At 42.5% G+C, this 144,179-nt stretch overlaps 1 pseudogene; it reads right to left on the bottom strand.

Moving 5' to 3' along the window:
* Nucleotides 1–34,737: 34,737 nt before the first annotated feature.
* On the bottom strand, nucleotides 34,738–34,855 carry LOC126475936 (5S ribosomal RNA; annotated as a pseudogene).
* Between the last annotated feature and the right edge of the window lie 109,324 nt (nucleotides 34,856–144,179).

Here is a 144,179-nt window from a genome sequence, read left to right as displayed (position 1 = left end):
TTTTCTGTAACGTATGGCTTGTTATAACTATGTCTCCGATTTGTTGATGCAAAAAGTGGTCAGTTCTGAAACTGCAAGAGGACATAGGACCACATCTAGTAAAGCAGCGTAGTTTTTAATCCAGCCTCCAGGATGTGGACAGCTTTACATTTCACATCAAAACGAAGACCAGATTGAGGCAGAAATACCTTTTTTCCTGCGTAGGAATTATTATGAGTTACTGCAAGTTATAAGTGGCAGCATTCCTATTAAATTCTAGTGCTATTTTCAAAACAGATGACGCTATTATGTTGTGAAATTTCTATTGCGTTTAAAGAAATAGTGATAGGAGACTGTAGTATTCGTCTTTAATACACTATCTGACAAAAAGATTCCACACACTCATATGTAAAGTGGAACTGACCACAAGATGTCACGAGAGGCAGACCGCCAGTGCAAAAGGTGGCAGTACAGAAGCAGCAACAGCAGAATGGATAGCTCTGAAGAGATCAGCGAATGTAGACTAGTCGTTAGGTGTCACCTGAGTAACAGATCAAAAAAATGGTTCAAATGGCTCTGAGCACTATGGGACTTAACTTCTGAGGTCATAGTGCTCCCCTAGAACTTAGAACTACTTAAAACTAACTAACTGAAGGACGTCACACACATCCATGCCCGAGGCAGGATTCGAACCTGCGACCGTAGCAGTCACTCAGTTCCAGACTGAAGCGCCTAGAACCGCTCGGCCACTGCGGCCGGCGCAATGCCCAGTACTCAAACAGTTCGTACAGCCATAAACATTCTATCCCAGCAACAGTCTTGGATATCATAAAACCTATTTACAGAGACCCGGAAAATCCTGAATTACTGAAGAACTGTCTGCATGGTCAGACTCAAAATTCCCAATGAATCGTTCAATAATCTTATATGGGCTCGCTTGCCAAAAAATCTATTTGTTGGAATGAAGACACTAAAGTGGGGGGGGGGGGGTCAGTGATGCTGTTATTGCTTTTAATGATGGCAACACTGGTTGGGTGAAAGTGCTACAGCATATGGCAATTAATCCTTGAGCAAACTGCATCAGAGAACTTGAACGGATGGACAAGGTTGACATTGATAAAACAGAGTACGCAGCACAGTTGGCCACTATGGAGTCCAAAAAGAAGAAAAGAAGAAAAGAATTTGGACAGAGATCAAGAGAACGATATACAGTATGGTGCAGGGTGCTTCTGAGTGGCTAAAAATAAAAAATTCAGCATATATTAAATGAGTTAATGTCTTTTGAAACCTTAGAAGCAGTTCCTGAAATTTTTCATTTTCTGTTGCATTTTCCCTAAATCTCTGAAACAGCTTCGAGTAGAGTATTCAGATTTTCAGGGAGTAATAAGATACATATCCTGAGTCTACAGAACTATAAGAAGAACATTATGTTTTGCGTAATTAAAATTATATAGGACAACGTAAAAAAAGTGCACAAAATTTTAACCGTGTAATTAAAAACTTGTATTTCCGAAAGCAGTGGCTGAAATGCAATTATTGTATTTCAGTTAGTTCTTTCTGTAAATTTGTGCGGTTGCTGTAAGTATGTGAATATATCTCTATTTCCTCAACGATGTTCATGAATGCTCCATTTCCGAAACATGGAGGATTTCTAGGGCTTCGTTTATGGGTTTTACACAGTGTTTTTCTGTTTGTAGGTGTTGAAAAATTGTTGATGGTTTGTTTGCACTTCCACTGGTGTGATCTTGCAAGCTTCAAACTTTCAATTGTAATCAAGTGTTTAATAAAGTGGAAAAGGTAATGTTAATCAGAACACTGCGTGGAGTTGTGGTCTAAATAACAATAGATTTAAACATTCTTAACATCACAAGACAAAACAACAAAAAATAGCTATAGAAATGACACACAAATATTTCTTTATTGGGCATATAATTTTAATGGTATGCGGTGTATCGTGAACAAAGTGATCAGCTGGGGATCAACACACAACACTAACCAGAACTAATCGATTTACCTGACTTCATACATAGGAATCAGTGGTATGGCCCAATAACTATGCTACTATCAACGATCTATACTCTACTATTCCATAAAGAAAAATATGGTTCCAACGAACAGGGTGCTGAGAAGCATAAATTGGAGCCAAACGCCGTAGCAGTGCATACTAACCACCCTGCTGGTCAGGGTGGCACACCGCAGGGCGTTCGGCGACTGGAGTCATGGGTGGCAGCAGTCACTATTTAACGGTGCGCGTCCGAAAAAATGCAAGTACGCAGTCTCGCGTTCAGCTAATTCGCAATGCAGCCTCTGAAACCCTAGTGGATTACAGTGTCCAAGTGTACCCATTTGCTGGTCTGCCCACCCAATCTGACTCCGTGCCACGACTATGCGTGACACAGTATGTCAAATGTTTAGACGGCCGACTCAAAACAAATAAGTACACCCACACATCACCCGTTGTGTGTGTGATGCAAGAAGCAGTACCTCTGACAGTTTAGATGGTGACTGTCACAGGCTCTAGCAAGGCACACAAGTCTCACCTTTAGGTAAAGACCTACAGTTCTTTACTAGCGAAGCGCCAGTAAAAGAGTGACCTCTTCCTCCCAGCTTTCCTCGTCCGCTTGGTAGCCTAGCACATTTACATCTTAGACCACTCCCACTTTAGCCCAAGCCAATCACGAGCTGGAGCGCGGCACTCGAAGATGGGAGACTGCCCCTTGCTCTGCATACACAGATTTGACCAGTCAGCGACTTTAATAATTAATTGGGAAAAAAGGAAAAATATTCCGCTTCACGGCCTCTTTCCCATGCGTTTACGCTATGTCGTTTGCTAATAGCATTACCTGGACGGAACCACAACCCCCCATGTTTTAATATCTAGGTAGCAGAATTCCTTAACTTCATGTACTTCGTGACCATGACTCCTAATTTTTAGTTTCTCACTGTTCTCATTACTTTTGTCTGTCTTTGATTTACTCTCAACCCATAATCATTAGGCTGCGCATTCCATTCAGCAGATCATGTAATTCTTCTTGACTTTCACTCAGAATAGCAATGTCGTCAGTGAATCTTATCATTGATATCCTTTAAACTTAAAATTCAATCTACTCTTCTACCTTCCATTTATTTCCATCATTGCTTCTTCGATGTACAGATTGTGCCCATTTCGAACATTCCAAAGAACAGCCAAAACTCCCTAAAAGCCTCGTGCCTTCACAAATTTGTTTTGTAGCAGAGTCTGGGCGTCTGGGGCCACTGACCAGTCCCACGGAAATTCGCAGAAACACACAGTCGTCTCATCGGCTTCCTGCCTAACAAGGGCCCATCCTCTGCTTTACTGCCGGTCATCAATGCTCTGCCCATAGCAGTGGCGACTCCTTGGCGCCAGTTAGCCTATCTGGACGCGGCCGCCGACCGACCGGCGCCATCCAACGTGTCCGCACAATGAGACCGACGGACTGGACAGTCTGCAAATGTTTTGACCCAGGTTCCACCGAAAATCCGCTCCCCTTGGCCCTCAGCTGCCCTATGCTTTTGCTGCAGTCGTTTAAATTGGCACCCTCTACCTTTGAACGCAGGGAAAGCTTGCTGCTATTCCTTCACTAGAGCAGACAAGCAAGTGAATTAACTACTTCAACCATTTCATCACATGAATTAAGTCAGATCATATCCAGGTATAGCAACCAAGTAATAAAGGTCAACTTCCCTAAGAACATTACGTAGCATAACACCATATCAGACTTGACAGTGCCCTGCAATCTCTCGTTCTTCACATCGAATATTGAAGCTTCTACCGGTTTGCATTTGTGGCATGTGTTACATGAAATTTTGTAAACGTCGGTGATGGGAATTTTGGAGCTGCCTTTGTGGATTTTGTTATTGAGAGTGTGTGTGTTTTGATATGCTAAGGCGATGTGGGTTTTGTTGAATAATTTGTTAATTTTGTTTGACACTTTTCCTAGACAAGTTGTGGTTATGTACGTTGTTTTTTTCCTTTCTTTTGTGTGTATTTTTAGTGTTATTTTTATGTATATTGGGCCCTTCTGGTTGTGTTTTACTGTGGTGTAATTGTGATACAATATTGGGGTCATAATCGTTTTGCTGGGCCTTGTATTCCAAGATTTCTATTTCAATTTGAATTGGTTCGTCGTCTGGTGGCAAGCATTGGGTGGAAGAATTCGAGTTTGTGTTCTTTGAATTGATACGAGTGTGCATTGATAATACAGACTGTTGTGGTAGGCTTCCTGTAAATTTCGAAGCAATGTTCTTAATAGGTAAGTCAAGAGAGTTAACTGTTTTCACCCTTTCGTGTTCTAAGGTAAATTTCATTTTGGATGTAACTGATTCAGTGCTTGATATATTTCGTCTATGTCAGTAAGACTGCCTTCTATAAACATTAAAGTGTTGTCTACGAATCTGTAGTAGCATATGATTTTTTATTAGTTGTGTTCTTTGTTGCAAAGAATTTTTCTTCTAAGCCATTAGGAAATATGCCAGCTCTGATTACAGGAATGCTACTTCCCATCGTGACTCCAATTTGTGTTCAGCATCCAGATCAGATGTACACACAAAAATAAAATCAAACACCTCATGGAGAAGCAACAGCCCCTGCCAAAACTAACAACATAATATCCCTTTTCAGTTTTCATAAAAGAACAGAACATGGCAGCAAAGATATTACGTGTAAGGTAAAAACACCACACGAACACACTATAACTTTTCTCATCATAGTTACAGAATATTATATTAAGACCATACCTACTTATGTATGCACCTGATGATGGATATACGCCGAAATGGGATCATCGTGGGTGATTTATAAAATAAAAACCATTTAAAGAGGAGTGTAGCTGGTTGACATTCATAATAATCAAGTCATTGGAAAATATATGTTGCACTGCTGTCCCAATGAACAAAAGCAGAAGTCGATAAATGATTCGCTACAGAAACTCACGTTTCATTTAAATTCAAATATGATCTTTTAAACTTTAAAGGTTATCCTGATATACGGAAAGCGTAAAGACATGAATCGTGATTTTTATTTCAATGCACTATGTATTTCAATTCCTGGAGGCTCATCCCCAGGTGCTTGATCAGTCTGCATCATTTTCCAATTTTAGGTTACTGCTGCACGTGTTACGACTACATTGGCATATCGAGATTACAATTTTTACAAAACTATATCTAAGTACTCTTAACGGAACCAGTAGTAACCTAAATTCAAGAAATGACGTAGACTGATCAAGCACTTGAAGATGAGACCCTAGGGCTCTAAATGCATCGTGCATTGAAATAAGAATCACAATTTGCGCCTGAAATCGGTGTATTTTTTATTCCTCGTCAGTATAACAGTCAGCGAAGCAGCACTGTCAGCAATGAATAAAATTACGACAGCTATTGTGTCCTTGTTATTCGGGAGGCTTGGGACCTTCTAGCGGTGGACACTTATCGAAAAGTACCGCGGGGTTTCCCTATCTCCGCGGAGGAGATGCTGAAACGCAAACGCGCCGCAGGGACAGTGAGGACTACAAATATTGACGGCTCGGCCGGAGACGCCTGCGGCTATCGCCGGCTGTTGTCTGACCGCGGTTTGCTTACGTCGACTCGACTCGCCACAGGAAAACAGGCGGCCCTCCATGGCACGCTGTACGTGGCGTTCCGCCGCGCTGTTGAATCAGGTGCGGCCTGCGCGCCCGGAGATAAGGCCGCTGCCCGCCGCCGCTTATTTACCCGACGGCAAGCGTGTTTCCTTTCCGTGCTCCGGGCGCCTCCAGACCCACTCGAGGAAACTTTCCTGTCAGAGGGCAGAGTCTGATCTTGGCGCAGCAAGGTGCTGTCACCGCGCCGGCCAGCGTGGCCGAGCGGTTCTTGGCGCTACAGTCTGGAACCGCGCGACCGCTACGGTCTCAGGTTCGAATCCTGCCTCGGGCATGGATGTGTGTGATGTCCTTAGGTTAGGTTTAAGCAGTTCTAAGTTCTAGGGGCAGCAGCCTTTTCAGTAGTTGCAAGGGCAACAGTCTGCATGATTGACTGATCTGGCCTTGTAACAATAACCAAAATGGCCTTGCTGTGCTGGTACTGCGAACGGCTGAAAGCAAGGGGAAACTACAGCCGTAATTTTTCCCGAGGGCATGCAGCTTTACTGTATGATTAAATGATGATGGCGTCCTCTTGGGTAAAATATTCCGGAGGTTAAATGTTCCCCCGTTCGGATCTCCGGGCGGGGACTACTCAAGAGGATGTCGTTATCAGGAGAAAGAAAACTGGCGTTCTACGGATCGGAGCGTGGAATGTCAGATCACTTAATCGGGCAGGTAGGTTAGAAAATTTAAAAAGGGAAATGGATAGGTTGAAGTTAGATATAGTGGGAATTAGTGAAGTTCGGTGGCAGGAGGAACGAGACTTCTGGTCAGGTGACTACAGGGTTATAAATACAAAATCAAATAGGGGTAATGCAGGAGTAGGTTTAATAATGAATAGGAAAATAGGAATGCGGGTAAGCTACTACAAACAGCATAGTGAACGCATTATTGTTGCCAAGATAGATACAAAGCCCACACCTACTACAGTAGTACATGTTTATATGCCAACTAGCTCTGCAGATGATGAAGAAATTGAAGAAATGTATGATGAAATAAAAGAAATTATTCAGATTGTGAAGGGAGACGAAAATTTAATAGTCATGGGTGACTGGAATTCGAGTGTAGGAAAAGGGAGAGAAGGAAACATAGTAGGTGAATATGGATTGGGGCTAAGAAATGAAAGAGGAAGCCGCCTGGTAGAATTTTGCACAGAGCACAACATAATCATAACTAACACTTGGTTTAAGAATCATGAAAGAAGGCTGTATACATGGAAGAACAATGGAGATACTAAAAGTAATCAGATAGATTATATAATGGTAAGACAGAGATTTAGGAACCAGGTTTTAAATTGTAAGACATTTCCAGGGGCAGATGTGGACTCTGACCACAATCTATTGGTTATGAACTGTAGATTAAAACTGAAGAAACTGCAAAAAGGTGGGAATTTAAGGAGATGGGACCTGGATAAATTGAAAGAACCAGAGGTTGTACAGAGTTTCAGGGAGAGCATAAGGGAACAATTGACAGGAATGGGGGAAAGAAGTACAGTAGAAGAAGAATGGGTAGCTTTGAGGGACGAAGTAGCGAAGGCAGCAGAGGATCAAGTAGGTAAAAAGACGAGGGCTAGTAGAAATCCTTGGGTAACAGAAGAAATATTGAATTTTATTGATGAAAGGAGAAAATAAAAAAACGCAGTAAATGAAGCAGGCAAAAAGGAATACAAACATCTCAAAAATGAGATCGACAGGAAGTGCAAAATGGCTAAGCAGGGATGGCTAGAGGACAAATGTAAGGATGTAGAGGCCTATCTCACTAGGGGTAAGATAGATACTGCCTACAGGAAAATTAAAGAGATCTTTGGAGATAAGAGAACGACTTGTATGAATATCAAGAGCTCAGATGGAAACCCAGTTCTAAGCAAAGAAGGGAAAGCAGAAAGGTGGAAGGAGTATATAGAGGGTCTATACAAGAGCGATGTGCTTGAGGACAATATTATGGAAATGGAAGAGGATGTAGATGAAGATGAAATGGGAGATATGATACTGCGTGAAGAGTTTGACAGAGCACTGAAAGACCTGAGTCGAAACAAGGCCCCCGGAGTAGACAACATTCCATTGGAACTACTGACGGCCTTGGGAGAGCCAGTCCTACAAAACTCTACCATCTGGTGAGCAAGATGTATGAAACAGGCGAAATACCCACAGACTTCAAGAAGAATATAATAATTCCAATCCCAAAGGAAGCAGGTGTTGACAGATGTGAAAATTACCGAACTATCAGTTTAATAAGTCACAGCTGCAAAATACTAACACGAATTCTTTACAGACGAATGGAAAAACTAGTAGAAGCCAACCTCGGGGAAGATCAGTTTGGATTCCGTAGAAACACTGGAACACGTGAGGCAATACTGACCTTACGACTTATCTTAGAAGAAAGATTAAGGAAAGGCAACCCTACGTTTCTAGCATTTGTAGACTTAGAGAAAGCTTTTGACAATGTTGACTGGAAAACTCTCTTTCAAATTCTAAAGGTGGCAGGGGTAAAATACAGGGAGCGAAAGGCTATTTACAATTTGTACAGAAACCAGATGGCAGTTATAAGAGTCGAGGGACATGAAAGGGAAGCAGTGGTTGGGAAGGGAGTAAGACAGGGTTGTAGCCTCTCCCCGATGTTGTTCAATCTGTATATTGAGCAAGCAGTAAAGGAAACAAAAGAAAAATTCGGAGTAGGTATTAAAATTCATGGAGAAGAAGTAAAAACTTTGAGGTTCGCCGATGACATTGTAATTCTGTCAGAGACAGCAAAGGACTTGGAAGAGCAGTTGAATGGAATGGACAGTGTCTTGAAAGGAGGATATAAGATGAACATCAACAAAAGCAAAACAAGGATAATGGAATGTAATCTAATTATGTCGGGAGATGCTGAGGGAATTAGATTAGGAAATGAGGCACTTAAAGTAGTAAAGGTGTTTTGCTATTTGGGGAGCAAATTAACTGATGGTGGTCGAAGTAGAGAGGATATAAAATGTAGGCTGGCAATGGCAAGGAAATCGTTTCTGAAGAAGAGAAATTTGTTAACATCCAGTATTGATTTACGTGTCAGGAAGTCATTTCTGAAAGTATTCGTATGGAGTGTAGCCATGTATGGAAGTGAAACATGGACGATAAATAGTTTGGACAAGAAGAGAATAGAGGCTTTCGAAATGTGGTGCTACAGAAGAATGCTGAAGATTAGATGGGTAGATCGCATAACTAATGAGGAAGTATTGAATAGGATTGGGGAGAAGAGAAGTTTGTGGCACAACTTGACCATAAGAAGGGATCGGTTGGTAGGACATGTTCTGAGGCATCAAGGGATAACCAATTTAGTATTGGAGTGCAGCGTGGAGGGTAAAAATCGTAGAGGGAGACCAAGAGATGAATACACTAAGCAGATTCAGAAGGATGTAGGTTGCAGTAGGTACTGGGAGATGAAGCAGCTTGCACAGAATAGAGTAGCATGGAGAGCTGCATCAAACCAGTCTGAGGACTGAAGACCACAACAACAACAACAAGTTCTAGGGGACTAATCACTTCACAAGTTAAGTCCCATAGTGCTCAGAGCCATTTGACCCTTTTTTCTCTGTCGTCGCCGTAGTTCTCCCCGACTCCGCACCCTATTTCCCTCCTCTCTTATAATTTATTTACACTGAGGCGACAAAAGTTGTGGGATGTTTCCTATTATCGTGTCGGAAATTCTTTTTGCCCTGCGCTTTGCAGAGGAGAGAGTGGATAGGTGGAAAGTGTACATCTAAGGCCTCTATGAGCGGGAAGACATGCCTAATGTGATAGCTGGCGAAACAGCAGTCAATTTAGAGAAGATAGGACCACAATTTAAAACAGCTATGGAGGATTCAATCAGAATATCTAAAATCATTGGAGGAATTAGCAACAAAATTACTATTCACAATGGTGTGTAGAATGTATGAGTCTGGTGACATTCCGTCTGACTGTCAAAAAAATATCCACAGAATTCCGAAGACTGCCAGTGCTGTCAAGTCCGAGAATTATCATGTAATCAGTGAGTTGTGGTAAAAATTGCTGTTTTGAAGAGCGCGCCGCAGCGCGTAGTGTGAAGCAGTCCCGTCCGCTTCTGGCGGTGGCGCCGCTGTGGCAAACTCAGCTTTGGTGTCTGCCTCTGGTGGGAAAGGGGAAAGGTTGCCTGGTCACGTACATTTAAAGGGCGCTATGAGGTCGCCAGGGGGTCAGTCTGGGTCACACTCTTGTCCCCAGCTCGCTAATCTGTCTCTCGTCCGCATTTGTTAGGCAGTTAGTGTCTGTCTGTCGTTCGGAGTGCTGGTATGTCGTTCGGATCAACCTTTAAAGCCGCCAAAATGACTTTCCACCCCGCCAGTAAGAGAACTCAGCGAGGGGTCGCCCAGTCGGGGCTTAGTTCCTGCATCTGAGTCTGCGCATTAGGCCACCAGTCTGCTCGAGTTTGCTCAGGCAATGGTTATTGGCGGTTGGATCGATCGGTTGGTCGGTCGCGCACTGAGACACAAGATGAGTTGTCCGTCTTGAGCGTCGGCGCATGTGAGGTCGCCACGTGAGTCCAACGAACCGCGGCTTATAGCGAGGGGTAGTGGCTTCCCGGTCGACGCGAGAGCAATAGGAGTCAACCCACGACATCAATCTGGGTGGTGCGAGCTGCGACGCCGTGAGACGGGAGCGCCTTCCTGTGTCCGTTGAAGCGGCTGGCAGCGGACGGTTCGGGAGAGCGATTTGGGGATGCTGCGCCAGGTCTTCTCGAGAAATCGCAGTTTATTAGAAGTGATTGGTGATATGTTGTTTTATTTACTCTTGTTAAATTCTAATTGTTTTCTTGGTGAGGTCACCAGCCGTTATGCTTTGGGGTCGTCCCACATTTCTTCACCGTTTGCCCACCTGCGGTAAGGTGGTTGTTTATAAATTGGTCGGTCCGTTTTTCCCTTGTGGAGAAGGGCCAGGTTAGAGCAACCTGCGGTTCGGGTTGTTCGGTAATCTCCCTATCAATCTACCGTACGTTAGTAGCTGCCTCTGTCATGTTTGTCGGATTTGGTGTGTTAACGAATTTATTGCTTGGAGTATGACGGCCTAGTACCTGAAATATGTTTTGATCCTTGGAAACTTTGATATTATTGCCTATGATCTTGAGAGGCGGTATCTGTGCACTGTAGAGCATCTTAACTATTGTTTGGCCAACCTTGTAGAATTTTATATAAGATTGAATTTCATGGGCTTTTATTTAAATGACCATTTTAGTACATAAAGTTGCCACCCTTTAACCGTAAGACTTTTCTTAGAAGTTAAAATCTAGTTGCACCTTCGGTGGCAAGGTGAATATTTTAATTGTTAGTGTTTTGTATCATTTCTATCCCTCCTACGGGGAGTGCATAGTTTGGGTGCTTGTGTAAATTGTTAAAACTTTTAGTTTAAAGTAATCTGGTGTGTTGCAGATTTGCACCAGTGTAGTCGCTCAGAGGCTGTTGTGAGCGGTCGTAACTACGGCCGTGTCAAAAGGGAGTGGCAAGGTCCTCTGCCCGAAAGCTCATACAGTCAAAACTTCTTTCTTTCTGCCTCTGAATAAATTGTAACTTTGATATTTAGAGGGTGCTTCCTGATTATAATTTTAAATCTGTTTATTTTTAAAATGCTTTTAGGCACTATTAAAGTGAATAAAATTCCAATTTGTTAAAAGTAATTTGATTATGATTTCATCAGTTAGTCTCTGGCAACTACTTCCATGCTTACATAGTATGATTAAATGTGTTAATGTTCTTTACGAATCGCTAGTAAATAAAATAAATTCTTAAGAATATTCTTAGAAAATAAATCATAGCTTATACATCCAAGTTCCTGACAAGAATAATATGCATAACAACAGAAAAGAAAATTGAGGATGTGTTAAATGACGACCAGTTTGGCACTAGGGAAGTTAAAGACATCAAAAAGGCAATTCTGACTTTGCGGTTGATAACGGAAGCAAGACTGAAGAAAAATCAAGACACGTTTGTAGTATTTGTCGACGTGAAAAAAGCGTTCGACAATATAAAACGGTGCAAGGTATTCGAAATTCTGAAAAAATAGCGATATGCTATAGGGGGAGACAGAGAATATACAATATGTAGAAAAGAGGGAATAATATGTGTGGACGACCAAACATCAAGTGCTCGGATTAAAAAGGACATAAGACACGGATGTAGTCTTTCGCTCCTATTGTTCAATCTGTACATCGAAGAAGCAATGATATAAATAAAAGGAAAGTAAAAGAGTGGAATTAAAATTCATGTTGAAAGGATATCAATGATAAGATTCACTGATGACATTGCTATCCTGAGTGAAACTCAAGAAGAATTACATGACCTGCATAATGAGTACGGAGTAGACAGAAGAAAGTAAAGAGAAGTAACACAAATGAGAACAGTGAGAAACTTAGAATCAGGATTCATGATCACGAAGTACATGTAGTTAAGAAATTCTGCTACCTAGGCCGTCTGCTGTGGCCAAGCGGCTCTAAGCGCTTCAGTCCGGAACCGCGCTGCTGCAACGGTCTCAGGTTCGAATCCTGCCTCAGCATGGACGTGCGTGATTTTCTTTGGTTAGTTAGGTTTAAGTAATTCTAAATACAGGGGACTGATGACATCAGATGTTAAGTCCCATATTGCTTAGAGCCATTTGAACCATTTGATACCTAGGTATTAAAACAACTCATGACGGACGGCATTAGGAGGACATAAAAAACAGACTATCACTGGCAAAAACGACATTCCAGGCCAAGAGAAGTCTACAAGTATCGAACATAGGCCTTATTTTGAGAAAGAAATTTCTGAGAATGTACGTTTGGAGTATAGCATTACATAGTAGTGAAACATGGACTGTGTCAATATCGGAACAGAAGAGCAACAAAGTATTTGAGATCTGATGCTACAGAAGAATATCGAAAATTAATTGGACTAATAAGGTGAGGAATGGGGTAGTTCTCTGCGGAATGGGAGCGGAAAGGAATATATGGAACACACAGCCATGGAGAAGAGACAAAATGATAGGACATCTGTTAAGACATCAGGGAATGCCTTCCGTGGATCTAGAGGGTGCTGTAGAGGGCAAAAACTGTAGAGGAAGACAGAGATTGGAAAACATCGAGCAAATAATTTAGGACGTAGGTAGCAAGTCCTGCTCTGAGATGAAGAGGTTGGCAGAGGGGAGGAACCCGTGACGGCCCGCATCAAACCAGGCTGGCTGGTTTGGCTGATGACTCAACAAAAAAAAAGTGCAGCAGCTCAACGTGGCCTGGACTCAACAGGATTTTGGAAGTCCGCTGCAGGAATATTGAGCCTTTCTGCCTCTAGTGCCGTCTATAATTCCTAGAGTGCTACCGGTGCATGATTTTTGAACGACTGACCTCTCAACTATGTCCCATAAATGTTCGATGAGATTCAAGTCGAGCGATCAGGTTGGCCAAATCATCACTCGAATTGTGAGACCTTAACTTTTCCCTGCGAATCGAATGTTCAAATAACTTACGGGTTTGCTGCCGGGTGACATCGTAGAACGCCGCGGTGTTCGACGACGTCACCCGGCAGCAAACCCGTAAGTTATTTGAACATCACTCGAATTGTCTAGAACGCTCTTGAAACCAATCGTGAACAACTGTTGCTCAGTGGCATGATTGGGAAGATGAAGGACTAGAATGGCTGCTGTCTCCAATTAGCCGAACATAACCATTCCAGTCACTGCCGGTTCACTTCAACCAAAGGACCCAGTCCATTCCATGCACACACAGCCCACACCACTGTGTAGCACCACCAGCTTGGAGAGTGACTTGTTGATAACCTGGGTCAATAGCTTCGTGATGTCTACGTCACACTCTAACTCTTCCATCAGCTCTTGCCAAATGAAATCGCGACTTATCTTACCAGGCCATGGTTTTCCAGTCGTCTAAGGTCCAAACGGTACGGCCCAGGAGAGGCGCTGCTGGCGATGTCACGATACTTGCAAAGGCACTCGCGTAGCTTGTCTGCTGCCGTAGCCCATTAACGACATATCGCCGCACTGGCCTAACGGATGCTTTCGTCGTACGTCCTTCGTTGACTTCTGCAGCTATTTCGCACATTTTGCTTTTCTGCGTTCTCCGTGGTGAGAGGCAGTTCCTGAAAAATGGTGTACTCGGCACACTCTTGACACTGTGGACCTCGGGATATTGAATTCCCTAAAGGTTTCCAAAAAGAAGTGTCCTATGGCTCAAAAAGTGGTTCAAATGGCTCTGAGCACTATGGGAGTTAACTTCTGAGGTCACCAGTCCCCTTGATCTTAGAACTACTTAAACCTAACTAACCTAAGGACATCACACACATCCAGGCCCGAGACAGGATTCGAAACTGCGACCTTAGCGGTCACGCGGTTCCAGACTGCAGCGCGTAGAACCGCTCGGCCACTCCAGCCGGCGAAGTGTCCTATGGGTCTTGTTCCAACTGCTATTCCTCCTTAAAGTTTGTTAATTCCCGTGGTACGGACAAAACCACGTCGGAAACCTTTTCACATGAATCACGTAAGCACAAATTACAGCTCCGCCAGTATGCTGTCCTATTGTCCTACGCCATACTACTGTCACCTGTGTGTTACCATATCGCTATCCCAGGACTTTTGTCACCTCAGTGTGTTTGATTTTATGTAGTATGCACCAGTGCGCCAAAACATATGCACCTTTTCAGTTTACGAACTACGCAGAAACATTCAGGGTTATTCCACTGTCGTTTCATGCAACCCTCAACGTTATATCTAGCCTACATAAACCACGCACGAGATTTTCGTATTCTCTTGCATACTATGCACAATTTTTTAGTCCTACAGAAAAAATGAGCTGGACAATTTTGTAAGAAATTTAATGTAGTTAAATTTTGTACTGAGATACGTTTTCGCGGGAGGCCATGGTTTTCAAGTGGTTCAAGAAAAACGTACAAAAGCGACCTTCACCCCCACACTCATCCACATCAGTCAGGATTTCTAGTATGTTCTTCGTGGCACTCCCTCATACCACTGTAGAAAATTACCGACTACGGAATCATCACTGACGGATGGCAGTTCATTGTGGTCTTAACACAGACTGGTCATTCATCACTGATGATGATTCTAAAAAATTGAAGAAGGCTGAGAGCTTTGCGCAATCGCAACAACTGTTCCTCTGCAGCATTCTGTAGTAGCTCCCATACCTGGTGCATTATTTACACCAGAAAATGCAACTTAAAGTCGCAAAACCGGCTGTGTTAGTCTCTTATCGTCTTCAATAAAGACACTTATTGCGGACAGTTGGACTTTTCATTCAATTTTATATTTTAATTGTTTCAATATCTGTGTGTAAACATCTGTTATACTGTATGAAAAGTCAACCAGATATGTATAATTATTACAGACTTGTCTTCGGTTCGGTGAAACGAGGGCACCAAACAGCGAAGTCATCGGGCCCATCGGGTTAGGGAAGGATGGGGAAGAAAGTCGGCTGTGCCCTTTCAAAGGAACCATCCCGGCATTTGCCTGAAGCGATTTAGGGAAATCACGGAGAACCTAAATCAGGACGGACGGTCGCGGGTATGACCGTAGTCCTACCGACTGCGAGTCCAGTGTGCTAACCAATGCACCACCCCGACCCGGTGGTAAAGGAAGGCAAGTCTACATATGCCTCCAAACGGCGAAGGGCAAGCAGATGTGCACTTCACAGCATCCGCGGCACGCTGGCAAAGTCGTTTAGATGAGACTTGATATAACACGTGAGTAAATGGCAATATGAACAGAAGCCGTAACTTTTTGATATGAAGTAGTGATTATGAAGTAAGAAGAACAAACATGATATTAAATGAAAGATATATACTCTACCTTGAAAAATGGACAGACAACGCCGGATAAGGCTAAAAAGAAGATAAAAACTACGTTCACAGTACTGTCGAGGAAGATACGTCATTGAGAAGTGGTGTTGGCAGAGAGGGTATTTACGTATCTGAAAGCAGGATTCAATCATTTGTTATTCCTATTTTCAAAAGAGGGGACCAGAAAAAAATGCGACAAATACCGAGGAACAACAGTAATGAACCGGGCTTACAAAAATTTTTGAAAATATCATCAAATAAATTTTATAGACACTATGAACCCATCATGAGTGAGGAGCGAAAGGGATTTCTAAAAGGAATATAATCCTGTGATGGGTAGTTTTCATTGAAATTGCAAGTTGAAGATCAAAGAAAATCCAATCGTGTTACACATATTGTCTTCTTCGACATTAAGAGAGCCTTTAATAAAGTCAACAGAAATGAATTACTATGGATGCTGGCAGATTATCATGTACCCCTGCAACTTATTGATAATATTTACATAACAAATTCAATCTATGTGAAGAAAGAGGAAAAATTATCAGAGTGAGGTAGAAGACATGCTGGATTACGAGAGTGATGCGAACTTTGACCACTCTTGTTTATTGTTTACATGAATAAAATCATCTATCCAAGAAATGCAGAATAGATATCAACACAGAAAAAAGCAAAAACTATGGCTTTCTGCGCAAATTTTCATTACAATGTAAGACACGCTCGGAAAATAAAATTCTATAACTAATTAACACATTCGTGTATTTAGACTACAGACTATCCTTTCTGGAAAAAACAGGTCTGGCTGAAAAAGCCACTACACGTACATAAACAATGGGGTCATTAACAACGTAATGGAACATTCCCTAGTCTAGAAGAACATCAGAATACGCTTTGATAAAACCTCAGATGTGTTGTGATAGGGATGCCTGACAATGAAGACAAAATATATGCAAAGACTAACAGTTAGTGAAATGAAATTCTTGAGACGAACGGCAGGTTACGCCAAATGAGATCACAAAAGGAATGAAGATGTGTTGAAGGAACATAAAATGAAACCCTCACACATTACAGGTTACTGAGAACTATTAACACAACTGGAGAAAACATCGACAGCTAATGATCTCAAGAGGATCCCAAAGTCCATGCTTCACTACCACCGGCCGGCCGGTGTGGCCGAGCAGTTCTAGGCGCTTCAGTCCGGAACCGCGCTGCTGCTACGGTCGCAGGTTCGAATCCTGCATCGGGCATGGATGTGTGTGATGTCCTTAGGTTAGTTAGGTTTAAGTAGTTCTAAGTCTAGGGGACTAATGACCTCAGGTGTCAAGTCTCATAGTGCTTAGAGCCATTTGAACCATTTTTCAGGGAACTTCTCGAAGAGACAGTAACGGGTCGAGAGGCCTAACGCTTGGAAGGAAGTGATGATGATGATGATAATGATGTATAGTTTTCTGACAGATATTTTAATTCACCAATGGCGTGGAAACTTATACCAGCCAATAATATCTCGGATAAAGTAATTGCTTTTCTCGTCATAGATTGTTAAACTTTGTGGCTTCTTATGCTGCTTACGCTGAGCGTTTCGTGAGTTCATGTTTTGCTTTATACAACTACTTGATGAAAAACTGCTAATACTTCGGATGATTACTGCAGAAATTACACATGTATTAAGAAGTGTTCCCCTCATCTTCTTGAGCCCCTTTCATCACGCCGTCCTTCATGAGTTTCTTGTACTAGACGACTTCCTATGTGCCCTAGGATTAATGTTAGAAGTCGGGATCATCACCACATGCGAACGCAGAAGTATTCATTATGACGAGCTATTAAGAAGCTGTAACTGTTTGCAAAGTAGCACAGTAACTGTTTTTACCAGAGTAATGCCGCTCATTAAATTAATTGCAAGGGGCTTGTTTCTTTCCAGACCCTTTCCATTTAGGTCATTATCGTACTCGCTAATTCGCTTTTGAAAATAAATTCACGACATGGAGAAGAAATTGATGTTGCAGGTAGACTGTGACGCATATATGAAGAAATAATGAGTCTGAATGTGCTTCTCAGAAGCCGGTGAAGGTGAAAAAAGTAACGGTGCTTTCTCATAGATTCGTTTTCAAAGTTTCAAATAGATATGAATGTACTCGGTTTTATACGGAATAGTGCAAAATTCATACTGACCCAAGATTACGTACAATTTTCTGCGTAAAAAAAAGTGTTTTAGCCAATTTGAAGAAACTTTGGGACACAATTCTCAATTTAATAATGAAAGAAAGGTATTCTAGCTTGCTGCGTAGATCGCGCTGCTAGATTACTAACAGAATGAAACTGTGTTCCTCCGTCGAATGTAGTTTTTGCTCTTTTGCGTCCTCAGCAGCCCATATCACACTGCCATAGATTAATTCTGGCCTAATGACTGTTTCTATACACTTTGTATTTGGCTCGAATAGAATTAAAAAAACAAAAAAAAAACATGCAAAACTGCTGCGAGCAATCGTCACTTCGTGCATACGGTAGCGGTTATCTGACTGGTAACATCTACAACTACAGTTCCTCATCTGATGTTATAGGTACTACATATCTGAATATGGTAAACCTCGGTAATTTGGTACCATCACGTCCGACTCCTCATCAGGTAGACTGGTTCTTGTGTCGTCGAAACTTAAGAGCATGAGTTCCGTTTTAGCTTAACTGATGTTTGCCCTGGCACTCTGTAACGCTTCTCTCCACTGTTTCAAGTTGCCTTGAACTTCTTGTCTGACTTCAACAACAACACCCCATCAGCTTATAAAAGATAGAAGATAATAACCTTTTGTATTCAAACAGTCACATAATACAGACCGGTGTTGAACGCATTTTCACCGAAACAGTCCAACAGATGCACTTGACTCGTAGACATATCTGCAGCTGTGTTTACATAATGGTCACGTACATTGGTGCCAGAGACAGCCATACTATTTATCAACGCATTCAACCGATTTAGTACTGCGAGTATTCTTCTGCTGGCTTCCTTAACCTTATTAATGTCTGATCCAGAGTGCGAGCAGGAAGGATGTATAATACGCAAACAAAAGAAAAAGTGTTCAAATGTGTGTGAATTCCTAAGAAAACAAACTGCTGAGGTCATCGGTCCCTAGACTTACACACTGCTTACACTAACTTATGCTAAGACCAACACACACACACACCCATGCCCGAGGGAGTATTAGAACCTTCGGCGGGAGTTTGAATATTAGAATGAGCCAAATAATTTTTGTTAGTTCTAAATACAAATAATACGCTTTTTCATTTAAAACATCTTTCTTAGCGTACAGGAACTTATTTTTTCAGACATAAGTCTCAGTATAACATTCAAACTGATGATTTTGGGTTTCACATTAACGAGCGATTAGAGAACTGTAGGCAGAACATTCTCATTTGGCATAAAAAGAAACTAAGAAACAGCAATGCCTTCTATCTGTAAAATCATGTAATCCACCTACTTTTGAAAAAGTGAGCATATATTCTATGACGGGGTTTTAAATAAGACTGACTTTATTTTTCAAAAGCTGAGATGTCGCTACTAGAGAAAGCCTTAAAGTATAATGTCATGAATCAGGTATCCAGTCAAAATGTAGTTAAAATTGTCTTGATTCAAAATCAGGCCTATACAGTGTAAAAAAGGACAGTTCGCGTCAGACTAGAGTAGCACCTGATGTTTGTAGTATTGTCAACGAAAACCTAACCAATTCTCGTAATATTGTTAATTCCGACAAAAAACTAATTAAAACCATAAATACCAAGCCTGTAGAAAAAGATGCTTTGGTAACGAAGACTGATTAGGTTAATTCCATTGTCATTGCTAGCAAACAAGAATATGTTGCAAAAACTCTACAGTTCTCTCAGGAAAACGATATTCCCGAGCTACATGAGGACCCCACGCCAACTTTGTAGAAACAAGTCAGAACCGCTATTACTGATGCCAAAGCTCTTCTTAAAGCTTTTCTAAATAAGCAGCTAAACTACATGAATCCGCAATCTCCTAAGCTTAGTTTAAAGTCCATAAAAAAACCATCTGATCAGCCGAATTCCCAACAGTATGAACAGAGCTTATCACGACTTAGCCAAATCCTTGCAATTTATTTTGAAAAAATCGTTTTCCATAGCAATTATTCTGTTTCCAATAGTCAAGATTTAGTTAATAAAGTTAAAGACGTTCATTGTGCTAGAGATACGAAATTAATTTCCTTTGACATTAAAATCATTACACAAATGTGCCGGTAATTGAAACCATAGACGTAGTAGAAAATAATTTACGTTATTTCAAAAAAAGATTTATCTGATGAGCAAATCTCCGACTTCATGAATTTACTTCGTATCGTAGTAAAATACAATTATTTTTAATTTAATGTGACAAATGAGTTCCGGCAAGTGAATTTTCTCCATCTCACTCTTACGATAGAAGATGAAAAAATTAGCTTTAATATCCTCCGTAAAGAAACCAGTTCTGATCAAATTATTCCATTCAACTCAGTACACTCGCATTCTCATAAGATGGCCTTTTTACATTCAGCTATTCATAGAGCCACCTCCACACCCCTTTCTTCTGGAAATCTGAGTTCTGAAATCAATGTGATTAAAACTATTGCTATCAATAATGGCTATGATCCTTCTATAGTAGATAGCATTTTTAGTAAGAAAACCAATAAGGGAGTCACCACCCTAGGCCTTGCTAATAACGAACCTACTGAAATGAAAAAAGTTTTCTGTTTACCATTTCTGGGTCCAATTTCTTACAGACTACAACGTTGACTTAACCTTCTAGACTAATAATTCTTTAAAAAGTAACATCAAAAATAACTTGAAACCTACGCTTTCCCGTCTCCAGAATTCTGGTGTTTATAAAATTATTTGCGGCAGTTGTCCTGCCTATCACATAGCCCAAGCAGGCCGAGCTATTTGGAGAAGATTCAAGGAACACCTTCTCGGCAAAAAAGGCACCAATGTTCACAATTCGACTTTCGCTAACCGTTTGATGATCAGAGGACTTAATCCTAAAGATGTAAAAGATGTCCAGATCTTGCACTCGGAGAAAAATACTTTAGGCTTAACATCTTAGAAGAGCTTTTTAAACGCCTGTTTCTGAAGGACTGTATCATTCTTAACGAACAGTTGCAATTACGCAACAAGAACTTTTTTCAAGGTATAGAGCCGCTAGTTAAAAATGGTCTGAATGGCTACACTCTGCTCAATGTAGACTGTTAAACATCGTTTTCCTTCCATTTTTGTATTTCCTATGTACATTTTTTGAACTGCATTTCTTCTGTAAAATAAGACAGTTACGGTATATTGTAACTTTCATGCACTGGTTCCTGTTGTTGCCTGTAGTGTTAAATTGTCTATGCGGTGACTCATTTGCTCTTGTCTGTAATTCGATCACTTCTTGCTGGATGGCGCGAATCTGTTTCCGTCTCCAACTCGCGGCTGTCTCGGCCTGTTAGCCGTCTAGTGGGACGGTAGCGGCGGTTTAATGCAGTTCTTTGCCCTAAGTGAACCGGCGACTGCCTTGTATTTCGATGGAACATTTTATTCCAAATGACAAATATGTTACATTTTTACACTTTGATATTCATTCCTGTGATAATTTCAATTTGGGACGAGCATTTTTGCTCAGTTCTTTTTCACCTGTGGTGTGATTACATGTAAGTACACTGTTTGTACGTTTTATGGTAGTAATCCTATTAAGTATATTGTATTGTTGAGCCTTGTCATTATATTTTATAGGTAATCCAATGTAATTTTTATTTTTATGAAGACCGCCTTGGTGCTGTCGAAACCATGATCAGTTTGACAATCATTTTATGCAGCCGAGGTGGCTATATGTACATTCTGTAATTAATTAGAACTTATGCATTCCACTCAGGGCGATGGAAGCATACAGGAACCTTGCGTGTACTGCAATCTTAGTACAGACGAGATCAGTGGCACGTCAACTGTGCTAACACGGAGGAGGTATGAAGAAGAGAAATTTTCGAGGGAAGAGGATTAACATACGCTCATATATATCTCACCCTCCTCTGTCCCTCTCTGTTCCAAGTTACCGTAGTATGCATGCAGTTATTCGGATTGTCGTCGACTGACACAGCTGCAGGATGTCAGGGAGTGTGTAAGGCGTCGTGGTCTCCTGACCTTCATTGCTTACATATTCCGCCCTCACAATCATATTCCGCACATCGAGACGCTTCATTCGAACCCAAAATCGATACGATAAAGTCAATGTTGTATGAATTCATGTAAACGATATGCAGGTAACTAATAAATTGCAAGTGCGCACCGTGGATGAAATGCTCGAGGCTGGCGTACACACATGCATTCCAGACACGGCGGTCACAGGAGCTTTTAGTTCGAGAGAGGCAACCGCACGCCAGGAGGCCAGTTCCAACCCATTTACGTAGGCCGGTGGACGCCCGTGGAGCAGAACGCCCGTGAAGCAGACAGCGTTCGCCGGAGGGAAGGGAGGAACGACCCTGTGTTCAGCTTAAAAGCAAATTCCGCTACATTGTGTGGGAGCGGCCAGCCTACGCATTCTTTATACATATCACGCAGTTTCAGAGATTTTCACAGGGAGAGCAAACGCCAAACGCCGATACTACAGATTTGCGGATTGGTCTCCTTAAGCGAAACGTCATTCTCCCGTTTTAGAAGAGCAATGTTGATTGGCAGAGGATATTTCTGACGCCTTGAGCTGAAGGAGTAATGGAAGAGACCGAAAGATATACCCCTTCACGTCTGGCGTGGAGAGGCGCCTTTCCGTTGTCGCTCTTGGAGTTAAGGCCGGTTCCCACTAGAGCGCGGCAGCGCGTCGTGCGGCAACGGCAGCGGCAAGCGTTTTCCGCTTTGACGCGGCGGCTCGCGGAATTGGCGTTCCCATTTGGAAGCGGCAGACGCTAGCGGTAGCCAATGACGGACAGCTACTGAGGTACGGGTCAGGACCCACTGAAACTCCCAGTGCGTTTGAAAAACTATATCTTACACCTACATGGAGGAAAGACGAAGTTGGGTGAAGACATACCAATTTTTCATTTTCTGTACAATGTACTCTTTCACATATTCCATTATGCATGTTTTCTCATTTCACCATAAACAGATTTCATGACTACCGTTCATCATTGTTCACTATCTAGCACATTGCTTAAGAATCATGAAAGAATAATACATATTTGGAACAAAGTTTTCGAAACCAGATTTTAAATTATAAGACATTTCCCGGTGCAGACGCAAACCTACAATACTTTATTAGTTACGAGCTGCAGTTTACAACTAAAGAGACAGTAAACGGTAGCAAATTAAGGAAATGGAACTTGAATAAGTCAAGATCCACAGTTTTTCGATAATCTAGAAGTTAGCGTAATGCAACGACTGACTGAAACAGAGGAAGGAATCCGCTAGAATACGAATGGATATCTTTGAGAGAAGAAGTGGTGAATGCAGCAGAGTATGAGCACGGGAAGTAGGTGCAGTAGAAATCGTTAGATAAAACGTGAAATATTAAATCTGACAAGAGGGAAAAATATAAAAATGCAGCAAATAAAGTAGGCCATTGGAAATAGAAATGTCTAAACATGACGTTGACAGAAAGTCCAAAATTGCATTGTGATTTTGCACTTGGAAAACATAAGGGAATGAAAATGAGAAAGAACAAAGAAAACTTTGCTCAAAGGAGAAGCAACTGTCAAGAACTCATTTGGCAAGCCAGAACTAAGCAAATAAGAGAAGGCTAGATAGTGGAAGGAATATGTAGACAGGAGAGGGGGAGGGGTTGAACAAACTAATATAAGTACAATGATAGATTCCTGTGAGATGTCTGAACACGCAAGGCAATACTGATCCTACCACTTAACTAAGTAGACACACTGAAGAACAGCGAAACTGTGTTTATAGCATTTGCATGTTTAGAGAAAGGTTTTGACAATCTTAATTAAAACATTCTTTGAAGCTCTGGAGATGTCATCGATAAAACACAGGGACCCAAGATTATCTACAACTTGTACAGAAACCAAACTGCATTTCTAAGACTTCAATGACTTCAAAGGGAAGCAGTAATTGAGAAGGCAGAAGTAGAGAGGATATAAAATGAAGACTGTGAATAGCAAGAAAAGCGTTCTGAAAAAGAAAATTTGTTCACATGGAATGTAAATTGTAATGATTGGGTACTATTTTATGAAGGTATTTGTGTGGAGTGCAGCCTTGTAAGTGAAACGTGGGCGATGAACAGTTCTGTCGAGAAGACAATGGACGCTTTCAAAACGTGGTGATCAATAAGAATGCTGAAGATTAGATATGAGGATCGTGTAACTAAAGAAGAGGTATGGAATTAAATAGAGTAGGAAGAGGAAATTACGGCACAACTTTGACTACAAGAGGGGTAAGTTGACAGGACATATTATGAGGCGTCAAAGAGTGAGGACAAAGGGGTTGGGTGATAGTATTCTGATAATAATCATTTGTTCAAATGCTATTCTACTATTTTAATCTGTTAATGTAAGCAGTGAATTTAGTCTTCCATGCACTCCTCCACAAAACATTTAAACCAAAACTGAAATCAGCTGAACACCAAACCTTTCAACCACTGTCTGACAACTACTGCATTCACTTTCAGCTTTCTATAACTATCACTGGCTAGCCCCACACATATACAGATATAAGGAGAACAGAAATAAACAAACAATTTCAGCATATAATTCTTTAGGTTGGCAACATGTACATAAACAAACCAAACAGGAAGGGGCATGAGGTGAACACACTGTAGTTACAACTTCAAATCAGTGTTTTCGGTAAAATGTCTACAGCTAGTGACAGAAGAAAAAACAGCGAACATGAAAATGTGCTTATGTTCCATAATCTAAGTTTTAGTTCAACCTCCAGCATGTGACCAGGTGAGGGGAAACGTATATGTCCGCCAAAAACTCGATTCACTGTAAGTAATCAGTTATGCATTTAAAACAAAACTGAATCATTCTAGATTCCACCGAAAATGCCTTAAAGTAAAAGGCAAAACGCGTCTTGAACCAATAAATTACACTCGATAAAGAAAAAAAAAAATGTTTGTTACTTACCAAAGGAAATAATCAATAACTGTAGATACTTAGCAAATTACATGTTATGACATACCAGCAAATTAGTTTCTGTTTAACTTCTCATTCCACACGCTATTAAATGCTTTTTTTAAAAAAAATCATCTATCCCTTCTGAAAAACTGTAGTTTCTTTCATATAAAATAAACAGATTTTGGATATTTATCACACGACGAAATACATGACTTTTTACAAGTTATCGTTTGCAAAAAAACGCTTTTAGATTTCTTGAACCGTTTACGAAATTTGCAGTTGATACAACCACATGGTTTACAACGAGCAGGACGAAGTATCGGTCGCGTCGCGAGCGACCCGCGCGCAGTCACCACACGGCCCGTCCGCCGACATATCATTCAATATCTCGAGAACGGTGATAGCTATCGTTCTGCTCTCAGCTTTAAAAGGAATTTCGATATGTTGACTAAATTTCATACGCAATAATGTATTACCTAAAATGAACTGGACGCAAAGTTCACGCAATGCGTTTTTACCTCTGCACACTCATTAAAATTTCGTCTAAAGGTTTACGTAAATGCGATACAGCAAGTAACCATGCCGAATATCGAAAAGAAATTCGGCCCTTTATCGAGAGAAGATATCAGGCTGTAACATGCCGAAGAATCAAATTTTTCTACCGAATAGTTTCCTTGGAATCGAATGATAAGTATTCCATAGCTGCCGCCGCGTCCGCGCCAGCGGTTCGGCGAAAGTTCTTGTGGCCCCGGGTTGCGTACCTGACGTCACGCTCAGCGCGTTCTGTGATTGGCGGCGCGCACCTGGGGCGCGTCACGCGGCAGAGGAAGCGGTTCGACATGGTCAAACCGCGATGCAGAGCCCGCCGCGCTGTGCTGCTGACGCCGTTTCCATGGCAACCACGCCGCTGACGCGCGGTTTTGACGCGCGGCAGCCCTAGTGGGAACCGGCCTTTAGGAACAAGTCTCTCCTCAGTACTTCACTGAGAGAGCACCTCTGTCGAGAGCGAATCGAAGTGCGACTCTCTGTATTGCGTTGTTCACTGTGTTGGCCGCTACAGTTATTGTGCGGTGTGAACGGACAGAGTTATAGTTAAACGCCTGCGAGCGAATTTTTTAGTGGCATCGCGCTAGGCTGGTTATCTGACCGGTGTACCATGCCAATAGTTAGACTAGGGGCGAATAGGAATCCTTGACTTCATCAAGGCGAAGGGAGAGTTTGACTGGCGAAGGTCAATCCAGATAGAACGAGAGTTATCTTATTTGTCAGCAGCGAGCGGCACAGACAGCAGTCATCGCAGCTTACGGTATTGTGCGCTACAGCTATTGCGAGCCCCATATTTCCTCCACAACAGTACCCTTCACTGCATTTCACTCGTGACAGCCTCGACCGTACCTAGCAACATTCTAAAGGATAATTATTCAAGTTGAGTAGGCGCGGCTCTCAGCCATTTTGCCAAGCTAGTAACAACCTCAAATTTTGTACAGAAATTTCATTAGCGAATCCTATCCTTGAGAGATAACTCCACATCCCGAAAAGAACCAGGATATAAGTTGTTCAATTCATAACTAAAAGTGCCATTGTGATTTCTCAGAATTTTTCCAAAATAAATAATAACTTTCGTTAGTTTCATGTTTTTCTTACACTAACTAGCACTACTCCAGTACCCAAGTATCCCACTAGTTACGTAAGAAATTTTGTGAATCTTTGAGTCATTTCCTTACAGCGGACGACTCCAGAAGTTATTTATTGCTGAAAGTTTTTCAGGCATTTCTCTTTAGAACCTTAGGAGCGTCTGTCTGACTTCTGTAGTAGTGTGGGTGTGGAAATTGCATCTTACAGGAGCCACAGGGTAAAGGGTACATCTCAGATTAATCCGTTGCACAGAATAACAGAATCTCAGATCAACCCCACGTTCACCACAGAAGGGGAACCGTGCTAAATTCTAATTCTGGTGTTAAAACGCCTAGGTCCTGAGCTGATTGCCCAGAATGCTCCAAACGTTCTTAATTGAGGAGAGATGCGGAAAACGTGCTGGTCAAGGCGGGGTCTGCCAAGAATAAAGACTACCAGCAGAAACTCTCGCCACGTGAGGACAAGCATTATCTTGCTGAAACGTAAGCCCAGGATAGCTTGCCACGATTGGCAACAAAACAGGGAGTAAAATATCGTCGACTTACCGTTGTGCTGTAAGTGTGCCGCTGATAGCTATAGTGGTCCTCCTATGAAAAAGTAACGGCACCCAGGACTATCACTGCCGGCTGTCTGTCCATATGCTGGGCGACAGTCGGGCTGTTATCCCAGCGCTCTCCCTGGCGTCTACATACACTTCTTCGCTGGTCATCGTGCTTCATTTCGATGCAGTTAATGATATTCCAGGTCGAAAAAGTGTCTCGAGATGCCCTGGACAGTGTTAGGTTCCCAACCTGACTGTCGCTCGGCACACAGACCAGCAGCTGGGAGTGATGGTATGGGCTGCCATTTCTTTTCATAGCAAGGTTACTTCAGTCGTCATCCGCGTTACTTGTCCGCAGCTTGTCTAGCGGTCGTAGTCTCGCTTCCCGTGCACGGGCTCCCGGGTTCGATTCCCTGCGGAGTCATGGATTTTTCACCTGCTTCGAGATGACTGAGTGTTCGTGTTGTCCTCATCATTTCATCGTCATTCATGAAAGTGGAGACATTGGACCGAGCAGCGGTTGGGAATTTGTACGGACGTTGTTTACCGCGCAGTTGAGTGCCCCACAAACCAAACATCATCATAACCAAAACCAAACATCATCATAACCAAAACCAAACATCATCATAACCATCATCATCCGTGTTACCCCTAAGCCCAGCGGTACGTCGACGATATTTTACGCCTCGTTTTGTTGCCATTCATGGAAAGCCATCACGGGCTTACATTTCAGCAAGATAATGCCCACGCACACACGGCAAGAGATTCTATTGTTTTTCTTCGTACATCTACATCTACATCTACATCTACATCTACATCTACATCCATACTCCGCAAGCCACCTGACGGTGTGTGGCGGAGGGTACCCTGAGTACCTCTATCGGTTCTCCCTTCTATTCCAGTCTCGTATTGTTCGTGGAAAGAACGATTGTCGGTATGCTTCTGTGTGGGCTCTAATCTCTCTGATTTTATCCTCATGGTCTCTTGGCGAGATATACGTAGGAGGGAGCAATATACTGCTTGACTCTTCGGTGTAGGTATATTCTCGAAACTTCAACAAAAGCCCGTACCGAGCTACTGAGCGTCTCTCCTGCAGAGTCTTCCACTGGAGTTTATCTATCATCTCCGCAACGCTTTCGCGATTACTATATGATCCTGTAACGAAGCGCGCTGCTCTCCGTTGGACCTTCTCTATCTCTTCTATCAACCCTATCCGGTACGAATCCCACACTGCTGAGCAGTATTCAAGCAGTGGGCGAACAAGCGTACTGTAACCTACCTCCTTTGTTTTCAGATTGCATTTCCTTAGGATTCTTCCAATGAATCTCAGTCCGGCATCTGCTTTACCGACGATCGACTTTATATGATCCTTCCATTTTAAATCACTCCTAATGCGGACTTCCAGATAATTTATGGAATTAACTGCTATTTTTGCTATTTAGGGAGTAAAATAACTGATGATGGTCGAAGTAGAGAGGATATAAAATGTAGACTGGCAATGGCAAGGAAATCGTTTCTGAAGAAGAGAAATTTGTTAACATCGAGTATAGATTTAAGTGTCAGGAAGTCGTTTCTGAAAGTATTTGTATGGAGTGTAGCCATGTATGGAAGTGAAACATGGACGATAACCAGTTTGGACAAGAAGAGAATAGAAGCTTTCGAAATGTGGTGCTGTAGAAGAATGCTGAAGATAAGGTGGGTATATCACGTAGCTAATGAGGAGGTATTGAATAGGATTGGGGAGAAGAGAAGTTTGTGGCACAACTTGACTAGAAGAAGGGATCGGTTGGTAGGACATGTTTTGAGGCATCAAGGGATCACAAATTTAGCATTGGAGGGCAGCGTGGAGGGTAAAAATCGTAGAGGGAGACCAATAGATCAATACACTAAGCAGATTCAGAAGGATGTAGGTTGCAGTTGGTACTGGAGATGAAGAAGCTTGCACAGGATAGAGTAGCATGGAGAGCTGCATCAAACCAGTCTCAGGACTGAAGACCACAACAACAACAACAACTGCTTCCAGTTGCTGACCTGCTATTTTGTAGCTAAATGATAAGGGATCTTTCTTTCTATGTATTCGCAGCACATTACACTTGTCTACATTGAGACTCAATTGCCATTCCCTGCACCATGCTTCAATCCGCTGCAGATCCTCCTGCATTTCAGTACAATTTTCTATTGTTACAACCTCTCGATACAATACAGCATCATCTGCAAAAAGCCTCAGTGAACTTCCTATGTCATCAACCCGGTCATTTATGTATATTGTGAATAGAAAAGGTCCTATGACACTCCCCTGCGGCACACCCGAAATCACTCCTACGTCGGAAGACTTTTCTCCATTGAGAATGACATGCTGCGTTCTGTTACCTAGGAACTCCTCAATCCAATCACACAATTGGTCTGATAGTCCATATGCTCTTACTTTGTTCATTAAACGACTGTGGGGAACTGTATCGAACGCCTTGCGGAAGTCAAGAAACACGGCATCTACCTGTGAACCCGTGTCTATGGCCCTCCGAGTCTCGTAGACGAATAGCGCGAGCTGGGTTTCACACGACCGTCTTTTTCGAAACCCATGCTGATTCCTACAGAGTAGATTTCTTGTCTCCAGAAAAGTCATTATACTCGAACATAATACGTGTTCCAAAATTCTACAACTGATCGACGTTAGAGATATAGGTCTATAGTTCTCCACATATGTTCGACGTCCCTTCTTGAAAACAGGGATGACCTGTGCCCTTTTCCAATCCTTTGGAACGCTACGCTCCTCTAGAGACCTACGGTACACCGCTGCAAGAAGGGGGGCAAATGCCTTCGCGTACTCTGTGTAAAATCGAACTGGTATCCTATCAGGTCCAGTGGCCTTTCCTCTTTTGAGCAATTTTAATTGTTTCTCTATCCCTCTGTCGTCTATTTCGATATCTACCGTTTTGTCATCTGTGCGACAATCTAGAGAAGGAACTACAGTGCTGTCTTCCTCTGTGAAACAGCTTTGGAAAAAGACATTTAGTATTTCGGCCTTTACCATCGTCTGTTTCAGTACCATTTTGGTCACAGAGTGTCTGGACAGTTTGTTTTGATCCACCTACCGCTTTGACATAAGACCAAAATTTCTTAGGATTTTCTGCCAAGTCAGTACCTGCTAGACACCACCTTCGACAGCAAGGCAGCTGGGTCTCTCCCTATTTGACAATATTTGGAGCGTTATGGGAGGGTCCTCTAACCACCTCGTGATTCTGACGATATAACACGCGAATTGGACAGAATATGGCACGGTATTTCTCAGGAGGACGAGAACATCTCTATCAACCTGAACAACTGCTCGTATAAGGACTAGAGGCGGACCAACGCGTTATTGACTTACTCAATTTGTGAAGCTCTTTCTCCTGAGTAAATAATCAAATTTTTCTGAAGTAATTTGTTTGATTGAACAAGTACATAACACGTAATGATTTCTGTCCCGCTCAGATAATTCCTTGTGATGCGTTTTTATCCCTTAGTTTGTATCCGCCAAGCTATATGTACAAATAGAGATTTAGGGTGTGTGCGAATGGTGATAAAGCACGAAATTCAACGTAGTATGTTCAGTCCAGAGACTGCCAAATGATAGTTATTACCCCATGAGTGGTAAAAAGAAATTTTCTGATGAGTATAAAGACAAGGGTTCGTTTGCGTTTTGATCACGAAACTAAATTGTTTTTTGAAAGATCGTTGCCATTATCACTCTTTCAAGCCCTTTCCACCCTGATAGAAAATTTCTTAGAAGTTTATCTGATAGATATCAAATTGTATAGTTTACGACTTCTAGAATTAGGTAAAAATACTGAAAAAATCCTTATGGTAATGTTTGTTCAGGATATCGCTAGCATGTCGTGCTACTCAAAAAACAAACATGTATAATATCGAAAAGGCTCTTTTCAAACGTGTTTGGACACCTTACGTAAGTTAAATGTAACATTCTCAGCCTACAATAATGCAGAAACAGGCTTAAACTAACGAAATATAGGAAAAGCTATTTGTCTCGCTGGCTTTGAAATGACCTGTTGCGCGTTGGTGGTCACAATACTGAACAACTGCCAAAAGGAAGCCGCGATCTCGTAGAATCGTTGCAGTCCGGAGTTACGCGGCAAAGTGACATAGCTGAGCCCCAACAATTTTAAAACAGAAACCATACTGTGCTATTGATTACATCAGATCCAGTGACCACATTACAGCTTCTAGCATTAACGGGTGACACAATGTGGTCACAGATACACTTGTGAAAGGAATGTATGAACAACGTTGCCCTCACATACACTACTCACTTCACACACACACGCACACACACACACACACACACACACACACACACACACACACACACGCGCGCAGTAGAATGCACCTACGACAGTGAAACTGAGACGTATGCGTAACACATGCATAAGTATTTGCTGAAAATGCGTTCTCCGAGTTGTAGGCAGTTCCTGGAGTGCAGCATTAATTATTTCATTGTTCACCTTGCGATGATAAATGAGCTAATTGATTCCAAAACACAACAGTAACTCTATAATGGCTACTGGACTGTCGTAGTGCCTAAACAATTATCATCAACGTAATCATTATTATTATTATTATTATTATTATTATTATTACTGTGCATTTTCCGCCTCAGCCCTTGTCCCAGAAGTAGGTACCACTGGCTCCGAAAGTTTGCACATTTCAACGTCTAACGTGCGTTTTTGCTCCCACCACTTGGTGACTGGATTTTTTTTCTAGCCATACTGTATTTTTAAATATATATATATATATATATATATATATATATATATATATATATATATATAATATGGAGTAGTACCATCTTGATAACCACTGGACTACGAGATAACTGCTACGGCGAGAAACAGTCAGGTTTCCAACTAGGAGGGTGAATGCGGTTCACCACGGATGCACCTCATTATATTTACATATTTATGTTTTCAAACATTTATAATAATAATATAATGATTATAATGATGATGATAATTGTTTAGGCCTTTCAACAGTCTAGAAGCCGTTACAGAGTTACTGATGTATTTCGGAACCAATTACTTCATTTATTGTTGCAAAGTCAACAATGAAGTAATTAATGATGCATTCTAGGAACTGCCTACAACTCGGAGAATGCATTTTCACCAAATACTTATGCATATGTTACGTATACGCCTCAGTTTCACTGTCGTAGGTGCATTCTACTGAGTGTGTGTGTAGTGGGTATACTGTGTGAGGGCTATGTTGTACATTCCTTTCACAAGCTGTACCCACCACCACATTGTTCCGCGAGTTATTGTTAAAATGTAAGCAATGTAATCAATATCAGTCTTACGAAAGAGTGATGATAGCAACGGTCTTTAAAAAATAATATATTTTCCTGATCGAGACGCAATCGAATCCTTACATTTTTACCCCTCAGGAAATTTCATTTTATCACTCATGGGGTAATAACTCCCACCTTTGTAACCCGTAGACTACAATAAGAGCTGCGACGAGAAACAGTCAGGTTCGCAATTAGGAGGGATGATTGCGGTACACTACGCGTGCACTCATTCACAGCTTTCGAGAGGACACCGTGCAGAAAGAAGAAAGCCACACGACGAGTTCTCGAAACATTGCACCTGTAGAGACAGAGGTTAGGTTTCAATGTCTCCACTGTGTGCTTACCGTGAAGCTGGCGATTTTGTAGTGATCCGAGCCTGAAACCAGTTTTGTATTCAAACGGTTCATTTCCAGGCGTGGATTCCTTGTCAAAAATATATCTACCATCTAGAAACATGTAATAGGAGCTAGAAAATACCATGTATATTGTGTGATAGTTGTTTAAGTAAGGCCTGTGGCCTTACTGTTAAAGGTGCCTAAAATAAGCATCGGTCATAACGAAACTATTTGCGAGACGTGACTGCCTCGTTCAGTGTGTCCCTGCCTCTTGTTTGGAAAGCGGCGTGCGTCAAAGCGTTTCGGCAATGTTGGTTGTGATATTTAGGAATACTCAGGCAGTCGTGGCTGTTGTGTGTTAACGTACCGGAGACGCACTTGGCAGCAGTTACTCGTCAAAACAAATTGTAGGCAGCCGATGACGGGCACTACCTCTGTGACGCTAGGACGTATAATTACACTCTGCTTCCAGGCGACGCACATTGTTTTCCATTACGAGCATTACAGTGACGCAGGTAATGCACGGCAGCGCAGTAGCTCACTGTATTCGCCTTTGGTCTTATTGCCGATGAGAGCAGAAAAGAGCGAGAGCGCTGATGAAACGAATGGTGGAAGCTGGCTCTAAAATTTTAAATGGGAGTAAGTCAATGGTGGAGGAACACGATATCGAGTCGAGTGCTTTTTTTATGTGAATAGTACAACAACATACACTAAAAATATAAAAATTGAGTTAACCAAGGCGATGTATATTTACAGACAAACAAGTGATAAAATTTCGGAAAAAAAGATGACTTATTCAAGAGAAACAGATTCACAAATTGAGCAAGTCAATAATGCGTTGATCCACCTCTGTCCCTTACGCAAGCCGCTATTCTACATCTACATCCATACTCCGCAAGCCACCCGACGGTGTGTGGCGCAGCGTACCTTGAGTACCTCTATCCGTTCTCCCTTCTATTCCAGTCTCGTATTGTTCGTGGAAAGAAGGATTGTCGGTATGCCTCTGTGTGGGCTCTACTCTCTCTGATTTTATCCTCATGGCCTCTTGGCGAGATATACGTAGGAGGGAGCAATATACTGCTTGACTCTTCGGTGAAGGTATATTCTCGAAACTTCATCAAAAGCCCGTACCGAGCTACTGAGCGTCACTCCTGCAGAGTCTTCCACTGGAGTTTATCTATCATCTCCGTAACGCTTTCCCGGTTACTAAATGACCCTGTAGCGAAGCGCGCTGCTCTCCGTTGGATCTTCTCTATCTCTTCTGTGAACCCTATCTGGTACGGATCCCACACTGCTGAGCAGTATTGAAGCAGTGGGCGAACAAGCGTACTGTAACCTACTTCCTTTGTTTTCGGATTGAATTTCCTTAGGATTCTTGCAATGAATATAAGTCTGGCATCTGCTTTACCTACGATCAACTTTATATAATCATTCCATTTTAAATCACTCCTAATGCGTACTCCCAGATAATTTATGGAATTAACTGCTTCCAGTTCGGCTTGAAATTGGTTGAGAGAGTCGTTGGATACCCTCATCTGTCCTAATTCTGTCTGTTAGATCATCAGAAATCCGAAGTGGTTGGAGGGCCTTGCCCTTAATACTGCAAACCTTCTCAACTGGCGAGATACCCGTGACCTTGCTGGCCAAGGTAGGGTTCGGCAAATACAAAGACAAGCAGAAGAAATTCTCAACGTGGGCAGACGGGAATTATCCTGCTGCAGTGCAAGCCCAGGATGGCTTCTCACGAAGATCAACAAAACGGGGCGTAGAATATCATCTACATGCCACTGTGCTGTAAGGTCTCGCTCATGACAACCAAAGGAATTCTGCTAAGAACAGAAATGGGACCCGAGACAGTTACTCTAGACTGACGGGAGTCAGTCAGGTTGGTACCCCCGCCCCTGTCCAGGACGTCCAAAGAACGTCTTCGGTGGTCATCGGGGCTGAGTCAGAAGTGGGACAGATCACTAAAGACAATTCCACTCCAGTCAATGAGATTGTAGGCCGGAGACGGGACTGGAGATTTCCCCGATAGTGATGGGATACCGACCTGTCTGTCATCCACCATGCGGCCCGAAAACCTGGTGTGACGGACTGGGATACCATTTCTTTTCACAGGACGACCACTTTAGTTACCATCCGAGGCGCCCTTGCAGCACGGCTGTAGGGTAACGCTATTCTACGCCCCGTTTTGTTGTCGATCATGGCAAGCTGTCGAAGGCTTACATTGTAAGCACTCCGTCTTAGGATAGGAGGGGCGTGTGGTCAACACACCGCTCTCCCGGTCGTCATGATGGTTCTCTTTGACCGGAGCCGCTACTATTCGGTCGAGTAGCTCCTCAATTGGCATCACGAGGCTGAGTGCACCCCGAAAAATGGCAACGGCACATGGCTGCCCGGATGGTCACCCATCCAAATGCCGGCCAAGCCCGACAGCGCTTAACTTCGGTAATCTGACGGGAACCGGTGTATCCACTGCGGCAAGGCCGTTGCCCTTACATTGTAAGGTGGCTATAATTTCGCACCTTACAAGCACTCATCCTCATACTTTGCCGTGAACTAATACCACAATTAAGTATCATTTGATAATATGTACATCGTATGTATGAATATGTAAAGGAGACTGACAGTGTCACGTACGCCTTGTGAACAACTGTTAACGCTTATTGCATGAAAGGTGACTGAGTGTCTTTATTATCAGAAAGGTGTAATGAATGATTGCCCATGCTAGTAGAGGTTGCAACGCCAGTGGAGATCAAATGGCAGGCAGAACTTGTGATATTCGCTACTTTTGGCTTCATTAAAACAGCAAATAGTTAATACTTTCAGCCAGAAGGCAAATACTTGTTTATAAAGAATGATTAATGTATAAAAGGCGTCGCATAGTGACGGTGGAATTTCTTAAATAATGTAATTTGTCGTCTTTAGGCGGCAATATAAACAGAAAAATTCGGATAGATATGCGATCCTTCACTATTTTGTTCGCTGGAGAACAAATGAAGCCTTGAGCACTAGAGTCTTGTACTGTTTTTCTTAAGTAAGACGGACGCAGATTTGTGGCGGTCTGATCTAATTTTTTTACTAAATAAATGAAATCGTGTTCCGTCTAAGTTTAAGTGAAGTGTAAAAAGAAGAACTGTTATAACTTATCGTGACGACGCACGAGTGACTCAAGAGGACAATGGCTATATAAAAGAGCGCTCAATGGACATGAAACGGACATAAAAATCTACTGTTATTGTGGTGCTAAGCTTGAGGTACGATACATGTTTTAGTTACAATAAATATTTGTTCTGGAAATACTGAATTATTTAGCAGTGCTCATTCCTATCATCTCCTCAGTATTATTTTCATTTTAATTATGCATTTTTCTAGGATTACAGACACCAAGATCAGCAGTCCAATGTGCGTGTTACACTGATAAAAAGAAAACTGTTTTATCGTCTTCTTGCATCAGCTTTAATATTGAATTCCCCTTTTGTGTGATGTTACAGTTCTTTTTGCGCCCTTAAGAACTTTCTGGTCCCTTAGGAAATTGTTTTGTCATAAGAATAATTTCACGACCGGGTATGCCGGCCGGAGTGGCCGTGCGGTTCTAGGTGCTACAGTCTGGAGCCGAGCGACCGCTACGGTCGCAGGTTCGAATCCTGCCTTGGGCATGGATGTGTGCGATGTCCTTAGGTTAGTTAGGTTTCATTAGTTCTAAGTTCTAGGCGACTGATGACCTCAGAAGTTAAGTCGCATAGTGCTCAGAGCTAACGACCGGGTATGATCGTATCTACGATCATGAAGTAATTACAAAGACAATAATGGAATTTCTTAATCAATAGCACGCTAGCTATGACTGCTTCAAGCCACGCGAAACTGCAAGTAAAAACTATTCACATTTCATAATGCAATATTTTATGAAAATGGTCAATCCATGATTCTTACGCCAATTGTGATTGATAAAATAGTAAGCGAAATCTCAAACTCCAACTTTTCAAATAAATGACAACATCACTTTTACTTTGTAACATCACAAACTCAAGCTCTGGGTGGAAGGCCCTCAGGTGTTGGTCCTGCTTAAAAACAGGAAGTAGCTACACGGACGTCGTGGCACCTGAGCTCTGGAGCACAATAGGGTGACGACCGGCCACTATTGTAGCAGGACCGCAAGGATAACCGGGAACTCACCAAATCTTGGACGCAGGTGAGAGGAAACCATGCAGGCTGGCTTATTTCCAAGGATTTTTACTCAGAAGCGTACCATTGTACGAGTATAGGTTTTTCCTGGCAAACTTTCCAAGCTGGACGACGAAAGACTGAAATATGGTTGGTCGGCGTTCGGAAGAATCTTTAGAGAGGGGGGGAATATTCCGTGGTTTCGGGAATATGATTCGTTTTCGGAATTACGATGGTGGGGGGCCGAGCCTTGCTGGGATGCCAGCAGTGGAGAGACGAGATCTCCCGCTGTGAGCGCCCGTGTGTGACGGTCTCTCGGTATCAGCTTTGTTGGTACAGACGGACTGGCTGTCTTTGCTCTCAGGAGAGTTTATAGTTAGAACAATTAGGTTCTGTGCTGTTGCGAACCTATACGATTGTGGACTTCACCTCCGGGTTGGAAGTCGTCGTTGAGTACGCACCGTTCAGTAATTGAGAGTAATTCTTCTGCCTATACTTACGTTGAGACGTTATCTGAACTCCGTCCTTGTGAGTTGGAGTTCGCGTTTGTCGTCTGTAGAACACAGAGAGGAGAAAGTATTAGAGTATACTAGTCAGAGGACCGTCTTCTGCCGTCCTAGTGTTTGAAAGAGTTTATTTGTGGCTGGAGTTCTTCCATCGTCGCAGACGAGTACGAGAACCGATGCACCGGACGCAGTACATACAGTGATATCGCAAATTGCTTCGGCTTATTAGGGCTATAAAAGCTAAACAGCTGTGATCACGTTAGTTTATTTGCACTGATGTTCCACGCCACTGTAGATCATCTTTGAAAGTAGTGTCTTCTAGTGTTTGGTATGTAGATGATGTCAGTCATTTCACGTTAGTGACATTAGACCGCACAGTCATAATAGGGGGCAGAGTTAGGCAACTGATTAATAATTTTAGTTAGGAAATATAGACAATTGTACTTAAAGGGTTGATTTTAATCCGCAATAAAGTTATATTGAACAACAACGTTTATCATTTAGTAGTATTAGTTGCCTTCGTCATTCATTAATGTCTAGATTGTAATTTATATGCAAAAAAGGGCGTTTGAGATCCTAAGATCTGCTTCAGGGAGTAGTCAGACAGGGCCAAATCATCATTTTAGCGTTTATTATTTTCCGTTGCGCACATCCCATTTTACACCCGCCTGGGGTAGCATCTTGGAACATTTTAACAAGATAATGCCCTCCCACACACGGCGAAGGTTCTGCTGCTCATCTTCTGCTTTCCAAACCCTACCTAGGCCGGCGAGATCGTAGGGCCTGTCTCTAGCTGACAACGTCGTGAGCATTATGGCCACGGTCCTACAATCAGCTCAGGATTTTGACTATCTTTACACGACAGTTGGACAGAATTTGGCACAGTACCTTCAGGAGACACCCAACAACTCTGCCTTTTAATTCCAACCCGAATAAGTGCTTGCATGAGGGCCAGAGATAGACGAAAGCGTTATTGACTTGCTCGATTTGTGAAGCTCTTTCTCTTGAATAAAACATCCAATTTTTCTGAAATTGTGATCATTTGTTTGTAAATGTACATCACATCTGCCTAATTCCGTTCCATTCCCATAATTTCTTCGTGGTGCATCTTCTTTTTGTTTTGTGTTTCTTAGTCTACATTTAAACGTCATAAAATTTCACAGCTTTAACAGCAATGAGCTAGAGCCTCAAAAAAATATTTTCTGTCTACACAGTCTCAGTGTCAAAGGGTGCGAGATTATAACCGGATGTAAAACTAGTTTCAGTCCCGTCTTCAGTAAGAACACAAGTTTTGATCAAACAAACTTGGGAAAAGATGTGGATTTAGGGAATAAGACAGAAACAACACTCTTGATAACCGGATGGGAACTCAAGGCAAGCTCAGTACGACTATGAGTCCCATTCCTTATTAGTACACCATGCCACTTGGTGAGCTATTGAGTGTCGAATTACATGTAGTCCATTTAAAAATCATTCAGTGTTATGCTATCCGTGTGATGTCTAGTTTTTTGTGAGAGGTCGTGGATCATAGCGTCTTAATGTCAGTTTAGAATCTGACATAGACCTCGAAGTCGTGGCAGAAAACGAAATGTTTTTGGCAATTTACAAAAGCGTGTTAGAAAACAGTATTTGAATCAGGACCAGAGGGAACGTCTCGTACAATAATTGGCTTAGAGTATAGGTGATGAAAGTTTAAAGTGGTCTCTGCAGTGTTTGTATATTTAATATCATCGTCTCCTCATAGGCAGCTGCGGTTTGAGGTGTCGGACTTGGTGAACCGTTAGGAATCCCTGGATGGATGCACGCTACGCTATTCTGGGGAAGTATTTTGAAATGTCTTTCTTCGCGCTGGAGGCCCACCGTAGCTATACGTCATTGCGCACGCATCGACGCCTAGGTGACTTGTAAATAGGATGAGCTTTTATGGTTCGTAATTTTTCTATGTTCGGGTGGGTATAGAATAACGAAGATAGCGTGTTGGGGATCTGTAGTCATTGTATCTAGTTTGGGTACGCACCACATTGCGCGCATTCCCACGATCCTGTTGTGTTGCAGTAACTCAGCTTGGTCTGTATCTACATGGGTTGCAGAAAGTGTTGGATATGTCTTTCTATGATTTAAATTGGAACTAGCAGTTGTGGAAAGCTGTAGAAATGGGTGCCACTGGAGGATGTGTAGGGTGTGATTAAAAGGTTGTAATTTTACTGTAGCGTACAGATTCGAGGAAGGTGACTCGTATGTATGAGAGTGCGTGAAATATGATTGACTTGTGCGTGTGAGCCTATGCAAATATGTGTTTGAATGGAGGTAGTTTCTAATATATAGCGTAAGGCTAGAGATCTGAGAAGTTAGTGTATATTTTCCTTCTTAGGACCTCAATCAGCACATCAGCTACTAATACTGTCTGTCATCGCCTATAACTCAGTAGATATATCGGGAAACGTCTGATGTAGTCTCGAGACAGAATGCGTTGCAAAAACTAATGAACTATGTAGTTGCGTGCGGTGTGATGGAGTCGCAAATAGCCCTTGCATACGACGTTCCTTAGCCGAATGACTTTCAAAGTTCATTGAGTTTATCGCGAGGTTGCATCGTTGGCTCTTAATCCACACATTTCTACGATCACCGTCACGGCGTTTTTCAGGAAAACACCACCTCACTCAGAGGTAATGTCGTACCTCGATTCGTAAAGCTGTTATAGGTTCTAACATGGATACTTGGGTGCTCCTGTAGAACGACGAGCGCTTGTCAGAGTAACATGCGGTAGTTGTTGTGATCGGGATTTGTTTCTTTAATTTCTTCTCTATTACGTGTATGACACGGTGGTATGACTCGCAGGAAGAACGTAAGAGACATGCACACCCAACGTTGAGTTTCGGTCAGTATTATTTCGTTTCGTATGCATCCACTTATTGAGGAGGTAATATTATACTTAGTATTAGTGCTGGCTGTGGGATATGTCCGCATTTGAGGGTCAGGTTTATAAAGTATATCTGTTTGCAACCTGTAACCGCGTAAGTAACAAGCAGCCCTTAGTGGCTCGCCATCACAATTTTTTGTCTTAAATATCTTTGTGACTAATGCCCTTTTGACATATTTGTTATTTTATAAATGGCATATAAGTGCTACCAGTCTTCCACGATGATTCTGTACTTATACTCTGTATCATACGTTTTTAGTCATAATTCTGTGACGATATTATAGACCATTCTTTGATTTAAATTCCGAAGAAGACACTCTTAGCAGTGTTGAAACACGGTTACTTCGTTAAAAATAGTGAACGAGGGCTGTTTTCTTTCAATTATAACTATTCACGGTCTCTGAACGTGAAGCCATGTACAAACCTTTTCCTCTGTGTTACCACAGATGACGTGTCACTGACGTCATGTTCACCATCCCGCAGTCTTCTATAGATGTTGTCCCCTTCAGAGAAAACAGAACGTAGGTCCTGAATACGTTACCTAGAGGTTGTAATAAACTCTTAGCGAGGAACTGATGTCGTATGAATAATAAAATTTCCAAATAGTTTGTTTATTCAGGAGGCCACTCGCTTTTTATTAGCAGAATACGAGAAACAGCGTAGTTATATTCCTATTTAAGAATCAGAAATCATTTTAATTTTTTGCACGCTCATAAAAAAATAAACAAAAAAATGAACTGCTGTTTGCGTAGTTACCATCGAATTGTTTTCAGTTACATGTCCGCCGTGTGGAGTGGCCGCGAGTTAGAGGCGCCATGTCGGTGACTGCGCCGCCCCTCCCGCCGGAGGTTCGAGTCCTCCCTCGGGCATGGGTGTGTGTGTTGTCCTTAGCGTAAGTTAGATTAAGTAGTGTGTAAGTGTAGGGACCGATGACCTAAGCAGTTTTGTCACTCAGAAATTCACACACGTTACGTGTCCAAACAACCAGAGATTACTAATTAAGTTCTTAACCGATGCGGACAAAGGCAGACAACATGTCTGTCTTCTGAGACTCCCGAAACAAGTCTGACATACACAAACCAGAGATTGCTAATAAACTGACACCGACCGCGGCAGACAACATTCCTGTTCTCCGAGACTGCCGAGCCAGCTCTGATCTTACAACCGAACCAGTTCGCCCTTCATGGCATCCAGAAGGACCCTTTCCACATCTGGAATGACTCCCCCCGGTATGCACACGGAGTGCACATTGGTTTTCTTCCCCTCTCTTGCTGCCATTTCCCTAAGGGGCCCCATTACGCGCCTGACGTTGGAGCTCCCAACTACCAGTAAGCCCACCCTCTGCGACTGCCCGGATCTTGCAGACTGAGGGGCAACCTGTTCCAGAGGTTGCCCCTCAGTCTGCAAGATCCGGGCAGTCGCAGAGGGTGGGCTTACTGGTAGTTGGGAGCTCCAACGTCAGGCGCGTAATGGGGCCCCTTAGGGAAATGGCAGCAAGAGAGGGGAAGAAAACCAATGTGCACTCCGTGTGCATACCGGGGGGAGTCATTCCAGATGTGGAAAGGGTCCTTCCGGATGCCATGAAGGGTACAGGGTGCACCCATCTGCAGGTGGTCGCTCATGTCGGCACCAATGATGTGTGTCGCTATGGATCGGAGGAAATCCTCTCTGGCTTCCGGCGGCTATCTGATTTGGTGAAGACTGCCAGTCTCGCTAGCGGGATGAAAGCAGAGCTCACCATCTGCAGCATCGTCGACAGGACTGACTGCGGACCTTTGGTACAGAGCCGAGTGGAGGGTCTGAATCAGAGGCTGAGACGGTTCTGCGACCGTGTGGGCTGCAGATTCCTCGACTTGCGCCATAGGGTGGTGGGGTTTCGGGTTCCGCTGGATAGGTCAGGAGTCCACTACACGCAACAAGCGGCTACACGGGTAGCAGGGGTTGTGTGGCGTGGGCTGGGCGGTTTTTTAGGTTAGATGGCCTTGGGCAAGTACAGAAAGGGCAACAGCCTCAACGGGTGCGGGGCAAAGTCAGGACATGCGGGGACCAAGCAGCAATCGGTATTGTAATTGTCAACTGTCGAAGCTGCGTTGGTAAAGTACCGGAACTTCAAGCGCTGATAGAAAGCACCGAAGCTGAAATCGTTATAGGTACAGAAAGCTGGCTTAAGCCAGAGATATATTCTGCCGAAATTTTTACAAAGGTACAGACGGTGTTTAGAAAGGATAGATTGCATGCAACCGGTGGTGGAGTGTTCATCGCTGTTAGTAGTAGTTTATCCTGTAGTGAAGTAGAAGTGGATAGTTCCTGTGAATTATTATGGGTGGAGGTTACACTAAACAACCGAACTAGGTTAATAATTGGCTCCTTTTACCGACCTCCCGACTCAGCAGCATTAGTGGCAAAACAACTGAGAGAAAATTTGGAATACATTTCACATAAATTTTCTCAGCATGTTATAGTCTTAGGTGGAGATTTCAATTTACCAGATACAGACTGGGACACTCAGATGTTTAGGACGGGTGGTAGGGACAGAGCATCGAATGACATTATACTGAGTGCACTATCCGAAAATTACCTCGAGCAATTAAACAGAGAACCGACTCGTGGAGATAACATATTGGACCTACTGATAACAAACAGACCCGAACTTTTCGAATCTGTATGTACAGAACAGGGAATCAGTGATCATAAGGCCGTTGCAGCATCCCTGAATATGGAAGTTAATAGGAATATAAAAAAAGGGAGGAAGGTTTATCTGTTTAGCAAGAGTAATAGAAGGCAGATTTCAGACTACCTAACAGATCAAAACGAAAATTTCTGTTCCTACACTGACAATGTTGAGTGTTTATGGAAAAAGTTCAAGGCAATCGTAAAATGCGTTTTAGACAGGTACGTGCCGAGTAAAACTGTGAGGGACGGGAAAAACCCACCGTGGTACAACAACAAAGTTAGGAAACTACTGCGAAAGCAAAGATAGCTCCACTCCAAGTTTAAACGCAGCCAAAACCTCTCAGACAAACAGAAGCTAAACGATGTCAAAGTTATCGTAAGGAGGGCTATGCGTGAAGCGTTCATTGAATTCGAAAGTAAAATTCTATGTACCGACTTGACAGAAAATCCTAGGAAGTTCTGGTCTTACGTTAAATCAGTAAGTGGCTCGAAACAGCATATCCAGACACTACGGGATGATGATGGCATTGAAACAGAGGATGACACGCGTAAAGCTGAAATACTAAACACCTTTTTCCAAAGCTGTTTCACAGAGGAAGACCGCACTGCAGTTCCTTCTCTAAATCCTCGCACAAACGAAAAAATGGCTGACATCGAAATAAGTGTCCAAGGAATAGAAAAGCAACTGGAATCACTCAATAGAGGAAAGTCCACTGGACCTGACGGGATACCAATTCGATTCTACACAGAGTACGCGAAAGAACTTGCCCCCCTTCTAACAGCCGTGTACCGCAAGTCTCTAGAGGAACGGAGGGTTCCAAATGATTGGAAAAGAGCACAGATAGTCCCAGTCTTCAAGAAGGGTCGTCGAGCAGATGCGCAAAACTATAGACCTATATCTCTTACGTCGATCTCTTGTAGAATTTTAGAACATGTTTTTTGCTCGCGTATCATGTCATTTCTGGAAACCCAGAATCTACTATGTACGAATCAACATGGATTCCGGAAACAGCGATCGTGTGAGACCCAACTCGCCTTATTTGTTCATGAGACCCAGAAAATATTAGATACAGGCTCCCAGGTAGATGCTATTTTTCTTGACTTCCGGAAGGCGTTCGATACAGTTCCGCACTGTCGCCTGATAAACAAAGTAAGAGCCTACGGAATATCAGACCAGCTGTGTGGCTGGATTGAAGAGTTTTTAGCAAACAGAACACAGCATGTTGTTATCAATGGAGAGACGTCTACAGACGTTAAAGTAACCTCTGGCGTGCCACAGGGGAGTGTTATGGGACCATTGCTTTTCACAATATATATAAATGACTTAGTAGATAGTGTCGGAAGTTCCATGCGGCTTTTCGCGGATGATGCTGTAGTATACAGAGAAGTTGCTGCATTAGAAAATTGTAGCGAAATACAGGAAGATCTGCAGCGGATAGGCACTTGGTGCAGGGAGTGGCAACTGACCCTTAACATAGACAAATGTAATGTATTGCGAATACATAGAAAGAAGGATCCTTTATTGTATGATTATATGATAGCGGAACAAACACTGGTAGCAGTTACTTCTGTAAAATATCTGGGAGTATGTGTACGGAACGATTTGAAGTGGAATGATCATATAAAACTAATTGTTGGTAAGGCGGGTACCAGGTTGAGATTCATTGGGAGAGTGCTTAGAAAATGTAGTCCATCAACAAAGGAGGTGGCTTACAAAACACTCGTTCGACCTATACTTGTGTATTGCTCATCAGTGTGGGATCCGTACCAGGTCGGGTTGACGGAGGAGATAGAGAAGATCCAAAGAAGAGCGGCGCGTTTCGTCACTGGGTTATTTGGTAACCGTGATAGCGTTACGGAGATGTTTAATAAACTCAAGTGGCAGACTCTGCAAGAGAGGCGCTCTGCATCGCGGTGTAGCTTGCTCGCCAGGTTTCGAGAGGGTGCGTTTCTGGATGAGGTATCGAATATATTGCTTCCCCCTACTTATACTTCCCGAGGAGATCACGAATGTAAAATTAGAGAGATTAGAGCGCGCACGGAGGCTTTCAGACAGTCGTTCTTCCCGCGAACCATACGCGACTGGAACAGGAAAGGGAGGTAATGACAGTGGCACGTAAAGTGCCCTCCGCCACACACCGTTGGGTGGCTTGCGGAGTATCAATGTAGATGTAGATGTAGATGTAGAAGGGGAAACCATATGTTGCTATGGTTGGCCAGCTAGATGGCACTGCCATAGGTCAAACGGATATCAACTGCGTTTTTTTTTAATAGGAACCCTCATTTTCTATTACATATTCGTGTAATACGAAAAGAAATATGAATGTTTTAGCTGGACCTCTTTTTTTCGCTTTGTGGTGGATGGTGTTGCAGTAGTCACAAACATATGGCTCAGAAGTTTAGACAAACAGTTGGTAACAGGTAGGTTTTTTAAATTAAATTACAGAATGTAGGTACGTTCAGGCGATCATTGTAGGCAACACCACCCCTTCCTTCCTCCTCCTTGATTTCTATCTCACCATCTATGGCCGTCCTATCGCCCTCACTCCCACCCTTAAGTACCTTGGCGTCACCCTCGACCGTCGCCTCTCCTGGACCCCCCCATCTCCGGACAATCCAAGCCAAGGCACACTTCCGACTCCGTCTCCTCAAGCAACTTTCCGGCTGTACGTGGGGTCTGGACCCCTCCACCATACTCCACACCTATAAATCCCTCATCCGACCTATCCTCTTTTAAGCCCATCCTGCCTGGATCTCCGCCCCCCTACCTTTTACAAATCCCTTCAGATCCTCGAACGCCATGCTCTCCACCTCGCCTATCGCATACGTCTCCCCTCCCCCCATGCGGATCCTGTGCGACCTCACTCAGTTCCCCCACCTCCTCCTTTTCCTTGAACGGATACGGATCCTGTACACCTCCCGAAAACTCGATCCTCGTTACCCATTGTCTCCCCCCATCCTCTCCCACCCCCGCCCACTGCCGCGCCTGTATTCCCACGTCCCAACCGGTCTCCATCTCTCCACCCTCCTTACCCTCTCCCGAGGTGGCTTCCGCCAGCTCCCCCTCCCTGATGATGCCCTCCTCCCCTCCATCTACCCCTCCTACCAACTTTGATCCTCCCTCCCCCTTCCTGTGTTTGTTCCTTTGGGCACCCTCCCTCCTTTCTCTCCCCCTTCCCTCCCTCCACCAGTTCTCCCCACTCCTTCCCTGGGCTTCCCCTCCCCTGTCCCTCTCCTCCTCCCCCCATCTCCTCAGCCATTGGCATCTTTGTTCTCCCCTCTCCTCCCCTCACCCTTCTTCCCCTCTTGGCAGGTCACCGGACTCGCACACGCTACGTGGACATTCGCGCGCCGGAGATCATCGCCATCAGTGTCTCGTGTGTGCCGTCGTGTTTAGTGTTCAGTGTTCACCATCACACTCCATCGTTCACCTGTGCCATCGCCATCTTCAGTGTTTGTGCGTCGTGTCAACAGTTGGTAGTGTGGATTATCTTCAAATGTGAACGGCTCCGTGTTTGTCTTTATGTGTCTACTGTTTTATTACCCACCGTTATGTCACTTATGTGTGTTCTTTCTGTTGTTTATTTATCTATTCTATGGCTGAAAAGCGGCGTAACATGCTGCTGACAGCCTGCCTGTTTGTACGGGTTTGAAAATCACAATAAAGAAAAAAAAGTAGGTACGTTTGAACATTTTATTTAGGTTGTTCCAATGTGATACATGTACCTTTGTGAACTTATCACGTTTGAGAACGCATGCTGTTAGAGCGTGATTATCTGTAAATACCACATTAATGCAATAAATGCTCAAAATGATGTCCGTCAACCTCAATGCACTTGGCAATACGTGTAACGACGTTCCTCTCAACAGAGAGTAGTTCGCCTTCCGTGACGTTCGCACATGCATTGACAATGCGCTGACGCATGTTGCCGGGCGTTGTCGGTGGATGGCGATAGTAAATATCCTTCAACTTTCCCCACAGAAAGAAATCCTGGGACGTCAGATCCGGTGAACGTGCGGGCCATAGTATGGTGCTTCGACGACCAACCCATTTGTCATGAAATATTCTATTCAACATCGCTTCAACCGCACGCGAACCATGTGCAGAACATCCATCGTGTTGGAAGTACATCGCCATTCTGTTATGCAGTGACACATCTTGTGGTAACATTGGTAGAACATTACGTTAGAAAGCAGACATTGCACAATTTAGATTGCCATGGATAAAATGGGGGCCAGTTATCCTTCCTCCCATAATGCCGCACCATACATTAACCCGCCAAGGTCGCTGATGTTCCATTTGTCGCAGCCATCGTGGATTTTCCGTTGCCCAATAGCGCATATTATACCGGTTTGCGTTACCGCTGTTGGTGAATGACGCTTCGTCGCTAAATAGAACGCGTGCAAAAAATCTGTCATCGTCCCGTAATTTCTCTTGTGCCCAGTGGCAGAACTGTACACGACGTTCAAAGTCGTTGCCGTGCAATTCCTGGTGCATAGAAATATGGTACGGGTGCAATCGATGGCCGGCCGCGGTGGTCTCGCGGTTCTAGGCGCGCAGTCCAGAACCACGCGACTGCTACTGTCGCAGGTTCGAATCCTGCCTCGGGCATGGATGTGTGTGATGTCCTTAGGTTAGTTAGGTTTAAGTAGTTCTAAGTTCTAGGGGACTGATGACTACAGCTGTTAAGTCCCATAGTGCTCAGAGCCATTTGAACCATATGCAATCGATGTAGCATTCTCAACACCGACGTTTTTGAGATTCCCGATTCTCGCACAGTTTGTCTGCTACTGATGTGCGGATTAGCCGCGACAGCAGCTAAAACCCCTACTTGGGCATCATCATTTGTTGTAGGTCGTGGTTGGCGTTTCACACGTGGCTGAACTCTTCCTGTTTCCTTAAATAACGTAACTATCCGACGAACGGTCCGGACACTAGGATGATGTCGTCCAGGATACCGAGCAGCATACATAGCACTCGCCGGTTGGGCATTTTGATCACAATAGCAATACATCAAGACGATATGGACGTTTTCCGCAATTGGTAAACGGTCCATTCTAACACGGCTAATGTATCACGAAGCAAATACTGTCCGCATTGGCGGAATGTTACGTGATACCACGTACTTATGCCTTTGTGACTATTACAGCGGCATCTATCACAAAGCGAAAAAAGTGGTCCAACTAAAACATTCATATTCCTTACGAACTACACGAATATTTAATTAAAAATGGGGGTTCCTATTTAAAAAACGCAGTTGATATCCGTTTGACGTATGGCAACGCCATCTAGTGGGCCAATCATAGCGTCATCTGGTTTCCCCCTTCAAGCTATACGAGTTTCGTTCTTTTTAGCTTTTTCGTTTGATGCTTATTTCATGGGATATTAGGCCCGGTCGCTATGAATGGACCACCCTGTATAAGCACGAATGGTGTGACGCTGTTCTCGGATCTGTATAAGGCTCCAGGCAGCGCCTGATACAAATGTTATTGGGCCAGCAACAATAATAGGGACAGACAAAAGGAGGAGTTCACCAAGTTTCTTGCCACGCGCGTTTCATCGCCAGTGTCGTCATGACAGCGAAAGTGAAAGAAGCCGATCTGCTCGGAACGGTTTCACGCATCGCACTTCAGACTCTCGGTGACTTCATTACGCGCTCCGCTCACCGCAATTATGCGCGCTGGCCGGCAAGAACCGCCGGCGGCGCGGAGGTGCGCGCGACCTATTACAGTGCAGGAGGCGCCGGCGACCGGCCGGGAAGTTAATAGCGCGCCGCAGTGGAGCGGCCGCTGGCGCCGAGATAATGCGCCGCACTGCTCGCTGGCGACGCGTTGCGTCACCCGAGCCGAGGCTGGAATGTGTTAGTTGAGACGTCAGGTGATTACAAGCGATGGTTCACTTCATCCAAGGCAACGAAGTAGTCCGATGGGGTGCGTCTGTTGCCAATTAAACATCATGTCTATTAAAACAAAACGCAGGTGTTTTGTGACTACTGCCGATCACAGACAATTTTTTTCCGGAAACGGAGCAACTTCGCATCCTCGAATACCAGCATAGGGTGAGGCATCTATCGCACTTTGGATAAATCTTAATACGTTGAAGATACTGGTGATGTGAAACTTCCTGATAGATTAAAACTGTGTGCCGGACCGAGACTCGAACTCGGGACCTTTGCCTTTCGCGGGCAAGTGCTCTACCAACTGAGCTACCTGAAAGAAAGGATATTGCGGAGACATGGCTTAGAAACAGCATGGGGGATGTTTCCAGAATGAGATTTTCACTCTGCAGCGGAGTGTGCGCTGATATGAAACTTCCTTGCGGATTAAAACTGTTAGCATTGACTGATGTACGCCTTCGCACCTACGTGCTCATCTCAGCCAAAGTTACGTAAGCCTAACGTAATCGTAATTTTGACTATAGTAAAACCACTTAATTGCAGTACCGAAGGATTTCACCTTTTTCTGCTCCTACTCACTTCCTACATTCGCCCTACCCTTCAGTTTACAGGAGCAGACCTACGCGCGCCTACCAGGTGGGATACAAAATCTTGTACATGTGGTTCAGCGTAAAATGAACGAGTCTTAAAACAAAAAATGTTTCAAGTATGGAAACGTACAGGTCCACTTCTTTTTTTTACAGCACCAAACTAAAATTTTCATATCATCTCCATGTTTTTTATTTTCTTACAGACCTGAAGACGACATCTTAGACTGTTGCAATCGGTTGTCCTGAGAAAAAAAGAAAAATTATTTTGTACGATCTTGGCTTTTATGGTCTTCAATCGTGTGTTTACACTTTGTTCGAATTCTTACTACAGGTTCATAAAACAGTGAATAGTTCGCTTTCGCAACCTCATTAACTAGCGATATGAAGGTAGGAAATCCATTTTCTTTTCAAATGAAATTATGGCGGTATTTCATGCGATGCACGATGCCTCTCGCCAAAGAATGGCGTATCTGGATGTGACAGCCAACACGATTTGACACAAAATGTGATTAATCCCAGCAGGCGAAACGTTGCCATAAATTCGCGGTCCAATTTCGATCGCCCCGTGCCCACTGCAATCGTTACTAGCAATTTCTTTGTATCAACATGGGATCACATAGGATGCGTCTGCAGCGGCACCACATGTTAAACAATGTGCGCTGAGTGGTGTGCTCCAGAACACTTACGCAAGCACCAACGTTGTACTCTGTCGTCAGATGTAAAACACATTGCACCCTGTCCTGCAGGCCTCTGTGGCCGAGTGGTTCTAGGCGCTTCAGTCTGGAACCGCGCGGCCACTAAGGTCGCTAGTTCGAATCCTGCCTCGGGCATGGATGTGTGTAATGTCCTTACGTTGGTTAGGTTTCAGTAGTTCTAAGTTCTAGGGGGCTAATGACCTCGGATGTTAAGTCCCATAGTGCTCAGAGCCACTTAAACCATTCTGAACGCCCTGTCCTTCACTACGGAGAGAGCAATCTAGTCACGTTGTATGATGAAGTACGGACGTCCAACACGTTGTCGCCGACTGGTGATTTAGCCATCCTTCAATCACTTTCCACAGATGGTCACGACAGCAGCACGGCAACAGCAGACCGGCTTCACCGTTCCCGAGATCCTCGTTCCCAGTCGCCGGTCCTCAACAATCCGCCCTTTGTTAAAGTCGGTGCTGTCAGTGGATTTCCCCATCTGCGGTCCGTATCGTCGCTAAAGCGATTCCTCATTCGTCTCTGCTCCGCTTATATACTTCCCTTGCTGGTCCAAGTACCCGGAACTCCACCAACGATTCATTACCGCGGTGGGGCGTGGTCATAATGTTTTCTCTAATCATGGCAGCAGGGCTATCCAAAATGGCGACGAGAAACGGCACCAAATAGTTTTAAAAACATGGCGAGCGATCTATTATAGAAAAACGAGCTGGGATGAAATTTAGTTATAGCCTTCACTGTAAGCAAGGAAATGAAAACAGTATTACAGATATAGGTAGACCCTAAGGCAGAATAACATGGATGTTTCAAAAATAAACCAAAGATGTTAAACTAAATCATTCGTGACTGTGCACCAACATACTTAATGTCCCGACAGTGGTAAGTAACATCAGAATACTTTTCGGAGTAATCTTCCTATATAACGCCACAAATTGCAGTTGCACATTAGTGCTTTTGGCCAAGAAGAACAGTATGTAACTTCTTAAGCATTTTTCATAAGAAAATAAATATTAAAAGGCCACGCCAAATATCAAAAGGAACTAAAAAATTCAGTGTTTTATCAAAAATGTTTGTGAACGTCATAAATAACGGCAGAGTGTAAGTGACAATAGATCAATGAAACATAACATAAAAATGGATATAAAACAAAAGAAAGACCCGTCAGTTAGTAAATTAGAAATGTACATTATTAGAATCCATGTAACAATTGCAAAGATCAGTAAGATACAACTCAAAAATGGATATATAAAAAAAAGAGAGACATGGTCAGTTAGTAAATTAGAATATACATTATGATAATTCAAGTAAGAATTGACAAGCATATCAGATTAAATTAAGCATTAAGCTCAGGACTATGGAAAATGAAGGTTACATGAACGTAGACGAAAAGAAACAACGGCATTCAAAAGGCTAAAAAAAAAAAAAAAGAGAGAGAGAGAGAGAGATGTGCGTATAATGTAGAGAATGGCACAGATGTAACAGGTAGAGGAGAAACGCAAAACTGCAGAAATATGCGTGACTCTCATAAAGATTGGTTCCGTCAACAGGAAAATTAAAGAGACCTTTGCAGAAAGAGAACCATGTCTGTGAAAATTACGAGCTCAGATGCCAAGTCAAATCGAAGCAAAGAACGGAAGGCAGGAATGTGGAGGGAATATATAGGTATATACAAGGGAAACAAACTTGAAGACGCTATTGTAGAAGAAGAATGGGAAGAAAAAGGTGCATAAGAGATGGGAGATATGATATTGCAAGGAGAATTTGGCAGAGCACTGTAAGACCTAGGTCGAAACAAGGCATCTGAAGTAACGACAATCCCACAGACGAGGAAAGGCACACATGCATTTATAGCATTTACAGATTTGAAGATATTGGGAGTGTTGACTGGAATACACTCTTTGAAATTCTCAAGGTAGCGGAGACATAATGCTGGGAGCCAAAGATTATCTAAAACTTGTACAGAAACCAGACTCCAGTTGTAAGAGCCAAACGACATGAAAGGTAAGTAGTAGTTGAGACAGGAGTGATACTAGCTTGTAGCCTGTAGCAGCTTTTATTCAGAATGCATGTCGATCAAGCTGTAAAAGAAACGAAGGATAAGTCTGAAAGGGAATTAAAGTTATGGGAAAATAAATGAAAACATTGAGGTTTATTAACGACATTGCGAGAGTATCTGAGACGACGGAAGACAAGTCGAAATTGGTGGATAACGACTTGGTAAGAGGTTATATGACGAACACCATCAGAAGTAGGCAATAGGTAATAGGCCACAGTCAAATTATATTAGGTGGCGATCAGAGAATTAGATTAAGAAGTGAAATGAGACACTAAAAGTTTCTTGGTACTTGGACGAGTAAAATAACTGACGATGGGGAATTCAGAGCATGTATAACATGCAGACTGGAAATAGTAAGTAGTTACTTTCTGGAAAAGAGACGTTTGTTAACATCAAAGATAAATTTAAGTGTTAGGAAACCTTTTCTGAAGGCGTTTTTCTGGAGTCTAGCTTTGTGCCAAAGTTAAACGTGGACAATGAATGGTTCAGTCAAGAGGAGACTGGAAGCTTTGGAAACGTTATACTACAGGAGACTGCTGAAAATTAGATGCATAGAATGGCTAATATAAATTAATTATTAAAATAGTGTGGCATACAACTGGGGACGGGGGAGGAAATAAATTCATGGTTTATCCTGCATAAAAGGAAGGGTCTGTTCACAGGACAGATCCTGTGACATTTAAGGATCGTGAATTACGTGATGAAGTGTGAGGGTAAAAACTATTGAGAGAAGCCAAGGCTTGAATAGGGTAAGAAGGTTCAAATGAATGTAGGTTGCATTAATTATACAGAGATGAAGGAACAGACACAGGATAGACAAGTATAGAGATCTGCATCAAATCAGTCTGAGGACTGACAACATTTTAATTACGTGATTGGGACAGTGGTGGACTGTAATGTGGAAGACTGCATTACGAGAAGGTCAAATGGTTTCGCCTATAATAACTTCCTGGGATTTTAGAGGATTGGTGGAGTGGTTCCTTGATGTACACATTTACTGATCTCTGTATCAGATGTGGATCTGTATTTTTGGGAATCGAGATCAGTAAGTATGTATTTATTGAGTGTTTGGTGCATTCGGGCACACTCCTGATACATATGTGTATCTAGATAGTTGTCAAATAATAACCACGCCAGACCACAACAACGACAACAATCACATAAAGAGCAATAGCGGTTGCAAGTATTACGAAGATTAAATAATAAAAAAAAACATTAAACTGAACAAGTATCCACGAGAAGATGGAAGTCTGAAGTATGAGAGAATGTGATGAATTAAACAAAGCCATTACGAGATGTGCTTCAGAACTATTGACAAAATTTGTTGTAAATTTTATTAGAGAAATGACGGAAAACAATAACAGTATGGAGAAACAAACATAAAATTATGTTGGGCGGATGCTGCAAGATCAAAGAATTACAGTAACTAACAGAAAGTAGAAACCGTACAAGTATTCGCTAATTTTGTGTGGAAAGAGAGCAGATTGAGAATGTAAGCAATGATATTCGGCTAAAAATGCCTTTCCCAGCTTATACAGCGCGTGGAGTTATGAAGAAAGTGGAGATTCCTAAAAATGTTGGGCTTTCAGGAGAAGTGACTGAAGCTGGTGAAGAAGGAATGTAAAAGGGATATGCGAAATTATTTTTCCAATGTCTGTGTAGTACACTGTACAGGTGTACAGGAAAGGAGTGACGCAGTAAGTAAAAACAGATGGGCGTATTAGCTTCCATAAAGTAAAATTTATACGTAAAATGTATTATCAGTCGCATAGAAACACAGTAGATTTAAATCCTGTACAGGAATAAGCATGTTTCACAAGTGTGTGTAGCATTATGGAACATTTGTAGACCATACACTAACTGAAAAACGATGAGAATGAGACATCATTTACCTGGGATTCATAGATATTGTGAGAACTTTGGGCTCTGTGTCTGCATGCCTACCGAGAAACTTTGAAAAACAAGGTTCAAATCAAATGGCTCTAAGCACTATGGCACTTAACATCTGAGGTCATTAGTCCCCTAGAGTTTGAACTACTTAAACCTAACTAACCTAAGGACATCACACACACACATGCCCGAGGCAGGATTCGAACCTGCGACCGTAGCGATGGCGCGGTTCCAGACTGAAGCGCCTAGAACCGCACGGCCACACCGGCCAGAGGATAAACAAGGCACTGAATCAAACTCCATTGATTATCCAGTAAATTATGATCATGTGCTTCGTAGTCTTTGGAACACACTGGAGCAGCCATTCCGCGTTACATGAATTCGACAAGTCCTAGTTTTCTTCCTGGAGCCGTGTAGCACCAGATGTCTGTGTAAAAACCACGCAATTTCCGCAAATTATTGGCCATTCGTTCATGAGCGTGGAGTGTGTTCAATCAGGTTCAGAGCAGGCAAATTTGGTGGTTAAGACAACGACGTGAGTTCACGATCATGTTCCCCAACTAACTGTAGCACGTTTCTGATCTTGACAACCGTGCGGGGTAGCCGCGTGGACTGGGGCGTTTTGTCACGGTCCGCGTGGCTCCCCCCGTCGGAGATTCGAGTCCTCCTTAGCGTAAGTTAGTTTACGTCAGATTAAGTAGTGCGTAAGCTTAGGGACCGATGACCTCAGCAGTTTTGTTGCATTAGTCCTTACCACTAATTTAAAATTTTGATCTTGATAGAATCAGTTATTCTGTTAGAAGTTGCCAACACCTTCAGGGGAAAACATCATGCCTGAAGGGATACAGGTGGTCCACAGTTTTATTAACATAGGCCACAGCTCTCAGGGTGCCTTTGATTTTTTTTTGGTCATCAGTCTACTGACTAGTTTGATGCGGCCCGCCACGAATTCCTTTCCTGTGCTAACGTCTCAGAGTAGCACTTGCAACCTATGTCCTCAATTATTTGCTTGACGTATTCCAATCTCTGTCTTCCTCTACAGTTTTTGCCCTCTACAGCTCCCTCTAGTACCATGGAAGTCATTCCCTCATGCCTTAGCAGATGTCCTATCATTCTGTCCCTTCTCCTTATCAGTGTTTTCCACATATTCCTTTCCTCAGCGATTCTGCGTAGAACCTCCTCATTCCTTACCCTATCAGTCCACCTAATTTTCAACATTCGTCTATAGCACCACATCTCAAATGCTTCGATTGTCTTCTGTTCCGGTTTTCCCACAGTGCATGTTTGACTACCATACAATGCTGTACTCCAGACGTACATCCTCAGAAATTACTTCCTCAAATTAAGGCCTGTATTTGATATTAGTAGACTTCTCTTGGCCAGAAATGCCTTTTTTGCCATAGCGAGTCTGCTTTTGATGTCCTCTTTGCTCCGTCCGTCATTGGTTATTTTACTGCCTAGGTAGCAGAATTCCTTAACTTCATTGACTTCATGACCATCAATACTGATGTTAAGTTTCTCGCTGTTCTCATTTCTACTACTTCTCATTACCTTCGTCTTTCTCCGATTTACTCTCAAACCATACTGTGTACTCATTAGACTGTTCATTCTGTTCAGCAGATCATTTAATTCTTCTTCACTTTCACTCAGGATAGCAATGTCATCAGTGAATCGTATCATTGATATCCTTTCACCTTGTATTTTAATTCCACTCCTGAACCTTTCTTTTATTTCCATCATTGCTTCCTCGATGTACAGATTGAAGAGTAGGGGCGAAAGGCTACAGCCTTGTCTTACACCATTCTTAATACGAGCACTTCGTTCTTGATCGTCCACTCTTATTATTCCCTCTTGGTTGTTGTACATATTGTATATGACCCGTCTCTCCCTATAGCTTACCCCTACTTTTTTCAGAATCTCGGACAGCTTGCGCCATTTTATATTGTCGAACGCTTTTTCCAGGTCGACAAATCCTATGAAAGTGTCTTGATTTTTCTTTAGCCTTGCTTCCATTATTAGCCGTAACGTCAGAATTGCCTCTCTCGTCCCTTTACTTTTCCTAAAGCCAAACTGATCGTCACCTAGCGCATTCTCAATTTTCTTTTCCATTCTTCTGTATATTATTCTTGTAAGCAGCTTCGATGCATGAGCTGTTAAGCTGATTGTGCGATAATTCTCGCACATGTCAACTCTTGCCGTCTTCGGAATTGTGTGGATGATGCTTTTCCGAAAGTCAGATGTTATGTCGCCAGACTCATATATTCTACACACCAACGTGAATAGTCGTTATGTTGCCACTTCCCCCAATGATTTTAGAAATTCTGATGGAATGTTATCTATCCCTTCTGCCTTATTTGACCGTAAGTCCTCCAAAGCTCTTTTAAATTCCGATTCTAATCTCTTCTAAATCGACTCCTGTTTCCTCTTCTATCACATCAGACAAATCTTCACCCTCATAGAGGCTTTCAATGTATTCTTTCCACCTATCTGCTCTCTCCTCTGCATTTAACAGTGGAATTCCCGTTGCACTCTTAATGTTACCACCGTTGCTTTTAATGTCACCAAAGGTTGTTATGACTTTCCTGTATGCTGAGTCTGTCCTTCCGACAATCATATCTTTTTCGATGTCTTCACATTTTTCCTGCAGCCATTTCGTCTTAGCTTCCCTACACCTCCTATTTATTTCATTCCTCAGCGACTTGTATTTCTGTATTTCTGATTTTCCCGGAACATCTTTGTACTTCCTCCTTTCATCAATCAACTGAAGTATTGAAACTTCCTGGCAGATTAAAACTGTGTGCCCTACCGAGACTCGAACTAGGGACCTTTGCCTATCGCGGGCAAGTGCTCTACCATCTGAGCTACCGAAGCACGACTCTCGCCCGGTACTCACAGCTTTACTTCTGCCAGTATCTCGTCTCCTACCTTCCAAATTTTACAGAAGCTCTCCTGCGAACCTTGCAGAACTAGCACTCCGGAAAGAAAGGATATAGCGGAGACATGGCTTAGCCACAGCCTGGGGGATCTCATTCTGGAAACATCCCCCAGGCTGTGGCTAAGCCATGTCTCCGCTATATCCTTTCTTTCAGGAGTGTTGGTTCTGCAAGGTTTGCAGGAGAGCTTCTGTAAAGTTTGGAAGGTAGGAGACGAGATACTGGCAGAAGTCAAGCTGTGAGTACGGGGCGTGAGTCGTGCTTCGGTAGCTCAGATGGTAGAGCACTTGCCCGCGAAAGGTAAAGGTCTCGAGTTCGAGTCTCGGTCGGGCACACAGTTTTAATCCGCCAGGAAGTTTCATATCAGCGCACACTCCGCTGCAGAGTGAAAATCTCATTCTGGAACTGAAGTATTTCTTCTGTTACCCATGGTTTCTTCGCAGCTACCTTCTTTGTACATATGTTTTCCTTCCCAACTTCGATGATGGCCCTTTTTAGAGATGTCCATTCCTCTTCAACTGTACTGCCTACTGCGCTATTCCTTATTGCTGTATCTATAGCGTTAGCGAACTCCAAGCGTATCTCGTCATTCCTTAGTACTTCCGTATCCCACTTCTTTGCGTATTGATTCTTCCTGAGACATTTCCATCGATCCACAGCCCAGACTCGATGGTTCAGCATCCACTGGTATCGTTATTGACAATGTCATTGGTTCAACACGGGAACACGTACGGGTTGTCTAATGCGGAGCATCGTGTTCGAGAATATGCACTGAATGCTTGAGAGGTTACAAGTCTCTTGTGACCTGTCTCCTCTCATTTTTTTTAATTCTTTTAGTATCATTTTTTTAATGTGTCTCAGTGAGGTTGGGCAGAGAAATGTCGCTGGTGTAAATGAAACCAGTAATGAGGACTCTGATTGTTATTCGTTGATATTTCAACTGGTTTTGTGACAATGTGTGCTCACCTGTTCTTCTTGGGTGGGTAAGCTGTGGCTGGACAAGGGCCACCTGCATTGAGGGTGACAGCAAAAGTGAGGTTGGGCCAGACCAGCTTTCCTGCAGTGCAAGGGGGAGTGGACAATACCGTGTAGCAGTTTCTTAGCGCGGCCGACCTGCTACGGATCTTCGCCATTGTATTGAGGCATGAAGCGGTGACGAGCGCGACTTTCTGGAAGCCAACGTTAAACGTTTTGTTGATGTTTGCTGTCTGGGCTTCACTTGGCCGACTCCAGGTGGTAGTATTGCTCTCAGTGGTTCTAGAAATCTGAGGTCTGAGGCCACGGGAGGCCTGATACACCGGCGCCTAGCGTCTGGGCGATAATTTGTGCGTTTGTGACGGCTGTTTTCATGGCTGATTTTGCACGTCCTGCGAAATGCAGGGAGTTTATTGGGCAACTCAAGAACATGTGACGTGACGTCAGAGAGCCTTACTGAGAACTGGTGGCAACGACCGCGGCGGGTACAAAACATGTTGTTATCTATCGTTAAGTTTGCAGCTCTTGTATTTTTCATGTTTGCAGTTAAAATTATTGGATGTAATGTCCACCAGTTATGCAAAATACCGGTATTTCAAAGTTCCCAAACATGTTTCAGGACCTCTGTACCATCATCAGTGTGTTTCTGTTTTATTTAATCTGTAGTGTGAACATTTTACTAGATGATTACAAGATTACGGAAATATTGAGTTCAAACAACTACAGTTTTTGTTTTCATGGTTTTGAAGGACCACTTGCGTACTGGTAGCTTGTCATCTGCACGCAAACGATGTTGATGAGAAATTTTGTTGGGATTTATTGTTTGTCGCGATATTTCGAGCATATATTCGTTTTTGCTTACGTTATTGTGTGGCAAGTCCTCTTTTCTCTGCATCCTAATTAGGTATTGTGAAGCAGACGTAAATATAACACATATTTTCAGACATTTGGTCGTAAAAAAGCACTTCACACTTCACCAAAACACAGCGTGGCCGCTGGGTGTCCCAGCGTATTCAGTGATGATTTGTTTACCATGAAGGTTGGGGCCAAATTTGGATTTTGTTTACATTTTATCTTTGTGTGCGTGTGTGTGTGTGTTCTGTACGCTTCCTATCTGTTTGTGTTGTTTTTTACGTATATATATATATATATATATATATATATATATATATAGTAGAGTGTGTGAGTAGACATTTTAGCTGTTTGTGTTGTCTTTTCTGTAAATTTCCTTTAATGTGTTAAATAGTGTGCCCTTCAGACTGTTATGTATTCATTTATGACCTTTTTTCTTCCGCTATTGCCTTCTTATGTGGAAGTTTTCCTCAATGGTCAGTTGGCTGTACATGCTGTGGCTGGGTTTTAATATTCTTAAGTGTGTTTCTATTGTTGTTGGGTGGTGATGGGGGCTATTATGTGGTCAGCAAATATGCTATGGGAGCTGTTACTTTTTAGAGCTCTGAGATGTTCTGAATGCCTGGGTTTGAAGTTTCTGCGTATCTGTCCTCTGTATACCGACTGGCAAGTGTTGCATGTGAGTTCATATATTCCTGATCTGTTAAATTTATCTGTAGGGGTTTCTTGTGTTCTGTCGTTTTTCTATGTTGTGTTCTCTGCTCTGTATCCTAGTTGGAGCACCTGTTTCTTTAATATGTTGCGTATTATGTGAACAACTTTGTATTGCAGGTGAGTATGTGCCATTTCGTTTTGTGCGTACGAGTACGTTGTTGCTCTGTTGTGTCTTGCATATGGTCATTGTTTGTGTTTTGTCTTGTTCTGTGTTGGGTGTGGACTTGTGTGTGGGTGGTGTGTTCATTTCTGTACTGTTTACATATTTTTTGGTTTAATTTGTCTACCATATGGGTATCATAATCATTTTCTACTATTATTTGTTTTAATATGTTTAGTTCTGTTTGCTTATGGGTTTCTGTTTAATCTATGGAGCATGAATCTAAAGTTTGCTTGCTTATGTGTCAATGGGTGGTTCGACAGGTTGTCAATGATTGTGCTTACGGCTGTCGGGTTCCTGAATATTATGAAGTCGTGTGTGTTTGTTTTTTCTATCGTGAGATCTAAAAATTGTAGCGTGTTGTTTGTTTCTGTTTCTAATGTGAAGTTAATTTTTGGGTGTGAGTTGATTATTTCACTGCGTAGCTGTTCTATGTGTGTGTGTGTGGTTCATCAGTCAGGCATATTATGTTGTCAACGTAACGGTAGCAGTATCTAACTTTGTAATTTTTTGGTTTTATTATATGTCTGAAGATCAGGTTCTCCAGGTTGTTCATAAATATGTTAGCTAGGAGGCCACTAATTGGTGATCCCATTGGCAGTCCTTCACGTTGAGAACAAAATTCGTTGTTGCAGACAAAATAATTTTGTGATGTTATAGTCTTGAGTATGGTTGTTATTTGATTAACGTGTGTGTCTCTTGTGTTTCCCTTTTTGTTTTGATCTTCGTGAGATTATGTTGATTGTTTTATTTATTCGAATGCAAATGTACATCGATGTGACATCAAATGATATAAGGGTTTCTGTATCTGGTATATGTTCTTGATTCTATCGATTAATTTCTTAGAGTTGTCCAGGTTCCTGTTGTTATCAAAAATGTATATTTTTTTTAGTAATGCGTGTGTCTGTTGTGTTAGGTGGTAGGATGGAGCATTTCGGAAGTTGATGACGGGCCATAATGCGGTATTATCCTTGTGAACCTTTGGTACGGAATTTAGAGTGGATGGTTTTGGATTTTTCTGTGTCATCCTGTTTATCTGGACTTGTGGTAATGTATTTTTGATGTTTCTCAGTGTCTGTTGAATGTTTTCCTGGTAACTTGCTGTTGACTCACTGGCCACTTTACTGATATTGTTGTCTTTCACAAAATCTAGTGTTTTATCTATGTACTCCTTTTCATCCACAATTACAGTAATATTTCCTTTGTCTGCTCTTGTTACTATGGCAGTATTCTGTTTTAATCTTTGTTTTAGCTTGTTGGTTGTGATTTCCTCCGATGTTCTGTTATTAGAGATAATGGTGGATTTGTGTGTTCTGATTATCTGCGTTATTTCTGCAGGTACTAATTCTCTTGTCAAGTTTGTATTAAAATTTGGTGCGCTCATACTTTCTTGTTCCTTTATAATGTGTTTAGATTTGCTATTGTTTTGTGTGATATGTTTGTGTTACTGTTGTGCTTTGGACCTTTTTGTAGTAAGCTTTTTTCTTGTTTGGTAAGATTTATGTAAGTTAGGTTAATGATTCTGTCATGGAATGTATATTGTTGGTTGTGCTTGTTTTCAGTGTTTGTGCTTGTGCTGTTAATTAGTCTGTTGAGTTTTCTGTTTCGTTTCCCCTGTTTTTCTTGCATTACTTTCTGTATATATGCAGTTTCTCTCTCTGTTATTTCTTCAAAGTGAGCTGCTATTTCACATTTTTTGGCAAATTCTAAATGTGTTTGGTAAAGTTTAGTGTTGAGCGACTGCTTTTAACACATAATTTCCTAATTTCTTGCTTTAACCACATAATCTTCACATTATTTGGTGTTGTTTGCACTAAATATTTACGTAATTTTGTAATCATTTAGTAAAATGTTCACATTAAAAGATTAAATAGAACAAAAACCCACTGATGATGGCACAGAAGTGCTGAAATATGTTTGTGAAAACCGGAAAAACGGAGTCTGCTTAACTGACAGACAGTATATCCAACAATGTTGTTATTCAGCTTAGTGGGCTTTTTCAGAGTGCACTGAACACAGATGACTGACTATTTAACGCGATCTCCTAAGATTGGAAGCACTTCAGTATGGTGGGATCGCGAAGCACTAGTTTTCGGTGCCGGTACAGAACTATTAAAAATTTTCGAAGAGAACTCTACAACTATAGCATACCCGAAAGAAATCCGAAAAAATCGGCTGCCAGCTTTACATGACTGTAAAAATAGGTCCCTCATTACTGTCGTTTTAAACTATTATCAGCACAAAAAATGTCATTAGGATTTCTTGTAGACCTCTGGGGGCGTTATTCAGAATTGTGCTTATTAACTTTTTTTCCAAATGTGGCAATTAATTTTTATAGAAAATTAAAATTTTCTTTGTTACTAGTGTTTTCTTCTCGGAATTCCGAAGAGATAGATTTTATACTGGGAACTGCAGAACTATGGCATACGTATCAAGAACTCTGAAAGAAAAAAACGTATATTTCTTGCAAGTCAGGTGCCATCTTCACATGACTGACCATTGTGGCACATTTGCGGGACAGAGCTTGATAGATTGCAGGGCACTCTCACTTTTGATACGGTGTCATGCTGCTTAATGTTCATAGGGAAGGTGATCCTTATTATTTGGTTTCTTTATTTGATACGATCTGACTTCATTCATATGATAAAATCGTATGCAGTCGTTGCGTGTGTGTTCCAGTGAAGGCTTAGTGGTAGGCTTTCCCTGTGTTTGAGGGAAGAGGGTGCCGAGTGTGTGGGTTCCCGTGTAAAAAGGAGTTCAAATACGTTATCAGTTCAAGCACCTCATGTGTCTTCATACGCTCAGTGTCACTGTAGGAAAACAGGGATTGGCTTAGACTCACGCAATTAAATCAATTAACTTACACCACTTCAAAAGACTCATGCTTATGGGAGCAACATTCAATAACAGTCGAAAATCGTCTCTTTGAGGAGATGGTAAGTGCTGTCGTGGGCTCCAGTCCGTAACCGCGCTGCTGCTGCTGTCGCAGGTTCGAATCCTGCCTCGGGCATGGATGTGTGTGATGTCCTTAGGTTAGTTAGGTTTAAGTAGTTGTAAGTCTTGGGAACTGATGGCCTCAGATGTTAAGTCCGATAGTGCTCAGAGCCATTTGAACCATTTGCTGTCGTGGACGCCGCCTACGGTGCTGCACCTGCTGGAGAGTGTCGATTGCTGAAGATAATTCTGGGCCAGATTTTCGGATGCAAGGAGAGAGAGAAAGAGACAGCGACAGAATCAAATATAGAGACAGACACATAAATAGACAGATAGAGAAAGAGAGAAGAAGATAGAGGGAGAGAGATAGAGGGAGAGAGAGATCGGAGCGAGTTGGAGCACTGAGAGGTTGAAACTTGAAGTTGTCTGTTTTCTCTGCTCTCTAGAAGGAGATTCAGCTTACACTTAACAACCTCAAATGTGAGTATGTTTGCAGGCATCATTAACATTTCTAAATGATTTAGTTAATATATTTAAAGAACATCTTTTACAGCACAGGAACCTTAAATACCATTAATCTCTTTCTTTTATCAGTGACGCTGCTCTGTGTTTAATAAATGTTGTGGATGAAAAGATTTGTGTTCATCTGTATGTCGTCTCAAACAGATGTAGGCCTCTATAAGTATGTGCAAATGTTCTTAGCTCTAGGAAATGGCCACTGCGTAATGAATGCCAGAAATTAATTATGACAGAATTATTTTGATATACTTTATAACTCTGATCATCTAGTTTTAAATATAGGCGCTGAGATGGCAACGAACTTCTACTAAAAATACCTAATCAGTGACAATGAACAATTTGATCTGGCATTTTTCTTTAAGTTATCTGCCATCTCAAAGCCTAAATTTAAAACTAGAGGGCAAAAGCACCTGTCAAATTAGAATTATATTAAAACTGATCGTCTGTTAGTTATAAAATGAAAATTTGTGTCAATTTCCGTAGCTGAAAGAACAGAGTGAAAGTTCTGCGGGTAACAGCAATGTGACCAAATGTAGTGAAAAAATTGTGATGGTCATTTGAAAGTCGTTTTCATTAGTTTTCAACCAATTTTCGGTCAGTGAACAAAATACAATGAAACAGAGATGGAGCTGATTAGTTTAAAAACAATATCTTTGTTAAAAATGAACTCAGATAACCTTTTCTCACATAAAAATAACTCTGCCATAATTAATTTCTGGCAGTCATTGAGCAGTAACCATTTCCTAGAGCTAAGAACATTTGCACATAGTTACAGATGCCAACGACTGTTTCAGACGACACACTGATAAATATAAGGATTTTCATTCATAATATGTATTAAAGACAAAGCTGAGTCACAGATAAAAGAATGAGATTAATGGTATGTGAGGTCCCTGTGCTGTAACAAATGTTTTTTAAATATATTAATTAAATCATTTAGAAATGTTAATTAAGTCTAAAAACATACTTATATTTTAGGCCATTAAGTGTATGCTGAATCTCCTTAACAGAATGCTCGATCTCGCTCCGATCTCTCTCTCTCTCTCTCTCTCTTTCTCTCTCCATCTATCCATTTCTATCCTTGTCTCTCTCTCTCACTCTTCGCGTCCAAAAACCTGGCCCAGAGGGCTCAGAGTTATCTTCACCAAGCGACACTCTCTGGCAGCTGCATCAACGTCGGCAGGGTCCAAGACAGCACTCTCTCATCGAAGAGGCGATTCCAACTATTGTCGAATGAAGCTCCCGGATGGCAGAGAGCGTTAAAGTAATCTCTTCTGATCTCGGATAGAATTCGTTCGGTGGATTAACGACGGGGACTGGTTTGCCGACCAGCCTGCGTGAGGATTTTAGGCGGTTTCTCACATCCGACTAGATGAATACTGGGCTGGCACCCACCAAAGAACGTTTCCACACCTGCACATGAGTTAACATTAGACAAAGATTGACGGCGTACACAATTTCCTCCCCATGCGAAGGTGGTTGAGAGGGTTGGGAGGGGGGAGTTATGACGCCAGGAATAGCATCTGACCAAACTCTACCACTAACAATGCCAATACCTAAATAATATTCCATTACGGCCAAGAGGTATAAGAAGAAGAAGACTGTATAAGCACTCCCAATAGACATCTACAACACACACACACTTGACACAATATAACAAGTCGGAGGAAGTCAATGGTACAACACATCCACTAACACCTTTCCTCCAGTGGAGATATTCGTTATAACTCTATTTCGGTCGCGAAAGAAATGTGGATGAGACCTTGTCTTGCCACCATATTAAACAGGAACTTCATCGGTTGTGAGAACGGATCTAATTTAATGGCAGACAAATGTTCAGTAGCTGTACGCTTCTCTTCTTAGCGGTTTTAGTGGTCGTGACAGTAATAGCACACATGAAATGCATGCATTACCGTTTAATTGGCTAACAACTGCTTGCGATGCTGACGAAACTGCTGAATCGCGATTAGTGTGGAATAACAGTTCAGACGTTGTGATACTTAGTGTGTGGCTCCTCTGGATTACGTTCGTTTCCATTCGCAGCACTAGTCGCCGCTTAGCGAGTGTGTCTGGTTAACTACACGCGCGCAGGGCGGCAAACGCACATGTGTTGCGGTCTGTACCCATTTAAACTGCTCGTTAACCTCCTTTCTATTGCAAAGTACTATGTGACTCACCGGTGACTCTGGTAAAAGAAGATTGGAACTTCACTCTCACAAATCGGATTCTCTTTCAGGCCGCTTAGTGTAGCTTTTTTAAATTTTATTTTCTAACTTTGCACGAGTTTTAAGACATATCGACTGTTTCATGAAAACACATACTAAGAAGGCAACGTCACTTTACTTAAATTTCATTCATATAACAGCGAACAATGCAAAGCGTTCATTTCGTTGGCCGTCTTGAAGCATTCATTCAATGAAGTCTACAAGGGTAGTAAAATCGAGTTAGATAAGAAAATGTATTTGCAGCTTAGCAAAACAACATAAGCATTCTGTGGAGAAGAAATGCGAAAGTAGCCTCACCACTATAGTTTCAACGTAGTTTGATGGTTTACGCTACGAAGGTAATTATAACGGGAAGAGGCCCATGCACATCTTACTACATATACTGTTAATTGTGTATCTTTTGCCTTCTACTATCTGCGGCTGTTACTATTTTCCTTAACCACCATTTCTTCATTTCCAGCCATAATTGCAGATTGTCCAATTTACAGTAACACCGTCACTTATCATCAAAGAAAATGGTAATACTGGATGCAGGTTCCTATTGATACTGAGAAACTGAAGCCGGCCGGTGTGGCCGAGCGATTCTAGGCGCTTCAGTCTTGAACCGCGCGACTACTACCGTCGCAGGTTCGAATCCTGCCTCGGGCATGGATGTGTGTGATGTCCTTAGGTTAGTTAGGTTTAAGTAGTTCTAAGTTCTAGGGGACTGATGACCTCAGATGTTCAGTCCCATAGTGCTCAGAGCCATTTGATTTTTGAAAAACTGAAGTAACTTTTCTTTTGCACAACCAATATCACGTACAAACTTTATACGTATAGAAATTCTTTGCAGTAATTTTGACAGAAAAATCGTGATAAAGGACACCTTCTCAGCAGCAGCTGAACATACGACGTATACTCTAAGAAAAAAAGAAACAACGATGCACCACGAAGATGTTATGCAAATTGGGCACAAACTGATATTGATGATATTCATACAGCTATCAATGGATAATTCAAAATTTAAAATTGTAAACTTTAGCGGCTAGTGGATGAATGTATGATGTAGTAGCGCAGTTTCACAGTGCACGTGCTAGGGATAGTAACCAAGGTACATGTAGAAACAAGGACACAAAGGCACAAATGCTTTGTAGATTTCATTCCTGTTCAATTTCATTCCGAGTACTCAGTTATACAGTAATTGTGCCTGACAGCATGCGCGTGTAGAGTATCCCCAGGTGTCAACATTTGAGAGACAACGTGCAGTTGGGCTCAAGGAAGACGTTTGGAGAAATCGGCGAATCGCTCAACATTTGAATAGGAGTGATGCCACTATTCGATGTTTTGTGTGTGTGTGTGTGTGTGTGTGTGTGTGTGTTGTATTTAGCGTAAGTTAGTTAAAGTCAGATTAAGTTGTGTGTAAGCCTGGGGACTGATGGCCTCAGCAGTTCGGTCTCATAGGAACTTACAACCACCACAGTGTCAAGAAGGAAGCGATCGACCTAGAGAGGCGACAGAACGAGATGACCGAGCAGTTGTGAGAGAGCCACTCAGGGCTCTGGCTCCATCATTATCGTCGATGCGATGTGCAAATAGTTCTTCCGTGACTACAAGGATCAAAACTAGGCGATTCGCAAAAATGGGGTTGAGCTCACGCGTTCCTTGTGCTGACTACCATTGACCTCTCTACACGAACAAGTCCGTTTGCAGTGGTGTTGGGCACATTTCGAATGGAGTCTCACTGACTGGAAAGCAGTTGTCTTCAGTGATGCGTACCACTCCTTATTGAACCCCTTGTCCAGTGAAGACCTGTCTGGAGACGCCCCAGGCAGCAGTGGGACACCAACCTTGAAACGTATGTTCTAAGGTCTCATCAGGGTAGATCCACGAAAAGTCGATAGTTAGCAACTGCAAGACGGAATGAGTATAATATCTTTGAGTAGGAGGATCTTTGATGGTTAAGAGAGCTGGGCGCGCGCAGTAAAAAACTCGGGAGTTCCAGCTAGGTGCCCGGAGGAAGCAGACGTGTGGTGACAGCTATAAGGTAGGATTCGCGCTGCACAGTTTACACTGAGCAAACTTTAGCACGTTAATGGCAGAAGCTATATAATGATTTCAAAATGGTTTTTGTTAGATAATGTTCAGAGTTAGGATTTGTATGTCCAAGGTTAGACGCAGTAAGTGTTTTGTGAAATTTTCTGTAAGAGTAATTTGTAGTGTCACCGCCAGACACCACACTTGCTAGGTGGTAGCCTTTAAATCGGCCGCGGTCCGTTAGTATACGTCGGACCCGTGTGTCGCCACTATCAGTGATGGCAGACCGAGCGCCGCCACACGGCAGGTCTAGTCTAGACAGACTCCCTAGCACTCGCCCCAGTTGTACAGCGGACTTCGCTAGCGATGGTTCACTGACAAAATACGCTCTCATTTGCCGAGACGATAGTTAGCATAGCCTTCAGCTACGTCATTTGCTACGAACTAGCAAGGCGCCAGTACCAGTTACTATTGATACTGTAATAATGTACCGTCAAGACCGACGTTCACCATTAATGGATTAAAGTTAAGTATTTCACCAGCTACGCCCGTTTTTTTTTAAATTCTAATTTCCTTGTCCTGTTCCAGACCTCACGCCAGCCTGCGTGAGCTAAAACGCGTGCCTTTCGGCTTCCTCTAGTAAAACGTTGTTGGCTCTCCTGCCAACCCACAACATAACTAGTGCTACAAAAATGTCGAAAATTGTAGTTTTTGTGTTTGACTTAAAATTTTAACTATATATATATATATATATATATATATATATATATATATATATATATATATTATCCATATATGTATATATATATATATATATATATATATATACATACATATATATAGATATAGATATATAGATCGACATTGTGTTTCAATCTAACAGCCTGAATCATAATCCATTTCCTTTGCTTGTACTGAATATGAAAAAGAGTAGTAAAGTAAAGTTACCGACCAAATGAAAGAACATCAAGAAAATGAGGCCTCTCTGCAATATATACATGCAGTTCATGGTTTGAAATCGATTTTGGTATAACTAAAGTTATAAGAGCAAAGTTATTTCAAATAAATAATTTTATGCCATTGCACAACTGGCATTATTAAGTCAAGATTAATTACATTAAGTAAACATCAGGGCCAAAAGTAAATTTTTCAGTACCATCTTAATGCCACTGTACAAGCGGAATTATTCTCTTAAACTTGATTGCTGAGTCAAATAAGTGTTTCATTACTGGCAAAAATGGAGGAGTGCAGAAAACAAGTTTGCAGACGCAGTGAGATGCAGGTTTGTTGAATAATTAATTTTGAAGTTTTATCTTTGATACTTTCACTAATTAAAAAGGAAACACTTTTGGGTTAGATACTTTCACTTTTAAAGACAGTTTTATCCTTGATACTTTCAACCTGACTGTCGTCCGCCATACATCCCACAACCATGAGTGATACTGTAGGGTACCAATTCGTTTCAAAGTATGACCCCTTTGGTTGTTATCCGCGGCGTCCTTACGGCATGCTCCGTTATGTTGCCTTCCTGACAAGCAATCCTGGGTTTACATTTCAGCAAGGTATTGCCCGCCCACTCGCGACGAGTATTTATACTGCTTGTCTCCGTGCTTGTCATGCCCTACCTTAGCCAGCGAGGTCGACGGATCCCTACCCAGTTGCGAACGTTTGGATTATTGTGGGAAGGACCATCCAACCAGCTCGGAATTTTGACGATCTAAAGCGCCAAAGGGACAGGAAGTGGCACGGCATCCCTCTTGAGGACATCCGACAACTCTGTCAATCAATTCCAAGCCGAATAAATGCTTGCATAAGGGCCAGAGGTGGACCAACGCGATATTGAGTTTCTCAGCTCTTGCTCTTGAAGATATCATCCAGCTTTTCTGAAATGGTAATCATATGTTTGTCTATGTATACCACATCTACCAATTTCTATTCCATTTGGATAATCTTTTGTGGTGTGTCGTTTTTTCTGTCTTAGAATATCTCTGTTGACAGAAAATCAGTACTACGTTCCTATTTGTCTGAATGTGCAATACAGACCAAACCGCAAGTAGGAAAAACAGCACGTAACTGATGCTTGCAGTCACTTACTTTTCTAGCGGAATCGTATGGAAACATGGATAAATGTTAAGGACGTGACAGAGCAGCAAAAAGGAGCAATTGTGTTTGGCCACTCCCATGCCCATACGGTGTCGGAAGTTGCTGGATTTGTTGGCGTTTCGTAGCGGGCTTTTCAACGAGTCTGCAAGCAGTGGGATAACACTGGTGGCTACGAAACAACAGGTCAGAATTGTGGCCGGAAATAGATCCCGATTGAGAGGGACCAGAGACGTCTTTCACGGCTGGAGAATCAAAATCGCTTCCAAACCCGGCAGGAATTGCTGCAGGCAGTGAATGGAGGTCGATTCCAGCCTGCTAAGAGACAGAACATTGTGACAGGAACTGCATGTAATGAACATTTTGATTCTGTCATCTCCCAAGAGGCCAATGCTCACACAGGCAGATAAAGATGACAAAAGCCAGTTTTATCAGGATGGAAGAATATGTGACTCGTTTTCCAAACACTCCCATACCCTATTATATCTCGATTAGCCTGTAAAATCACTCGAACACCACAGAAAATCTGTGGGGCATGTTGGAACAACGGGTAGAACGCTGACCAGCATCCCATCAATTTCGTGGAATTTCGCGATGAAATTCTCAGATCGAGATTATGTACGTATGCTGTAAAGAGTGCCCAAAACTGGATAAACAGAAGCGTTAGTTAAGAAGAAATTCTATGAAAGCTCTTCATTACTCCTTGCGAGTACGATTTGTAGATTCAATGAAATGATTTTTAAAAATGATGTCACAGGCTTCATCTATTAATTAAGATATCAAGTTCATCAATCTAATTTTACAATAAATTAATGAGAGATGTAACATTGTTTATTTGGAAATCAGAATACAAAGTCAGAATCCATGTAATATTTTTAGTTTATGTATTGAGTAAAACTTTTCTGAACTAGGTAAATTTTGTAAAGCAGGAGCTAGGTGCCAAATTTAAATATAAAGTTAGGTACAAAACCTACAATCATGTTATATTTAGACATTCACATTTCTTTTCAGAACTATCAGTTTTTTTCGTTTAAAGTTGAAAATTGCCTCTATTCATCTTATTTTACAATACTATTATCGATAGTGGTATGACGTAGAACGCTGGTTCTTTAAAACTTTCGGCGGCGAGCGCGCATTTTCCGGTAGAGACATTCTTTCGATGCTTTTTGCTCAACAATGCAGGGCGTGTGCGTAATTAAACACAAAATTGGTAAAAGAACAGTATCATCTTCTTAATCGGATGTATCAGTTTGGAGCCCATTTAGTATTTGAACAGTTATAAAGGCTATCATGAGCAGTTATAAAGTGTTAGATTAATCTAGGTAACGGCGTGATTGGGTCTAGGCCCTGTTGGGAAGTTTGTTGCTTATTAATTCGATAAATAAGTAAAAAAGAACCTCTGTACTGTTATCCTTTAGAAACAACATTTTCCACTTGTATTTGAGAACTTGAATATTTGTGTGTGTGTGTGTGTGTGTGTGTGTGTGTGTGTGTATGGGAAAATGAGGTAGAAAAGGAGAACAACATTATCAAATGATTAAACCTAACAGAAGAGTAGATGTACTTGCTGCAAGGCAATCTGAAATCCTATACAACAAATTAAATTAAATTAACCATTGCAGTAAAATAAAATTAACACAAGACAAGAGTACTAGAAAATATCCGGAAGAAATTTTACGTATGGAAGATGATGCAGAAATAGAGTGAAAGACAGTTGTAACAGGAAATACTTAAACTAAATTTTATATCAGTGGTGTGAAAAATTTCCCTCACTGAAGAGATGATGTAAATTACATGTAATAAAACAACAGAATATACAAAGAATATCCACAGTCAGATTAACACAAATAAATACAAGAAAAAGAGGTTGAATGGAATGGAACACAGAGTGTGGGAAGAAATGAAAACATGTGAAGCGTAAGTGAGGTTTAAGAGAGGCGAGGTATTGAGTTGTGTTTAGTCATTTAATGTTAAATCAGGGCTGTGTGTTGAATGTTTACTGATTTACGGTGCTTCCAAATTAAGTTCAAATGGCTCTGAGCACTATGGGACTTAACTTCTGAGGTCATCAGTCCCCTAGAACTTAGAACTACTTAAACCTAACTAACCTAAGGACATCACGCACATCCATGCCCGAGGCAGTATTCGAACCTGCGACCGTAGCGGTCTCGCGGTTCCAGACTGAAGCGCCTAGAACCGCACGGCCACACCGGCCGGCCCAAATTAAGTTTTTCGTCTTTGTTAGGGAGAGCATGGGACTGTATGAGGTAGGTGTGACCTCACGTAGTACATACTTAGCAAATGTAGAGTCATAAATCTGCAACGTCCATCCAATTCTTCTTCATTCTGGTAACTTTTCTGTTGGCCAGCCATGCAGAGACATTGCAGTTAGGTTAGCTGAACAAGAACGCAGCTGGGGGTTGGGGGTTGCAGAATTATGACTCCACCTTTGCTAAACATGTATTGAATGATGACCACAGTTACTAACTACCACTTCTCATTTTCCGCACACACACACACACACACACACACACACACACACTAACTCCCCCCACCCGCACACACACACACACACACATTTTTCTCGATGATATTGTTTTTTAGATTGTTCAAAAATGGTTCAAATGGCTCTGAGCACTATGGGACTTAACATCTGTGCTCATCAGTCCCCTAAACTTAGAACTACTTAAACCTAACTAACCCAAGGACATCATACACATCCATGCCCGAGGCAGGATTCGAACCTGCGACCATAGCAGCAGCGGGATTCCAGACTGAAGAGTCTAGAAACGCTCGGCCACAGCGGCCGGTGGTTGTTCCCTTTACGTTTGTTTACTCTCCAGCTTAATATTTCTAATTATGCTATCATTACACTGTCAGAGCTGATGTTTATTCTGCGTTTACATCTCGTCTGCTATACTATCGTTTTCAGTGTTGCCCACCAGTGTCGTATCCTCTTAGAGAACGATAAGTTCAGTCAACGAAGTAAATTAATACCGTAGAACAAGCACAGTCTGGTGTCTTTCATTGATGATTGTGAAGTTGTTTTGCCAAGGAGCGACTGATGAATTTTGTCTTGTGTGTTCCAAGTCTCAACTACTTTTACGATATGCTTCTGAACTGTCGAGGGCAAACAGTTCTTATCGTCTCAACTGTTACTACCCTTTCATCTTCGTCGACTCTTGCTACTGAAGTCTGGCTCCTGCACCAGTTGTAATCAACCATTGACACCCAATGTTTTATCCATGCAAATTTTATAATTTCAAAGAGGGTACTCAAACCGGTATGGTGATATACTTTCTGTAGATATCAGTTTTCTGGCTGGCCCGCCACTAATTCCTGTATTGTGGCCAACTTTTTTATCTTGGTATAACAACTGCGCTCTATCACCTCAATCATCTGATAGACGTACTGTGATCGCAGACTTCCCCTACTGTTTCTAACCTCTACAGCCCCTTCTCAAATGGTGGAGATTATTTCCGGTTATGTTAACAAATGTACAATCACCATCTACCTTTTTATTATCAGTTATCCACAAGCTCGTTTCTTTACCATTTCTGTGCAGAATGTCCCCATTTCTTATCTTACCAGTCCATTTGACTTTTATCGTCCTTCTCTGGCACCGTATCTCAAAACCCACGATTCTTCTCTTTTCCGGTTTTCCCACAGTCCATGAGTCACTACCAACAATTCTGTGTTTCAAATGCACTGATGCGTGGGGAGGCGCTGGCGCCAGTCGCTTTCTCCGTTCGATTCACCCGGATCGATTATTTCCCTCTCGCGTTGCTTATCTTTGCCTCGTTGGCCGGTGGTGGTGCTGGTGGGCTGGCGCGCAGACTGGGTTTTGGCTTCGGAACGGCCGGTACGTGTCGCTCCTCGGAGAGTGAAACTTGTGTTTGCGTGGAGTTAGCTGGACTTGACCGGAGTATGTGGCTCGGAGTGCGGAAGCGGGCCTGTTATTCCAAGTTCTTGAGGCGTGACTGGCCTATGGTCTTCTACACAGGACGCTGAGCAATGCGTTATTCATTTTGGCTAGTGGAGTTGAACTATGTACCACGCATCTGTCTATTGAAGAAGTAGACATTCAAGCTTTCTAGTTTTGCACTCGGGCATACCCGTGTTATCACTAGCTTCTACCTTTTCTTATGAGTGCCAGTATTATATTGGAACTGCGACGTACTGGTGTAATAATATTATGCTTTGTCTTATCGCTAGCCTTTTAAAACTAGTCTGTTTGTGCTGGGGCAGTTTTACATATTTTGAAGTTTGAGGCTACAGTTAATGCTTTTAACCATTTTTAATTTGCCTTTGTCTTGATGTCATCTATCTTTGCAGAATTTTATCTTACTATATTCTGGGGCTGTTAACATTGTTCCTTTTGGCTGTGGCTGTGTATTTTTGCTTTTCTGTTGCAGCACTGCAGCGGGCACCTAGTCCATGTCTTGGCCGACCAGTACCAGAGGGAACGGAAGGTTCTTTTGGCCGAGGGGAAAATGGCAACCGATACGGCGGCCACTGAGTTCTTCGGGTTGCAGTGAGTGGGGATCTTGCATTAAGTTTCCTCTGCACTGGGACGCCAAGGCGTCTGTTCCGTTTTCTATACTGCTTATATATTTACCTTCAAAACCATAGAGGAAGGAGACTAGTGTTCTGAATTATGCCTTACGTGCTGCGGGAGTTGAAGCTATGTACATGTTAAAGAGAAATACTTGATGGGTAGAGGAAAATGGAAATTATGTGAATTGTCCTATTGCGCTTGCCCAGGTGACCTATTTAAAAGAAACTTATTTCACCTTTATTATTCAAGTGCCCTTGTTAAATGAAACTGATTTTACCTTTTATTATTGAATTGCTATCAGCTAGTATAGTAAGAAGTTCTTGTTAGCACCTAATTCAATTAGAAAGGTATTGTGTAATGTATTTTTCTGACTTGTGAATAAGAGACACTTGTAGAAAATTTTTGGTAAATACTGTACCCTTTGGGTTAAAGTGTTGATCAGTAATAAATTAGTTGTATCTTGCAAGTCCTCTGTACTTGTCATTATTTCACTTGTCACCAGTTTGCATGTAAACACCATGTTGCATGCACATTTCTTCCTCAGGTCAAGACCTACGTTTGGTGCTGCTGAAAGGCTCGGTAAGACTGCTTTCATGCATATTAAGTGCAAATTGTGCAGACGTGCCGACTATTGCCTCGTACTTTTGATACAACCACAGAAAGTGACTTTATTCGCCACCATCCTCAACCATTTATAGAGCGCTAAGGGAAACAGCGTGAGAGGAGAAAGAGGAGAACACTGAAACACTGATAGTGATGGGAAAATGGAAACGAACGTTTGGCATCATTGGTCTGGAGGCCCCTTGCGGGGCACGTCCGGCCGCCTTGGTGCTGGTCTCATTACGTTCGACGTCACATTGGGCGACCTGCGCTCCGGATGGGGAAGAAATGATGATGAAGACAGCACAACACCCAGTCCCTGAACGGAGAAAATCACCGACCCAGCCGGGAATCGAACCCGGGCCCGTAAGACGGCACTCCGTCACGCTGACCACTCTGCTATCGGGGCGGACACTAATAGTGATGAGTGACAAGAACACACACATTTATTGGCGAATACTCAGCTTTGTAAAAATCGTCCAGGGAGTAAATCCTGAAGTTCAACTACTATTCCAGAATCTGAGGTCGGATATTATGAGAGGCACCCACGTGCCTTGCTCATACTGTGGCATCAAGCAGTCAGGCCTGCAAGATGGGTGGTCTGCCAAGCGAGTGGATTCATTCTTATTTATCGAGTAACATGAACTCTCGTACTCACAATTAAGTCACTAATCAACCTCCTGTATGAATAATACGCAACGGAAACGCACATCTGACTATCAGTAATCTACAGAACTCTGACTGTTCACTACGCACTGGCAATACCACATTTTCTTTTTTCTTTTATTTAACGGCTTTTATCAACATGTGGCCACCGCACTGAATATGAATGGCGCACACATTATAAATTCGGGACATCAAGACAACATACAATTCGAAGGAAAAGTCCACCAATCTTTTTCTTTTCACTATCTTATTTATTCCGATAAATTCTATAACCTAAACACACAAATTCTATAACCTACAACAATAACACATGAGAAATTCCGCCCAGTGGGCATGGCTTTACATTGGTGATTCTCTACCTTATGGTCTCGTAATTATTTAACGCTACAGTGCACTTTCTGGATAGGATGGTGGATCTTTTATTATACCTCACACTTCGACTCTCACAATCATCACCACGAAACTTTCCTCCAGACCGAGCGGTACCGAAGGAACAAGCATAACCCACTAATCTTTTGAAACTACCTTGCTACTCTCCCATGCAAACCACACATACCCAAATTACATGACATACACCACACTACAACGTGGAATACAATACAATAAATAGTCACAACACTATCACTTTCAGCTTTCCCACTTCAATTAGTATTTATCCCAGTTTCACATGACACTGCCCCACTTTGTAATTCTACTTTCCTACTATGAACACTGGAGATATATGCACGTCTTCCTGTGCAATGCAAGCCAAGTGGCGTTGCTGGATAGACGGCCGACTCACCTTGCTTCTCTCTCAGAGTTTGAATCTAGCGTCACACGGAATCATATCACGCAAAGTAATATTAAGAACATATTCATCACACACGCGAGTCCTCAACTGATACCATGGACGAGTACTTTCCTTTATCCTTTGTCTCATACACAGATTGAGACTCACACAGTACTCACCACGTGGAAGTACTTGTCTCTAACTTCAAGTCCTGCAAACGCCATTTCTTAAATATTTCAACTTATGGCACACACGCTATTTCTTAAATATTTCAACTTATTGTACACACGCTAGTAATTCAGCTTAACTGAAGCACACGGAAGTATTTCAACTTATTGCTACACATGGTTTGGTTGTGACCGTTGGTCACTTCCGAAGATTACTACGATCCCATTAATATTACCTGCCTGACATTTAATTCTCCCCACAAAAGTTCCTGAAATAGAGAAATTATTATTTCAAACAACTCTTAAATATTCCACATGCATACCATGTCTCCACCCTTTCGTCTTTACAGAGCACAACTAAAACAGGTCTTAACAGCACAAGATCCAGCGGCAGAGTGCTGAAGCATGGCCGTTCTTCAGGTCCTCTCGCACCTCTGTCGAAGTGGGGGAGTACCTTGCTACCGTATTGGTCAGCCACATTTCAGGCGCTCAAAGCTCAGGTAAATTTCATCTCTTTGGTCCCACCAAAGGTGGCCAAAGGATCGTCTCAAAGATGACCATATATTCACATTCACTATCTGCGGTTAGCAGACGACCATACATTCATTCATTTCACAGATCTCACCAAACTGGATGTAGGGATTTTTTTTGAGGGAGTGCACATGTGATCAGTTAAATAAATAAATTGTCATTCTTTCCCACACTGGTATCCGGCTTCGCTGTATTAATTGAAATTGAGTAATTATTAGAAAAAATATGTTGTTCAGACAAGAATAATGAAGTATGTTGTACCTATTTTCAATGTCGGGCGGTACTGTGCCCTTTCAATTAAACAGTTCTTGTCCCACTAGGATGTTCACTGAAGACGGGACATCGCTAGAAGCACACACGGCGGCGTGAAGTACACAAGTAGAAGGTGGTCTTCTCGGTAGTCGAGCTGTCTTGGAACTGTCCGCTCTGCTTTGACGCCTACGAGTATCACTTCTCTGGTGGCGCCACTGGTGCGACTCCTTGGTGCGGCAATCGCTGGACTATACGCCGCCTCTGCAGTAGGCTGTCGACGTCTGTGGTGTGCTTATGACACCACAATGAGGACTAATTCCATTGTTTATAATTCGCTACCATGCCAACACTTAGCCTCTGGCGAAACGACACAGTGCCCGCGTTTATTTATATCTTTTCCTTATGCAGTCGGTTTTCCTTCTCAAGTAATTTGAAACCCACTCCAGTATAATGCCATTTTTTTTGTACAGTCGGTCGCAGTGCCACCCTAACTGTTAGGCAGTTTGTGCGAAAAGCAGAGACGCTGCTTAGTCACAGAGAGCGAATATCCCATGTTGTGAGTTACAGGCGCCTGTTTGTCAATGGGTCTTTTCATCTACTACCTACTTGGGATGGGCACGCTCCCAGACGAGGAATACAGGGGACTCTCCGGCAGGACTTGGTAAGTGACGCACACACTTCTGCAGTCACTGTTCCAGCATCATGGATAAAGTGTTCGGTTAGAGTTTAAAGATAATTTGGTATAGCTGTTTAGGGATATACCGGGAAGGTTTCACAGATTTTGTGTATTCTAAACTTTTCTTGGGGTAAATTCTCGCGTTTTATGCAGTGGGTATTGCTCTGTCTTGCAGTGTCCTAAGAGGATGACAGTTAAACTTGTAACTTCTTGCTCCTTGTAATAGTGTAAAATACGGGATGTTACTTCCTGTGTGTTTCTAAGTTCTTACTATTTGTGTATCGGAGTGTACTTGTAGGATTTTTCCTTCTGTATCCTTGTCATCAGCCAACCATTTGGTCTTCAGTTCAAGATTATAAATCTTTGGCTACGTTAAAATGTCTGATCTCATCTTGAGTTTAAGGAGTACCCATACACATGTATAATTCTTGATTATTTCGCAATTTCTTAATTTATCGAAGATAGCTGCATTGTGGTCATCAGGCATCCATGTCGCCCCCGATTCAAAGTGTTGTGGTTGGCAGGAGAGCCAACACCGTGTTACTAGAGGAGGCCGAAATGCACGCGTTTAGCTCACGGAGGCTGGCGTGAGGTCTGGAACAGGACAAGGAAATTAGAATTTAGAAAAACGGACGTAACTGGTGGAACACTTAACTTTAATCCATTAATGATGAACGTCGCTCTTGACGGTACATGATTCACAATATCAATAGCCGGCCGGTGTGGCCGTGCGGTTCTAGGCGCTGCAGTCTGGAGCCGAGCGACCGCTAAGGTCGCAGGTTCGAATCCTGCCTCGGGCATGGATGTGTGTGATGTCCTTAGGTTAGTTAGGTTTAATTAGTTCTAAGTTCTAGGCGACTGATGACCTCAGAAGTTAAGTCGCATAGTGCTCAGAGCCATTTGAACCTGTTGAACCACAATATCAATAGTAACTGAATATGGCGCCTTGCTAGGTCGTAGCAAATGACGTAGCTGAAAGCTATGCTGAACTATCGTCTCGGCAAATGAGAGCGTATTTTGTCAGTGAACCATCGCTAGCAAAGTCGGTTGTACAACTGGGGCGAGTGCTAGGAAGTCTCTCTAGACCTGCCGTGTGGCGGCGCTCGGTCTGCAATCACACGCGAGTCCGACGTATACTAACGGACCGCGGCCGATTTAAAGGTTCACCTAGCAAGTGTGGTATCTGGCGGTGACACCACACAAAGTTATCATCTGTGGCTATGTTGAAACATTAGATCTCAATTCCCTGAATTTAATGTGTATGCACACACATTTGTAATTCTGAATCATTCCCAATTTCCTGAATTTATAAAAGACAGACTGAATTTTGACCATCAACCAGCCGCATGGTCCAACTACAAATAGAATTATCATGAAAAACTACTTGTCTCTTGTACTTATTCCAGAGATTATGAGATGTAACACATTTATGGGAATTTTTTCCCGGGTTGATGGTTTTTGTATTTTTATACCCTTATACATGCTGCTCGTCACCTCCTACAGTTCACCTAAATGCACCACGCTAGATCTCTCCAGCGCGCTCTAGGTTTTGGCTAATTAGATTTAGATCTGAATCGATGAGATCCTGCGTGCACCAGCGTACGAGTGATTAGAATGTGCATCTGTCGTGGTTCTTACTTGACCCTCCGATTCCCACATAAAGGTCTACAACCCACTACACGGGAAAATCGAATGTATTATAAATCTGGGTTAACAGGTGCTGACGGATCAAAAAAGAAGAAATTGAAAAAAAATTCATATTAACATCTCAGAAAAATGACTTAAATAAGCGTATGCCAATAAAAATAATAAAATTTACCTTACAATAGGTGGTTGACTTCATTACACTGTTGATTCTTCATTATATTAACAATTATTCATTTGTTCAGCCTCATCTCATTCCATGGTATCATTTAGCACTGCGGCTGATCATAATTATTATTCACTTCCATATAATAAAATTTTATAATTTGTTCTGCACTGTGACTTTAACAACTACTAACTATAAACTGCGCTGTACCAGCGACAGACTACAACTGCAGTGTAGCAGCGAGCGACTGCAACTACGGCAGAGACTGCTCTCACCTGCGACTCTATTGCAGCTCTCTTTTGACAGGGTCAAAGGTATTTCTGGCAAGTGAGCAATGCATCGAGATTACATTTGCTCCAGCAGGGTGGTGAACCCCTTACAACTTTGATTTTTCATTTCCCATTTTTTTAACATTTAGAATTAACTGTGTCGCATGACGCCTTGGGAATTGACATTCCGGGCAGAAGTACTGCTTTTTCTCTTGGACTGAAGTGGACAAAGAATGTGTCGTTAGCCCATCATGCATAGTGGACAGCGAGGGACGTGAGAGGCCAGCTGGTATCCACGATGGAGAAGAAGACATCCGGCGAGTATGCGCTATCAGCCATCTGGCACTGTCTGGTCTCTCTTAGGCGCCGGCGTTTAGAAGATAGGGGAGTGCGATGCAGTTCTGTCCGCGATGTCATCAGGCAGGGCTCCTAACTTGGGACGCCAACGAGCGACGTCTCGCTAAACAATGGGAGAAGAATGCAGAAAATAGAGCGCAGAAGCACGAAAAAAACATTTCCAGCATCGTGGGAACAAGACGCCAGTTGGGGATAAGTATTCTGTTTTTAGAGACCGAGTAAGGTGGCGCAGTGGTTAACACAATGAACTCGCATTCGGGAGGACGATGGTTTAAATCCGTGTCCGGCTATTCAGATTTAGGTTTTCCGTGATTTCCCTACATCGACCCAGGCAAATGCCGGGATGGTTCCTTTGGAAGGGCACGGCCTATTTCCTTGCCCATCCTTGACATAATCCGGGGAAACTACTAAGTCTCTAATGACCTGGATGTCGACGGGACGTTAAACCCAATCTTCCTTCCTCTTCTCGTCTCAGATTGCGTTCTTATGGGGACAACGTACTTCCGTCGGCGTGTGTGAGGACGAGTGGTGAAAAATTGTAGTTAAGCGTCTGCTTTTTTGTAATAGTGTGTCTCATTGGTGCCTCTGTCGAAATCACACTGGGTGGAGGTTAAAAACTGATACGAAGGTTTCGATTGGGAGGAGCGTATGCAGTCTACCCTACTGTTCGTTACGAGGAAGGTGACGGCGCCGTTCTCCGAGGCAACGCGGCCAGCCACAGTTACATTTCACTCTCGAATTGGGCTTGGTTCCGACACTTCATGTTCGAATATTTCTTTGACTGACAGAATTTTTCGGTGCGCTTTATCTCGCCAGGTTTAGAGTCATAGTTAGCTGTTTTGCTAAAAAGAACTCCTAGTTCCATTCGACAGTACCGAGGGCATACAGAGGCGGACCGCGTTAGCAAGCGGTTTCTGTATGCCGCTCGCTGACCTGCCGTGGGCGCAGCTGACAGTTGCCGAACGCCGTCCGAGGCATAGAGTGTAGGTTTAGGAGAAGTAGGCAGAGACAGCTGTTATATAAGAGCGCAAGAGCACGTTAACACCGGAACTTTTCATACCTTGCGTTTTTATTGGTTACTTTTCTTTGAATGCATTCAAACATAATGCAGCTACGGTAATCAGAAATCGACTCTATACTCTGTTCATTATAAGAATCAACCTGATGTTCTGTGGCCGAGCGGTTCTAGGTGCTTCAGTCCGGAACCGCGCGCCGGCCGAAGTGGCCGTGCGGTTAAAGCCGCTTCAGTCTGGAACCTCGTGACCGCTACGGTCGCAGGTTCGAATCCTGCCTCGGGCATGGATGTGTGTGATGTCCTTAGGTTAGCTAGGTTTAAGTAGTTCTAACAAGGGGAGGCCACGACGTTAGGAACGCGGATTTACTTCAAACTTCGTACACTCGTAGTACTCCATGAGGACAACAAAATGTGTAAGCAGTAGCGCGTACTTCTCAAGCATTATTGAGAAAATCGCAAGATAATTTCGGTCGTCCAGTATATACCTGTGCGTGGCCATTTTTACCACGAAGCGGCGGCAGCCGAGTGGTTAGCGTTCAAGCCGGTGGATCGCTGGGTCGAGTCCCGTTCGTCATTTTTTTTATTTTCAACACAGTCATTTTCTTTACTATTTATATTACAATTAATGTAAAGGAAAAATACATGTAATCGGATGAGCTTTTATTAAATTTACAATGTTATTTGGCAGTCAACAAGTTTTTGTTATCACAAATAATATAATATTCATAACTATCGACTAGTAAATGACCAAACTCATAGAGTGATACTGAAAATGTATGCTTCTCCGTGATTTCAGAAATTCCTTATACCTGGAAGGAGCCCGAAACGACTTGTTTGCTCCATGGTTTGACCGGCACAGACGGCTGTCGGAAGGTGTACAATTAATTGTCGCTTTCGACATTACGAGGACAAGTTGCAGGATGGTATTTTTCGTAAAAACGTGGAAAACATAAAGTTAAACGGCACCTGCTGCATTAAGTAAATGCTATGTTTCCGCATACGCAAGGTCTTTTGAGGTTTTCCGAGGAAAAAAAGTTCGTTAACATTTTCAAAAACCTCTCTTCCAGCCGATGATTTGGAAACAAACCGTGCATAATGCAGTATTTCATTAAAAATCGGCGCTAATAATTGGTCATGCAGTATCTAGTGTATTTTAATAGCGTCTTCACGAGAAGCAATTTCTCGTTCTCTTTCGATTAAATACGAACAATTTTGAAGACACGGACAAGCATACATTTTCCGTATCACTTTATGCATTTGGTCGTCTACTAGTCGATAGTTATGAATATTATAATATTTGTAGACTGCCAAATAACATTAAAAATTTAACAAAACTTCATCCGATTACATGTATTTTTCCCATTATATCAATTTTAATATAAATAGTAAAGAAAATGTGTTGAAAATAAAAAAAAATGACGAACGGAACTCGATCTAGCAATTACGGGGCTTGAACGCTAAGTCCCATAGTGCTTAGAGCCATTTGAACCATTTTGAAACTTGATGCAAGCAAACACAAACGCGATGATTGTCCAGAAGTTGTACCACACGCACACTGTTGTCGTTAAGATCTTTGAATTATGTCCCACGTATATATTAGGTATCTTATTATTAAGTTACGTTAAATGAAACTTTAAGATATTCCAATGTGTTAACAGCGATCAACGTTTTTCTCGATCACGCTTTAGCTATGTAGTTTTTATTTAAAGAATCATGCACAGTCACAATGTACTGTTGCTCTCTGATTGTCACGCTGTTAATACGCAGTATGAATAAGCCTACGACTGCTTCTTACTCTGTAGTGAAACACGCTCGTGCAACACGCTTAAAAGGTGCCGAGAAATAGGCTGTTCTTAATGTTTTCACAAATTTACAGAAAAAATCAGCTTTGTAGTTTTCTGAGGGACTGTATTTACTAGGGTTGAGGTACAAGTACATACCGACTGTATAGCGGAATCGGTTCCGTAATAGAATGATAATCTGATGCGGTTCATGGATCACTGGCTGAAATGTCATCTTGCTTATCCTTTTTTTCGTTCAATTTTAAATACCTACATCTCGTAACTGTAAAATTCATCATCATTTTTTTTATTAATAATGCATGTCTTCTTGTTTCTTATTACATATTGCACGCGAAATTCCTGCTTCTATTTCAAATATAAATTATGATTTATCGATATGTTATGAAATATTGTTGATAAGGGTTGCTTAAATTAAGAAAAAATATCAATTTAACTTTTTAGGAAAAAAATTGAAAAAACGAATACTCTTTATTTTTACTATGTCCATTGTTTTATTCCACAGCTGTAGTCTTACACGAACCAGGGTGACAAGTCTCGTAGAAACATGAAAAACAATCATTTTCGCAGCATCGAGCACACCATACAAATGCTGCATTTTTACATTTGCGAGGCGCCACGTCACTAATCGTGCGGCCCCTCCCACCGGAGGTTCGAGTCCTCCCTTGGGCATGGGTGTGAGTGTTGTCCTTAGCGTTAAGTTAGTTTAAGTAGTGTGTAAGTCTAGGGACCGATGACCTTGGCAGTTTGGTCCCCTAGGAATTCACACACATTTGAACATACATTTGCCATTGTACCATCACAACATGAACCTAACAGAACTGATCTGCAGCCAAGTTAAAGGATTTGTCGCGAGAAATAACGCTCAGAATGGCTCTGAGCACTATGGGACTTAACATCTGAGGTCATCAGTCTTCTAAAACTTAGAAATGTTTAACCCTAACTTACATAAGGACATCACACACATCCATGCCCGATGCAGGATTCGAACCTGCAACCGTAGCGGTCGCGCGGTTCCGGACTGAAGCGCCTAAAACCGATGGCCACCGCGGCCGGCTATCAACGTATCAGACGACAGTTCCAGAACTGAAACGTATTTCTCTGATTCGGATAAGAAACGAGCTAAGAGATCACCAGACGACTGACTGTAATTAGTACCTTCAGTGGCTTGAGCATTCAACAATACGGTGAAATCCCCCCAGTATGCTCTTGCGTCATATATAGCTCACTCAGAAAAATTACCCTCTGTTTTGTTAGGAATTTTCATCACTCTTGTTTGTAACTAGACCGCTATGTTATGTGAGAAGGAGAGCATTTTATGCTTTCCGGCTGCTCACATAAGAAGCGCGCCGTAGTGCTGGAGTTTTGCCGAATATTATTTAATTCTCTCGAAAAATCAAATGGAATTCGAAGCTGCATTGTTTCTCCGCTCGTCTCTCTTTACGTCTGAACTGCAACTGCTCATATCATTGCAGGTTTCTTGGACTAGCTAGCTGGCCAGTGCTGTCCAGGTTAAATGCGCCGGTAAAGTCGTTGTCCCTGATTATCGCTCAGTCGATGCGCGTGAAACACAACGTAAAACGTATTCTCATGATCGTACTTGACTGTACTGCACACAGATTGGCTTCCACTCCTCGTGAAACGGAACCAAATGAGATTCAAGATAATACGGAAGAATGCATGGTGTAATGTTAACATCAGGTTTATTTTTACGATGAACACAGTGTAAATCTACCGCGATATTCTACACTGCTGTTCCTCTAGACCCTATGATGCTTGGCATCAGGGTCGCTAGCACACTCTCAGTTGTTCACGCTTTAAGGAGCTTTCGCTCATGGGCAACTGCCGTGACCTATTTGCCTTAAGGGCCAAATACATGAGGATTTGATGAACAACATGCATGGTTCACGGTGTGCACAGCTAGCCCTTATCCCTCAACGTAGGTTTGCGTAAATGCAACCACACTACACTGCAGCAAACATTTCCCCCCCCCCCCCCCCCTCTCAGTTCCCTTGGCAAAAAGCCAAGACGGCAGCAAACTCCTCAGATATGGCAATTCACTCACTATACAGGGTGTCCCATTTATCTTGACCATGTCAGACAGTGATTCTAAAGAGGTGTATGTAGTGTCTGTAGCCAAACGTCCTCCAATTCTATTATTGTCTCGTCAGATTGCCAGGACGAAAACTGAGAACTTATCAATCGGCAATCCAATAAGTTGTATGTTCAGTGTGGTGTCACCGCCAGACACCACACTTGCTACGTGGTAGCCTTTAAATCGGCCGCGGTCCGCTAGTATACGTCGGACCCGCGTGTCGCCACTATCAGTGATTGCAGACCGAGCGCCGCCACACGGCAGGTCTAGAGAGACTTCCTAGCACTCGCCCCAGTTGTACAGCCGACTTTGCTAGCGATGGTTCACTGACAAATTACGCTCTCATTTGCCGAGACGATAGTTAGCATAGCCTTCAGCTACGTCATTTGCTACGACGTAGCAAGGCGCCATTAACAGTCACTATTGATGCTGTAAAACATGTACCGTCACGAGCGATGTTCACCAATTGTGGATTAAAGTTAAGTATTCCAGCAGCTACGTTCGTTATTGGCTATATTAATTACCTTGTCCTTTTCCAGACTTCACGCCAGCCTGCGTGAGCTTAAACGCGTGCCTTTCGGCTTCCTCATAGTGGCTTGGCTGTCTTGCCAAGCCACAACATTCAGTGTGTGTGTTTAACAAGTGTGTTAATTTCCAGAGGGATACTGGTGCTACTGCTACACTGCTCAACCGTTCTACGTATGAATGGATAAGTAGCCGACAGTTTCAGCAACAACGTAGTTCATTGTCAGCATACAAGGGAAAACCTATTCCAGCACTTGGAATGTATAGTTTACCAGCCTCTACACTACTAAAACAGTGTTATTTCATGTGTTGTGTTCTCGCGAGTCTTGTTGAGTGGTAGTTGAGGCAATTCCCAAGTGTTCAAGGCCCGTGGGACGCTGCGAGACAATGTGCAGCCCAAGCTTTTTTTGAGCTCGTCCCGCCCCTTATGCATTACGGGACAGGGTTCTCGCAATGCTGCAGCGGTTGCAGGACAGTGATGTCATCACACAAGTGTCGGCTAGCCAATGGGCGTCACCCCTGGTGGTGCTTAGTAAATCGTCGGGGAATTGAGAGTCTGCACAGACTTTAAATCAACAGTCAACTCACAAGCTGCTGTGTTCCGGCGTCCTGCTCTGAGGATTTGATGGAAAAATTAGATCATGGTCATTTCTTTTCAAAAACTGATCTCCAGAAGGCCTACCTCCAACTGCTTTACAATGAAGAGTCAAAGAAGATTTTTGTGATCAACACATAAAAGGGATTATTCCAGAATCAGCGGTTGACATTCGGTTGCGCACAGACATTTCCCAAAGGTATCCTGAGCAACTAACGTCGCAAGTACCTTCTTCTTCTAAATATTTAGATGATAAAGATGTGTCTGGTCGTACTCCGTCAGAACAGTCACAAATTTAGAGGCATTGTTTGAATTTTGTCCAAAGTGAGACTGATGTGTAACCATTCTAAGTGTTCCTTCTTCATACAAGGAAGGCTTTCACTACCGGATGTTTCAACTGCTGAGAATTTTACCGGGTTGTATGGCCGTGGTCCATGGAACTCTTCAATCCCTGACGTTTCGTCCAAGGCTACGTTGGACATCTTCGGAGGTACTCCTGATTGTGCTGAGTCTTGCCGGCATCAGTCTTCCTCACTGAACTTGGATATGTTGGCCACGTGATTAATATCCACGGTATCCATCTCTCATAGTCGCACTTAGTGGCCATTCGAGCTTGCCTGCGCCCGTCAGTGTATCAGAACTGCAAGCTACAAGCTATAATGGGGAAGCTGAAGTGTTGGCAGAAGAGCCAACACTGTTGATAGAGGAGGCCGAAATGCATGCTTTTAAGCTCACGCAGATTGGCGTGAGGTCTGGAACAGTTAAGGGAATTAATAGTAGCAAATAAAGTACGTAGTTGATATAATACTTAACTTTAATCCACAATTGGTGTACATCGCTCTTGACGGTACATGTTATAATCTCAATATCAAATGCTATGGCGCCTTGCTAGGTCGTAGCAAATGACGTAGCTGAAGGCTATGCTAACTATCGTCTCGGCAAATGAGAGCGTAGTTGTCAGTGATCCATCTCTGGCAAAGTCGGCTGTACAACTGGGGCGAGTCTAGTACGTCTCTCTAGACCTGCCGTGTGGTGGCGCTCGGTCTGCAATCACTGACAATGGCGACACGCAGGTCCGACGTATACTAATGGACCGCGGCCGATTTAAAGGCTACCACCTAGAAAGTGTGGTGTCTGGCGGTGACGCCACATTCCTCCCCCGCAAATCGGCGAACGGTTGTGTTATAAGGCTTCCGCCCGCCGTGGGGAGGACCCCATGTTGACGTATGCGACGAGGTGGGGAGCCTAACTACAGGCGAGGCTGTGCCACCCGCACCCGGCCATTCGGTCCGAGGGGAGCTAGGAAACGCCTGAAAACCTAGTGAATGGTGCACGCCAACATGCGGTGTATGCGCCCGTAGAGAGACAGGAGGGGCCGAAGGGTCGACCTCCATCGCGTCGGGATACCCGACGGGCGAAGACGACATCTGGTCCGGAGCGGGCAAGAGTTCCATGTCGGAGGACAGCTGGTCACGGGAAGCGATCGGCGGCGCGTGACCCAGGGAGGCGCCCGGCGGCTGCAGCGACGCGTCCACTGCGGGCGGCGCCGGCGGGAGGACCGGCGGCGGCGGCGCGTCGCTATGGGGCAAAATGGAAGGCATCGTCGGTAACACCTGGGGATGAGGCGAGCCAGTAGATGGGTTCCCAGGGCGCTGACCGGACGGCACAGTCGCTGAAAGCAGACGGGGAGCGGCAGAACCCGTGCGACGACAGAGGCGCAGCTGATTGAGATGCCGACGCACCTCACCAGAGGCCCGCAAAACCAGATACATAGCGCGGCCAAGGCAGCGAAGAATGCGCCCTGCGAGCAAACGCTGTGAACCTCGATAGATGCGATAGTATACAACGTCACCTGGAGCAAAAGCAGGTGGCTGCCGCTGCACAGGAACCTGACGCGGCGGATGCAGCAAAGACATCAAGGTTCGATGAGGACGACCGTAGAGCAACTCAGCCGGCGAGCGACCATCTCGGGGCTGAGACCGATACGAGGACAAAAAGAGCAATAACGCGTCCTCCCGAGAATGTGACTCTTTCAACTTCAACATCTGTGACTTGAAAGTCCGGACCAATCGTTCAGGGGCACCGTTTGACTGTGGCGAAAACGGCGCGGATGTCAGATGTTTAATACCATTGGCCTTGCAGAAAGACTGAAATTCTGCGGACATGAATTGTGGGCCATTGTCGGAAACAATAGTCTGTGGAAGACCTTCAATACAAAAGATAGCGGATAACGCTTGGATGGTGGCAGATGACGTCGTGGAAGACATCCTGACAACAAAAGGAAAATTACTGAACGAATCTACCACAACCAACCATCGAGCATTCCAGAATGGACCAGCAAAATCGATGTGTAAGCGTTGCCAAGGGGAAGTGGCTTTTGGCCATGCAAAGAATTTCTGCGGCGGTGCGGATTGTTGTACGGCACACGCCATGCAAGAAGAGCACATATTCGTAATCGCTGCATCGATTCCGAACCAAGTACAGTGCTGACGAGCAAGCTGTTTCGTTCGCACTATACCCCAATGTTCTTGGTGGAGAAGCCGTAAGGCAGAGGACTGTAACGAACGTGGGACCACGACCCTGGACTGATCATTATCAGAACGCAACAGCAAAACACCGCGTCGTACAAAAAGTCTCTCCCTGTGAGCAAAAAATCGGCGAACCAACGGATCCTCGGTCTGTGACTTTGACAAGGGCCATTGCGTAGCAACAAAACGCAAAACGGTAGCAAGGACAGGGTCAGCAGCTGTGGCTGTAGCTACACGACGAAAATCAATCGGAAACGATTCGACCACATCATTGGTTTCCGAGTCAATGAACATGCAAGCAAGTTCGGAGGAATCGAACGCTCTATCCTCAGCAACAGGCAAACGGGACAACGCATCGGCGTTTCCGTGCTTGGCAGTGGACCGATACAAGATATCGTAGCGGTACTGCGAGAGGAAAATAGACCAGCGAATGAATTTCTGCGCTGTACGTGGAGGTACAGGCCTGTTCGGATGAAAAAGCCATGTCAAAGGTTTGTGGTCTGTGATGATGGTAAAGTGACGACCATACAAGAAATCATGAAACTTTGTAACACCAAAGACGAGAGCCAAAGCTTCTTTCTCGATCTGTGAATAATTTCTTTGCGCAGACGAGAGCAATTTGGACGCAAAGGCAATAGGGCGATCGTGTGACCCATCTTTGTGCGCAAGCACAGCACCAATCCCGAAATCCGATGCATCTACCATCAACAAAAGGGGTTTCCGGGGATCGAATGGCGTAAGGCAAGTATGTATATGGCACGGAGGTGCTCTGGACTCAGATGTATGCCTTGGGCATTGACTACATGTCCCAAACGAGCAAAAAACACACATTTGTCCTTCCGCAAGCGAAGACCATTTTGTCGCAAGAGCTGAAATAATGTTCTGAGATTGGCTAAATGTTCTTCTTCTGTCTTTCTAGAGATCACAATATCGTCCAGATAGTTTGCTGCAGTAGGGACCGACGCACAAACAGTTTGCAGATATTGCTGAAACAATGCAGGGGCGGATGCACACCCGAATGGCAGTCTTTTGAATCGATACAAACCAAGATGCGTGTTAACCACCAAGAAGCGCTGGGATTCGTCGTCCACTGGTATTTGCAAGTACTCATCTGCTAGGTCCAACTTCGAAAAATATTTACCCGGGCACAGTTTGTCAAAAAGATCTTCCGGGCGGGGTAAAGGAAAAGTTGCAATCACTAGTTGTGGATTCACTGTTGCCTTGAAGTCCACACAAAGTCTCAATTTTCCGGAAGGTTTTGGCAAAATTACTAAGGGTGATGCCCAGAGAGAAGCCTGCACACGTTCAATCACACCTTCCGATTCCAAATCGTGTAGTGTTCTTGCGACCTCATCACGCAATGTGTGGGGAACATTGCGCGCTCTGAAAAATTTCGGTTGCGCGTTTACTTTCAGTTCCAAATGTGCTTTATAGTTCTTAGCGCAAACTAGGCCCGGTGCAAAAATGTCTGCAAATTCTTCACATAGACGAGAACCACTGGCTGAAGGCACAGTCTGGTTCACTGATAGGACCTGATTGATTATAGACAAGTTAAACAACTGAAATAAATCTAAACCAAACAAGTTCACTGCAGCAGAAGAACGAAGTACGTAAAATGACACAAGTTTTGTTTGTCCCTTGTATGTTGCAAGAAAGCTGCACTGTCCTAACACAGGGATATACTGACCGGAATAACTATTTAACTTAACAGGTGCAGCACACAACGGAGGTGTGCCCCGATGTTTGTACGTGTTATAAAATAAATAAAATAAAATAAAATAAAATATTAATTATGTATTATTGTATGATAGTGATTGGTTGTAATTAATATTTGCGTGACGTTTAATTATTCGGTATCAGACGCTTGACAATGGCTTTTTCGTAAATGTAATGTTATTCGTAGTTGACCGTGAAATAAGACTCAAATAATCGGACTTCGTATTTAAATCGTTTCCAAAGACTGCTGCGGTAGGTGCGGACTCAAATCTAAATCTCAATATTAGAATAATTTGCCAGCCATGTCAATACGTCGTACAGAGGTGACTGTCTACTAAACATAAAAAGTTTACACAGTTAGTTAAATCAGATATATTCAACGAATAAGCCTACAGTTAAATAATTCTACTTACTTTCATAAATATAAATTCTTTACAGATTCGAGTGCCTAGTAAGATTGCAACTCGCAGTGATCTTATATAACATAAAATATGGCGGTGTGCCAGTCAATAAAATATACGTGCTTCCCGCACCACTTATCCAAGACCTCTCTCTCCTTAATCAAACATAAGAGTATCGTAATTGTGTTTTTGTTTTATCAGCGACACAGCGCTGCAGTTCTGTGCCATAGGCTTTATTTATTTCTCACAGATTAATTATTTAATTAAGATTTCGCGTTTCCGAGGAAACTCACGCACGGCATGCAAATGTGCCTTTATATTGCCCCCTGAATTGCGAGGCGAAAGGACACACCTGCAGGCGAGCAATTCACCTAAAGGCACAAGAAAATCTAAGTTATCTACAACTATTTACATGACTTACATTATACTGTATATTATATACAAAATTTGAATGACGCGCGTGCGCCGAAAAAGTTCTTATGTTGGCAAAACAGAGTGCGCGCATGCGCAGAAGCGTCTGTGTAACTACGGCACTGCCGTTATTTCGTAAATTTAGATCACGCGGCACAGTATTGCAGTTCATATTGTTCGTGTGCGCGCGCATTTCTTAGTCGTTGCACAAAGAAAATATTCCACCAAGATTACATATGAAGACTACATTCTATGACAGGTAACTTAGTTTTAAAATTACAATATTTGTTATAATACAATACAACTTTAGATTGTTGAATGTTCTTAGTTACATAGCATTGCAATGAAATGCTTCAACGAAAAATGTTCTGTTGTTTCAGGTGCGTTGACCTATACACATCGTGTCGTTATTACAGTTCATATTCATCTACTGCACAGACTGTTTCACAGGTTAGTGTCGTCGTGGTAAAGTTTTTTGATCACAGTAACATCGCTGTATAACAACGTGATTGATACATAAGCATGTCCATTTCCTATTTCCATTATAGTCGTTGTGATGCAGTTCGTTGTGACAAAAAGCATTGTTTATTACAGATCAGACGTGACCCGTCGAGTAATTAGTCCATATGCAGTTCGTTTTCGATATTCCGTGGAAGCTTGGTTGCAGAACCTCGGACGGCACATAGCTGGCGTCGATCCTTGGACAGTCCAGGTAAGAGTGTCCGTCACATTTCGAGAACATTTCATTCCCTGAAGTTCCAACCAGAATTCTTCCACCCGTCGTGTTGTTTTCTGGACAGGCACTTTGTGTCCATTTAATCCAGTTAACATCTTGAAGTTGGGTACTGTAGTAATGTCACTAGACGATGCACGAATTATGCACTTCACATATTCAGTTTTTTTTTTAAATATAGCTCACCTAAATGTTCGTAGTTACTCATCGAAGAAATCGTTCATCGCGTTTACAAAGGTACGATGCATCATGAATGTCATTAACAGTTTCTTTCACATAGGTTTCTGCGTAGTTGCAGACTTAGTAATGTACGTTAATGTCCGTGAACAGTGGTTCACTACGCATTTTTTTTTTTAAAGTTTTTCAAATTTTGGCACTCGTTATCGTTCAAATTTTCACACAGTAACAGTTACATTATACATCAGTTAAAAAAAAAACATAAGTAATAATACATATACACGTCACATATTTTCTTAGCATAAACATAATACAGTTACACATAAACATGTTTTCATCATTATTACATAGCTATAAATTATTACATTGTGTCACATTTGATTACATGAATTGCAGATATTTACGTCCTCTTTAACGGTTTTGCTGGGATTTTATCGATGTTTTTTGTGATGTCATCTGAAATTAAGATAGGTTAGACACAACATTCATTACATCAGTAGGCAAGACCAGGCGTTTTCACTACTCAATAAATATTCAAAATAATAAGAGACGGAAAGCTGTTAGATTCCTCGCGTTTTGTGCGTGTGTGTATAGTGTCTGTGTGGCCTTGGCTACTGGTAGATGCTTTTCTTGCTGAGAGATGTGCGTCTAATCTATTTCTCGAAGTAAAAGATCGCTTCACAGATGACGTCTGTCGGTTCGTCAGGTGTCATACCAAGTCAGTGGTACCTACAGTCACAAATGTTCCGTGAAAAATTTATATATCATTCACTGCTACGTAATCATAAATTTTACTTTAATATTCAGTCTTCTCGGTGGTGCCGCGGCGTTGAAAGAAAAGTTCTTCTGTCTTCAACTGCGTCACTGGAACCGCTGAAATGAAAATTTCTATACTGCTTATTATCTGTGTTGTAGCAAACAGAGTTTTGCGAGTTGCTTAGCAATGTTTTCATGGGTATGACTTTGACATTATTTGGCATGAAATGCTCTAAGATCTCGGTGTGCGTATAGCCCAATAATTTTGTTAGTTCTAGGATGTTGTAACAGATACGCACCAGGATGCGGTATGTTAACAATTATATAAGGTCCTTCATATAGCAGACGCCACTTAGCGTTGCGTCGTTTGAGTGCTACAGATTTATGATGAGTACGAAGTAGTACAAGCATTCCTACCTTGAATTTTTGTTTTCTTTTTATTATGTTTGTGTGATGTTTGTTTCGTATCTGTGCGTGATGTGTCAATGTAGTCAATACTTCTTTTATTTTCTGTTCAGGTGTGATTTCCTTGTCTGACAACTTAGGTAATGGTTCTATCCACTGATCGTTCTGTTTGCAATTGAACATGATCTCGTTAGGTGTGTAATTCGTATCGTAAATATTTAAGTTATTGTTTACGTCTTCGAAAAGACTTAGGTAGGACACCCAATTAGTATGTTTTGATGAAATATAGGTCCTCATGAATCGATTTAGTTCTCGGAAAAGTCTCTCAGTCGCGTTACATTGTGGACTAAACTTTGAAATAAATATACTTTTAATGTTATTGTCCTTCAAGAAATTTCTCCATTTGTACCCAGAGTAGTATGCTGCATTATCTGACAGAATTGCTTTAGGTTTTCCCACGTGCGTCAGGTAATCACTTGAGAATCTTCGTATTATAGCATTTGCAGTGGCGGATTTTAAAGCATAAAGTTTTACATGTTTAGAAAATATATCGTAAAAAGCTAAGATATATTTGACGCCTCCAGAGCTTGCTGGACGCGGTCCACTGATGTCAGTACACAGAATTTCCAGGGGTTTACTAGGTAAAATAGAATGTAAATCTGTTTTTGTGGATAAATTCTGAGGTTTTGATTTTTTACATATGACACATGTTTTTAGTTCCCTATAAATTTTTCTTCTCATATTGCTAAAATAACAGTATGTACTGAGCTTTGCCAAACACTGTTTCGTCCCATAATGACCCCAAACTAAGTGTGTGTGCCAAATTAGATTACGTTCAGACTCTTTGGGAATGCATACACACCAGTTAGTAGCATTTGGATGTCGGCGGTAAAATAACACATCATTGTGTAACTTGTAATACTTAGTCAAAGGATGGCTGTGTTTTTCTACCAGTAATGTTATTATCTTATACCAGTGAGGATCAGATTTTTGTAATTCAGCCATGTTTCTGCACATATCAATATAATATTGGTGATACTGCTTGTCTTGCATTAAGAGAATACTGTAGTCATTTATATTTTCTAAGTCACTGTTGGTATCATTCATACCTTGTGGAAGTCTAGACAAAGTGTCTGCAATGGTGTTGTCCTTACCTCTTATGTACTTAATTTCAAAACAGTAGTTCTGAAGTGTAACTGCCCATCGTGATAGTCTAGGATGTACAAGTTTACAAGTTAACAAAAATGTCAGGGCCTGGTGATCGGTGTAAATTACCGTATGTTTTCCAAATAAATAATAATTGAATTTCTTGAATGCCCATACTATGGAAAGTGTTTCTAACTCAGTAGTGGAGTATGTACGCTCACATTCAGTTAGAGTGCGACTCGCAAACCCAATAATTCTTATCTGTTCCTCCTCTTTATTCTTTACAACTTGAAATAAGCAACAGCCCAAGCCAGTACGTGAAGCGTCACAAGTCATACAAAAATCTAAATTGAAATCTGGATGGCTCAAAATGTTAGCATTCACTAAAGCATGTTTAATTGTATTAAAGTCATTCTGGCACTGTTCCGACCAGATCCAAACTTGATTCTTTCTGAGTAGATTTAGCAGATGTTTACTGTTCAAAAGTGGTTGTGGCAAAAAACGTCTGAAAAATGAACATAGCCCAAGGAATGATTTTAACTGCTTTTTAGTTCGAGGGCTAGGAAAGTTTCTGATAGCATCTAATTTACTGGGATCCGGACGTATGCCCTGTGAATTAATGATATGTCCTAATTACTTTATCTCACTGCAACCAAATTTTGATTTTCTTAGGTTGGCTGTGACTCCAGCTTGTGCAAATTTTTTTAAAATTCTTTGAAGAGTGTCAGCGTGTTCATTCCAAGATTGTGTAGCTATCAGTATATCATCTACATAGTGTGTGACTGTCTCAACTAAATCGTCGCCAAGCACGGTATCCAGGGCTGTAATGAATACCCCAGAGCTGACATTCAGTCCGAAGGGTAGAACACAAAACTGATAGGTTCGCCCCCCGAACATAAATGCAGTATATTTCCGAGAATCAGGAGTGATACCCACCTGCCAAAACGAATTAGCGAGATCTATTGTGGAAAAATATTTTGCATCTAGAAATTTCTGTAATTGCTCTTCTAAATTTTCAGGTTTTGTGTGAACCGGTAAAATTATTTCATTAATAGCTCGTGCGTCTAACACTAACCTAATGCTTCCATTTGATTTTTTGACAACATGTAGAGGACTACAATAAGGTGAGGTGGATGGTTCAATGACCTTCCAGTCTAACATTTGTTTTAATTCTTGCCACACAGCAGGTCGTTGAGATAACGGTACGTTATATGTCTTATGGTAGAAGATCTTGTGAGGCTTAACTTCAATCTTGTACACATACGTGTTGATAACACCTAATCGTTTGGTAAAAACTTGTAAATATTTGGATAACACTTCCTGTAGTTTTATACGTTCATGTACACTGAGAGCTGTAGCTTCACTTATCTTATGATCAAGCAATGTTTTCAAGTCCATTAGCTCTGTGTCAGATGAGTGTGTTTGCATGTCTTGAATGTCTTTGTCAAGTACTAACTGAACCTTGTACCCTATACAGTGTTTGTCATGCTTTAGAGTTCTCCTGTCCAAATCAATAATAATTACACTGCCTTTATCATTTAAAATACATTTACCTTTGGAGAAGTCTATAATGCAGTCCTTCTCGCTCATAATATCTATTCCTAATATGTAGTTTGTCACAAGGTTTTGTACAACCAGGAATGGCCATTGTACGGTTCCATTACCTATTTTAACGTTTACAGAAACTTGCTTTGTAACCCTACATGACTTATTACCTAGAGCGGAAGTTATTTTACAGTTTTGGGCAGGAAACTCAGGCACAGGCTCCAATTCACACATCTTTTTATAGAAATTAAAAGACAAAACGCTCACAGCTGCACCTGTATCTAAGATAATAGTAGTTGGAATCCCACCTACTACACCAGTAGTAGATGCTAAAACAATTTCATTTGTGTTTAAACGACATTGTGTACTGTCTTGTAAAAGTTCATCTGATATATTGTCATTGTGGTTGTATCTTATAAATAAAACAGGTAGCTTTTGTTTAGAATTATTAGGCACATCAATATTTTGTTGTTCAATTGTGGTGTCAAATAACTGATTAACATTGAAGTCGCCCCCCAAGAATTCTTCAGCCACGACCTGGGGCAAAGTAATGACTGTTTCTAGTTTGTTGGATTATCATTTGTACTAGGTACTGACACAGATTGGGGTTGTGCATCAGGTGTCATTTCTATTATATTCACATTCGGATATTGCCTATTATGATCTCCAAACTTTTGCGGTTGTTGTTGCTGTTGCGCATTATAACTTACCTGTCGGTCGTAAGGTATGCTCCAATTTTGTCCTGGTGGCTGCTGTGGTAAAGCAGTATTTGAATGAAAGTATTGATCGCTACGAGTCCAGCCTTGATGCTGTCTTGGCTCGTAGTTATTATTATTTCTATTTCTGTTTGTGTTTTTGTTGTTACATTTGTATCCGTTGTTACCGTTGTTGTTATTACCGCGGTGCCTTTTGTATGGATTGCCGCATGAAGTGTTATTACTGTTGTAATTGTTGTTTGTATTGGAATACGCGTGTTGATTTTGATTTCCGTATTGAGACGGCATGTGAGTTTGCTGTTTTTGCTGTACCGCGTATCCAACTGTGGGCGCGCCAGAATTGTGTTGGCAAGCCTGCATGTTTTGCATACCACTAGTGTAAACATTGTGGCTGCTGTTTTGCCGCGCGAAGCGCTGATCTTCAAGTAACATGTCAACCGAATCTAAAGCTGTTAAAAAATAATCTGAATCGTCATCCGGGATATGTAGAAGTTTTTCCTTAATGTTGAAAGGCAATTTGGCCTTCAACGCTCGGAGTATATCACGCGTTGCGACTGGTTCGTCTAAAAAATGTCCCATGTTCAAGTATTTTTCAAAATATCTGCGTAAGTTACCATTTTTACTGTTAAAAGTTTCAGGTTCTAAAATTTGTCTTCTGAGTCGCTCCTGGACGGATTGCGACCAGAATTTGTTCAGAAAAGCACGCTCAAACTCACTGTACGTGGTACATACGTCAGCTTGACTGTATGCCCAGACAGCTGCATCGCCTTGGATGTAACCGACAATATATGAAATCTTTTTCCGGTCACTCCAAGTGCGTGGAAATGCGTTACTAAAAGATTTAAGAAAAATCACCGAATGAATGGTTCGTTTTTCTGGGATAAAAGCCTGAAATTGCCTGTGTTTTATTAAGCTTTCTTCTTCCTTTGCATTATGATATGGATTTGTTCCACTGTAATTACTGCAATGCTCAGCTGGCGAGTAATTACGATAATGTTGCTGTAGTTTACCATGATAATAGCTTGTGTTTGTGTTTGCACGTTGTGGTATGTGTTGTTGTCGTGGTGTGTTTTGTTCTTGTGTGTATGTTGTGTGCGGTATGTGTGCGTCACACTCGTATGTATATTGGTTTCTGAACTGTACATTTTGACTGATATTTTCGTTACATTCAGACTGTGGTTGATCGGTGAATTGTCTCATGGGTGCAGTGACGGATTGTACTGCATCACTAATCAGCTGTTTGTTATTAGTGATGTATTCCGCTACGGAGTCGTGCACAATTGTTGTAAATTTTCACGTATGCATCTATCAAAATGTTTGTCTTTGTTCTCTACCCAATCATGAAATTCTTTATTAATATTTTGAAAATGAGCTGTGGCATCAGATTGTAAGATGTCAGTCAGGTGTTGTTCAACATCGTCAAATTTATTCTGCGCGTCAGTAATTCGTTTTTCAAGGTTGTCGTGTACTGAAGGATATGTTTGAATTTGTTCAGTAAGAGCTTCACACGTGACATTAAGGTTTTTTAATTGTGTCTGTAAAAGTGCTACGTCATTTGTAGTCTTTTCTTGTCTCGTATTAAGCTTGGAAAATTTCGTACTGAGTTCAGTCATCTGTTTGGTCAGTGTGGCGTCTATAAGTTCGACACGTTTACACAAAGTGTCATTACATGCTTTGATTGTTATGAGGTCAGATTTAATTTCGTCATTTTGTGTCTTTAAGGTTGCCATGTTTTCCGCGTTCTGTTTCATTAGCATTTGTAACATGTTGGCAATGTTTACTGTTTGCAAGGTCTCTGCCCCCGCCGCGTCATTAGACGTGACGTCATGTATTAACATGGGCTCTGACTGAGACTTTGAAATTTTTGTGGTGGACGGCCTATTGTCAAAACTTCCGTTAACACTTGCGTCAATATTTGATGAATCGTCACTACCGGTTGCTGTCGTAAAGTCATTTTCTAACACTTGTCTCTCGTCCGAGTCGGATTGCGTCTGAATAGTATGTCTTTGCTGTTCCATCTTTGCGTATTGTTTTCTAGTTATGACCATGCCACACGTGATATATATTTCAAGAAATTAATGTTTGACACTGGTTTTAAAATAAAATGCAGTTGAGCAGGAATCGCTCGTAGCAACAATGGCTGTTTGTTAATTTAAAAATGTAAACTGAATATGGTATTATTGTTAATGGCTGCTGTCCATGGTACAACGTATCGTACAGAAGTCGGCCATATTGTACACTCGTGTATTGGTATTGTCGCAGAAGTTATTGTTTAAGGAAAAGTACTGAGAATGAAATTTATCACTGAAAACTGCTACGCGCGAAAGAAATACTACAGAATCTACTGAAGAGCTAATACACTGAATTATGCGTCTGGTCAAGCCTGCCAATGCAAAGATGCTGCGTCTTACCTTATTTTGCTGGAAGCTTCATTGCGTCTTCCCGCAAAATTTTATAATTGGCAAATATCTTCAGATCTTTGTTATTTCTCATACATTCACGTCCAGGTTTTCATATGAAACAAAGAGAACAATGTAACAAATGACAAAATAACAAGTCCGACACGCAGTCGCCAATATAAAATAAAATAAAATAAAATATTAATTATGTATTATTGTATGATAGTGATTGGTTGTAATTAATATTTGCGTGACGTTTAATTATTCGGTATCAGACGCTTGACAATGGCTTTTTCGTAAATGTAATGTTATTCGTAGTTGACCGTGAAATAAGACTCAAATAATCGGACTTCGTATTTAAATCGTTTCCAAAGACTGCTGCGGTAGGTGCGGACTCAAATCTAAATCTCAATATTAGAATAATTTGCCAGCCATGTCAATACGTCGTACAGAGGTGACTGTCTACTAAACATAAAAAGTTTACACAGTTAGTTAAATCAGATATATTCAACGAATAAGCCTACAGTTAAATAATTCTACTTACTTTCATAAATATAAATTCTTTACAGATTCGAGTGCCTAGTAAGATTGCAACTCGCAGTGATCTTATATAACATAAAATATGGCGGTGTGCCAGTCAATAAAATATACGTGCTTCCCGCACCACTTATCCAAGACCTCTCTCTCCTTAATCAAACATAAGAGTATCGTAATTGTGTTTTTGTTTTATCAGCGACACAGCGCTGCAGTTCTGTGCCATAGGCTTTATTTATTTCTCACAGATTAATTATTTAATTAAGATTTCGCGTTTCCGAGGAAACTCACGCACGGCATGCAAATGTGCCTTTATAGTGTCTTTATTGATCAATGAAAGTGCAGCTCCGGTATCGAGCTGGAATGGTATCACGTGGCCATGAATGTCCAAATCTACAAAAAGTTTATTGTCCTGCTGACGACAAGAGTGACTGTCTCATGCAACGTGAACAGACACTGGTACAGAATCACTTGCGACTTGACATGATTTCTCTCGACATCGATGCACACTATTTGTGGGACAAACACAGTCACCGTTAGAGAGAGTGGCACTGGGCAGAGTGAAATGAACTGCATGAATGTCCATGGGCGAAGGTTCACGAGCCTGAGTATTCGTGGTTCGATTCCGATTCCGGCGCAAAGCAAAGGGCCTGGAATGGTTTTTAGTGTCCGATTTGAGCTTTTTCTGGCAAACACTCTGAACATGTCCTTTTCTATTACAGAAAAAGGAAATAGCTTGGCATGACGGGCAATTCTCACGCGAATGTCTAGTAGCATACCGCGGGCATGATTTTAGCACTGCATTTGCCTGCTTGCGCGACACTCGTAGTGGAGGGCTGGGCAGCAGCTGTGCGGCCGGGCGCGAGGGCTGTTTACTATTCCATGCAGCTCGCCCGGCGGGCCGGTTAATGTGACACACGGCTGGTGAAGTTGCAAATGATTCCTGAGCAAAGTTAAGTGTGTCCTGCCGATCCAATACGTCTATCACTTGTTGAAGGGAGGGATTGACTAGTTTCAAAACTTGCTCCCGTATACGAACATCAGAAACATTCTGTGCAATTGCATCATGTTGACCCTGGACGAGCTGTCCAAGGGCATCCAATAACGCCTGCGTCTGCTGATTCTGCAAGCGATAAAATTTGGACAGTACATCTGGAGATTGTGGCGAAGCCATGACACAAGTAAATTAAGCAAGTAGAAAGAAGAAGACCCTTTTGATACTCGTCGCCATATGAAGTGTTGGCAGAAGAGCCAACACTGTGTTGCTAGAGGAGGCTGAAATGCACGCTTTTAAGCTCACGCAGATTGGCATGAGGTCTGGAACAGTTAAGGGAATTAATAGTAGCAAATAAAGTACGTAGTTGATATAATACTTAACTTTAATCCACAATTGGTGTACATCGCTCTTGACGGTACATGTTATAATCTCAATATCAAATGCTATGGCGCCTTGCTAGGTCGTAGCAAATGACGTAGCTGAAGGCTATGCTAACTATCGTCTCGGCAAATGAGAGCGTATTTGTCAGTGAACCATTGCTATGAACGTCGGCTGTACAACTGCGCCGAGTGCTAGGAAGTCTCTCTAGACCTGCCGTGTGGTGGCGCTCGGTCTGCAATCACTGACAGTGGCGACACGCGGGTCTGACATATACTAATGGACCGCGGCCGATTTAAAGGCTACCACCTAGAAAGTGTGGTGTCTGGCGGTGACACCACAGAAGCCAACATCCGTTTTATCACGAATGCTGCTCAGATCGCTGCGCCTCTAAATCGGTTGCGCCTCAAGGGTGTTCCGTTCGTATCGTCGGTCGAATGTCAGGCACCTTTCCAGCGGCTGAAAGAAGCACTACTAACTGCCCAGTGTTTGGCCCATTTAGACCCCAGCAAGCATTCTTGCAGTAAATGCCTCACCTTGTGGCACTGGTGTGGTATTGTGACACAGAGTGAGCTCCAATGTCAGGCCAATTAGTTTGTGTCAAAGACATTGACCAAGGCCCAATGCAACTACAGCCAGCTTGCAAAGGAGGCATTGGCTATCATTTATGGAGTCAAGCACTTCCATCAATAAGTGTACAGTCGTCGCTTTTCTTTAGTTAAGGACCATAGCCCATGATGGCTCCGTTCAGGCCCTCCCAGCCTCTCCCAGCACGTACACCCCAGAAGTTACAACGGTGGGCTCTTCTGTTCTCTAATTGCCAGTACGAGTCTCGTATCGGCTCACTACCAAACACTCCAAAGCTGGACTCCTGTCGAGGCTTCTGCTCCTGTCATCGCATTGATTCGGAAGAAATCCGCCTTTTGGAAGATTTTGCTGTCACCTGCTGTGTGGCGGAGGAGACGGCATCGGAGTCAGCGTTGCAGATGGTGCTCGAGCTAGTCTGTCGTGGGTGGCTGCGGAGTCTGAAGAAGATCTGCCACCCTATGGTTAGTCACCATCAGCATGCCGTCTCGGTAGAGATGGGAGGCATCCTGTTGCACAATGAGAGTGGCAATGCAAAGGTCATGGCGCCTCAGTCCCTCCAGCAGGAAGTTATTTGGTTGTTGCACCTAGGACATTGGGGTATTGTCTGCACCAAGCACTTGGCAAGGCGCCATTGTACATGGCCGAGAGTGGATGCACAAATACAGGCTGCGAGTTCAGAGTGTGCAATGTGTCTAGAATATCAATCTGCTCCCCCACAGATGTACTTTTAGTGGCCACATCCTGACAGGCCTTGTCAACCCTCGCACACAGGTCTGGTTAGTGGCTGTTGACGCATACAGCAAGTTCCCCTTCTTCGTTGCAATGAAGCCTACCACATCAGTCAGCACAGTACCAGATCTTACATCGATCTACTACACTGAAGGGTTACCTGAGGTGATAGTGTTGGATAATTGGCCGCGTTTCGTATCTCGGGAGTTTGAATAGTTTGGTGCAGACAGCGGTATTCCACATGTCCTTGCAGCGCCCATTCATCCGCAGTCGAATAGTGAAGCCAAATGCTTCGTAATGACCTTCGAATCACATACAGACAAGTTGTGAGCCACCCACTTCTGGGACCAGGCTTTGAAAGTTTTTCTGTCGTCGTACCGCTCCCTGCCCAAATATGGAATGTCGCCAGCGGAGTTCCTGCATGGTCGATGCCATAGGACTCTGCTGGTGTTGATGTTTGGGGGGAGGCATGCGATGCCTCCTCCTGTCGGGAGTGGCGCAAGAAATATAACCACTGCACAGATACTGCACAGCAAAGTGGTATCATAAGGAGCCAATGAGATGCTAGGAAGAAGCCGAGCCTCCCGTAGTTCCGTGGCATCACCGCCACGCTTCTGCCCTCGCGTTTCCAGAGGCGAGGGGCCAGTTGTGTTCGAGGTTGGATCCTGCCCACTGCCAGGAAGTTCCTGTTGAAGTAAAATAGTTGTACTGCCTACTCGCCACTCGCCATACTCGTACTCGCCATTAGACAGTCCGTGTCAACTGTCGGGGAGTGAAGAAACTTCCGTGTCTTATGAACTGTGACATCCCGTGAACGTTATGTTGTACAGTATTGTTACAGTTGTAAGTAGGCTGTTTAGTTTTTAATGTCGATAACGCCACTTAGCGCTCTGTATGAAAATCACTGACTGTGCTGTGTGCAGTCTGTGGCTGGTTGGTATTGTTGGAATATTCACTATTGTAGTGTTGGGCGCTTGGATGGGAACGGCGCGTGACGTTGTGCAGTTGGAGGTGAGCCGCCAGCAATGGTGAATGTGGGGAGAGAGATGGCAGAGTATTGAGAGCGGACGATCTGGACTTGTGTCCGTCAGAAAAAAGGAAACTTGTAAGACTAGATGTCATGAACTGATATATATAATGACTTTTGAACACTATTAAGGTAAATACATTATTTGTTCTCCATGAAAATCTTTCATTTGCTAACATGCCTATCAGTAGTTAGTGCCTTCAGTAGTTAGAAACTTTCATTTAGCTGACAGCATTGGCGCTCGCTGTATTGCAGTAGTTTGAGTAACGAAGATTTTTGTGAGGTAAGTGATTCATGAAAGGTATAGGTTATTGTTAGTCAGGGCCATTCTTTTTGAGGGATTATTGAAATTCAGATTGCATTGCACTAAAAGAAATATTGTGTGTCAAGTTAAGAGTTGATCAGAATAAGTAAAGAGAGAAATGTCTGAGTGCGTTCAGTTTTGCTAAGCTATTTGAAAATCAAATAATTCAGAGGTTCTCCAGCACTGTCATTTATAAATTTTTCTTATCGGATGTTTCCTATGGCGACCCTGTCAGGATTCGAACCTGTATGAAACGTCCCCTTAGAAAAATTATAAATTACTGTGCTGGTAATTTGTATGTTATTTGATACAGAGACAGCTGAGTAAAACTGAATGTACTCAGACGTTTCTCTCTTTACTTATTCTGATCATCAATAAACTGACACATAACCTTTTTAGCGCAACACAATCTGACTTTCAATAATCCCTACAAAAGAATGTTCCTGAGCAACAATAACCTATACGTTTCATCAATCACTTATCACACAAAAATCTTTGTTACTTGAACTACTGCAATACAGTGAGTGCCAATACTGCCAGCTAAATAAAAGATTCTAACTATGGAAGACACTAACTACTGATAGGCACAGTTAGCAAATGAAAGGTTTTGATAGAGAATAAACAATGTATTTACCTTAATCTTTACCTGACAGACACCCGTCCAGATCGCCCGCTCTTAAAACTCTGTCATCTCTCTCCCCACATCCACCACTGCTGGTGGCTCACCTCCAACTGCCCAACGCTATGTGCTGTTCACATCCAACTGCCCAACACTGCACTAGTGAATATTCCAGCAATGCTAACCAGCCACAGACTGCACACAGCAAAGTCAGTGATTTTCATGCAGAGTGCTACGTGGCATTACCAACATAAAATCCTAAACAGCCTACTTACATAGCCCCCATGCTCAACACAAATTTACAATTTGTTTTGGGCAGTTCCTTTATCTGCTAAATAATCAGATAGGTATGTAGTTTTCTCTTAGAGAATTATGGTACCTATGTGTAAAGTTGTATTAGCAAATACCATATTGTCTAGGGCTGCTAGAGCTTGCCACACGCTTAGTACACCAAGTAGACATGTACTCTCTGTAGATTAATGTAATATACCCTCAGGTGTTACAGATTACAGCAATGGAATGAAATGTATCGCCGAAAACCTTCTTTGTACCTTTTTAATTCAAAAATCATTAAAAATAAATGTTTTAAGTACAAAATTAATCACTCAAATACGTGTACTGTAGCGCTAAACTGTGTGTCGCGTTGTAATATAATCTCTGTCATTACTTAACAGTAAAATTGTGCCAGAAAGGACTGTCTTAATGGACAGTGGACAGTTTTTGCTTTTGACCAACAGTGTATCAATGATTGTGTGCATTTGATGTATTTGTTAGCGTAAATATAAAAAAATTAACAAATGTAATGGTTATCGCCCAAAACAATTTGTAAAATTTTTGTGGGGAGCATGGGGGCTATGTAAGTAAGCTTGAAACGTCCCCTTAGAGAAATTTATGCAAGACTGTGCTTAAACTGACGTACAATATTTTTAGCGCAACGCAATCTGACTTTCAAAAATCCCTGCAAAAGATTGGCCCTGAGTAACATTAAACTATACCTTTCAGAAATCACTTACCTCACAAAAATCTTCATTACTCGAACTACTGCAGTACAGCGAGCGCCACTACTGCCAGCTAAATAAAAGATTCAAACTACGGAAGGCACTAACTACTGATAGGGATAGTTAGCAAATGAAAGATATTAATAGAGAACAAACAATGTATTTACCTTGATAGTCATAATATATATAGCAGTTCATGACAAATTACAAAACTCCGCCATCTCTCTCCCCACATCCACCACTGCTGGCGGCTCACCTCCAACTGTGCAACGCTACGCGCTGTTAACATCCAGCTGCCGCTGCCCAACACTACAATGGCAGACAACAATGCAAACTAGCCACATACTGCACACAGCACAGCCAGTGATTTTTATACAGAGGTGGCGTTACCAATAAAAAAAACCTAAACAGCCTACTTACAGGCTGTTTAGGTTTTTATTTTGGTAACGCCACGTAGCACTCTGTATGAAAATCTGTGATTGTGCTGTGTGCAATCTGTGGCTGGTTGGCATTTTTGGAATATTCACTATTGTAGTGTTGGGCATTTGGATGTGAACAGCGTGTAGCGTTGCACAGTTGGAGGTGAGCCACCAGCATTGGTGGGTGTGGGGAGAGAGATGGCAGAATACTGAGAGCAGACGATCTGGACGTATGTCTTTCAGAAAAAGGAACTTTGTAAGACTGGATGTCATGAATTGATATATATATATATATATATATATATATATATATATATATATATATATATATATATATATATTAGGACTTTTGAACACTATTAAGGTAAATTCATTGTTTGTTCTCTATCAAAATCTTTCATTTGCTAGCTATGCCTAGCAGTAGTTAGTCCCTTCAGTAGTTAGAATCTTTCAGCACTACAGTGGGTCTGTACCTTTGGTTTCCCACCAGTACCATGGTCTCTACCAGGACTACAGTGGTTCTGCTCTGTGATGAGCTACCTACCAATATTCTTCAAAAGTTCGACTGACTCTGCTGTTGGTTTGCTCTGTTGTGGCCCATTACCTGTCTGCATGTCGAGAGTCAGCATTGTCTTTCCGTTGGAAGGACAACACTACTTCTTCAAGACTGCATGGAAATCCATTACTTCTGTGTGCATTTTCTTTTACTGATCAGACTTTGCGCAATGTAGTTACTACTGTGATGAATGATCAGGACTGTCTTTACGGACAATGGACAATTTTTGCTTTTAACCAACATTGTCTCGATAAGTGTGTGCATTTGATATACAGGGCTATTACAAATGATTGAAGCGATTTCATAAATTCACTGTAGCTCCATTCATTGACATATGGTCACGACACACTACAGATACGTAGAAAAACTCATAAAGTTTTGTTCGGCTGAACCCGCACTTCAGGTTTCTGCCGCCATAGCGCTCGAGAGCGCAGTGAGACAAATTGGCGACAGGAGCCGAGAAAGCGTATGTCGTGCTTGAAATGCACACACATCAGTCAGTCATAACAGCGCAACGACACTTCAGGACGAAGCTCAACAAAGATCCACCAACTGCTAACTCCATTTGGCGATGGTATGCGCAGATTAAAGCTTCTGGATGCCTCTGTAAGGGGAAATTAACGGGTCGGCCTGCAGTGAGCGAAGAAACGGTTGAACTGCGGGCAAGTTTCACGTGTAGCCCGCGGAAGTCGACGAATGAAACAAGGAGGGAGCTAAACGTACCACATCCGACGGTTTGGAAAATCTTACGGAAAAGGCTAAAGCAGAAGCCTTACCGTTTACAATTGCTACAAGCCCTGACACCCGATGACAAAGTCAAACTCTTTGAATTTTCGGCGCGGTTGCAACAGCTCATGGAAGAGGATGCGTTCAGTGCGAAACTTGTTTTCAGTGATAAAGCAACATTTTTTCTTAGTGGTGAAGTGAACAGTCAGAATGTGCGAATCTGGGCGGTAGAGAATCCTCACGCATTTGTGCAGCAAATTCGCAATTCACCAAAAGTTAACGTGTTTTGTGCAATCTCACAGTTTAAAGTATACGGCCCCTTTTTCTTCTGCGAAAGAAAACGTTACAGGACACGTGTATCTGGACATGCTGGAAAATTGGCTCATGCCACAACTGGAGACCGACAGCACCGACTTCATCTTTCAGCAGGATGGTGCTCCACCGCACTTCCATCATGATGTTCGGCATTTCTTAAACAAGAGATTGGAAAACCGATGGATCGGTCGTGGTCGAGATCATGATCAGAAATTCATGTCATGGCCTCCACGTTCTCCCAACTTAACCCCAAGCAATTTCTTTCTGTGGGTTTATGTGAAAGATTCAGTGTTTAAACCTCCTCTACCAAGAAACGTGCCAGAACTGCGAGCTCGCATAAACAATGCTTTCGAACTCATTGAAGGGGACATGCTGCGCCAAGTGTGGGAGGAACTTGATTATCGGCTTGATGTCTACCGAATCACTAAAGGGGCACATATCGAACATTTGTGAGTGCCTAAAAAAACGTTTTGAGTTTTTGTATGTGTGTGCAAAGCATTGTGAAAATACCTTAAATAATAAAGGTATTGTAGAGCTGTGAAATCGCTTCAATCAATTGTAATAGCCCTGTATTTATTAGCATTAATACAAAAATATTTTTAACGAATATGTAGTGGCCATTGCCCAAAACAATTTGTAAAATTTTTGTGGGAAGCATGGGGGCTATGTAAGTAAGCTGTCTAGGTTTCTATGTTGGTAACGCCATATAGCGCTCTGTATGAAAATCATTGGCTGTGCTGTGTGCAGTCTATGGCTGGTTGGCATTGTTGGAATATTCACTATTGCAGTGTTGGAAAGTTGGATGGGAACATAGTGTAGTGTTGCGCAGTCAGAGGTGAGCCGCCAGCAGTGGTGGATGTGGGGAGAGAGATGGCAGAGTTTCGAGAGCAGATGATCCGGACGTGTGTCCATCAGAAAAAGGAAATTTGTAAGACTGGATGTCATATATTTAGCTGGGAGTATTGGCGCTCGCTGTATTGCAGTAGTTTGAGTAATGAAGATTTTTGTGAGGTAAGTGATTCATGAAAGGTATAGGTTACTGTTAGTCAGGGCCATTCTTTTGTAGGGATTATTGAAAGGCAGATTGCGTGGCACCGAAAAAATCTATTGTGTGTCAGTTTAGTTTTGATCAGAATAAGTAGAGAGAGAAATGTCTGAGTACGTTCAGTTTTGCTCAGCTGTTTGAAAATCAAATAACGTAGAGGTCTTCCAGCAGTGCCTTTTACAGTTTCTCGAATGGGATGTTTCACAGTTTGGATTATATATATATATAATATTAAGTTGTAAATTATGCATATGTAAATTATAAAATGTATTTTTGGCCACCACTGACTACTAAGTTATCGATTACATTTTTTTCTGAGTAAACATAAAAATATTTAAGAAAATTGTTATAGGTATCATACGGAGGAAAAACTATTAAAGAAATTAACTGATTTGCTTCTAGTTTGTCACTGATAATTTCTTTTCCTTGCTTTTTGCGCTGTACAATAATATCATTCTCCTTCATTAAAACCATTGGATGAGATTTTATATGTGTTGGAATACCTTAGAATCTTTTCCTATGTTTTCCAATGGGTGTCCAATGCTTTTTTATGTGTGTTGCCAATGCTGATTTCATAAACTGGTTCTGTGTGTAACAGTTATTGTGTTGTGTATCTGATTCGAAAATTTCTTCCACTTTGTCCCATGTAGCAGACTGAGGAAGTTTTGCGTGTTATTTTTTCTGAGTCTGAGAATTTATCTTTTTCATCATTAAGGTGTGGACTAGTCTCTGTTCTAGATTGTTGTTTGTGGAGAAAGTGATTTAAGTAGGTCTGCTATTTTTTGAGAAATGCTACCTGTGTAAGGTATCGTAGCCATATATTTGATAGTATTATTGGTTCAATCTAAAGGGTCAGGACTTTCTTTCTTGTTATGTCTCAGCATACTATCATCGAACAGAGGAAGTCATTGGCCGATGCAATTTGCTTAATGATGTCTCCCTGTCCTCTTTGTCCACTGGGATTTTGTTTGCTTTGTGTATATCTCTTTGCATGCCACTTTCTTGCGTACATCTGGGTGGCATGATATGATGAGCACTGTGTTGCCAGTGGTTTTCTTTTTTCTGTTTATCTTGAAATTGTGCCTGTTGTTTTTGTTTTCTATGCACAAATCTAGAAAATTAATACTGTTGATTTTTCTTATTCACCTGTGAAATTTATATTCTTGTGCAAGTTATTAAACAAATTTATGATTTTTTTGTGTCTTTGGTGTCACCTTTGAGTAAAATTAAGGTATGAACTATGTAGTTTTTGTAGTATACTACGTTTTTTAAGCAGAATTCCTGGTTGCTGAATATTTTCTGTTCTTGGTGGTCAATGAAAACGACTGCTGTTTTGCCAGATATGGATGAGCACATGGGCAAGTCTGTCTCGTTGTTGATAGATGTTACCACTGAATGCAAAGTAATTGTAGTTGAGGGTTATTTCCAATAACTCTATAAATTCAATAATTTCAGCTTGTGAACACTTCTTGTGCTTCAGTAAGTTGTTCTATATCACTGCAATGGCTTCTTTAATGGGGATGTTGGAATATAGGTTTGTGATGTGTAGCATCTGGAATGTTTTTTCATTTTATTTCAGTGAATAGTATGGTACTCCTTTTTACAGTATATGTTTCGTACGCGAAATACATTTTAGGAACTGACAGTTTATGTGAAGGACTGTTCATACTCTTAACTACAGGCCTAACACGGCATCGACGTGATGTATGTCTTTTCATATTCTGTCAGAATGTGTCTTCTTTATTTGTCCTTTAATTTTGTCATTGAATTTTTTATTCGCTCTTTAAGTTGTATGTTGTTTTCCGAGAAGAATTTGTTAGCTTTCTCAGTGTACTCACTTATTTGATAATAACAGTTGTGTGGCTTTTATCTGATTTTAAGGTTAGTGCCTGATATTCTCTTTTTTGTTTATACTGCCTATTGTTTTGTTAAAATTATTTTGTACTTGTCAATGGTTATCTTCATACTTCACTATTTTCTTTTCAAGTAGTTTGTTTAATTTGTGACTTATGGCTGATCTTTCATTGTTGTTTAGTTTTACTATGTCTGTTGTACGCGCTGTTGTCTCTATTAGCTGTTTCAGTGAGTTGTCTGACAAGTTTTCTTTCGCATTATGTTTTAAACTTTGTTTAACAGGTTTCACTCTCTTTCATTCAATACTCTGCCTGTGTTGTTTGCTACTCTGCCATAGAATGCATATGTGTTTTTAACGATGTTCCCTTTTTTACTATTCTGATATTGTTTAGATTTCAGATTGTAGAGTTTCTTACTGTGTGTGTTATAGATCTTAAGGTACTCCTTACAAACTATCGCTTGAACTTTCTCATATACAAAGATCCATATATTATGGTCCATGCTGTTTGTTACTTGTGGATGTTTGTTCAAAAGTTGTCTGTTTAGAATGTCTTTCTACTTGTATAAAAGTTTTATTTCCGTATTTAACCACAGCTTCGGTCTTCCGTTTCACATTCTCGTAGAGTGACTCATGCATCCCAGTTAGGAATCAAACCTAGCTGCCTACACCCTTTGTTGAAATTTATGAGTGCAATAGTTTTGAAAAACTTACATTTACATTTTGTGAACGTATATACTTCTTCCGATGTCTGGCTTGGCACTAATAACTTAATTTCTTTCATGGTATTAGATGTTTCAGGAATGAAAACTACACCTATTACTTTTTTTTTTATGCTTGTCACGACACGTTTCGAGAATTTATTCTCATTTGTGCATATTTTTATGTGTATATTTTTGGTGATGTTTGCTTGCATGATTATATCCCTCTCTTGTGTTTTTTTGAAGTTAGACAACTATCGAAAAATTGGACAAAATGAATCTTTGAGTGCTTGCAAATACGGTTCTTAGAAATAGTATTCTTTTCCACTACTTACGGGTATTGTCCCGCCTCAGTTATACAGAACATCACACACAGACAAATCGTCACTTAGACTGTTAGTTTACGAAACATGGTGCAAAGATATTATGACATTATGGTTTCACAAAGAGTTTGCTCACAGTCAGAGTTGTTGTAGTGTTGTATGCTGTTGTTAGAGTTTCTGTTTTATGTACATATCCAAACGGTAACAACAGTTTCAACACTAAAGAAACTCCTTGAAAAGGAAGTGGTGAAGTATGAAGACAACCACTGACACATACAAAATAATTAAAACACAATAGGCACTATAAACAAAAAGCTTAGAGAATATGAGGCACTAAGCATAAAATCAGATAAAAACCACACAGTTGGCATGAAATAAAGTGAATATACTGAGAAAACTCGTAAATTCTTCACAGAATAGTACACCTTAGTACAATTTAAAGAGCCAATAAAAAGTTCAGTAAGAAAATCAATGGACAGTTAAAGGAAATACATTTCTTAGTGACAGAATATGAAAAGGTTGCAAATTATAAAATGTATTTTTACTACTACTGACTGCTAAATTGTCGATTACAATTTTTGCTAATGATGAATCGTATATATTTCCGAAAATAATTACAGTTGTCACATGCAGCAATTACATTTAATGAATTAACTGATTCACTATCTGGTTTGTCACTGACTGCTTTTTGTGGTATACAAAACCTTCAAGTTCCTCCATTAATTCGACTGTATAAGATTTTTAGAGGCGGTGGAGTCTCTTAAGATCTTCTTCTTTGTTTTCGCAACGTTGCCTGTTCTCCAACGCTATCAGAACTGTGTCAACAAGTGTCTAAGAACTTGTCTTTTCTAGTGGCAGTAGTGAAGGCACATTATGGTCATTCTGAACTTGTATCAATTGGTCACTCAGTAATGGTGGTTCATGTAGTGCGTTATGAACCGCAAGTCCACATGTGTAGTTTGATAGCCGGACGAAGTGGCCGAGCGGCTCTAGGCGCCACAGTCTGGAACCGCGCGACCGCTACGGTCGCCGGTTCGAATCTTGCCTCGGGCATGGATGTGTGTGAAGTCCTTAGGTTAGTTAGGTTTAAGTAGTTCTAAGTTCTAGGGGACTGATGACCTCAGAAGTTAAGTCCCATAATGCTCAGAGCCATTTGAACCGTTTTTTGCAGTTTCATAGCTACAGCCGAGCCTGACGAACGAACATGAGTTTTGTTGCAATTAATAAAGTATTTCTAATTCAGAGTGTTACACAGAACTTGCGCGTTCATGGAAGTAGGCACAATGAAGATACGTTTAAACAGATTCAAGCTTCATTTTTAAGCAAACGGGCAGGCACACAGAGCAGGCTTTACATGTGTGGTTTGATAAGTCTTGATATATTTCCATGAATAATGGAACATTTCTGTTTCGCCTTCATGGCTGGTCAGGTTGATTATTCCAAGTATCGTATGAAAAATTTCAACAATGTACTGGATACAAGACGTTGTTGACAAGCGAATGATTGATCAGTGCGTCGACTGAGACAGAAAATGGAGAAAACCGAGTTTCGTACTGTTATTAAACATTTTAGTTTGAAGGGTTGGACTGCCACACAGATCAAGATAGAATCGGATGAAGTTCACGCTGACTCTACATCGTCATTGAAGACCATTTAATTTTGGATTAATAATTTTAAATGTGGTCGGAGAAGCAACGAAGACGGAGCGCTCTCCGGCCGTCGCCACAAAGGAAGCGACTGACAAACTCTATGATATTGTAATGCAAGATCGTCGAATAAAAATTCGCCCGACTGTAGGCATCTCAACTGAGCGCGTGCATACAATCCTGTATGGAGAATTGGCTATGAAGACTCTGTGTGTGAGGTGGAAGCCGCGATTGCTTCTAGTTGAACGAAAGCGCATTCGGCACTGCATTTCAACACAATGCCCGGAGATGTTCAATCACAGTTTTCAAGACTGTTCTCGCCGATTTGTGACTGTTAGTGAAACCTGGATCCACCATTGCACGCCAGAGACAAAACGGCAGTCAAAATAAGGGGAAAGGCTCGTGAATGTGAGCCGAAGAAGGTACACACTATTTTGTCGGCTAGTAAGGTGACAGCAGTAATTCCCGGGATTCCCCATAGATTACTTGCAAAGGGTCAGAACCATAACTGGACCCTACTACGGTTCGCTGTTGGATCGTTTGAAACTTGCGTCGGCTAAAAATAGACTAAGATTGGTGAACCGTCAATTAGGGCGGTTCACAAACTACAACTCAAGTACACATGTTATTCCAAAAATGTTATCGTGGAAGTAGGGGCCAGGAGGTGCTGGTGAAATAACACACACTGCTAAGGTTGTCCATTTATTTTAACAGGCTTTCTCAATAACAAATTTTTAAATCGGGCATTTAAAAAAAATTTCAAAAACAATTTCGAATAGCTGACAAATTTTTCTTTATGAAAAGGAGATTCCCAGGTATGACTTTAACAACTTCCCAATAGTAAAATTTTAACTTGACATATATAAAATAACAATTAAAAAAAAAAACTCCATTAAATAGCTGGCAAATTTTCACTATGTAAAGGATATTGCAAGGTACGACGTTAACAAGATTTTAATTTGATATATATATATATATATATATATATATATATATATATATATATATGTGTGTGTGTGTGTGTGTGTGTGTGTGTGTGTGTGTGTGTATGACAACAGTTTAAAAAACTCTTTTAAGTAGCTAGTTTGTACTAAAATAAACTAGTTGTCTCTCGCCAGTTAAATGACTTATATTACACCTGTCAGCTGTTACAAGATAGATGTGAATAAGCCAGTACACAAACCTTCACATTAAAGGCAGTTCCCAAAAAAATTTTCTTTAGCTCGGTGAGGGAGTGACGTGTGTAAAGGGGCCCAGATCACAATAGGCCGAATAGTTATTCGTGGTCTACAGGCCACCAGCAGATCAGCCCCAAAACTTGCATTACAAGCCACCACCTCCCCGAATTATTCAAAACCAGGAGATGTAGCAAGGAAGAACCACAGAGACACGCGACACCGACCGAAAATCACCCATTCGAGGTGTGAATGAAACGGCCCGACCCAGGAGCAGTTACCACATTCCCGCGGACAGGCAAACGAAAACTGTGGTGGGAAGACCACAACAAAACCACTGGTGAAGAAACTCACACACTTCACTAGAACTTCAAATATATATAACTCTGTTACATAAAGACCGTACTCAACTTCTCACACTCCACCACAGGACCGGGAACACGTTGCACTTCCACATGCTCGTCAAAGCCAACCGCTGCCAGTGGTTTCAACGGCCGATAAGGAGACATACGGTCCCACGCGCTCATCTCGTGCACCACGGCTTCTAAGCTTCACAAATCACGTAGGCACCTGACGTGACAGCCAAGAGGTCGGGCAAAGCACGTGGCGAGTAGTTGACGACCCCCAAACAACAGGGGGGATCGTTAGAACAAGCGTACATCCATCGAAGGAGCCCATATCGAGAAGTAAGGTGAATTGTTTACGAAACAAACTTTTTTCCCTTACTTTTTCACCAGCCGCATGAAACGATAAAGAAGATTACAGAAAGATTTTTTTCGGTCATCGATCTTCGTCAGTAACAGCAGCTGGACACAGGCCCGAGCGCCACTCTTCGCGAGTACCCTGTCATAACCACTGTGCCAATTCAGTCGTTCCGTCGCGACGATGACGCTGCACGTATCGGCGACATTATGAAACCTGGTCGGACGGAAAGGTCCCAGCTGCTCGCACCGACTGACCTTTCTGCTTTCACGCGTTGTCAGTCAGCTGTCTGTCAGTCACACGAAAATACGGATTAGTAAATGGACAGTTTCGGACGCAGTAATTGAGAATCGAATGGTGCTCGCTGTTTCCCTCTAAAATTCCGGAAAGCACGGAGAAATGGAAACATATGGTCCACGCGCCAGTGCAGCAGAAACAATTACCCGGCGCTGGTCTCCAAATGGCCGTCACGCAAAGAGCGAGAGAGAAGGAGAGAGAGAAAAAAAGCCGATCTGGCTGTGCCGGGCGGCCTGTTTAATGACGGAGGCGGACAATAACGAACCAACTGCCCGCCTCGGAGCGCCTGGGGGGCAGCGCCTTCCGCTGACGGCGTGGCTGCCGGCGGCGGCGCGCCGTTCACGCCGCAGCCCACAGCCGGGGGCGGGCCGGACGCGTGCCGGGGGCGGGCGGCGCCGTGGCGGGCCCCCAGAGCGCGCAGATGCGCAGGCAGGCCGCCCCCCGCCGCCCCCCACCGCCGCCGCGGCCAGCGCCGTCGCGTCAACTGTTTAGTGCGTGCGCCTGCCCCCACCACGGCGGCAGCCACTTGCCGCCGCCCGGAACAATGGTGCGCGGCGCCCCCTGGCCTCGCACAACACGCTCCGCCGCGAGCCGTTCTGACTGACGTGCGTAATGGCGCGACTAAACGCCGCAAACCTGTCGGGCGAGCATCGCCGCCATTAAGCCGCGGCCCGAGAAGCGACCGCATTATGCGCTCATCAATCATCGCCGCTTCGCCGCGCCGGCCGCTCCTCTGCTCCTGCTGCAGAAGACGTTCAGCCGCGTTCTTGCGGTGCGTGCCGACACGCTTGCAAGCCGTCAGCTGCAGTGGCTCGCTCTCATAAGTTTACCTTGTAATCACTTCAACCGTCATCTTCTGGGGTAACCTACGGTTCGCAAGACTTTGTGCAATCGTTACGCCATTTTGGCGTCACACTCACTTATCGAAGACCGCAGGAGCTGCTATCGAATTTGGTTAACCCATTACTGGCCACTGTCCCTTTTTTGGGACGTATATTTTACTTATTTCTACGTAAGCAATGGAGCTTTCAGCCTTTATTGTTGCATCTGTAGGTTCAACTAACTGCTATAATGCCTGTAAATGTAAAACAAATAACTTTTTTCTAAGTACTTCACGCCAGGAAAATTATAAAGTTGCCGATTTTTTGTTCTCGCACTTGGCAGCACTGTATGTCTGCTAGTAGATCCTGGACGACAATGAGCTGTGCTTTAGTTGCCTGGGCGTGTTTGTTATGAACATATGGATGTCCATGTAAGATTAAGTATACTTCAGATTTTTTCAAGTAAGTGCAATATCGATATATTTTATGCGTCCCAATAATGGGACAATGGCATGTTACACTATCATTTATTGTTGATGTGTTCTATTCTTGTATAAACGTATTATACAGAGAAGAATTGCATTTTACGTTCTTTATATCTGCTTTTTTCATGTTCTATTCGAATTTTAAGATTCCAACGGTTAAAAACATGCCGTGTGGACTTACACTTGAAGAAATCCTAGCAGAACTAGCAAACCATCAAGAGAGTGATGATGAAGATGATGACGTAGAATCGGTGATTATACCATCCGATGCAGATGTAATAACAGATGAGGAAGACATTGACAAAAATGTATTGAACAATGAGTGTGTTGTACAAGATGTAGACGGTACTTTAGAGAGAAGCTCTCACTTTTGGATGTCCGACAGAGAATAGTGATGTTTTACCTATCAAAGAAAACAGGATCAGTACCAAAACGCAGAGGACCACAAGGAAGCAAATTGATGGGAGGACGGGTGAGCACAGATGTACGACTAGATCCAGGAAATCATTTCATTGTGTCAAGTAAAACACAGAAGAGATGTGCTTACTGCCAAAAAAAGTGATAGGTGCAATGTTGGTGTACACGACAAGTGTTTTGCTTCATTTCATACTGAATAGACATTCAATAATATTAAAACATTGTTTATTTATTGTTTGTGTCTTTCCTTACATTATTATGCATGGAGAATAAGGTTGTGAATTTGGATAGCGCATTTGGCCAATGTCCCAAAAATGGGACGGACTGTAGTTTTTGTTCTAATAAACTGAAAACTTTCAAAACAACTTTTTAATCAATTAATCACTCAATGTAACGTATTTATGTATAAAAGTTTGCAAAAAATGATCCGATAGAGTACTGGCCAGTAATGGGTTAACTTTCGATGCTGGGTGCTTCGCAAACAGCATGCTGAATTGAAATGATAATTAAATGGACACCCTAGCTGCAACTATGCGTTGATATACTTCATTGGGAACTCGTACGGGACTTGGTAGATTAATCTGCCACGAGTAATGAGTATGATGGGCAGACATCTATTAGGCGCACTATTAATGTAGTGGTGTGGACATGTCGGGAGCCGGCCGTTGTGGCCGTGCGGTTCTAGGCGCTTCAGTCTGGAACCGCGTGACCGCTACGGTCGCAGGTTCGAATCCTGCCTCTGGCATGGATGTGTGTGATGTCCTTAGGTTAGTTACGTTTAAGTAGTTCTAAGTTCTAGGGGACTGATGACCACTGATGTTAAGTCCCATAGTGCTCAGAGCCATTTCAACCATTTGAACATGTTGGGAATGTGCGTCTCACGGGGAGCGTGCAAGGGATAAGTTCTTGCATTCGCATTATTCTCTGGGTGGAAGGATCAACCACCGAACTTGAACTTAAACAGGATGTCTTGTGACGTCCGCAACGATCAAACACAACGATCGGTAAAAAAAAAAAAAAAAAAAAGGTGGATAGAGCGTCTGTCATGTAAGCAGGAGATCCCCCGTTCGAGTCCCAGTCGGGGCACAAATTTTCAACGTGTCCCCAGTGAAGTATATCAACACCTGGTTGCAGCTAGGGTGTCCATTTAATTATCATTTCATTCTAGCAAAAACTGCATGGTCATCAAATGTAACTGTTCTTTCGGGAACAGATATTACCGTCATATGTAGCATGCTCGATTCGATAATTTCGTATTGTAACTTGCTTGTTATGAAAGTATGCCGTCTCAGGGCAATGGCCACTAAAGGTATTAAAAGGCCTTGGTACGATTTGTTGCATAAGGTCCTAACACTCAAAAAGACAAACTTCCGCTAGTTATGGTGTTTTAGTGGTTATAAGCGTTGAGTTACAAACTGTAGTGTAGCTATGTGACACGTTTGTCTCCTCCAGTATCTGTAGCTTTTTTTTCCTCCCTCACGTTTTTAAAAACTTCTGGAACTACCTTAACACGTCAATAGAAGTATTCGATGTTACGTAAATACGGGACTGCTGTCTCTCCTCCCCCCCCCCCCCCCCGCCTCTATCTCTCTCTCTGTCCGAATAAATATTCAAAACATGTTGACCATCCGATGAAGCAAACGACCACTCAGTATTGGAAACACAGGGCACAGGGGAGACTGGCACATTTGCAAAATAATTACAAGACATCTTAGGCACCTACAGCCGGCCGCAGTGTCCTAGCGGTTCTAGCCGCTTCAGTCTGGAACCGCTACGGTCGCAGCTTCGAATCCTGCCTCGGGCATGGATGTATGTGATGTCTTTAGGTTTAAGTATTTCTAAGTTCTAGGGGACTGATGACCTCAGATGTTAAGTCCCACAGTGCTCAGAGCCATTTGAACAATTTCATCAGCCGCCTATAAAATATAAAAAGACAGTTGACAAGTTAGTTCTTTTAGGACACCTATTTCCCAAACAAAAAGTTTCTTCAATTAAAATATATATTTAGCCACAAATATGACGTTTTTAGAAATATTGTTGCAACAAATTTTACCAGTACCGACGCGTTTTCTAGAGACTCTCGGTGTTTCGAAACAGCATTTACTAATTCTACATTAGGTTAATGAACTGCTGCTTTAGTCCGTCTGCTGGAATAATGGCCCTATCCGTCCTTTCTAATTGCAGATTTTAACGTCCCCTTACAAAAATTAGGAGTTAGTGTGCTGGTAAACAGAACGTACTCATACACTTCTCTCTTTACTTATTCTTATCATCACTAAACTGATACACAATGTTTTTGCCAGCTAAATAAAAGATTCTAACTACTGAAGGCACTAACTACTGATAGGCGTAGTTAGCAAATGAAAGATTTTGATAGAGAAAAACAATGTATTTACCTTAATAGCGTTCAAAAGTAATTTGTGGCACCCAATTAAACAAATTTCCTTTTTCTGACGGACACACGTCCAGATCGTCCGCTCAAAACTCTCGTATCTCTCTTCCCACATCCACCATTGCTGGCGGCTCACCTCCAACTGCACAACGCTACGCGCTGTTATCATCCAACTGCCCAACACTACACAAGGCAATATTCCAACAATGAGTCCAGCCAACCACAGACTACTCACAGCACTGTCAGTGATTTTCATACAGAGCGCTACGTGGCGTTACCAACAAAAAAAACCTGAACAGCCTACTTACAAGATCAACTGTTGAAACTAAAAACAGGTTTATTTTCTTGAGGTACCTTAGTGAACCCTGTTGAATATACACTAATCAGCCTGAACATTATGAGCACCTACGTAATAGACAGTACGTCCACCTGTGGCAATGATAACAACAGCGACGTGTCGTGGCATGGAAGCAATGAGGCCTTGGTGGTGGTGGTGGTGGTTAGTGTTTAACGTCCCGTCGACAACGAGGTCAATAGAGACGGAGCGCAAGCTCGGGTTAGGGAAGGATTGGGAAGGAAATCGGCCGTGCCCTTTCAAAGGAACCATCCCGGCATTTGCCTGAAACGATTTAGGGAAATCACGGAAAAACTAAATCAGGATGGCTGGAGACGGGATTGAACCGTCGTCCTTCCGAATGCGAGTCCAAATGAGGCCTTGGTAGGGCGCTGGAGGGAGCAGGCACTGCACCCACAAGTGTCTTCAGCGGTTAGTGTGAAAGGGTACAGTACCGCCCGGTATTGAAAATAGGTACAACATACTTTATTATTTTTGTCAGATCAACACATTTTTTTTGTAAAATAACTCAATTTCAATTAATACAGCGAAGCCAGATACCAGTGTGGGAAAGAATGACAATTTATTTATTTAATTGATCACATGTGCACTCCCACAAAGTAAATCCCTACATCCAGTTTGGTGAGATCTGTGAAATGAATGAATGTATGGTCGTCTGCTAACCGCAGATAGTGAATGTGAATATATGATCATCTTTGAGACGATCCTTTGGCCACCTTTGGTGGGACCAAAGAGATGAAATTTACCTGAGCTTTGAGCACCTGAAATGTGGCTGACCAATACGGTAGCAAGGTGCTCCCCACTTCGGCAGAGGTGCGAGATGACCTGAAGAACAGCCATCTTTCAGCGCTCTGCCGCTGGATCTTGTGCTGTTAAGACCTGTTTTAGTTGTGCTCCATGATGACAAAAGAGTGGAGACATGGTACGCAAGTGGAATATTTAAGAGTAGTTTGAAATAATAATTTCTCTATTTCAGGAACTTTTGTGTGGAGAATTAAATGTCAGGCAGGTAATATTAATGGGATTGTAGTAATCTTCGGAAGTGACCAACGGTCACAATGAAACCACGTGTAGCAATCAGTTGAAATACTTCCGTGTGCTTAAGTTAAGCTGAATTACTAGCGTGTGTACAATAAGTTGAAATATTTAAGAAATAGCGTGTGTACCATAAGTTGAAATATTTAAGAAATGGCGTGTGCAGGACTTGAAATTAGAGACGAGTACTTCCACGTGGTGAGTACTGTGTGAGTCTCAAACTGTGTGTGAGACAAAAGATAAAGAGAAGTACTCGTCCATGGTATCAGGTGAGGACTCGCGTGTGTGATGAATACGTTCTTAATATTACTTTGCGTGATATGATTCCGTGTGACGCTAGATTCAAAATCTGAGAGAGAAGCAAGGTGAGTCGGCCGTCTATTCAGCAACGCCACTTGGCTTGCATTGCACAGGAAGACGTGCATATATCTCCAGAGTTCATAGTAGGAAAGTAGAATTACGAAGTGGGGCAGTGTCGTGTGAAACTGGGATAAATATTAATTGAAGTGAGAAAGCTGAAAGTGATAATGTTGTGACTATTCCCTGTGTAGTATTTCATATAGTAGTGTGGTGTATGTCATGTAATTTGGGTATGTGTGGTTTGCATGGGAGAGTAGCGAGGTAGTTTCAAAAGATTAGTGGGTTATGCATGTTCCTTTTGTACTGCTCGGTCTGGAGGAAAGTTTCGTGATGATGATTGTGAGAGTCGAAGTGTGAGAAATAATAAAAGATCCACCATCCTATCTAGAAAGTGCAGTGTAGCGTTAAATAATTACGAGACCATAAGGTAGAGAATCACCAAAGTTAAGCCATGCCCACTGGGCGGAATTTCTCATGTGTTATTGTTGTAGATTATAGAATTTGTGTGTTTAGGTTATAGAATTTATCGGAATAAATAAGATGGTGAAAAGAAAAAGATTGGTGGCCTTTTCCTTCGAACTGTATGTTGTCATGATATCCAGAATTTATAATGTGTGCGCCACTCATAGTCAGTGCGATGACCACGTGTTGATAAAAGCCGTTAAATAAAAAGGAAAGAAAATGTGGTATTGCCAGTGCGTAGTGTACAGTCAGAGTTCTGTAAATTACTGATAGTCAGATGCGTGTTTCCGTTGCGTATTATTCATACAGGAGGATAATTTGTAACTAGATTGTGAGTACTAGAGCTCATGTTACTTGATAAATAAGAATGAATTCACTCGCTTGGCAGACCACTCATCTTGCAGGCCTGACTGCTTGATGCCACAGTATGAGCAAGGCATGTGGGTGCCTCTCAAGTGCAACTAGCGATCAGCATGCAAACCTTCATTCTTCACGGAAAACATTCAACACACACACTCAGGACCCTTAGAAGTACTGGTAACTGGGGCATAACGTTGCACTTAATCCTCATTTTCGGATAATGCTATTGTGTATAGCCTGCACACAAGCAGACAGAAAGACTCATTACTGTATCATTACACGCTTGTGGAAGAAACAACGGAAGCAGACACATTTATTACGCGCTCTCTTATCACTCACAAACGCATGGCAGTTAGGGGCTACTGAGCGACGGCGAGGTCGGCTGTGCCGTCAGCGTCGAAGCTTGCTACGGCGCAGACACTGCGTGTGATCCCTGCAATGTGTCCTGGTAACCATGATTTTTCAGAGTTGTTTCTATTTTTGAGCTTCGTTAATTTTTTCCAGAAATTGTTTTCAACGATTTGGCGGCACGTATGAGATTTGTCGTGTATCTTATTTTAGGTATCGATGTACTTTATCGTTTCCTTTTTCTGGTATTCTTCCAAAGAGTTTTGTTTGGGTTATAGCGGATTTAGTACAACCAGCTAGGGTAGCCGAGAGCGCTAATGCGCTACTTCCTGGACTCGGGTAGGCGCGCCGCCCCGGATCGAATCCGCCCGGTGGATTAACGACGAGGGCCGATGTGCCGACCAGCCTGGATGTAGTTTTTAGGCGCTTTTCCATATCCCACTAGGTAAATACCCGGTTGGTCCCCATGTTCCGCTTCACTTACACGGCTCGCAGACATCTGAACACTTTCGCTTTATTCCATGGATTACACTCGACGCAGACAGTTGGGGTACACTAATTCCGTCCCGGGGGGTACGGGGTGTCGGCAGGAAGGGCACCCGGCCACCCCATAAGCATTAACATGCCAAATCCGATTAACGAGGGCTCACCCTGCGTAACTGCGGGACAAGGCTCAAGCGATAGATTGATAGCGGATTTAGTATCTTTGGCACGATATACCTCTCCACCTTTTCAAAAAGTACATCCACTCTTTCCAAAATGAATCTTCACTGTACAGGGGAATGTGCGTTGTAGTGAAACTAACTGCCAGATTGAAACTGTGTGCCAGAGTGTGACTCGAACCAGACCACAGTTTTGCGGAAGATGGTCTTACAGAATGAGCTATCCATGTGCGAGACGTGATCCATCTCCCGGCTCGACTTCTGCCAGTGCCTTTCTACTACATTCCAAGCTCACAGAAGTCCACCTCATTACGTTCCTAAATAAGCACTATTTCAAGTCTGAAATCACAGAAAATACACTGATGGAAAAGAAGTCGCAAACCCAGAAGAACACGTGTGACGTAAATTAAAGTTGGTGTGTGTGTTTCTACATCTGAAAGATGATGGCTGTACACATTTCGCGCCAGTCGCGTAAGAGTGCCGCTACTAGCAACACCAAGAGGATGCAAATCACGTTCGCCTTAAATGTACAGGTAATATAACTGATGATGATAAACAGAAGGTCGAAATTCTAAACCTAGCTTTCAAAAACTCGTTTACGATACAGGACTGCAGCACCATTCCCCCTTTCAATTATCGAACAAACGAAAGGACTGCTGACATAGTGTTTAGTGTATCTTGGATTGTAAAACAGTTAAGATCCTTAGACGCCAGAAAGGCATCAGGCCCTGACGGTATCCCCTTAAGATTTTATGTTGACTATGCTACAAATATAGCTCCATTCTTATCAGTCATCTATCAGAGATCATTGGAACGGCGGAAAGTTCTACGGGACTGGAAGAAGGTCATAGCAATCTATAAAAAGGCCAATTTCACTGACCTCGATTTGTTGTAGAATCATGGAACATATTTTGTGTTCAGACATAATGACCTTTCTAGACTCTGAGAAGCTCATCTGCAGAAGCCAGCACGGTTTTAGGAAAAAGCGGTCGTGCGAGACACAGCTGGCACTCTTTGTAAATGATATAGAACAGGCTCTAGATACCGGCTTCCAGGTTGCTGCCATATTTCTCGACTTCCGAAAGGCGTTCGACTCAGTTCCGCACTGTCCCTTCCTACAAAAAGTGCGCGCTTACGGACTATCCAATGACGTATGCGGTTGGACAGACAGGGAGCAGTATGTCATCGTGAACGGGGTAACTTCAACAGAAACAGGAGTAACTTCAGATGTGCCCCAGAGCAGCGTAATAGGTCCTCTGCTTTTTACGATTTACATAAACGATCTAGTTGATGGTATTGACAGCGGCCTTAGACTGTTTCCGGATGATGTTGTAGTCTATAGGAAAGTAGTATCACACTAAAGTTGTGAACAAATCAATGAGGATTTGCAGAAAATAAATGTGTGATGTAATGACTGGCAGTTATCTCTCAATATTAGTAAGTGTAAGTTATTTCGTATAACAAGGCGAAAATCCCCATTAATGTATGAGTACAAAATAAATGATCAGTCTTTGGAAGCGGTAACATCCGTCAAGTATCTGGGTGTGACTATTCGAAATGATCTCAAATGGAATGATCATATTACACAGGTAACGGGTAAGGCGAACTCTAGATTTCGGTTTATTGGCAGAATCCTGAAGCGATGCAGTCCTTCAACAAAGGAAATAGCTTACAATACTTTGGTTGGTCTGTATGGGACCCTTACCAGTTGGGTCTGATTTAAGAGACTGAGAAGGTCCAAAGAAGAGCGGCAAGATTCGTGCCTGGTACATTTAACCATCGCGAGAGCGTTACAAATCTCATAGAAAGTCTGAAGTGGGATACACCTGCAGATAGACGACGCGCTAAACGGAAGGGGCTGCTCACTAAATTCCGAAATCCGATCTTAGCTGAGGATGTAGAGCATATATTATTACCACCAACTTTCAAATCGCGTAATGATCATCATTCAAAAATAAGGGAATAAGAGCCTGTACTGAGGCGTTCAGACAGTCGTTTTTCCCTTGTGCGATCCGCGAGTGGAACAGAGAGGGGGAAATATGACTTAGGCGCGAATTGTGCCCTCCGCCACACTCCGCTTGGTTGCTAGCGGAGTGTATATGTAGATGCAGAAATACATTGTGAAACGGTCTTGAGAGTCACTTACCTTTGTGACTGGACGTGGCGAAACGATTGTAGCCAAGAATGCCTTTAACGCGACAAAGACGTCATTATCAACACGTCGTTGAGTTTGAACGAGGTTGGTAATAAGGCTACAAGACACTGGGTGTTCACTCTGCGACAGTGCAGAAAGACTTGGCAGGAATGTAGGCATTGCAAATGATTGCTGGTAGCAGTGGCCATGAGAATGTGCTCTCACAAGAAGACCACAGACGGCCCCTACCGAGAGGGAAGACAACCGTGTATGGCTCTGTCCCATCGTAGTGCATCTGAAGCAGCAATTTGAGCAGCAGTTAGCACCAAACTGTACCAACGAACTGTTACAAATCGGTTATTTCAAGGACAGCTCTGATCCAAACGCCCTGTAGCGTCCATTCCACAGACCTCAATCCACCGCCTTTTGTGATGTCAAGCGAGAGCTAAAGGGCTGGATGGAGGTCTATTGTGTTTTCTGATGAAAGCCGCCTCTGCCTCGGCACCAGTAACAGCCGTGCGTTGTTTAGAAAGAGGTGAGACGAGGGCTTACAACCAAACAGTCTGCACGCTAGCACACTATACCTACTCTCGAAATTATGGTCCAGGGAGCAATTTCGTATGACTTCGGGTATACTCTCCTGGTTATCCCATACATCCTGACTGAAAATTCGTACGTCAGTCTGATGATTCTACCTGTGATGCTTCTATTGATAAACAGCATGCAGGAGGTGATTTCCAACAGGATAACACTGCCGCACATACCTCTGTTGTAACTCAACATACTCTACAGATTGTCGACTTGTTACCTTGGCGTGTTCGATCACTAGATCTGTATCCCGTCGAGCACATATGGAACGTCATCGGAAGATAACACCAGCGTCATCCACATCGAACATTAACTGTCCCCGTATTGACCCACCCAGCGTAACTGGCCCCATTCCACAACCTGACATCTGGCACATGTAAAACACAATACATACTCATCAGCATGCTTGTACTCGACACGTTGGCGGTTACACCGGTTATTAACGTAGCAACATTTAACATTTGCAGTGGCTTATCTCGCACTTGCATTAACCTGTGACCTTGCAGTGTTAATAATTTTCTTGTGTTACCTAGAGAAATGTATTACCAAAATTTCATTAGTCTACATTAATAGTTTTTTGGTGTTTCGATTTTTTCCGTCATTGTAGTTTGTAAAGTAATGCAATGTACACCAACATACGTATATATTAGCTGAGAAACCCCTTCGCCCGTGTATTTATTAGTTCCAATCTTCTATTAGTTCGTTCGCTCCACCCTCCGCTCTCTGGCCGTCTCCTCGCTCTTCTGTCTCTTCTTCCTCCTCTCTCTATCCACCTCCTCCTCTCTCTCTTTCCCTGTACTGACATCTCTGTCTCGGTCTCCCTCTCCCTGTCCATTTGCTGTTCCCCCTTCGCTGTCCAACTCCCCCTTCCCACTCTTCGTCCACCCTTTCCCTCTCTCCATCATCTCTGACTGTCCATCTACTCCTCCCAATCCTCGCTCTATCCGAGTATATCTTCCGGTCTACTACTCCTCCCTCGCTCTATCAATCTCTTCCTCCCCCCTCCATATTTCCACCTCCTACTCCACCTCTCTCTATCCGTCTCCCCTGCCCCTCTCTGTCTGTCTCTCTTCTCACCTGGATAGCGTGGCTGCCTCTGGATCATGGGGTCCCGGGTTTGATATTCGGCCGGGTTGGAGACTTTTCTCTGCCGAGGGACTGTGTGAATTGTCCTCATCGTTTCATCATCATCATTATCATTCGTGACAGGGCTAGACTGGATTGTGAAAAAACTGGATTTGTAAAAATTGGGACTTTGTACAGGCGCTGAATACCGCGCTGTTCAGCGCCTCACAAACCAAGCATCATCATCATCATCATCATCTCCCCCTCTCTCTCTGTCCATCTCCTCCTCCGCCGCCCCCCTTCTCCGTCCATCACCTTGTTATCACCACCACTCACATCCAGATAGTAAATAACATTTGTACTAAGTTAGACTGAAACTGATTGAGGGGCTTAGGAGATGTCGAACATGTGCGTATGTGGCAAAAATTGGACACGTATACGTTTGATTTTCTGCTACTTTACATCAAATGGCGCCAAGAAGGATGATAAATTTATCTCCGGCAGTAAGACATGTGGCTTGATCTTAGTTCCTGAGAGATGTTGACAAAATCGTTGGCTCGCTGCAGTGCTCATTCTCGCTACCTAGAAGACACACTGAACGGCACAAATAAGAGAATAATTCCATTTCATGCTGTTAAAGGTATTCCAAGTTAACAAAAATAGTAAAGAAATGCGATAGGTCGTTTTTGAACATTTTTACGTGACTCCTCCTCAACTACGTCCCAACCCATAATAGTAGTGGTGTCTCCTACTCCCACAGTATTTTGATGCAGATAATAAATAATGTGTCTAACAAATCCAGTTGAAATTGCTCCTTGCGCTCCTGAGTTACGATTCAATGCCGATCCCTTTTCATGCCTACCCCTGTGGGATGTAGGTGGTTCTTAAGCCTACTGTGCTTCTTGCGAGATAGTAAGCAATCAGTCACCCCGATTCTGTCAAGAATCGAGCTCTCCTGTGCAAAACAGCTTCAAACTTCTGTTTTTTTACGCATGATCTACTGTGTTAAATATTTGACGTTAAGCATGTAAACAAGGAAAAGTTTAGGAAAAGGTTTGAAATTATATTGAGATTTGCTGGAAGTGGCAAAGTGCTCTCATTTAGGTGTGGATAATTTGCACTCTGTTTTACAGAAAGTAGTTTTTCAGACAGCTAGGTGATTATGACGTCACATCTCCTGAAATATATCTCGTAAAATGACATAACTTTGCAAGTACATTCCATGATATTTGTGCACAGTGTCTGCAAAACTAATTGAAAATAGAGTTATTAGTAAACAAGTAATCAATTAAAACATCATGTTTGTTCAAAAAAAATGTGTATGAAATCTTACGGGACGTAACTGCTAAGGTCATCAGTCCCTAAGCTTACACACTACTTAACCTAAATTACCCTAAGGACAAAGACACACACTCATGCCCGAAGGAGGACTGGAACATCTGCCGGAACCAGCCGCATAGTCCAGCTCTGCAGCGCCTTAGACCGCTCGGCTAAAAAACATCATGCTTGATGCAGCTGTTTTGCTGCCTAAACAGCGAAAATGTAGTAAGTGCAAAATTTTCTATATGGAGGGGGGTGGCAGGTGGGGTGGACGGGTGAGCGAGGTTCTTTCCAGATAGTAAGCGATATGTGCACGAAATTTAGTTGAAGGAGGGGATGTGGAACATACAACGATACATACTTACATTTTTCTAATATATTTGAGAGAGATTTCAGGCCATGCAAAATGCGTGTGATCTAAAGATAAATGGTTATATTCAATTGCACATAGACAGAAAATAGTATGTGTACTAGCTCCCACCGTGTGGTAACTCTGATACAAGTGACGTTGTTTGATGACAGTGGTGACGTTTCGAGCCCTCCCGCACGTCCTCAGCGCTACCTCTGCGCCGTCCCTGAACCCGGCGCGCCCGGCAGCTGTTCATTCACCGCCCACAGTCGCCGACAGCGCCGGAGCCCCCTGCGTTTTTACTGCCGTAACTATTGCCCCCGTTGCAGAGGGAATCTCGTGCCCCACTCTCTCCATTCGTCATGGCGAGGGAAACTTGTTTTCGCCGTAAAGAGGTCAGAAATCAGAGCCGTGAAATAGCGTTTGCAAGGCTCTTTAAGACTCTATTAAGGAATGACGAAACTGGCAATCATCACTCGTTTTGGAAAAACGACATTCTCCTCGCCTTCTCCCCTTATAACACGTGACCACCAGGCAACCGAATCGCATCTGCGGTGTAGCTTTCGTTCTGGTGCCGTATGTTCTGGGAAGTGTGTTATTTAGTTGTTAGCAACGACCATCTGGCCTCATCGTCTGCCATGCCTGACTAGCTTTCCACTTTTGTTTCTCCAACAAAACCTTTTTGTTTGTGTCTTTTCTAATTCGCCATTATTGCGTGACAACTCAGACAACTACTTTAATGACTCGTTTACGTCGTTTCCAGTCGTTATTAGGTACAACTACAGTTAAATAGGCCGTTTCTCACATCATTTCTTGGTTGTTGGGCAGCGCTATTCCAATGAAATTTCAGCACAAGGGGGAATAAAATGTGAAAATTAATGTAAACAAGAACAAACATATATCTTAATCCTAGAGCACTAAAGGAGCGAAAATGTCACGTCATTACTACACCATCGTAAATTTTAATCAAGGGAAGTCATAATTTATAAACTACGGACTGGTTTACTACCGTTATTAGATCTCGAATGGTATGTTACGTAAAAAGTAACTGCAAAGTGTTCTGTTTTATACCCTATAATGACAATTTTACCGCTCAAAAGTTTATTGGAAAAGAAGTCATAATTTATGTTATGCACTAGTCATCATTTGTTATAGCTCCAAGGGTATGAGTAGAGAGTCTTCTGCTTTAGGCGTTATTATTACAATCCAAGCAAAACCGGGCTCGGTCTTCCAAGGTCACCCAGAGATCTCCTTTTGATTCCTTGCTTTCCTCATTTACTTTTTCAGAGTCTGGGTCTACATCACTGTCATCCGTGTACACAATATTATCTTCTTTTTCACTAAAACATCCATTCTATGTCTCTTCGTCAGCTCGTTCCAGCAACTCGTCCATTATGTCAGTGTCAAAACCAAACTCTGCAGTATTCGGAACCAAAAAACGAGGTGGGCACTGAAGGGGATCAATGTGATATCAACTATCACTCTTCTATAGTCCACTGCATGATATTTCTCCAAAAAATGCCACACGAAGATAAATTCTAAGCGATAAGACAAATAGGCTGACTCTTAAGAAACAGGCGCACCATTAGTAAACATCTGTAATTTTTACAAGAGCACCAGTGTCAGCAAACCGCTAGAGTCGGACAATAAATAATGCACCCACTGCAACTTCCTTTCAGATTAAAACCTTATGCCGGACCGAGACTCGAACTCGTGACCATTGCCTTTCGCGGAGAAGTGCTCTACCTTTTTCTATCTCATTTTGTTCTAGATTGTTCGTTGAATTTGTTCGTGGCGGACGTCCGATGACACCCGTTCAAGTTGTTCGTTAATCCGTTCATTAATTTTTTTTATTACAGACGGGAGCTAAACCCTCTGACCGAACATGCTGAGGTACCGCGCCGGCTCCATCTCAGCTACACATGCACGATACAGGACCCGTCCTCTCAGCTGTACTTCCGCCAGTACCTCGTCTCCTACCTTCCAAACTTCACAGAAGCTCTCCTGTGAAACTTGCAGAACTAGCACAGCCTGGGCGATGTTTCCAGCATGAAATGCAGCCACTGTTAACGACTATGTCTGCCGTGAAGGTAATCAAGACTACGTATCGCTCAAGTATCCAGAATGTCGGGAACCGTACGACATACGATCAGCTGTCTTATATTTTACGGCGTTATAGTAATCTAGCGTTAACGTTGACAGCCACCTGATAATGACCCTGTAACGGAACTGTTTATGCGAGTAAACTGCATTGTTAAAAGTGGCTGGTTGCTGTTTTCTTCTTTGCAAGAATCAAACCGAGTTACATGTTACTATACTGACGGAAAAGAAAACACGACATCGAAAAGTAATTAATAAAGAGTATTGTAATTTCGGAAATACTTTGTCTAGGCAACAAAATGGTTCATATGGCTCTGAGCACTATGGGACTTAACATTTGAGGTCATCAGTCCTCTAGAACTTAGAACTACTTCAACCTAACTAACGTAAGGACATCACAAACATCCATTCCCGAGGCAGGATTCGAACCTGCGACCATAGCGGTCGCGCGGTTCCAGACTGAAGCGCCTAGAACCGCTCGGCCAGTCTCGGTAACATATTTAAGAGATTAACATTGCAGAATCACAAATTAATGTAAGCGCGAGATAAGCCATTGCAAATGTGAAATACTGCTACGTTAATAATCGGTGTAACCACCATAGTGTTAAATGTGAATGTATGCTTTCCCGGCGTATACAGCTGGCGAGAACTCTTCGCCACCATAATGTTGCATGCAAGTATTTAAACAAGCAGGCATTGTCTTGCGCAGGTGTCAGACGTAAATTTGTGTGATGGAGTTCCATTCCTGTTGCACTTGGTCGGCAATACAGTGACGTTTAATGCAGTTTGTAAATGACGCTATAGTTGCCTTCCGGTGATGTTCCGCATGTGTTCGACTTGACATATATCAGGTGTTCAGGTAGGCCAAGACAACATGTCGACAATCTGTACAGCATGTTGAGTTACAACAGGGTATGTTGGAAAGCAAACCCTGAAATGCTGTTCATGAATGCCAGCACAACAGGTCAAATCACCAGACTAAGGTACAAATTTGGATTCAGGGCGCGCAGGATAATCACAATTCTTGCAGTCATACGAAGTAGCACCCTCGACCATGACTCCAGGTGTAGGTGTAGTGTGCCTAGCACGTGGACAAGTTGGTTGCAGGTCCTCCGCTGGCTTCCTTCTAACCTACAAACGGCCATGACTGGCACCGAGGCAGAATCAGCTTTCGTCTGTAAACACAACAGACCTCCAGCCTGCCCTCGAATAAGCTATCGCTTGACACCACTGGAGGCGAAGATGGCGGTGATCTGGGGTTAGCGAAATGCGCGCTACAGTGCTTCTGTCCTTGAAGCAACCAATTTGTAACAGAGCGTTGTGTCACTCTGGTGGCACCTGTTGCGTCTTTGTCGTTTCTTGATTAACATAAACTCAACACGTTCATCCTCATAGCGACGCAACTAATACCACTCTAAAGCGACCGGCACGAAATCTGAATAGGCATCATCTGTCATACGTAGAAACATGCCCACCAACTTTCGTCTATGTCGCACAACTCCTTCTTGGTATTCCGATTTTTTTTCTTTTAATGCATTATTAAAGTAATCGAGAAATCTCTGTATAGTAATGACAATAATGTAGGAAAACAGGAAAGTCTGTGAATTCAGCGTTGCTCCGAAAAGTCGACAGACACTTTTGGAACTGTTTACTTATAACTAAAAACAACAATGAGCTTGTAAGAGCGCGGCGAAAGTTTTCCATTGACAGCATCAACACGTCGCATAATGATAGGCCAAAACATTCTCGTCACCTGATAACAATGTTTTGGTCCACCTTCGGAATGCAATACAGCATCGATTCTACGTAATATGGATTCGAGAAGTCCGTGGAAGGTTTGCAGAGCCACGCGGCACCAGATGTCTTCATACAGGTCACGCATTTCCAGTAAATTTCGTGGCTGTGATTCGTGGGCGAGGAACTGGCGCCTGTAGCGTCACAGGTGTGTTCCATAGGGTCGAGAGAAAGCAAATTTGGAAGCCACGACATAATGGAGATTACACTATCATGCTCCTCAAACTACCGCAGAACGATTCTAGCTTTGTGACATGGACAGTTATCTTACTGAAAGATGTCATTTCCCTAATGGTAGAAATCAGGTGTGAGGAGATACTGATGACCCGCAGTCCACATCTGTCATGGTGCCTTCGATTACTGCCACGTGTCTCGTGGAAGCATAGGTGAATGTCCTCGAAAACATAACACTGCCCCCACTTTAGTGTGTGTGGCAGTGCATATTTCGAGCAACTGGTCGTCTGGATGATGCCACATCTGGACACGACTGTCCATCTTGTGGAACAAGAAACATAAGTCATCCCAAATAGATGTCACATTTTCGTTGGTCCACAGTCCAGTGTGGATGAATCACTGCCCACTGCAACCGTAACAGACGATGCCATTGGTTCAGTACGGGAAACACCCAGGTGTCGCCCATTACGGAGCCATTTGTTCAACGGTGTTCACTGAACGCTGTGCTCCGAGACGCTTCAGCTTGCACCAGCATTGCATCATTACGTCAGATCTGCCATAGATGGCCTGCTGTACTGCTTTACACAGCGTGCGAGCCCCCGACCTACCCTTATATGATGACGTCAAACACATGCACCTCCTGTTGTATCTAGACAAGACAGCCTAGACACAATGAGAGGAAGCCGAAAGGCACACGCTATAAGCTCACGCAGGATGGCGTGAGGTCTGAAACAGGATACGTAATGAATGCTATAAAGAAAAGTACGTAGCTTCTGGAATACTTAACTTTAATCCATCCTTGGTACATCGCTATTGACGATACAAGTGAGACTCTATAGTTTCAGACAATATTCTGCTAATGGCGCCTTGCTAGGTCGTAGCCATTGACTTAGCTGGAGGCTATTCTAACTATCTGCTCTGCAAATGAGCGAGGCTTCGTCAGTGTGCATCGCTAGCTACGTCGTCCGTACAACTGGGGCGAGTGCTAGTACGTCTCTCTAGACCTGCCGTGTGGTGGCGCTCGGTCTGCTATCACTGAAAGTGGCGACACGCGGGTCCGACATGTACTAATGGACCGCGGCCGATTTAAAGCTACCACCTAGCAAATGTGGTGTCTGGCGGTGACACCACACCTCCCATGATGAAGTCAAACACCATGCTGCGTACTCGTGATTTCACAGTCCTTAAAACACTTTCCAGAGATGCTCACGACAATATCACTCCAAAAAGTGACCAGCTTCGCAATTTCCCAAGTGTTGCTCCTGAAGCTCTGGACGTTAACCAAATGGTTCAAATGGCTCTGAGCACTATGGGACTTAACTTCTGAGGTCATCAGTCCCCTAGAACTTAGAACTACTTAAACCTAACTAACCTAAGGACATCACACACATCCATGCCCGAAGCAGGATTCGAACCTGCGACCGTAGCGGTCACGAGGTTCCAGACTGAAGCGCCTAGAACGGACCTTAACCGTCAGTACTTTGTCGAAGTAGATTATGTCAGTGAATTTCCCAATTTGCAGCCTGTAGCTCCGGTAGTATGATTCCTCATTCACCTCTGTTTCTCTTGTACATGGTATAAGTCCAATACATTTTTGTATGTGGAACATTAACTTCAGTCTGTTAGTTGTTTTTTTTTTTCTGTGTCTGACAGTCTTCCCGCTAACACGTCACATAACTTACTACCTGATGTTTTCAGCATGCTCGCAACTGAACGACTAAGTGGAATATGCGTGTCAGTATAGACTAACCATTCTACGTCCATACGTTCACACTTCAACTCCTGACTTGTTGCACAGGGGAAAATAAGCACTTGTACTCGGAGGTAGTAACAAACCTAAAAACACAAGACTTGTAATGGGTATAATTATTAGTCTGCAGATGACGTAAATTCTGGTGCACTGTTGTTCAGTACAGCTCCCTGAGTTAGCAATACAAATATCTTCACTTATGCCCGTTACATCCATACTTTCCTTATCGCGTCGTCCATCTCGCGGTGGGGCAGGGGGGAGGGTTATAATGTTTTGGCACGTGCGTTTAATAGCATGAACAAGAAAAGTAAAGGAAACGATTGTGTGAACTGCGTGAACGTTGTGCGGTCACTAGTAAATGGAATACTGCTTGAAAATGAAACTGGAGTTCACTCGAATGCCAGCCTCATGGCGATATTTCTGCTTTCTAGTTGAAACATGTTTACCTGTGTGGAAGGAGGAACACTTTTACAGACAATAATGGCAGTCGATTTTTGAAAAAAAGCTTTAATGAAACTCCTTTACCTGTACCTAGGTATGCCTAGTACGCTGAATCGTGATGATAATTTATCTCACAATCGTTCATTAACTCCTTCCCTCTTTCTTGGAAGGGTTTTCTACTCTTATACTGCCTACCTTTTTAACCTTTCGCATAGTTATTCATTTCGTTCTTTGTCTGCCGATTTCATTTTCAAAATACTTCTGTTTTACCGCAAGTCAAATTAACAATATCTTTTCCGCCCATTTTTTAAGGAAAACGCTTCATTCTGTCACACTTACAAACTTCAAACGCCTTTGTTATATCCATATTACCAGTAAATTTCTTTCCCTGAAGGCACCTGTTTTTAGCTAGCGACAAATCTGATTTTGATATCTTAAGTGCTTCAATTGTTTTGTGAAATGTAGAAATGTAGAAATTTAGGTAGAACAGTAAGATGAGGAGGTGATCATGCACCATCGCCGTACGTTCCTGAAAGCTGACATCTGCTGCTACACAAGCAGTAATTAAATTTTAAAAACGTAGCATCGTTGCTCCATTGACTTTAGTCGACGTACGACGATATGGTCAGCAATATGACATTTAGTTTCCTCAGGAAACACTTAAGAAATGGATACCGTTACTGGTAAATGCTCAATTGTGGGTGTAAAGGCTATTAACTATAATCTGGATTGCGTAAAGCTCACGAGCAAGGTTTCCAAATGCGACTTAGTAGTTCAAAAGATCCATGCTATCGGTCAAGACCATCTAAGTTTCAAGAAAGCTCAGCGCTAGCGGACTTACAAGTGATTCGCCTGAAGTTCTTGGCAAGATGTGGATAATGTGGTCACTGCGGCCTTTGGAGCTGGGCTACTGTAGTGTGTGTACACTGATGTAGCGTGTGCACATGTTGCCCGTTTCAAATTGCGTACTGTTCCATTCCGTTGTGCTTCAGTCACTTCACTGAAAATCCACGTTTGTGCTTCAGTAATAATGGAAGGAGTATGAAGACAGAGCAATTCCTCCTTCGTGGAGTATAGCTCTAGTAGTGCAGCAGGTCGTAAGATGCAACATTTCTGGCCAATGTGTAGCTTTTTGCCAAATAACATCTCATGATGGCTCTTGTGAATCTTCTGGCCGTTAAATGCCTCTTAGACAGTATTACTTCTTCAGCGACATGCGCTTCTGAAGCCGTTAGGTTTGTTAACCTCCACAAATCGATTGCACGCAAATGGAGATTTTCACATATGAAAGACGTTCATGTCAGGTAGGACAGATACACTCCACATTTTAAAATAATTTGTTCTCAGTTTCACGGCTCACGGCTCACGATGCCATGTATACCTTGTAAGTCTAGAATAACACAAAAAAGTTAAATTCTCAGAGTCAGCATCCGACAGTAATTCAGAATTCACAGACGTTAACCACGCTGTTAAAAACCAAATCTACAAACTGTAACTCTCTCCAGATTCAAAATGGCTCTGAGCACTATGAGACTAAACTTCTGAGGTCATCAGTCCCCTATAACTTAGAACTACTTAAACCTAACTAACCTAAGGACATCACACACATCCATGCCCGAGGCAGGATTCGAACCTGCGACCGTAGCGATCTCGCGGTTCCGGACTGTAGCGCCTAGAACCGCTCGGCCACCCCGGCCGGCTCTCCAGATTCGATCAGTCCCGTATCTTTCACTTAGATTTTTGTGAAATATAGAAGTAACACTACGTGAAATTGTCTTTACACTCCAGAGCAAGAATTTAGGCTAAGGCCAGCTGACAGGTGTGTAGTTTGTGTCTTTCATGAGAAAAGAGGTGAACCTCAGAAAGAAACATAGCATTAACAACAGTTTGGATTTAGTAACAAGTTAACGGATGTTAAGATTTCAACAAATGGAAAATTGATCTCTTCTGATGTACACAGCCTGTTCTCAAGCATTCCTGTGAGAGATTGCATAGATTAATTGTACCCATGTAGCATTAAACGAGAAGAATAACTGAGCGTAGTCAGTACTGTAGGATAGTGTTTAAATCAAACTTAATTTTGCTTTCAAGGATACTATTAGAAGGAATCAGTTACCCTTATCCCCCTTGTGGCAGAAATGGTGACGGACAAGTGGAAGACCGAGTTTCTTAAAAGCGAAACACTAGCAAAACATGTAGGGCATTGGTACAGATACGCTGACAATATTCTTTGTACGTGGAACATTTCCCCTAGACACCTCCATAAGTTCTTGGAGTACATGAGCCAGGGACACGATAACATATAGATTAATATGCAGTTTGGAGAGTTCACAATTAATTTCCTAGATATCAACCAAAAGACACAAAATAATAGCTATAAATTTAAAGTTTACCAGAAGGGCTCGTTTGCTGACATATTCATCTCAGCTTCCTCTGTACACCCAACAGATTATAAACATGTAGCATCCCATCAAATGATCCACCGCCTCCATTCCATCCCCATTGTCCAGGAAGCTATTGCTTGGAATCTAATTCAATAAAAACAGTAGATATAAATAACGAACTTAAAACCAGCATTATTGATAACATTCTCGATTTAAAAAAAAAGCTGAAGAACCACGCCAAGTTACTACTGTATCCAGTGTACAACATAGACAGATCAAAAACGTAATGGTGCAAGTCGCCTTTTATAGATAAAGTTTGTGATATGTTAAGTACCATTTTAGAGGTGAAGGTCTTCTCTTGTTTCTCTTTGTCCTATGGATATTAGGTACAGTACCTAAAGAAGTTAACCACCAAGGAGACATGTCGGGATGTCAACGTTATTTTTTACACGTAAACACCATTGGCGAGTATAGAAATGATTAAGAATAGCAAATCTCCATTACAGGTAGAAAAGCCAGCACATTACACTGAGTTTTTTTCGTGTCCAATGTTATTACCAGTGTAAGTTCTCCACTGTGTATTTTTGTTTGACATTTAAACCAAATTTACCTTCCAACCTTAAAAAGTCTGGCACCTACTCATCACACGACTACCAGTCACACTTTCATAGATATATTCGCAACGAAATCCCCGGACAGAATAATCCGCACCTCTCAAATATCTGGGCCTGGCATGTCTGCCCATGACATCATTTCCATGACGTATTCACTAGAATGCCCTAGAAAGAAACAAAAACTGTCTACATACCGAGACCTCAAACGCATAAATTTGCCTGAACTCGAAACTGAGGCACAAGAAATAGTTTGGGGGATGACCTCTACTCCCCTCATGGACATAAACGACAAACTCCACGATTTCACTAAGAAAATTACTCAACTATATGACAAATATGCTCCAATAAAGACCAGAAAAGTAAAAAGCCAACCTGCACCTTGGCTGACTGATGAACTAAAACAGCTCATGACTCTCAGAGATGCTGCACATCGAGCATACAAGATACACCCTACACCTGAAAATCACGCTGTATACAAGCAGAAACGAAACAAAGTCAGTCAAGCGGTGAGAAACGCTAAGCTCAGACATGCCCGTACATTAGCTGACAATAGATGTAGACCAGCTATCCTGTGGAAAAATCTCCGTAGTCTCGGTTTAGGCAAAATAAAAGTTGCAGAAAATCCCATGGTCCCAGCTGAAGAACTAAACCGATTCTTCACATTACCTGCAACCAAAATTGATCCGCAAAAAAAACAGAGAATCATTGATTACTTCATTGGGATGAACGACTGTAGCAAAGAAAAATTCTATCTACAGCACGTCACTTGCAGTACTGTCAAGAAAGCCATAATGCGGATTAGATCAGCATCTACTGGACATGATGGTATCACTATCCAGATGGTAAAACTTATTATTGACCAACTACTGCCCTCTATAACAGACATTTTCAACGATTCATTAATCACAAGTGTTTTCCCTGAGGCCTGGAAACTGGGACAAATTAAGCCACTGCCTAAAAAGGACATCGCCACAGCAGCCTCTGACTACCGCCCCATCTGCCTTCTTCCTGCACTGTCAAAGGCCTTAGAATATATAGTTCATGACCAGCTCACCAACTACCTAACTACTAACAACCTATTAGACGAATACCAATCAGGTTTCCGTAAACATCGAAGCACAACATCCGCTCTGATAAAGGTGACAGATGACCTGAAACTTGCCATGGACAGACAAGAAGCGACTATCATTTGCTTCTTAGATTTCAGCAAAGCATTTGATACTGTCGACTTCGACATCTTACTAGCCAAACTTAGCGGTCTAAATTTCTCACCAAGCGCAGTGCAATGGTTTCGCTCATACATGACGTCTCGTCAGCAACGCGTCCTGTCTGGGGATATAAAATCACAATGGCGGCAGGTAGTGTCAGGCGTTCCCCAAGGCTCAGTATTAGGTCCTATACTCTTCTCTCTTTACGTCAATGATGTGTCATCGGTCCTGACCTATTGCAAATACCATATGTATGCTGATGACCTTCAGTTGTATCTAAGTGCGAAACCAAGCAATCTCAAGAAAGCTATTGAGAATTTCAATACTGACCTCGACGCACTGTCAAAATGGGCACAGGACATAGGTCTAAAACTAAACCCATCTAAAACCCAAGCGGTACTTGTTGGTCACTCTACGCTCATTAGCCCAAAACATCGGGAATCCGTACCACCTCTTATCCTAAATGGAACAATTATTAACTTCTCGCCCTCAGCAAAGAGTTTGGGAGTAATAATAGATGAAAATCTAAATTGGACAGAGCACGTAACTGCAGTGTGCAAAAAAGCGTCAGCATCCCTTCATGTCCTACAAAAATATAAAAAACTCTTCCCTTTCGATCTGAAAAAGAAATTAGTACAAACGCTTATACTCCCAATCATTGACTACAGCGATATTATCCTACAAGGCCTCTCTCAGGAAAATTCCCGACGTCTGGAACTGGTCACGAATGCCTGCGTCCGATATATCTGTGACGTTCGACTTTTTGATCACATTTCACCAGCATATGCAAAATTGTCCTGGCTGCGTGCAGACAAACGCAGAGATTTCCATACACTTTGTCCCATCTACTGCCTTATAAATGTTCACTGTCCCTCATATCTCTCCTCGTCCCTAACACTCATGTCGGAACAACATGACAGAAACACACGTTCCCATCATAATAAAATCCTCTCCGTTCCACTGCATTGCTCAGTCACCTTCTCCAAGTCCTTTACAGTAGCGGGAACCCGACTCTGGAATAACCTCCCTCGTTATGTTAGAGAACTTAAAAACATGACCGGCTTCAAAAAACAGTTAATGACGTATCTTCTTAAGCAACAGTAATGCCTTCCTCTGTACATGAGTGCACTTCACCTCATTACTTCCCTCTCTCCCCCTCCTTAAACCTCCCTTACCCAAAACTCGCTGTACTAGTAAACATCTACTTTACACACCAAAATATTAATGTACATCTGCACAAACCTTCATTACTATTGCCAATCTTTCTCATTTTTGTCATTATTATTTGATTTTTTTTACTGTTATTATTATTGCTTTCACCATAATCTGTATGTATAGCACCTGATGTAAAAATACTGCCAGCATTTACTTTATTAGGTCTTAGTCATGTTTATCATTATTATTTGATTTTTTGTTTTACTGTTATTATTATTGCTTTTATCAAAATATGTATGTATAGCAACTGTTGTAAAAATACTTCCGCATTTACTTTATTAGGTCTTAGTCACTAGTCTTTATTCATATTGTCACTAGAGTAAGCTAATTTTCTCATTTAAACTGTGTTCATGATGTTACTCTGATGTGTGAAACGCTGCATGTGTGGAACACTGGTCCGATGTAAGAGAGGGCCTGATGGCCCTAATCTGATCAGGTTAAATAAATAAATAAAATAAATATTACCAAAACTATGTACTCACAAACTATTATGTAACTTAAACTCGTATGCTAACCTTTGACTAAACAGAACCTAATTTCAATTGATATGTAACTGGTCTAAATAAACTTTTCGTTGTATTAAATGTGCAACTGAAGTCAAATAATTATCTGGGCCAGATTCAAATTTTCTCCTACCTCTCGTCGTGACAGCATTTCTCGAAGACAGAGCATCAAACAGCAAGTAGGCAGCGGCTAAGCTGGATTTCTATTATTTAATAAAATGTTCCAAACGGTATTCAAATTGATGCATACCATATGGTGCAGTGTGATAACGTGCAGTGATAAGCCTTATTTAAACAGTGGAATGGGCATGATATTCCAAGAACGATTTTAGAACGAAGTATGTATTCAAAAAGACAGAGTAACACTTCGCGTGATCTTCAATCATAACACTGTTCTGCACACTACTGTGCTTAAAAAAATGAACAATGATTTGAAAAGAGTACAATGTCATCAGAGAATTTCTATAAGAACCAAACAGCTTAATCAGTTGACTTGTTAATGCAGGACTCATGGAAGTGGGGTGGTCTTTCTCTCAGCTCTGAGCAAGTGAACAAACCTACCTAGCTGACAATAATCATTGCGACAAACCAGCTGTCGAGTGGTGTAGTCTTACCCCCAAGTTCTTCTCTTCCAAAAAGTAACAGTATTCAAAATTCATACTCTTTTCACCTTTCAATATATACATCATATTCATCCTTGGTGTCCTTTATTATAAAACTTTCTTCGTCTAACAGATACAATCACCAGTCAACAGAGGACTAGTTAATACGTCCATCACCTACCACACTTCAACTATGTATCAGACTGCGTAGACGCAAAGACTGTCCCATAGTAAGACCAAAGATTGCTTACCATTAACGTAACTTGCTCCCTCTCTCTGACGCGCACATTGATAAGTTACGAAAATCAAAATGGCATGCCCACCTTACACCAGGTCTGCTGGGGTATATAAGGGGCGTAAACAGCGTCAGACGCTGAGTAACCACTGTGAAGGGAACAGAGTTACCGCGTACTCTAGTGAACAGTTTTACCAAGTGCACTTCGTTCTGCGTCTCCATTTGGCCAGCTCATCGAAAAGTGCGATATCCAGATTTGTGCCGGCCGGAGTGGCCGAGCGGTTCTAGGCGCTACAGTCTGGAACCGCGCGACCGCTACGGTCGCAGGTTCTAATCCTGCCGCGGGCGTGGATGTGCGTGATGTCCTTAGGTTAGTTAGGTTTAAGTAGTTCTAAGTTCTAAGGGACTGATGACCTCAGAAGTTAAGTCCCATAGTGCTCAGAGCCAGATTTGTGGGACTTTCATGTGTGTCAGTGGCTCGATTTTGGACAAAATGGGAACTTGTGGGCAATCGTAGTCGTCAGTGTTCAAGCCAACCACGTCTGACCATTGCGGTATAACATCACCAAGCGGGATAGTGTGCACCTAGCACATCATAACCCCTTCACATCTGCATATGCCTTGGAAGAACTAATAACTCCCTGCACCATTCCGTTGGTCGGTGGCTAGCAGGAGTCGGACTAGGAAACTACCGTCCCATGCGTAACGCGCCGTTAACACAACACAAACGGTTGCGTTTGGAGTGGTGCAGTTAGCAGGAAGACTTGACCGTTGATGAATGGAGTCGTACTGTGTTTAAAGATGAATCATGGTTGTGCGCTACACTGGATGACCATCGTCGGCGGATATGGCGGCCATCTAGGAAGAGGTCACATTCTCCCAATGTTCTGGACAGGCACTGCTCCGTTACTCTTGGTGCCAGATGTGCGAACCCATGAGCGATGACTTCACGTCAGGGCTAGTACTGGTTGAGGAAAATCTTACCGCGCAACAGTATGGCACGGACAGTCTCTGCCGTCGTGTGTCACCTTTCATCTAACAGTACTGTGGTGCCATTTTTCAACAGTACAGACCCCGTACACACATGGCACATCTAGCATATTGCTATGGTACTCCTGTAGCCAGCATAATCCCCAGATCTGCCCCGACAGAAGAGGTGCGGAACGAGATCGATCTTCAACTTAGTTCTAGTACCAATATCCAGGGAATTAAAGAACAATTACAACAAGCTGTGGGCCAGTCTGCGTCAGTAGCGGACAGAACGGCTTCATGACATCCGTCCCAATCGAACCAGAGCATGCATCCAGGCCAGAAGGGGCACTACGTTATACTGGTAAGTGTGCTCGTGCTCCTTTGTTCCTTGTAGCAATGACTCCAGTTGGTAAGTAGTGAAATAACATCACATAACCTCTGAGTTTTGATTCCGGAGAAATGTACACTACTGGCCATTAAAATTGCTACACCACGATGACGTGCTACAGACGCGAAACTGAACCAACTGGAAGAAGATGCTGTGATATGCAAATGATTAGCTTTTCAGAGCATTCACGGGGTTGGCGCCGGTGGAGACACCTACAACGTGATCACATGAAGTTTCCAACCGATTTCTCATACACAAACAGCAGCTGACCGGCGTTCCCTGGTGAAACGTTGTTGTGATCCCTCGTGTAAGGAGGAGAAATGCGTACCATCACGTTTCCGACTTTGATAAAGGGCGGATTGTAGCATATCGCGATTGCGGTTTATCGTATCGCGACATTGCTGCTCGCGTTGGTCGAGGTCCAATGACTTCAGCAGAACATGGGATCGGTGGGTTCAGGAGGGTAATTCGGAACGGCGTGCTGGATCCCAAAGGCCTCGTATCACTAGCAGTCGACAGGCATCTTATCCGCATGGCTGTAACGGATCGTGCAGCCACGTCTCGATCCCTGAGTCAACAGATGGGGACGTTTGCAAGACAACAACCATCTGCACGAAACGTTCGACGACGTTTGCAGCAGCATGGACTATCAGCCCGGAGACCATGGCTGCGGTTAGCCTTGACACTGTATCACAGACAGGAGCGCCTGCGATGGTGTACTCTACGACGAACCTGGGTGCACGAATGGCAAAACGTCATTTTTTCGGATGAATCCAGGTTCTGTTTACAGCATCATGATGGTCGCATCCGTGCTTGGCGACATCGCGGTGAACGCACATTGGAAGAGTGTATTTGTCTTCGCCATACTGGCGTAACACACGGCGTGATGGTATGGGGTGCCACTGGTTACATGTCTCGGTCACCTCTGGTTCGCATTGACGGCACTTTGAACAGTGGACGTTACATTTCAAATGTGGTACGACCCGTGGCTCTACCCTTCATTCGATCCCTGCGAAACCCTAGATTTCAGCAGGATAATGCACGACTGCATGTTACAGGTCCTGTACAGGCCTCTCTGGATACAGAAACTTTCGACTGCTGCCCTGGCCAGCACATTCTCCAGATCTCTCACCAATTGAAACCGTCTGGTCAATGGTGGCCGAGCAACTGGCTCGTCACGATACGCCAGTCACTACTCTTGAAGAACTGTGGTATCGTGTTGAAGCTGCATGGGCAGCTGTGCCTGTACACGCTATTCAAGCTCTGTTTGACTCAATGCCCAGGCATATCAAGGCCGTTATTACGGGCACAGGTGGTTGTTCTGGGTACTGATTTCTCAGGATCTATGCACCCAAACTGCGTGAAAATGTAATCACAAGTCAGTTCTAGTATAATATATTTGCCCAATGAATACCAGTTTATCATCTGCATGTTTTCTTGGTGTATCAATTTTAAAGGCCTGTAGCGTAGAAACACGCGAGGCAATACTGAAGCTATAAATTATCTTAGAAGACCTACGTTTATAAAAACCTAAGTTTATACAGAGAAAGTTTTCGACAATGATGGCTGGAATACATTCTTCGCAACTCTGAAGGTAGTAGAGGTAAAGTATTGGAAACAAATGGTTGTATAAAACGTGCACAGAAAGCAGACAGCAGTTATAAAAGTGAAAGGATATGAAGGAGAAGCATTCGTACGAAAATAGTGCGAGAGGGTTTGTAGCCTATCCCAGATGTTATTCAACCTGTATATTGGGGAAGCAGTAAAGGAAAAAATAATTCAATAAATAAATTTGAGGAACGGATTAAAATTCAGTGAGAAAAAATAAAACTTTGAGGTGTGCCGTTAACTTTGTAATTCTGTCAGAGACTGCATAGAACTTGGAAGAGTAGCTGAACGGAATGGACAGAGT

This window comes from Schistocerca serialis, chromosome 4 (genome assembly GCF_023864345.2).
Source record: "Schistocerca serialis cubense isolate TAMUIC-IGC-003099 chromosome 4, iqSchSeri2.2, whole genome shotgun sequence".
NCBI lineage: Eukaryota > Metazoa > Arthropoda > Insecta > Orthoptera > Acrididae > Schistocerca > Schistocerca serialis.
The sequence above is the reverse complement of the archived record's forward strand: the minus strand, read 5'-3'. Positions and strand labels throughout refer to the sequence as shown.